The sequence below is a fragment of the Coccinella septempunctata genome, chromosome 2 (assembly GCF_907165205.1).
Source record: "Coccinella septempunctata chromosome 2, icCocSept1.1, whole genome shotgun sequence".
Lineage (NCBI taxonomy): Eukaryota > Metazoa > Arthropoda > Insecta > Coleoptera > Coccinellidae > Coccinella > Coccinella septempunctata.
The window spans coordinates 2,314,350-2,431,544 of NC_058190.1; the positions used below are offsets into that span (position 1 = coordinate 2,314,350).

At 34.7% G+C, this 117,195-nt stretch overlaps 6 protein-coding genes across 6 annotated transcripts; 2 read left to right on the forward strand and 4 right to left on the reverse strand.

The window, feature by feature from the left end:
- Positions 1–2,103: 2,103 nt before the first annotated feature.
- LOC123308323 (alpha-tocopherol transfer protein-like) lies at positions 2,104–31,156 on the reverse strand. Its single transcript, XM_044890933.1, has 6 exons — positions 30,809–31,156; positions 24,150–24,294; positions 21,830–22,073; positions 21,666–21,776; positions 15,227–15,329; positions 2,104–2,339 (listed from the first exon to the last, which is right to left on the reverse strand). Exons 1-6 carry the CDS (start codon positions 30,954–30,956, stop codon positions 2,206–2,208), a joined length of 885 nt encoding a protein of 294 aa, XP_044746868.1. The 5' UTR covers positions 30,957–31,156; the 3' UTR covers positions 2,104–2,205.
- LOC123308322 lies at positions 7,817–9,257 on the reverse strand. The gene has a single exon (XM_044890932.1). The coding sequence runs from the start codon at positions 9,224–9,226 to the stop codon at positions 7,961–7,963; it is 1,266 nt and encodes a 421-aa protein (XP_044746867.1). The 5' UTR covers positions 9,227–9,257; the 3' UTR covers positions 7,817–7,960.
- Positions 31,157–35,557: 4,401 nt separating the features above from the next.
- On the forward strand, positions 35,558–46,372 carry LOC123308721 (F-box protein At5g06550). The gene is made up of 4 exons (XM_044891511.1): positions 35,558–35,695; positions 41,166–41,663; positions 45,147–45,276; positions 46,287–46,372. Exons 1-4 carry the CDS (start codon positions 35,558–35,560, stop codon positions 46,370–46,372), a joined length of 852 nt encoding a protein of 283 aa, XP_044747446.1.
- Positions 46,373–55,026: 8,654 nt separating this feature from the next.
- Positions 55,027–65,879, reverse strand: LOC123307565 (HSPB1-associated protein 1). Its single transcript, XM_044889930.1, has 7 exons — positions 65,608–65,879; positions 65,411–65,551; positions 65,221–65,357; positions 60,304–60,425; positions 60,130–60,251; positions 57,505–57,618; positions 55,027–55,355 (listed from the first exon to the last, which is right to left on the reverse strand). Exons 1-7 carry the CDS (start codon positions 65,761–65,763, stop codon positions 55,032–55,034), a joined length of 1,116 nt encoding a protein of 371 aa, XP_044745865.1. The 5' UTR covers positions 65,764–65,879; the 3' UTR covers positions 55,027–55,031.
- Positions 65,880–66,019: 140 nt separating this feature from the next.
- LOC123307564 (proteasomal ubiquitin receptor ADRM1-like) lies at positions 66,020–74,005 on the forward strand. Its single transcript, XM_044889929.1, has 8 exons — positions 66,020–66,089; positions 66,382–66,502; positions 66,642–66,737; positions 66,793–66,923; positions 67,043–67,248; positions 70,007–70,290; positions 73,308–73,462; positions 73,579–74,005. Exons 2-8 carry the CDS (start codon positions 66,397–66,399, stop codon positions 73,801–73,803), a joined length of 1,203 nt encoding a protein of 400 aa, XP_044745864.1. The 5' UTR covers positions 66,020–66,089; positions 66,382–66,396; the 3' UTR covers positions 73,804–74,005.
- On the reverse strand, positions 73,795–83,406 carry LOC123307566 (N-glycosylase/DNA lyase). Its single transcript, XM_044889931.1, has 4 exons — positions 83,247–83,406; positions 82,840–83,184; positions 82,304–82,781; positions 73,795–73,929 (listed from the first exon to the last, which is right to left on the reverse strand). The coding sequence occupies exons 1-4, from the start codon at positions 83,390–83,392 to the stop codon at positions 73,885–73,887; spliced, it is 1,014 nt and encodes a 337-aa protein (XP_044745866.1). The 5' UTR covers positions 83,393–83,406; the 3' UTR covers positions 73,795–73,884.
- Between the last annotated feature and the right edge of the window lie 33,789 nt (positions 83,407–117,195).

A 117,195-nucleotide genomic window follows, 5' to 3' on the forward strand; every position in this document is an offset into this window, starting at 1 on the left:
CGAAAACAAAACTGTCCCCATACAACACACACAGAGAGGGACAAGGTTTAATTTTGAGGATGTAACCATCCTAGATCACGAACAGCATCATTTCAGACGTCTTTTAAGTGAAATGATACATATAAGAAGAAACGACACAGTGAATTATAGACAGGATACCAACAACTTGAGTGTTTTTTTTTGACTACATGATAACAAGAATAAGAATGGATAATGGTTCTACAACCGACCATTTCTCAACCAACTCTGGAATAAAACAAGGCTGCATATTAGCGCCTTTACTGTTCAATATTTTCGCCATAGCTGTGTCGATAATTGCTGACATCAGTATGCCTGTAAGAGGTGTTGATATAACATTCAGATTTGATGGAGGCCTGTTTAACCTGTATCGCCTCAGAGTAAAAACCAGTACCAAGTTTATCACTGAACTTCAATATGCAGACGACTGTTCACTTATCGCTAGCAGCTCGGAGGATCTACAGATAATGTTGGACACCTATAAACATATATACGAAGCTTTAGGCCTTACCTTAGACTCAATATCGACAAAACCAAAATCCTGGTAAGTCCGCCAGAAAGCCTTCAAACAGATATCAGCCTGGAGAATGAAACTCTAGAACAGGTCGAGCAGTTCAAATACTTGGGAAGCTTCATAAATACTAGGGCTAACCTTGACATGGAAATACACAACCGTATCAATTCGGCATCACGGGCATTCTGGAAGCTAAAGGATAGAGTGTTTCAAAATCACGACCTCAATCTTAAGACCAAGACAGCTGTTTACAAAGCAGTGGACCTCCCAACGCTCCTTTACGGAAGCGAAAGCTGGACGCCCTACAGGCGACATATTAAACAGATCGAACAAACGCAACAACGTCATCTAAGACAGATAATGCACATCAGATGGTTCCACAAAGTTTCGAATGCAGAAGTCTTGCAAACGCGCGAGTTGTACAACAATTGAGACTCAAGTAACGAGGGCCCGACTCAGATGGAGCGGCCACATTCTGAGGATGCAAGACACAAGACTCCCCAAAATAGCTCTATATGGCGAATTGACAGAGGGAGCCCGGAAACCAGGAGGCCAGTATAAGCGGTTTAAGGATACACTACATCAATCCCTAAAATCAGTTAATGCCAATCATAATTGAGAACAACTCGCGTTAGACAGGTCACAGTGGAGGTATTTGGTACACAGTTATAATGGAGACTCGAGAAGGATACAGCGGCGGCCAGATCTGGTTGGTGACTATCCATGCCCGGAGTGTGGTAGGATATGTGGGTCACGGTTGGGTCTCTACAGTCACTGGAGAGCACACAGTCGCAATTAGCCCTGAAAAATTATAAGTCTGTTCGCACCTTTTCTTTTCCTTTCTCTTCATTTTCTTTTTGTTTTTTCCCTTTTTTCGTCTTTTTGTAGATTCATTTCCTGGCAACGGGATACAGCAATGAATGAATGGATAATGGATAATATCGAAAAATTGTTTTCTGCGCGCTTTGTTTCGTGTTCGTCGCCTTTTGTATGTTTGTCTCACACTGTATATTTGCTGGTTGGGATAAATCAAATAAGCCGAGACCGAATATGAGAATATCTGTCATCGATAACAACGTATGTAATTCCGATTCGGTTTCATTGTTTTTATTTCATTGACTGACACGTCGGACTGTTTATTAATTTATCCTCAACTTCCTATGACCAATTTTAAAGTGTTACTTTCATCTTTTATTAGTTGTATGATGAGGTATAATTTGTTTTGTGTTTTGTATATGATTAATAAATGCCTTTTTTTAGCCTTGAGAAAGGAACAAAATAGTTTCGAAACGTTGGCGAATTCATAAGAGATTGTTTTTGAACCTGTCCAAATTCAGTCTTTCGTGTTTACATCGAAAGAAGTTTAATGAGTAAACGTAAAAAGCTGTTACAAATTAACACCAATTACGTGTTAAGTTAGGTAGGCTTTCAAAGTGATCTTCACATAATTTAGATGGCACAGTTGAGTGAAACTCGTGAAGTTTGTTTGTAATAAGGAGATTGTCAGTTCATGGAGTAATTCATCATGGAAAAATTCGTCTATTATTTAAATGAAGTGAAAAATAAAAACGTTCAATGGTAAAAATCTATTCATATCAGTTTAGGAAACACTTTTTATACGAATCACATTATTTGTTATTCTACTTCGAGTAAGCACTATTCCTCTAAGGTTTTCAATCTATCTGCAGTTTTCTGAAAGACTCATCATCTGGCGTTCTCTTTGTAGTTTTCTTTGTTTCGTCTGTCGCAATTTGGAGTGCTGTTGAAAATGTATCTTGACACTCTTTGAAAATTAAATCGTAGTCAGCTGAAACAGAAAACATAGAATGTGATTGGCGAAAAGCAAAAATGAGCGAGCGAATAAAAAAAACGCCACAAATAGAATGTTGAGTCACATGAGGTTCGGATGGGCACGTAAAAAAATTTCAACGTATCGATCGAAACGACCAAATCACAAAATGAAATTCGAATTAATAAACAATGCAAAGCAAAATGATAGAAAATTATTGAAATTATGTTAGTATATTATTGTAATGGAAATTCTCTTAGTCGATATACAGGGTGTTTTCAGAGGTGAGGCTTTTTTCTGACAGAAGGTAGAGCTCCTCAAAAAAAGTCGTTTAACCAAAAATTGTCTATATAAAATATCCAAGATGGCTGAGATGCCACACCTAGAAGCTCGACAAAATTTCATTGAATTTCAAGTACGGGACAGTGGAAGGTGACTCCGGCATCGCAAAAACGAAACAAAACATAAACATATGGCTATACAATGAATGGTTCAGTACCAAGTTCTTCGGATTAGATGCATCAGATCACTTTTGAGAGAGTAATAATTGTTGTATCGTGCAATTTAGGGTGAAAAAAAATGTAGAAAATAGAGGCAGTTTCTTGAAAGTGCTTATGTTAGTTATGTTGAAAAAGTGCTATGATGTTTCCCCATTTCATCCCATTTTCACGACGATTGTTGGAATATTCGAACAAGAAGATTGTGATGCCCATTGTGAAAAAATTCGTGGATAATTTAGATTAATTTTATTGGCTAGATTTTGAAGTATTAATATATTTTTTGCACTTGTGACCTAAGTTAGTTGGTATCGAAATGAGCCATTTCATAAAATCGTGTAAGTTACTAAAAAATAATGGGAACAACTCGGTGATCCTAAGTTTTCATTTTCATTACCACGTAAATATCGAACGAGCCAATATCCTAAACAATTCCTGGTCGAATCAGGAGATAAGTTTTTTCCTTCTGCTTTGCGATAATTTAGCTAACAAACGGTCTAGGGTCGTATTAGGATCTATTTCAGTAATCATTTTCAATTTTTTTTTTCAACTTTGTCATTTTGAAAGTTCTGTATAGGCATCTTGAGTATTAATACTCAATGGTATAGGTGATTTTCGGTCAGTTCTAACTCCCATTGAAAAAAAGCCTCACCTTCAAATACACCCTGTATAAAGGGTGAGTCTTCATCTCATACAAATATTTGAAGCGTAGAATCTTTAATTCAAAAGAAACACTTTTTTCCGAATCAGCACAGTTTAAAAGATACGGGCTGTTGAAAAACCATAAAACTATGTTATTTTTAGTTCAATCTCACTAACGGTTTTATCGAATAAAAAGAATTTCGGGATATAGTTTTTTATTTATTTGATTAATCTTTTTCGAACACAAAATATCACCCATGTCTTCCAGTTTTCTCATTATGACCATTACGCACCATAAATAAATACCAAAAATTTAAAGAATCCAACTAAGTTGGACGCTATCTTATGATAATTTGATGTTCAAAATAATAAAGTATCTGTGAAATTTGAAAAATTGGGTACTGTGGCTGAATGCACAAATGAATGTTCAAAAGATCCACAGATGTGTAGTGTCGCAGATTTAGGCCCGGTACTTTCACGTGCGAATAAATAAATTTATTCGCATTTATTAAGTCTTATTCGTAAGATTAGTAAAAATGCAGTCTTTTCACTTTCAGATAGTGTTATTCATCGAATAATCTGTCATTGAAACTTAATTAGAAGAGTTTATTTGTCATAGATCGAATGTCGTTACGTCATTATTCGTTGAATAAAATTTATTCGAAGGTGAAAGTACCGGGCCTTAGCGAGTTATTCTGAAGGTAACTTCGTTTTTCCAGGAGTGGCACAGCTCATTATGAAAACTTAAAAAGTCTATGTCTTTTTATCAGGTCCGAATCCATGGATACTCTAACATGTTTGAGTATCCGTGGGCCGAATCGGAAAAAATGGTGTAGAAAAAAATATTAATAGTAATATTTACTGCACAATGACTGCTGCTTTTGAAGTGCAGATTGCTGTAAAGTTTCATTCGCAACCGCATTCCTCTATCTTCTTATAGGCCAAAATTAAAATTTCAACTTTGGTCATTATCCCCGTTTCTGTTTGTGCTAGTATGTTGAAATGAAAACATTATACACACTTTTTTGATAGCAATGCAGTGGAGTTATAATGATCTCCAGTTTTCTGAGAAAAACTGGAGTTCATTTTAGTGCATTCCTTTCATTTCACATTTCTGCCTTTGAAAATATTTAATTCTCAAATCTTCAGTGCATTAATTTCGATAGGCAGAGTAAATGTAAAAAACCGTTTATCTGTGTTTAACGTTGTTTTTCTTGCATGCCGTCGAAGATTTTCACGTTTTTCTGATGTTGATATGCGATAAACCGGAGCTGACGACGTTTTTCACTCCTGTCGCATTCTGGAATTTTCAGATTTTTAACGCGGGGGGGGGGAGATTTGCCTATAAAAGCAGATTTTCCCCCGCGACGGACTCTTTTACTTTGACTCTTTTACTCTTTAGTCACTTTTATGCTCCGTACTCTCTTTTCTCTGCGATTCGACTTTAATTGTGTGCACGACAAGCCGTTCAACGAATTTAGAAATAATTTTGTGTTGCGAGGGTTAGTGCTCTTAGGAATTAATTTTTAGTTTTCGTTTGTTTTCCGCGAGTGCCTGAAATAAAGGAGGTAGGTCCCCGTCTTTACCGTTCAGTTTCTTCATTAGACCTATACCGGTTACTTCTTTGACACTGCTGTACTGTATCGCTTTCTGTTATATTTTATCGTACTTTACCCTGTTTCGCGAGTTTGACTTTTCCCTTCGCTATCAGTCATGGTGCGTAAGCCCTTAGGGTACTGAAGAGAAAGTCCCGTCAACCCCCCTGTTCGCGTTCCGCGTCATAAGTGTTGAAACCGAAATCTCTTCTTTTCTATCAGTCATGGCGCGTAAGCCCTTGGGGTAGAGAATAAGAGATACCGCTCGTCGTCAGTGAAATCCCGTAGTTACGCTAAAATTAGACCTTTTCTTCGCTATCAGTCATGGAGCGTTAGCCCTTGGGGTAGCGAATAAAAGTCTCGAATAGATCCGCCCTGGTTGTGTTTCTTTTCATTTCTGGAGAAATACAATTAATTACATCCCGATACCGTATAGTAAGGGTACGTTCATACCGAAGATGCATGGATGAGCGCGGTGGAGGTCGCGATCGCGGTCGAGGTTTACATCGATGTCTGGCAGTACATGTCGAAGATGCTTTCCTTTCAGTCAAAGCTCACAAACGAACTGAAAAATAAATACGTTACCCTGGTGCATTTCACGTGATTTGAAGAGCGCCAATAAGCGTGCAAGGTACCTCGCGGCAACAGCTCGATCGCTTATAAAATCAAACTATTTTGTTCTGCGATTGACATCGCTGTAAACCGCGATGATAAGCGGCGAGGGTGAACGGGTGAAACATCCTTGGTATGTACGGTCTCATTAGAATATGAAGGTTTGTTTTGACATCGATGTAAAAATCGCGACCGCGACCTCCACCGCGCTCATCCAGGCATCTTCGGTATGAACGTACCCTAAGTCATTTCACTTCGCGAGGTCAGCCTTAATATCCATTTCGTCAGTTCTGGTTGGCGCATTCTATTCAACAACGTTTGATTTTTTTCACTGTTCCCGGTATAAACTTTATAAAGTGCTCGTGATCGGACCGAATTTCCCGAATGTATGTTTGCTGATCGATTCGCTCATATTTCATACCTACAAAAATTTCCGTTGTATATATAATCAGTTTCCGAAGGTGTGAATAAACTGGTACATAATTTGATTTTGACTACTTTGTTATCGCTACCACCCTAGAAAACAGCGAACTCTGTCTCCGACTATCAGCTACTCTGGTAGGTTTGCTATTCTTCCTTCGTGCTATTCTTCTTCGAGCGATGGTAGTTTGTTAGTTCGATTTAGATCGTAACATTCGTTGATTTAATTATCTGCGGATGTTATGCATCTGAATTAATTTGTTTATTATTTACCTGCCTTACTGTTGAAGGCGTGATCCATTTCTTATTTTTCCATGTCCGCGGCAGATCGGTTACTGGAATGATCCGAACCTTTCCGCGCTTTTTCCCTTGCTTAATTATCGTAATATACGATATCTGCAATATGGGATTAAAGCATATGGATGCATACTGCTATCTTCGCTCTGATAGTTAGGAAATTGAATTGGGTTGGTTCCCGTTTCTCTGTCAGATGTCGGTACGATGTATTTATACATCATACCCGCTACCTATATGGAATAAAAGGAGCCGGCAATTCATAGCATTTCGTTGACGAATGAGTTTTGTTGCTCTGACGAGGTCAAATAAGACCGAAACCATGGTCAGCATCTACTCTTTGTCGACGAAATGAAATTTCTGGTAATACTTCGAGCGATGGTAGTTTGTTAGTTCGATTTAGATCGTAACATTCGTTGATTTAATTATCTGCGGATGTTATGCATCTGAATTAATTTGTTTATTCTTCCTAGTGAAAAGAATAGCTGGCGCTCGAGATAAGTTTTCTCCGAGGTAACCACGTTACAGAGTACTATGATTTTTTCTAACAGGCATATTTTCTCAGCTATAACATAAAGATATGTTTTTTCTTATGAAAACAGTAGTTGACGCTCAGTCGAGGGCGATATATGATATATTTCTGAAACCGTAAAAAAATGGCGATTCTGAGTAATTTCAAACTACTGTTTTCATATGAGAAAACACAACTTTATGTTGTAGCTCAGCAAATGAACCTGTTGGAAAAAATCATAGTACGGCACTGATTTGCAATCAAAAAGTAAGTATCTATATAATGTTTTCATTTCAATATCCTAGCACGAACAGAAACGGAGATAATGACCAAATCGCCCAAATTTCAATTTTGACTTATAACTCGAAAACAGAAGGAGATAGTGGAATGCAGTTGATGGCATTATAAGTTTCTCAAAAAAAGACGACATGAATGGCACATTCATTTTCCTCTATCTCGTTGGGTTAAAAAGTTATAGTTCAGGTATCACCAATTTTGCCCACCCTGTACAATGACTGCTGCATTCAAATTGAAGCTTGCTGTACAGTTTTTGCACAGTGACTGCAGCATTTAAAGTACAGCTTGTACTTGTACACTTTACTGCTGCATTTGAAGTTTACAGTGATTGCAATACCATCCCTGTATTTGAATTGCAGCTTGGCTGTACTGTGGCTGTATGTCAAATGCAGTTTGTACTGTACAATTTAGCGAGACATATACGGTCCGTTCTGGTATAGTTTCTGCATTAACATCGCTGCAGTCAAGTGCAGAAAGAATAGTTTTTGTACAGTGGCTGGGTTTCAGTGTTTGCTGAAACAACGCCCGTTCAAATTGTAACATAATAAAAGAATCCAAGGTTATTTTGTTCCCTATGCTCTTTCAAGGAAAATTAATTCATTCACGATTTCGTGAGGATAGCATCGAATGTTTCTTCTATGTAATCTTGAGATTCTTCTCAGAAGGTTCTTCAGAAAAAAATGAAAAGATTTAAAGAAAACATCAGTCTGCAGGTGCACAACAACATTTATTATTTCAAAAACGACACAGTGAACGAACAACCATAAAACTCTAATAAGTTAGTATATGAAACCTTTCTGCAAAAAACACTATTATTGAGATACCAACACCGACAAGCCAGACGACAAAAATTCCTCCAAGATGCGATAGAGATAGCGGAATATGTCTCTTTTTTGCAGTGAATTCACTCGGTGTTACATCAAATTCCCTCAGATCCTTCCAGTCCAAACCGTATTGAAACTTTTTCAGTATCATTTTGTCGATTATTTTGACGAACGGAGATCCTTTCGTGAAGAAATAAGTAGAAAACCCAGAAAGAAGCGATTCACGCATGGTTCTGTGCGAAACATTAGAACCTTTGTCATTGATCATATCCAGTGCTGCTTGTGACAATGAACGTGGCACTACCAAAGCTTGTTGATGAATTTTATTCTCGAGTAACGAACTATAATTTCTCCTTGGTATTTTCACCAGCTGCGACTTAAACATTGGTGCGAATTCCTCAACGTAGTACTTCAAATCGGGCAAGGCATAAATCGACAACTGGGACTCTTTAAGATCACTGAGTGTATTGATTTGGCCCTTATGTTTATCAACGAGAACTGCAGAAATCAAAGCAGAATTGAACGCGGTTATGATGACAATACTGATCATTTGAGACAGACACAGGTAACCCTTTTCCAACCAATTATTGTAATAAGGGTGAATAGTAATGGATTTACCCAGCAATAAACTTATAATATCCATCACTATAGATGAGGTCTCTCTCTTATGGGATTTGCGCATTTTGTTCATCACTAGCAATAATACAAGGAATAAAATAATTGAGAAAAATAAGTAAAACCACACTGTTGTCGAAAAGACCATGAGAATATAGGTACTTTGTGGAATCAATTCTGAATAAGGTACCAAAACAACCAGATCTTCGATAGCATGAGGTGCGATGAAATCCAAATTTTCAGGAATGCTGGTTCTGAAGTAACTGAGTGGACAAAAGTGCGCCTTGCCATTCCTGACAGCCATCTTTGCAGCATCCAGATCGTATGGCGTTGTTTCAACAATCTCTATTGTACCATTCAGGTCGTGTATTATTCTTTGCCAGAAGAATTCGTCATCTGAATGCCATTTTCCAGTATCCTCCTTGATTATTCTGGGAGGATTCAGGAAGAGGGCTAGTTGAAGTTTGTGTCCTTGAAGGTTAGAAGCGAATTTTTCAGATTCCCCAACGTAATCCATGAAGCCTCTTATACCATAATATGTTTTCTTGAAGGGATCATACGATAAGGCTTTCATTCCATCAAGATAAAATACTACCATGGAGACGAATATTTGCTCATCTACTACAGTTTTGGTGAATTCTTCTAATACATCTGAATTGTCCAAGGGGTTTTTCAGGAAGATTATAGTTGGCATAGTAGATCTATACAAACCTGTACTCCGGAAAAATGAAATTTTTTTTGGAACGTCCTTGTAGCTATCAGAAAAAATGAATGCTTCACACGGGGTGGAAGTGAAGTTAGTACTCAAGTTTTCCGTACTTCTGTTCGTAGCCAGGCTGATAAAAGGTAAGAAACCTTTGTCAAAATAATCCTCACTAGTCAAACGAGGATAAAATTCGTCTTGATCAATATACGCTCGAAATCTGCAACTTATATCACTTTGATGCCATTTCAACAATTCGCTCTTCTCACGATTCCTTGTGGAGAAAATGCGAAAATAAAGAATCGTCGATGTGTTTAAAAAGACACTCAGATTCATTATAGAATCCTTACGGTTAGTGAGATTATAGATTTCCTAGATAGCACACCTTTAGAAACAAATTCCAATTGAAGAATGAAAGAATTGATTGCGATGGATGCATTCAGAAGCGATCACCATAAAGGATATTAAAAGTTTGCTTTCTTTCGGATGAAAAACATGTTCGATTGACATTCTTCAAATTTATTGTACTCTAAACATACAAATATGCAGATGAGTAATACGGATGTAATTACTCAGTTCTGACATATACCAAGTGACAAAGAAACATGACACTCAGTCTTCACGTTTTTTTTCAATTATTTTGGGTGTCCGGGGAGTAACTGTACATACTCATACTAGAGATAGAGTTGGACACTAGCTGATTACGGATTGACTATAAAACATTAGAGAGTTGAAGTGCAGCCATGAACGTAAACGTTAACGTTATAATTGACATCTACGCATGCTCATTCGTCAGTTTTTAACGTTAGCGTCAGCTTTACGGCCTACGTAAACTAGCGGTCTCCCACGTATACCTTAAACATCGACGTACGTTAACCGAACGTTAAACGAGTAGCACCGATGACTTGCGAATGGCCGAATTTTGATTGTTAAATGCAATTCTCGATAACCTCAAACTGTCATTGTTTACATTTCCTGTGTATTTTCTCATAATGAACGAAAATTATAAGAAATCAGCAGTGACTTGAAAGTTATCAAAAGGATTAAGTGAAATTACTTTGTTATCAGACTATATTCAGTACATAAGGAAATGGCTGAATCTACACTGCAATTCCCATGTCTCTAACACTTGAACATTTCATTGATAATAAAATACTTCCAAGCTGAAAATTCTCTTTATTAGGCATATAAATCATTAGAACATCAATATTCCAAATGTTATTCCAGCTGTCGAAGCTCAATATTAGATAAAAGAGAGTTCACGCGAAACGAAAGCAAAATCAAATTGATAGGTTATGTTTAACGTCTGACGTTTCATGAAGGCAGCACTTCAACTCAAATTTCATCACAACACGTAAACGTTATATCTGACGTTATTTCTCACGTTAACGTTTACGTTCAGGCTAACGTATTGTGCACACTTCAACTCTCTATTAATTTCTGGATTTCCCTAGAAAGCTACAGGGTGATTTTTCAACTTCATGTAAATTGTAAATACTTAGACCATCATAAAATCCAAAGTTATTGAAGCATTTAATTGAAACTTAGGAGGATATTGACACATGCTGAGGTTGAGTTAGAAATATATCAATTATTCTATTATGCCAGGGCCGGACTCATCAATCTTCATTTAAAGTGTTCAGGGTAAAAAAACACACTTTGTATTTCGAATTACAAATAATTGATTCGCTTTTTAGAAAGAAGCTAAGTTATGCTTCAATTTTTGGTACCGCTCAAAGTTGTCGCATCAACAATTATTTTTTTATGAATTTTTTAATTTGGATAAAGTTTGAAAATTGCAATTTTTTTTACCTGAACAGGACATAGTCATCTTGTGCAGGTCGAAAATAAATAATAAATTTTCTTAGAAAAGTCACTGAAGGTGAAGAAGGCTATAATAATTTGTTGATATACTGGGTGGCTACTCCAGACGCGGATTTCACTTTGAGGGAGTAAATGAAGGTATTTTGAAAAAAATAATTGGTGATGTGTATAGGGTATACAGAAGCATATTTCAAAATTATTCTTATGTATACCTGGTGTTCGACTACAATTATATAGACCAAAGTTACACTTCTTCCAGTCAATAGAACAGCTGATGAACAGAATAATCAACTGTTGCGATATTTTAAGAAATAATGGCGATATGATTCGGAAGACTATATCCAATTTGAAAATTCGACAAGAGAACTGTATACAGGCTAATGATTTTCATTTCGAACCACTTTTGAAATAACGTTGACTCAGCAATTCATTCGTTCCTATTTTTATTTTTATCAGGTACTCTTTACTGTATTTTAGTTTTTTTCATTTGTTATTGTTTCGCTATTCAAAAATTCATGAAAAAATAATTCTCGATGTGACAACTTTGAGTGATACCAAGAATTGAAGCATAATTTAGCTTCTTCCTAAAAAACGAATCAATTATTTGTAATTTGAAATACAAAGTGTTTTTTTTACCCTGAACACTTTAAATGAATATTAATGAGTCCGGCCCTGGAATAATGAAATAATTGATATCTTTCTGACTTGACCTTAGCATGTGTCAATAACCTCCCAAGTTTCAATAATATCCGTCAATAAGTTTGGATTTTATGATGGTCTAAGTATTTCTATGAAGTTGGAAAATCACCCTGTAGCTTTCTAGGGAAATCCAGAAATTAATTTTTTATAGTCAATCCGTAACCAGCTAGTCCAACTCTATCTCTGGTAAGAGTATGTACAGTTATTCCCCGGACACCCCGTATATCTTTCATATCATAAGATGAGAGAGTTAAAGAAGGTGAATTTGCAATAAATGGGGAGCCGACGATGCTGAATCGGGATTTACTCGAGCGTCTTGCAGACCTGGTGGATTTCGAAGTTACGATGGTAGAAAGAAAAAAGATTATATGATGTATGCACTTTCAGCGATAGGGAAAGCCTCTGCAGGTTCTCAAAGATGTAAAAGAAAATCGTCAGGTGTACATACTCGAACGTGTTAGATTGAGATATTCTATATGCCCTACGTGAAGAGTTGAAAATGGTAAAAAAAATATTTTTCGAGCCTGTCAGATTTTTAGACGATATGTTAATTGGACCCAAAAGAAGCTACTTTTCAAGGGACTGACAATTTGGACGTGACGCAAGGTCACAGCGGTCCTTTGAAAATGCTGATACTGAAGAAAAGTCAGTTCAAAATAGCCGGCCAAGAAAATTTATGGTTAGAGCACATAGGGGCAGAGACTCTGTCCCTGACAGAGGGATGACTAAAATATCCTAACATAATTTTTTGTTCATACTAGAGCTGCGAGTATCAAAATGAACTATTCGCATCAGTCTACAAGGAAGCGTCTATTCCTCATTTTTCAATTTCAAAATCGCCGGCTGAGGAAATTGATGGATAGATTAATCTATTAGAATGTACCTACCTACTCAGTAAAAAAAAATTAAATTCTGACAGCCCTAGAACCCCACCTCCAACGATCAAAATGAATCGATTCTGTTTACGATGGAGTGCATGTTCCTCTTTTCTTTGAAAATTTAAAATGGCCATCCAAGAAAATTGATGGAATGGGTGCATGGGGAAATAAATTTTCTTGGTCGGCCGTTTTATACTTTCAAAGAAAGAGAACTTGCCCTCGATCGTAGACAAAACAATAACAGTTAGTTTTGATCCTTGAAGTTAGATCTCTAGTGCTGTCAAAAAGAAATGAAAATGTTTCTGCTAATACTTATATTCATCAAATTCATCAGCGCGTTTTTGCCTGCATTGCATTGCAGAATGGTTTTCATGGTATTTATTTTGTTGTCATTACTTAATTCGTTTTTTTATTTTTTTTAATTTCCTGTAATTGGGTGTTCATTGCCTGTTGGAAATAAAGGCTTATGACTTTAGCCTTGCGGCTTTTACACTCCTCTCCAGAGGAAAATTCACTTATCCCAGATATCTCAGATATCAAAAGGATTAAGCTCTGTTGGAGCCCTTTCCAGGTTTTCGGGCTCGTGGTGGTGGTCGGGTCCGGGTCGCTCCTCGCCTCCCTGCCGTAGGTTGGATTCCTGCTCCACCCGCACTTCCTGTCGGCGCAGACGGTGTTCCTCTGCATTCCCCATGTACTTGCGTACAGTTCTCGCCGTTCCGAGCAGTACCGCCTTCTGCATGACTCTATAGATATTTTCGTCCAACTTAGTTTCCTCAAGTTCTCTAGCAGTTTCTTCGGTATCAGGCCTGTAGATGAAATGACAATAGGGATGGTCTTGATATCTTTCAGCTTCCACTGTCTTCTAGTTTGTTCCTCGAGATCTCTGTATTTTGAAATTTTTTCAGTGTGCCTATCTAGAAGATTGTTATTATTTGGAATCGCCACATCGATGAATAGTGCTCTGTCCTCATCCTCATTGAGCAATATGAGGTCTGGTCTATTGTGGGTTATTTTCCGGTCTGTGAGAACCGTGCGATCCCAGTAGAGCTTGTGATGTTCATTTTCCAACACAGCATCCGGATGGTAATTGTAATAAGGAACCTTTTTCGAACATAGAAGTTGGTGTTTTAGTGCCAATTCTTGGTGAAGAATCTTGGCAACAGCATCATGTCTATTTTTGTACTCCGTGCCCGCGAACTTCTGACATCCCCCGGTGATGTGCTGGATAGTTTCATGTGTCGCATAGCCATAACGACAGCTATCGTCCGCCACTGAGGCATCCATGGCGATATATTTCATGTAATTTCTTGTTGGAATCACCTGATCCTGGATGGCAAGCATGAAGCCCTCTGTCTCAGGAAACAACCTTCCGGAAGTCAACCAGTAGTTCGACGCAGATATGTCGACGTAATCATGGTTGACCTCGTTCTGGTGCCTTCCATGTAAAGGTTTGCCAATCAGTTTTTGCATTTTACTTTCTGCAGAGTGTTCGACGGTTTCCAAGTGATCCTGTTGTAGCTTTAACGGTGTAGAACTATCAGCAACACAAACTACTCGATGGAGTTCTGACGAAGCTGCCTTGCTCAAGAAATATTTTCGAAGTCCTTCAATTTCCTGGGACATACGGTTGGACAAATCAACAATTCCTCTACCCCCAAGATGTCGTGCCAGCTCTGTCCGTTCTATTGAGCTTTTGGGGTGATGTTTATTGTGTTTAGTCAGCATCGTCCTTATTTTTCTCTGTAAGGCTGCTAAATCGGTGGTCGTCCAAGAGATGATACCGAATGAATAGCAAGCGTAGGTGTTAATCGCTTTTATGAGATTCTTGCTGTTAAGACCAGTTCTCATTATCCTTCTCAATCTTCGGGTGAACTCCTCCGTTAATTCTTTATTCATCTGGGTCTGATTGATTTTTCTTGCCTGTTTTATGCCTAGTTACTTGTACTTATTTTATTATTATTATTTATCAAGTTTCTTGGTCGACCAATTTAAACATTCGAAAAAAAAATGCGCAACATGCTCTAGGGCTGTCAGTTTGAAAAAAATGTATGTATAAATGGTTACCTGTGAGCGAACCGCTGATATTGAGAGCAGCGAAAATTACCAAACGAAAGACGAATGAGCGAAGCGTGTCCAGCAAATACTCTCGACGCGGAAACCAGAAAGCGGAAACCGGAAATACGAAAAAAAGCTACAGAAATTCAAGATTAACCTTGTTGAAAAGAACTTGGATTATTTTCATTATAATCGTCTGGTGCTGAAATAAGTATAAATTCTCCCCGTCACTGTGATTTTTGAATCATCTTACCTTCCGTACTCAGAAAAGTTTAACTTTACACAGCCACAAGCGTGCGTAAAAACACATAGAAATAGAGATACAAATCGCAATAACTGGCGATTTCAGTTTCGAAATATTGAATGTATGATTAATGTCTGAAATGATTTTCTCTCTCGACAGTTTTGAGAAGAAACAAAAATTAATTCAAATACCTACCTAAAATTGTATTCAATGATCCTAATTCTCCACCGTACTCCAGTGGTAGTAAACGTTTGGGAAAATATTCATAGACAGTGTCCAAACTGCGGTGAACTCGAATCTGAAATGAATGAAAATCTTTCATTATTCCCCAACAATATACACGGGGCGTTTCATTTGAAACACGAATCCTTCATAATAAGTCTAAAGATGAAATTTTCGACACTTTCCCAACTTCAATTTCTTTTCGTTCGGTAGAAAAATACAATACAAATCTTCTGACAGAGGTTGCAGGGTGTGTCTTTGACTTGTACATACATATATTATATTTTAACAGAAGATTCCTTAGGTCAAAAGAACTACGTCTTTTTACCATTTTTTCCAATTCCACTCGGTTGAAAATCCATAAAAAATATTATTTCCACTCACATCTCACAAATGATTTTCTTAATAAAATGATTTTCGGAATATAGCCTTTACTTTACTTTACCTTCACCCACCTGAAGATACTATTACATATACAGTTGAAATATATATGAATGTGCAAGTCAAAGAATCACCCTGTATATTAAAACTATGTGATGGAAACTAGAGAAATTATTGGAAAACTTTTTTGATGTCACAAACCTTAAAAATTTCCCAAGTTTCATAAACGTTTGTTTCTATGTAGGTTTTTAATTGATTGGTGTTTACGATTTCGAAAATTAACATTCTATCAATTCTTGTTTAAATACAGGGTGCACCACATGGGTGTGGGTGACCTATGAGACTAGACCGTTGATTGAAGTATTGTGTATGTATACTGTATTCACATTTATTTTAGCAGTCGGTTGGCCATGAAATGATTTTCTCAAGTTTTTGTAACTAGAACGGAGTAAGGTTGGCACTCATGAAATGTCGTTAATGTCATAACGCCGTTGCCACAACTTATATCAATTAATATTACGAAAATGCCGAAAGTGATTGAAAAAATAGACAGGGTTTCAGGAAGAGCTATTTAGAATTCAGGTCCGCTCATTCAAATAGTTATACCCTGATATTCTAAAATCCACAATACGTCAGACGGTAGCGAACATATTCAATGTAAGAGAATTCGTATAATGTTTCATCTGAATACAAACGACTTATATTTCAGCTGAATATTTCCACAATCAGAAAGATTGTGAATGAAGAGGATGACAAAGAATTCCCTTCTATTGGCAGACCCAAAAAGTGGTGGTATTTGAGAATTTCTTGTTTGAGTGAATTAATGCGAAAAGTTTACTACAGGATTTTCAATGGATGTCATCGTAGAATAAGTTTCCCAAAAATTGATTTTTCTATTTTTCATTTGACTTGTTCTATCCTATACATTGTAAATGTCTTAAGGTACCAATAAATACCTAATTATTATTATATCAATGTATTAAGATGAACCGCCACAAATACGAGCCAGTTGTCCTGTTAATTGTTTATTTATGTGACTTTTATATGATTTTTGTTGAAGAATTTAACATTTTCGTAATTATCTGTTAATTCCTTCGAGATATACTCATTCCCAACCACTGCATCATATGCATTTTATATTTTTGAAATCTACAACTGATGTTACGTATTCAAACTTTAGCCAAAGAAGATAACGAACATTACCTCTCCTCAAGCTAGTGCATATTATGACATTATTATTATACTGATCTCTTGTATTTTCCATGCAAATAACTAGATTTGGTATGCCTTCAATCAGTTTGTATAAACTTCAATTATGTTCGTCACATATTTTCCATAGAGATTCGACATTGTGATGAAATATCTAATAACAGAAACTTTTACGTAGAACGGGCAACATAGCGTTGATTTAAAACCCAAAAATGTTTTGACAAGCTTCATAACCCCACATTTTCGTACTATACAGAGTGAAATATGTCAAATTTCCATGGCCAACCGACTGCTAAAATAAAAGTGAATGGAGTTATATGTATTGTGTATGTTTGGTTCAATCAACGACTAGATGTTTACGGAGAAAGGATCATTAGATTGTTCAGAAAAATTGGATACTAGGGTTTATGGTTCTGATCTATCGCTAAAATATTTGTAATGTGGTAACGTTGCCGCTTATACGGAAAAATAACTACTACTAACTTATTCGTTATTTTAAATGGGATGCCCTATTAATTATAACGTTTCCTTATTCCCATCTGAGTATTTCTGTCTGGTACACCTTATCCCTATTCCAGATACTTTCAGATATATCAACGATTTTTCACAAAAATTGCTAAAAACCAGTTCCAATCCAATGAATAAAAAAATACAATTCATACCATAGGAACCTGAAATTTGAAAATAGTTTCCTGATATCCTAAGAAAGAGTTTCGCGTAGAAAAAACTCGTTTTGTGAAATACGGGGTGGAACATTGACTTCATGCGATAAAATTATTTTTTAGAAATAATGACTGTGCTTGAACAACATCCGCTTTTTTTTACGACCAACATCCTAGAAAAAATTTATCCGCTGCTTACGTTGTGCAACTGGTTCAGTCAGAAACAAAAAGAGTGCATGAAAGAGACGAAGCGAGGGACGTGGCTGTCTTAGGTCTTGTAGCAATAGGCCCGACCTTTAGGACTAGGAAATTGTCCGATGTATCTGGTGTTTCACGCACAACAGTTATGAGAATCCTCAAACTCCAGTTCTGTCAAGTGGTCAGTAAAATGATTAATGGTAATCAAAACTACATGTTCGATATCCGTTTTTCGAGTGTTTATTTTACCTTAACGGCATTGTAAACCGACAAAATCGAGGTGTAAAGTTTTCGTTTTACCACATTGTATTTATATAAATTATAAATATTTCAAGCACTTGTAGAAAAAATTGTTCCTAACTCTCGTGGATAATGTATCAATTTCCGCACTTGTTAGGAAAATAACTATTTTTGCTATCAAATTTTGGCGATTCCTTCATGCATGAGAATGTGTTTTATTTTTTCAACCGGAAACGGTGCCTCGTACAGCAAAAAGTCAGGAGACCGAATTTACTCCAAATTAAATAAGGATTTAAATCGTAATTTTTATTGTCGGAAAAACCAGTGGCGTATCATTTTTTTATCTGAAAATATTCAGTCCAGCTGCAGTACGGACGCCACTGGTAGAATAGAAAAGAAATGATATTATGCAAAAAGTGCTCCTTGACGCCAAATTTCATGAAAATATTTCAAGCAGTGTGAAAGTTATTAATAAAAAACATTTTTTTTTTTATAATTTCAACACCCCGTATCTCGGAGAGGAAACTGTAACGTGGTTACCTCGGAGAAAACTTATCTCGAGCGCCAGCTATTCTTTTCACTAGGAAGAATAGCAAACCTACCACAGTAGCTGCTAGTCGGAGACAGAGTTCGCTGTTATCTAAGGTGGTAGCGATAACGAAGTAGTCAAAATTAAATTATGTACCAGTTTATTCACACCTTCGGAAACTGATTATATGTACAACGGAAATATATGTAGGTATGAAATATGAGCGAATCGATCAGCAAACATACATTCGGGAAATTCTATCTGGTCACGAGCACTTTATAAAGTTTATACCGGGTACAGTGAAAAATCAAAGGTTGTTCAATAAAATGTGCCAACCAGAACTAACGAAATGAATACTAAGGACGACCTCGCGAAGTGAAATGACTTGCTATACGGTATCGGGATGTAATTGTATTTCTCCAGAAATGAAAGAAACACAACCAGGGCGGATCTACTTGAGACTTTTGCTCGCTACCCCAAGGGCTAACGCTCCATGACTGATAGCGAAGAAAAGGTCTATTTTTAGTGCAACTACGGGATTTCACTGAAGACGAGCGGTATCTTTTATTCTCTACCCCAAGGGCTTACGCGCCATGACTGATAGAAAAGAAGAGATTTCGGATTCAACATTTATGACGCGGAACGCGAACAGGGGGTTGACGGGACTTTCTCTTAACTACCCCAAGGGCTTACGCACCATGACTGATAGCGAAGGGAAAAGTCAGACTCGCGAAACAGGGTAAAAAACGATAAAATACAACGGAAAGCGATACAGTACAGCAGTGTCAAAGAAGTAACCGGTGTAGGTTTAATTAAGAAACTGAACGGCAAAGACGGGGACCTACCTCCTTTATTTCAGGCACTCGCGGAAAACAAACGAAAACTAAAAATTAATTCCTAATAGCACTAATCCTCGCTACACAAAATTATTTTTAAAATTGTTTAACGGTGTACCGAAACCCATTTGATCAAATAAGTTAAAATAGTCCTTGTGTCATAGGAACCCAGTATTTATATGCGGTGTGTGTTGTGTTGCCTGCCGCTGAGCGGTGATCATAGATAGAGGAAAGAGAAGATACCGCATTGCGCAGCTACGAAGGAGAGCTCTCTGGGTCCAACAAGTTGTTTTTGTTTACGTTTACCCCAATCCGAATATATCTTTTTCGGCATATTTTCCACAAATTACACGATTTCCTGGCATGTCAACACCGAAATTCCTGATACTCAAGTCTTAAAACGCACGAAACACTATTACATCGAACACAAATACGATAATAAACATTCAAATATTGGGGTAAACGTAAACAAACATGGAGTAGATGCACAGTAAATGTCAACAAAAACATAGAGATGTTGGACACACTTTTCTTGTTGTTTACGTTATCTTCCCCTTCCTCTATCTACGGCGGTGATATTGCGCCTCTGCTTTACTGTTTGGCTTGTGCGTTTGTTTCTTTTGTTTTTGTTTCTTATCGGCATCGCATCGCATGTGAATGAGAGAATTATTGGGGAGAAATAATACGCGTTGATCGTAATGAAGGTTGATTTCTTGAGCGTGAACCAGGAAGAATATAACCGATTGTCATAGATTTTGAAAGTCATTGAGATTGGATTCAGGTCATTCTTCTAAGTATGTAAATGAGACGCTGAATTTGCTTTTTTTGATTCTGTCATTCTTCTAGAAATAAATCTTAATCGAACATTATTGAATTCCTTCATACTTTTGGCCAACTCCGACGACCCTGAATAGCATTACAGTACAACGGCTTGTGCCGTGTACTGTGTAATTGTGTGCACGGCACACAATTAAAGTCGAATCGCAGAAAAGTACGGAGCGTAAAAGAGTCAAAGTGACAGAGCAGAAATCAAAAAGTCAAAGAGACCGTCGCGGGGGAAAATCTGCTTTTATAGGCAAATCCCCCCATACGTTAAAAATCTGAAAATTCCATAATGCGACAAGAGTGAAAAACGTCGTCAGCTCCGGTTTATCGCATATCAACATCAGAAAAAAAAACAACGTTAAACACAGATAAACGGTTTTTTACATTTACTCTACCTATCGGAATGAATGTACTGAATATTTAAAAATTAAATATTTTCAAAGGCGGAAATGTAAAATGGAAGGAATGCACTAAAATGAACTCCAATTTTCCTCAGAAAACTGGGATTCATTACAAAACTTTTCCGACATATGTTTGTATGACAAACTAGGGCTTATTTTTGATGTAGAATACGTGGTTGAAATTTCTTGGTTACGATCTGGACCAGCCTGTATAGTTAGAAGGGATTACAGTTCATTGCGACCTTAAGGTCTATTGTGCCCACCTTTTGGACACCTTACTGCACCTTACATTATGTAACGAGTTATCTCCGATACCATGACATCGGTCAAATAGGTATACGGAGTGAGTCTTTGACTTGTACAAATATTTTAATAGTTGTTTTTTGAGGTCAAAAGAAACACTTTTTTCCTATAATATTTTTTTCAATTCGGCCATGATACAAAGATATAGCCATTTTAAGTTTTCATAATGAGGTGTGCCACCCCTGCAAAAACAAAATTACCTTCAAAATAACATGCTAAATCTGTGACTCTACAAATCTGTGGATATTTCAAACAGAGTTGCATTCAGCCAAGGTATCAAATTTTTCGAATTTCACAGATATTTTTTATGATATGAATATGAAATTACTCGAAAACGGTGCAATATACGAGAAAATATGAGAAATATTTTTATTTCAGCAAATGTTCAAATTTTCATTAGATAGCGCCCAACTCAGTTTCAAGAGTTGGGTTCTTTGAATTTTTGGTATTTTTATGGTACGCAATGGTAATAATGAAAAAACTGAAAAACGTGGGTAATTTCTAGTGTTCGAAAAAGATTAATCAAATCATTAATTATATTCCGAAATTCATTTCATTCGATGAAACTGATTGAAAGATATAACTTAAAATAAATTTTTTTATGGTTTTTCAACAGCCTGTATCCTTCAAACCGAGCCGATTCGGAAAAAATGATGAAGGAAAAAAGTGTTTCTTTTGACTACAAGAATATACTGTTAAAATATTTGTACGAGTCAGAGTCACCCTGTATAAACATTAAGAAATATAATATATCTGTTCACTATGTACTCCAAGACACATGACCACTTTTTCTGATCCCAATCATAAAAAAAAGAATTTTCAACTTACCCTATTAAATATTTTTGTAGGTACAATTGTCTTGAGGAGTGTCATCAATACATTTATGATTCTTGGTGCATTCACGATGTGTACGGCTCTGACTCTGGCAGAATATGCTTTCTGAAATGGGGTATCATCACAACTTTGATCGGAATGTGGTGGACGATACTTACGATTGCTAGAGTGAGAGCATCCTTCAAGAGCAAGAAGTTAATCTTGGTTAAAAAAAGAGCGCCGGTTCCAGCCAAGTCTACGATGAATTCATCCCCGCAGCTGTAGTCCATCCTACTTTCCATTTCCAGCATCAGCATAATACCTCTCGCGCTTCTCAGAAAGTCGAATTTTTTTTCATCGAAAATTCTACATATGATGATTCTGTTCAAATCATCGTTGAGTTTAAACATCGGTATGATGAACCTGAAATTTGAGTGGAAACATTTCAATGGAGTGATTCAAACACATGATCAAATTTTTGCTAGAATGAACCTTTTTAATCCAACACGAAACCTCAACCGCAACCTCATCAGGGGCGGTTCCAGTAGGGGTGACATGGGGTCCAAAACCCCTTTTCGAGTCTCTACAAATGATTTTAATTCTCTCTTCATAATTCCGATTTTTGAGTTATACCGATATTTGGGTACCAAAGGTTGCATATTATTCTTCTTATGAGTGGTATGAGTCAAATAGTCGTTTTGACCGAGTTATACCCATTTAAAGTTTTTCCTCTTATCAAAATTCTCCATACCTATCAATGCCTTTGGTACCCAAATATCGGTATAACTCAAAAATCGGAATTTGTGACTTATACCACTTTTCCTCTGAACGGCTCATATAAGAACAAGTTTCAAAGTAGTTTTCTTTCAAACATATTACAATTATAAAGATATACCTATTTATTTCATATTGACAAACACCTTATAGAATTTCAAATATAAAATTACCCCCTCACCCCAGAATCGCTTCTGGAACCGCCACTGCACCGAGCTCGATGAAATTTCGAAATTTATTACTAGAAGACATGATCTTTTAGAATATTGAATATGAGGACAGTTGAAAAATCGCCAAGACCGAACGGTGGTGTCAAGGTCTATGAAATTTCGAGATTTACGAGGATATATTGAAAAATTCTTAGCCTACTAGACAACCAAACAAAATTTCAATGTTAAAATATTTTATTACTCAACATATTCTCCTCGTAATTGGATACATTTATTACTGCGAACCTGCAACGTCTGTAGACCTTTCAAAAAAAAAATGTTTCTTCTTGCTCTGCAAACCAGACCTCCACAGCTTTTAATACCTTTTTTTCAGTTGAGGAAAGAGATGATAGTCGTATGGAGCCAAATCTGGTGAATAAGGGGTGTGTTCTAGTAATTCAAAAATCATGATTACTTCAACTCCATGGCAATCCCAAAAAACTGAAGCAAGAACTTTTCTAGCAGATTTTTGGACACCAAACTTCTTAGGTCTTCAAGAACCAGAGTGTCGCCATTCCATCGATTGTTGCTTTGTTTCTGGATCGTAGAAATGTACCCAAGTCTCATCCATAGTAACAATTCAGTTTAAGAAGTCTACGTCGTTTTCAAATCGAGCACAGATCGAACGCGATGCTTCTACCCTTGCACGCTTTTGGTCAACATCCAAACATTTGAGTATCCATTTTGCAGCAATTTTTCTCATGTCCAAATTGACGTGAACTAAATGATGAACGCGTTCGTATGAAATATTCAGTGCTTCAGATATCCCTTTTAGCCCAATTCGAAGATCTGATAAAATCATGTCATGAACTGCATCGATATTTTCGGGGACTGACACAAAAACTGGCCTTCCCGATCGGTCATCATCTTCAATGGAAAATTTACCTCTTTTGAAGCTTGCAGTCCAATTTCCAATACGAAGGACATTAATCACTAAGGGTATTGAGGATATCTTCGTAAATCTGCTTACCTCTTAACACTTTTAAATGCAGAGGTACTTCTTGATGGCCCGATACTCCAATTTTTCGATTTTCAAAATTTCGATGGACATCTTCTTTCTTTAAATTTATTGCGTAACTCTGGTTTACTTTTTTGACCTCAAACTTCACTCTGAAACTTCTAATGAGTTATTGTTCGTTGCTATGGTAACGCAATATTTTTTTTATGCATGGAACTGGTCTAGGCTAACTAGATATCAATACATCCTCGTATTACTAAAAGAGTTGTTCTTTCAGAGTATATATCACCTCTATATCTACGATGATTTTCCTTGAGATACGCATGTCGAAAGTTGACCTTCAAAAATTCCAAAAAAGATGGGGACAGTTAAAAAATCGTGAAGACCAAACGGTGGCATCGAGGTCTATGATTATTCGAGATTTATTACTAGAAGAGTTGTTCCTTCAGAATATGTATCATCTCTATATCTACAATGACTTTTCTAAGAGATACGCGTGTCGAAAGTTGACCTTCAAAAATTCCCAAAATGATTTATTGCGAATCATTTCATACTTACGAACTTTCCTTAGATGGAACAATTTCTTCATAGTTTTCATAGAATTTCCGATATTTTTTTCTGAGTGTGCAGTAATTTTCCATTTTTATTTTCGTTTTTTCGATTGAGAATTTGTTTTTCAGGAGAAATCTTTCCAGAAGGTCATCTGAAAAAAATAAATGAAAAGTTTAATCGGGCATGAGTAAAAACAGACAGAACATTTATTCAAATAGTTGCAGGAATTTCGTTGTTGAAAATTTTATATGTACTGGCGAAAACCATATGTCCTTTAACTCCAGGGAAAAAATCTTGTCACAAACCCGAACCGAAAAATATTGCAAAATATATCCTGATGGGTGAAAAGTGATGAAATTAGAAACTATGAAAATATTTCTATTTTTTTTCAGGCCACTTTTCCATGTTTATTGCTTTTATCAAGCGGTGAGGTGAATAAACTTTTCTCTGCAGAAAAATATACTGTTTGGTACTTTCGTGAATCCGAACCGATATTCATAAACTGGGTCTATAAGGTGACTCTTACAAATATTTTAACAGTAGATCCTTGGGATCAAAAGAAACACTTTTTCCTTCACCATTTTTTCCGATTCGGCCCTGTTAAAAAAATATAGCCATTTTTCATAATGAGCAATGCCAACCCTGGAAAAACAGAATTCCCTTCAGAATAACAGGCTAAATCTATAACAGTAAAAATCTTCGGAATCTTTTAAACTGAGTTACATTAAGCCAAAGTACCCAATTTTTCAAATTCCACAGTAATTTTTTATTTTTAAAAATCAATTTAATCTTCGAAAACGGCGCATTATACTAGAAAATATGTGAATGCACATTGAAATTTACAAAACGTTCAAATATTCATTAGAAAGCGTTCAACTTGGTTTCAAGAGTTGGGTTCTTTGAATTTTTGGTATTTTTGTAGAACGTAATTGTGATATTTAGAAAACTGGAAGACGTGTGCTGGGTAAACTGCTGGAGAAGATCATAAAAAGTAGACTTGAGGAACAACTGGAAAATGTCAGACCTAAACATCAATTTGGATTTCGGACCAAAAAATCAACTACTCTGCCAATTACCATATTTATATCTAACACACAAAATGCTCAACTAAATCGAAAGAAAACAGCTGCGATTTGCCTAGACATCAACAGAGCATTTGACAGCATTTGGCACAGAGGACTACTGTTTAAATTACACCAACTCGACACTCCTCACTATCTCATAAAAATAATCAAGGAATTCTTGGAAAAAAGAAAACTGACAGTGAAGATAAATGAGACGTCCTCTTCCTGGTTCTCCCCAGAGCAGGGCACACCACAGGGTTCACCACTGTCCCCGTTCCTCTATAACATATACTGCAGCGATATATATAATGCACCCAGCCAATCGCAATACCTTCTACAGTATGCTGACGACACAATAGTTATTTCACACGAAAAAACAGAACAAAAATGCCTGAAAGGCCTACAACTCTACACAAACAGTCTAGTTTCCTGGTTTCACAAATGGCGACTTCAACCTAATCCAAGCAAATCAAAACTGATAATATTCAATCATAAGTCCAAATTCACCAACAATCCAGATTGCAAACAACATCATATCACCATCTCCATCAATAAAATACCTAGGCATACAAGTAGACAACAAGGCCAATATGAAATTGAATTTCAACATAGCCAAAAAAAAAACAATAGCAAGAGCTAAACATTTCAGATGCCTCACATATAACGACCAAGGAATAAGTTTGGAAAATTCCATCAAAAACTACAAAACCATCTGTAGACCAATTTTAGAATATGGACATCCACTAGGTATATACAAACGTTGCGGACTCGGTACTGAGAAATATAGAAGTAGGTGAAAGATCAGCACATCAAATGAACTCTTATATGAAAAAGCCAACATACAGCCAATCAAGGAAAGACTAGAGAAACTGAATAGAAGATTTGCACAAAAATTGAAAGAAATAGAGGATGTCGAAATCATGTTCCACAAGGACCCCCGGTAACTAACCCACACAGAAAATTTCCAACTCGAAGTGTGATGGACAGACTATCTGAGCTGCAGTGAAAAAACTGAAATAGAATGAATTTTTTTTTTTTTATATTTGTGTAATTCACTAGGCTGAAGGACTTCGGTCGATGGCCAATAAAGAACAGTTATTATTATTATTATTGGAAGACGTGGATGATATCTTGTGTTCGAAAAAGATTCATCAAATAAATGAAAAACTATATGCCGAAATTCATTTCATTTGATAAAACCGTTTTTTAGATTTTTTATGGTAGATAACAGCCTTCATCTTTTAAACCGAGCCGATTTGGAAAAAAGTGCTTCTTTTGAAGAATTATAACTCGACTGAGACACCCACTTAATAAACTCCACAACCCATCAAATGAACTCTTATATGAAAAAGCCAACATACAGCCAATCAAGGAAAGACTAGAGAAACTGAATAGAAGATTTGCACAAAAATTGAAAGAAATAGAGGATGTCGAAATCATGTTCCACAAGGACCCCCGGTAACTAACCCACATAGAAAATTTCCAACTCGAAGTGTGATGGACAGACTATCTGAGCTGCAGTGAAAAAACTGAAATAGAATGAATTTTTTTTTTTGTATTTGTGTAATTTACTAGGCTGAAGGACTTCGGTCGATGGCCAATAAAGAACAGTTATTATTATTATTATTATTGGAAGACGTGGATGATATGTTGTGTTCGAAAAAGATTAATCAAATAAATGAAAAACTATGTGCCGAAATTCATTTCATTTGATAAAACCGTTTTTTAGATTTTTTATGGTAGATAACAGCCTTTGGCCTTTATCTTTTAAACCGAGCCGATTTGTAAAAAAGGGCTTCTTTTGATCTCAAAAATCTACTGTTAAAATATTTGTATGAGTCAAAGACTCATAGCATTCAACGTTGATTTCTTAAATCATATATCGAATGTTTCAATTGCGAACTAGAGGGCGTTATGCAGAATATAGTCTTTTTTTAAATTTTACTTGAAAATTTCAAATGTTATAACTACCCAATTAACCACATGTTGACCTGTCAAAATCGCAAACCCTTTTCGTTTCATTTCATCATTTTTGGTGGCCAGCCTTAATGAAGCACCCTAAATATTTAATCATTAAACAAAGTATATACAAGGTTCTTGTGTAGAGTTGAATTCAAACATCAGGAATAATGTTACACAGAGCATGTAGAACGTTCTTGAAACATTGGCATTGAAATATATTCTGGACTCATTTCAAGAACTGAAACAGAGGAATGAGCCATATTTGTTCTTGTTCACAATAGTTGAGAATACTACATTCGAGTCTATTTGAATAATTTTATAGGATCATTTGAAAAAAATATACAGGGTGACAATTTGAAAACTTGCCTGTTCAATTATCACGAAAAAGATGATTTTAGAGAAAATGCCGGAACAGGTCAATTTTTATTCGGAGGGGGACATCCGATCTTAAGTGTAGGGGTTCTCACCCCTGAATTCTTAATAGGGAATAGAGGGTGAGCAATACCTCAATTGGAAGAGGGAATTGTAGAGGGACATATTGTCTTCCAATTGAGGTTTAGCTCACCCTCTATTCCCTATTAAGAATTTAGGGGTGATAGACCCTACACCTAGGTTTGAGGGGATTTCGGCTTACAATTTTGCTCAAAATATGTCCCCCTCTCTTTAAAAATTGACCTGTTCCGGCTCTTTCTTTGTAAACATCCTTGTCGAGGCATAATTGGCCTGGAAAGTTTTCAAATTGTCACCTCTTGCAACTACTTCAAGGAATCAATAAAAATTTGCAAACCATTGTATTCATGTAGTGGGACAAGTGATCTTTCTATTGAGATAAATCTCACCCCCTAATACTTATTTAGGATTTAGGGTTGATAGCCCCAACACCTAGGGTTGAGGAGATTTCGGCTCACAATTCTGCTCAAAATATGTCCACCTCCGACAAAAAAATTATCTGTTCCGGCATTTTTCCTGAAAACATCCTTGTAGCGACATAATTGACCTGGCAAGTTTTTAAATTGTCACCCTTTATACATCTTATTGAAAGTGCTTGTTCTGACAAAATTTCATAATAGCTTTCGTAGATATTTTTGACGAAACCCCTTTATTTTGCAAGTTTATATAACCTTCAGATGAAAAAACGAATCACCTTCAAAAACACCTTGTATAGTCTCGTCACTCTCGTCTAGTGCTCTTATTTATAAATTGAAATTTTATTAGTAAATAATTAATAGATAATCTCTAAGACGATTGAACTTTAACCCTATGTGAATTTTTCATCCTAAAATTGGAATCTGCATGCAAATAATATGTTAATACGATCCGAAATCTCTGTTTATTGTTTTCTTATCTGTGGATGCCAGCAGACCTAAATCTACTTATTGTTTTTGACATTTTGGTTTTTGTTCCAACCAAATTATCCATTGCATCCCTTTTATGATTCGACACAAAAGAAATTTCAGAAAAAAATCTTAACTTCTATTATAATTATTTCGTAGTCAATTGAACACAATTATATAGTTTTGGAAAGCCTACTTCATTCCTAACTATTGTGGAGAATAATATACAGAGTGTTATAACATATTTTTGTTCAAAACAAAAATGTTAGGAAAAAAAGGAACTATTGTACGTTACTGGGTGAAATGGTTCAGTACCAAGTTCATCGGATTAGATGCATCAGGTCACTTTTGAGAGAATCATAATTGTTGTATCGTGCAATTTAGGGTGAAAAAAAAATGTAGAAAATCGAGGTAGTTTCTTGAAAGTGCTTGTGTTATGTTGAAAAAGTGCTATGATTTTGCCCTATTTCAACCCATTTTTACGACGATTGTTGGAATATTCGAACAAGAAGATTGTGATGCTCATTGTAAAAAAATTCGTGAATAATTTAGACGAATTTCATTGGTGAGATTTTGAAGTACACTGCGCAAAAAAATTAACGCACATTCTGAAAATCTCAATTTTAATGAAGGTTAACTCTACATTGACTTTATAACTTATTTTTTATGTTTTCTCGGGAAGGTTTCGAACGAAACAAGACACATTAAATGGAAGAAAAATTCAGGATTTCACCGAATCTTATGTGAAAAAAGAGAAATGAACAATTTTCAAAATACTGAAATGCTGATAAGTGATTTAATAATTGGTATTTCCACCCCTTGCGTTAATTACAGCTCGGCAACGACGGTTCATACTCAAAATGAGTGATCTTAAAATGTTCTGATCTAATCCTTCCCAGATTTCTTCGAGTTGGATTCCTAAGTCATTAAGAGTAGCTGGATGATTTTCTGAACTTCTCAGCCTTCTATTGAGGTTGTCCCAAACCTGCTCAATCGGATTGAGATCTGGACTTCTTGCTGGCCATTCCATTCGAGAGACTTCAACCTCTTCAAGGTACTCCTGAACGATGCGCGCACGATCAGGGGTGTGGCATTATCGTCCATAAAAATGAAATTTTCACCAATGTATGGGGCAAATGGCACTACATGCTCTTCAAGAATGTTCCTTATATACTTATCAGCATTCATAGCTCCATTATCAACGACCACTAGGTCTGTGCGAGCAGTCAAAGATATTCCACCCCATACCATAATCGATCCTCCCCCGAAACCAGTAGTATTCAGGAAATTGCACTGAGCATATCTTTCATGTGGACGTCTGTATACAAGGGAACGTCGATCACAATGGTAGAGGCAGAATCTAGACTCATCTGTGAAGAGAACTCTTTCCCAATCGGCCTCTTCCCAATGGATATGCTCTCTCGCAAAATCCAAACGCGCCCTTCGATGGGCTGGGGTAAGAGCTGGGCCTCTTGCCGCGACACAAAGTCTTAAATCATATTCTCTGAGGCGATTTCTTATTGTCTGAGTGCTAATTTGTACCTCATGAGTTTGCTCAAGCTGAATTTGAAGGAGGCGAGCGGTTGCAAACCGTTGTCTCAACGAAGAAACTCTCAAGTAACGTTCTTGAATGGCAGTTGTTACCCGTGGTCTACCCTGTCCTGGTCTTCGGACATTCATACCTGTATCCCTGAATCGCTGCAACATTCTGGACACACTTGTATGGGAAACTCCAAACCTTTCTGCAATTCTTGTGTATGTCCACCCTTCTTTCTCACAAAACTACCGCTTGGGCACATTCCTCTTGGGTCAAATTTCGTGTTTCGCGTTGCATAGCGATGGAGTGTTGAAAATCAAACGAAAGAAAAACTATTGATCACTAGAATTGATCGAGAACAACTGTTTTTAGAATGGATCCAATACATTAAAAATCTGATGATATCATCTCTTTTTAATTCCTGCTGGGAAAAAACATCTCTATTGAAGAAAACCGTTGAAAGTGGATAACATATGCATGCATAATTCTGATAAAAATAATTATCATTGAGAACACCTTCAGTTGTAGAATAAATTTGAGATTTCCATAGTGTGCATTAATTTTTTTGCGCAGTGTATTATTTTATTTTTTACACTTGTGTAAATACATCATATATTATGGAAATCCCCAGATACTAAGCAAAAGTTACCGAAAATAGGATACAATTCCAATTATTGATTTTTCTTTAGGTACTGAATATATTCCAACTGAATAAATTGATCATTTACAAATTAGCGTCTCGTCAATTAAATATTATAGTTTACTTGCCTCCCAGAAGATGTGTTTGTAAATGCTTCTGACCCTCTAACCAAATTCTCAAGTCAGAAATACATCTGTTGACATCTTCTTCGGTCAGTTCATAAGCCGATAGAACCTCATTTCTATTTTCACTAAATTTCTTTGCCAATTCCATCATACACAAATTCGATCAACAACTGTATTCAACAAAATTCTCACTCCTTATTAATTTCCAACAAAGATAGTACGTAGACATGATCATATCAATATCGTCAAGAAAAATTAAGGTATCAATCACTACGTGTGAACTTGTGCGGATTTCGGATATTATCGTTACTTCATCATTTATTACAGCGAGGAATTCAGATAACACTAGTGACCAGAGCGCAATTCAATTAATAACATTCGAAGGAATTGTTTCATATATAATAGATGGGGAGTCTACGATGCTTTAACGGGGTTTACTCGAGTGTCGTGGATTTTGAAAACTATATGGTAGAATTGGTAGAAAGAAAAAAAGGTTCTATGATGTATGCTCTTTCAGCGGTGGGGAAAGCGTCTGCAAGTTTCCAAAGAAGTTAAAGAAAATCGTCAGGTGTACAGGGTGGGCAGAATTCTCTGTCTACTGAGGGGATCTCGAGAACTTTAGCAGCTCGAAGAAAACGGATAACAGATTTTAGAGCTCTTTTTTTCGTTTTTTTTCTGACCATTCTGACAGGCTGTCCTAGACAGTTTCCCCTATATAGTTCTAATTTTTGGTCCAAGGTATGTGCCCTATTAATCTGACAGGCTCGATCAAATCCCGAATTTCCCTCTTGGGCTCCTCAACTATAATGACGGTTTTGTCAAGTGATATTTCATGGGAGAAAAATATAACCTCGCCAAAATTACCTTTTACTGGAATAAATTTTGAACTGCTTAGCAGCAGGCTCATTCGGCTGATTGATATGGAAATTTTTCTGAATCGCCTAAGCAGCCGTGGACATAGTAAAAGGAGAAAGAAGAAGAAGAACTACTTAATATAATTCAATGAGAATTTGATATGATAAACAGTAGTAAGGATCTCTTAAAATACTGCCTTAAATTCAAATTAGTTTGAACATTTTAATGCTTACATTTTTAACATCCTGTATGATGAGTTAAAAAAGCAAATTTGGATACCTTGAAAATTAAGCTAAATAAAAGGTATACTCTTGTTGATTGTCGATAAAATGAACCGTTTCCAAAAAACAAAATAATAAAAGAAGTAATTTTTTATTTCTAGTAAAAGGAACCATGAATTCCATTTTTTTTTGTCTGCAACAAAGTGTGATACGAAAGTTATTCAAGGAACAAAAAAATTTTAATTTATGTTATTGAATCCAACAAAATTACAAACATTCTTAACAATGCAGTTTTGGCCCAGAAAGGCACCTTAGCAACCTAGTCCGCCACTGGTAAACTGAACAAGTTAATTTAAATTCAAAGGCAGTATTTTAAGGGGTCCTTACTACTAATTATTATCATATCACATTTTCATCAAATTTTATCCAGTAGTTTAAATTTTATTCCAGTAAAATGGATTTCCAGTAGCGTCGTTTAGGACGGCCGGTAGGAAAAAAACTATGGGAACTTGTTATCTTCTTTTTTTACGTTTTATCTGAATCTGAGAGATTTGCCACATTTTTCCGGACACCCTGTATACAGGGGGTATATGAAGGTGAGGCTTTTTTTCACCAGAAGGTAGAACTGGTCAAAATGAAGCGTTTCACCAAAAATCACCTTTATAAAAATTTCAAAATAACAAAGTTGAAAAACAATGATTACTGAAATAGATCCTATACTGTTTGTTAGCTGAAATATTGCAAATATTTGGGAAAAAACTTATCGCCTGATTCGACCATGTGGTTTCGTTTAGGATATTGGCTCGTTCGATATTTAAGCGTCAATAATAATGGAAACTTAGGATTGCCGAATTGTTGTCATTATATTTTAGTAACTTACACGATTTTATGAAATGGCTCATTCCGATACCAACTGACAGAAGCAAGGGCGGATCCAGGATTTTTTTCTGGGGGGGGCACAACGGGCAGACGATCAAAAAAATCAACAGTAACTGTGAGAAATAAACTTCACTTTTATTTTTAAGAGTTCAAGTATGTATAGAAAGATCCGTCCGTCTGGGGGGGGGACGTGCCCCCCGGCCCCCCCCCCCCCCCCTAAATCCGCCCTTGGACAGAAGAGACTTAGGACACAAGTGTAAAAAATAGAATGATACTTCAAAATCTCACCAATAAAATTCGTCTAAATTATTCACGAATTTTTTCATATTGACATCACAATCTTCTTATTCGAACATTCTAACAATCGTCGTAAAAATGGGACGAAATGAGAAAACATCCTAGCACTATTTCAACATAACTACCATAAGCACTTTCAAGAAACTGCCTCGATTTTCCAAATTTTTTTTTCACCCAAAATTACACGATACAACAATTATGATTCTCTCAAAAGTGACCTGATGCATCTAATCCGATAATCTTGGTACTGAACCATTCATTGTCCAGCCATATGTATATGTTTTGTTTCGTTTTTGCGATGCCGGAGTCACCTTTCATAGTCCCCTACGTGAAATTCAATGAACTTTTGTCGAACTTCTAGAGGTTGTATCTCAGCCATCTTGGATATTTTACGGCCGGTTTCATAATCAAACCTAAAGTCCCTTTAATTTTAAAGCTTCCTTTAACCCTACTAAAATTACAATAAAGAAAGTTTTAAGCTTAAAGTGACTTTGAATTTAATCATGAAACTGGACGTTATATAGACAATTTTTGGTTTGTGTAAAAAAAAAGTCTTACCTTTGAAAACACTCTTTATAGGTGCCATTCCAAATAAGAAAGAATTATGCTGTTTCCGTTAAAACCGGAGGACCGAAAATATTTTAGGAAATAATTTCATAGTCGAAAACCTCAAAATGCAAATTTTCAGCACATAATTATGATTTCTTCTCCATAAACGTCTTATAGGCCATCGCTCTATGAGTAAAAATTGTAACAATTGCTCAGTGTTTTGAATTATTCTTTGACGCTCTATACTAATGGATTAAGGGCTGGTTGCATGGATTAATTTATACTTTTCAGTTTAATTTTGTCAGGTTAATCTAGGATCAACTTAAATCTCGGTTTGATCCTGAACTGAGCAACCGGGCCTAAAAGTTCGAGAACTCTCGATTAATGTACCTTTGCCATCGAAATGAGACGAAATGGGACGTTTATAACCTAAAAGATCGACTAAGATCCCCTATTTAATTTACTCCCTGTGTGTGAAATTGGTGGAAAATTGAATCCTTATCTCCTTTCCACCATTTTCACCCTGTGGTCGAGCACATATGGTCACATATCCATTATTCACGATTTCAATTTGTAGCTTCGTTTCACTCAAGGATCGAGGATTATACAGGGTGCGGCATTTCAATTGAGGCATTAAATGGTCTCAAAAACTATAAACTTTAGAAAAAAAAATTCAAATTACAATTGTTAGGTATGAAGGGGGAGAGAGAATGAACATAGTTGACCTTGACTTTGAGATTATTTCCAATTGTTTTTTTTGAAGGAAACGTATATTTTTTATTTCAGATAATTATTCTTCGTAAAAAACGGAAAAACGGAGTAACTTTTGTTTGACATTTTTTTCATCGGATTTCAAAATATTGAACTAAATTTTAGGTATTTGAACGGTTGTTTGAAAATCGAATGACAGAATGTCAAGCAAAGTACCAATCAGAAACGATTCCTTATCGTACTGACTCAAAGTATTTAGAAATAGGTTAATTACTACAGGTATACAAGGTGCAGTAGTTCCAAAAAACACTGAGTCATAAAACTACATAATATGAAGCACTAAGTAGATGTTACTCACACAATTTTTTTTTATCTCATAACTTTATTATTAGGGGTTAAAAATAACAACCCTTTATGATTTTCCTTCAAAAACTGTTTTCGTGGGATAGACTTTCGAAAAATACAATTATCTTATGGTTTCTCATTCAATTCTGGAGAAAAAAATTCTCTTGAAAAATTTCGATATAGTCGATATTTTTCTCGGAATAAATAAAAACTTAAAAACATTTCTGATCACTTCAGTTCATTCCATTTCATCGTATAAGTGTTCTATAGAATGACTACATCTTACATCCCGCTAAAATACATACATGCATGAATTCTTTGCCTCACAGACCTTCCCATACTGCTTTTAAGTTTTTATTTATTCCGAGTATCGACTGTATCGAAATTTTGCAATAGACTTTTTTCCCCAGAAATGAATGAGAAACCATGACAGAATTTTATTTTTCGAAAATCTATCCCACGAAAAGAATTTTTGTTTGATTCCTACAGAACGTATCCAAGAAAGAAGTTAATAGTTTCTTAACTTAAGCCATTGAGGCCATTGAGGTGGGTTTAATACTCAATGCTTAAGCTAATTTTATAACTCACCTCTGGCGTATTTTGTGACTCTATTGTCATCTTTGTTTGAATTCTCATATTTCCGAAACGTTGAATACCAAATTCAAATAGTGAACCTCAAAAAATTATCAAAATAATCAAGTATTCCAAGGTATGTTAATGTTTCCAAAAAAAAGTTACCTAGAATCAACAGTTTTGTTGATCAACTCAATTTCCCCCTCCTACTTCCTTACCGTCCCCCTATTCGAGTAAGGGTTGAAAAAGTGAAATGAGCAGGTTCAATCGAAGCATCATCTAGTCTGAGCGAAGTTCATCCCCCACATTTTCCGAAGTTACCATGCAGAAAGCCAAGAAGCGATTGGAAGCGATTCTGACTAATTACAAGTCCATTCCACCTGGAGATTTCAAGAAATTGAGAATAATGAAAATGGTGCATTGTAAAAATAACAGAAAACCTTCGTATTTCAGAGACCTGGTTTGTTTTGGTGCGTTCTTGATTGTTTATGTGATATGGACCAAGTTGGAGGTTTTTCGGAACCAAACTGATGTGAGTACCTCTAAAGTTGTTTCTGATACGGGTAATGATATTTTCTAATATTTCCAATAAGAGTCCAAGAGTTTTTGCTGGAGTATTTTAAGAATGGAAGTTATTCTGCACGGGTATTAGATATATTTTTTCTATTTCATTTTTGATTGTATATTTTTTTTCAATTGAAGAAATGTGCATTTTTGTCACTTCCGGTTGTAACTGAAATAAGTAGTGTAGCTACCTACATCAACTTCATTTTCCCAAATGACTACAAAATTATCACATTTTTAAATTTCCTTAGGATTTTGATTTGATTTCGATCATGACATTACTAATAGAATAGAATGGCTTATTCCTATTTTCCAAATTAGTGATACATACATCAACAAAGAGAAAACAATCAAAGGAAAAAAGAACAAAACTCAACTTCTAAACAAAGTTATATCAATTCACCACTTCCTTACAATTAAGCTAATTCATTTTCTTGTATTGAACAAGGCTCATTTTTAATTAACAATCTTTGAATTTCTCCGTTGAAAGTACTATTATTGATTATTATTGACTGCAAATATCTCGGGAGCATATCAATGAACAATTTTATTTATTGTCATGTAGAGACAGTTATTTTCTACTGAATTTAGGAATTAGTACGGATTTAAATAGGGTAATTTCTGCTTTGTTAGAATTCATTAAATGCGTGAACTAATATCTGTAGTTTTGAAAAAACAATAACAACCTAAAGATGTATAATACTGTATCTTAAAGTACGTAGATACACTATATTCGCCAAATTGTGACTCTTAGGTAATTGTGACACTTACTTCTGAATTCTAAATAAAACTTTTTTGTTCATTACCCACAGTTATTACTAGATTCATGAAAACTTGAATTCATTTAGTTTAGTATATTTTTTGTCCAAATAAATTAGCTTATTTTCAAAGAAAGATTGGTTTCAATGAAACTCAATGTCACAGATACCCCTTATCACTCGATCACAATGAAACTACGCCTCTTCAGTGCAATTTTCTGATCTTTGTGAAAATGTGTCACAATTATAATCCGCTAATGTCACATTCACACCTTTTGTAGTGCAAATGTGACAGCATAAAGTTTTTTGTGCAAAAGTCATAACCGAGTTTAGAATCTCGAAACTGGCAACTTTGACTTCTCTGACTGTTAGAACATATAGGTACTCTAGTGATGCTTAAAATGAACTCGTAACTCTCTGAAAGGTAGGTATAGTTTTCAACAGTAATGAACAATTTTGAAAAGAAAGAAATCGTGTCACAATAAGGCGAATGTACTGTACTTATCTTTTTATGTTCAAAAATGCCCCGACAAGATTGTAGGAAGTCAAGTCTGTAAATAGTTCTCATAGCTAATATTTGTGTAATGAAAATTCGCTGAACACCAGAACAACTTCCCCAAAAATGATACCATAATTAATTAGAAATTGAAAATTTGCATGGTAGACAGTTTTGAGAAATATCTGATCATGTTATCACTTTCTTGAACCCCAACGCCTTAATTTTGAATAGGGAAGATAGGATAAGTGATACCTTATTTTTTAACTGTATCTTCTTGAGATCAGAAGAAACACTTTTTTCCTATACTATTTTTTCCGAATCGGCTCGGCTTAAAAGATACAGGCTGCTGAAAAATCATAAAATGTGTTATTTTTTACCCACAAACGGTTTTATCGAATGAAGTGAGTTTCGGAATATAGTTTTTCATTTATTTGATGAATCTTTTTCGAACACAAGATATCAACCAGATCTTCCACTTTGCTCATTATGACCATCACGAACCATAAAAATACCAAAAATTCAAAGAACCCAACTCTTGAAACCAAGTTGGACGATATCAAATGAATATTTTAACGTTTTCTAAAGTAAAAGTATTCTTCATATTTTCTCATATAATGCGCCGTTTTCTAGTACCTAATTTGATATTCAAAAATTTAATTTTGAAATTTGAAAAATTGAGTACTTTGGCTGAATACAACTCTGTTCAAAAGGTCCACAGATGTGTAGTGTCATAGATTCATCTGGTTTTTCTGAAGATAATTTTGTTTTTACAGGGGTGGTACAGCTCATTATGAAAACTTAAAATGGCTTTTTGTTTTTATCAGGACCGAATCGGAAAAATGGTATAGGAAAAAAGTGTTTCTTTTTACCTCAAGAATCTACTGTAAAAATATTTGTACGAGTCAAAGAATCACCCTGTATATAGGATTGAATTTCACACGAAAACCTGCTCGAATGTAATCTTTACATTATAGTGAAATTCCCATCAGAATCGGACATCTGGTTTGAAAATTATTTAAAATCCCACTTCGAATGAAATATTATTTTGCTTTCAATTGAAAATGTTAAAATTAGTTATCGTGGGTTATCCTCTGAAGTTGGACATATACCTTCACGGACTTTTTCATAGAACTTTTCAAGCTTTATAAAATTATAGATGATCGTTACTCCCTATATCTTACACTCAGTTAGCCTGAAATCAACGGCTTCATTCACGACCTGTTTATTAAAATTCGATATTTTTGATAATCCCATATACCTATATAATCCTTTCGGATCATATACCTAATATCTTAATGAATTGTAACATGTGTTGTTCAATATCGGGGGTGTTATGATTTTGTAAAAAAAGAGTAATGGACTGCATGACAAGATAATTGAGTTGGAGATGGTGTAAAAACATTAATTGTATATTGTTCACAATCATAAAATGAATAAGTCACCTACATTGAGCTAATACAGTAATAAAAACAAATATTAACAACATCTATAGACTCAGAGAGACATTAAACTAAAGCAGAAAAAAATCCAGAGCAGTTTAAATGAAAAGTCACTTGAGATCAGACTTAGAATTTGAGAAGTTCAATGAATTCAAAATTAACACAGCGTTTACAGTCTTTTTATTCCATCAGAAAATCAGAAGGTTAGAATAATGAATTTTATTGAGACGACCGAGTTGTAACAGTGAAATAGGCGAAGAGGTGAAACTACGTTGTCTAAGTCGATCTGATCAACAAGGAGAGATAAATACATTAAAAGTGAGTTGACCAATAATTATGATGTAAGTATGAGCAGTGCATGAATCGTATAAGTTAAATGAGAAGAGCAAAACTAATTAATCTGAGAAGTGCTAGAATATTTGAATGAAATGAGATGATCAAAATTAATTAATAAAATAAGAAGAACAATCATAATCGATATGATATAAGAGCAAAAATAGTATAATCAAAATACATTACGTTGGTCTTGAAAAGTATAAAAATTTATCAATGAATACAACATTTAGAGCCATGTGCACCGACTTATTTAAGGCGAGATTAATGTTAATACTTGATTATTTCTCTTATTTCTATAGTATTTTCTATAGTGCAATCGGGTTTTACAGAGACGGACTGCTTACAAGTAAGCACGATAGGAACATCCATCAGAAAAACAGAAGATACAATTGATAAATTGTGAGATGTACAAATCGAGAGTACTAATGAGGCAAACCACTAATCGTTGGTTGAAAACTAACAAGTTTATCGAGCAAAAGATGAATGAACGTGAGAATGTATTGTATAAGTTACAATGAGTAGATCATACCAATTGAGGGGTTCAAACTGGAAGATATGGGTGGAATTTTGTGTTGGGAGAAGATTCATGATATCAATAATTCCATTTGATAAAATTGTTTGTGGGATATAACTGAAAATAATTTTTTTTAATGGATTTTCCACCGTATCTTCTCAACCGAGCCGACTTGGAGAAAATAGTAAGGGCAAAAATGTTTCTTTTGACCTCTTGAATATCCTGTTGAAATACACTGCGCAAAAAAATTAACGCACATTCTGAAAATCTCAATTTTTATGAAAGTTAACTCTACATTGACTTTATAACTTATTTTTTATGTTCTCCCGGGAAGGTTTTGAACGAAACAAGACACATTAAATGGAAGTAAAATTCAGGATTTCACCGAATCTTATGTGAAGGAAGAGAAATGGACAATTTTCAAAATACTGAAATGCTGATAAGTGATTTAATACTTGGTATTTCCACCCCTTGCGTTAATAACAGCTCGGCAACGACGGTTCATACTCAAAATGAGTGATCTTAAAATGTTCTGATCTAATCCTTCCCAGATTTCTCCTAGTTGGATTCCTAAGTCATTGAGAGTAGCTGGATGATTTTCTGAACTTCTCAGCCTTCTATTGAGGTTGTCCCAAACCTGCTCAATCGGATTGAGATCTGGACTTCTTGCTGGCCATTCAATTCGAGAGACTTCAACCTCTCCAAGTTACTCCTGAACGATGCGCACGATGGGGTCTGGCATTATCGTCCATAAAAATTTAATTTTCACCAATGTATGGGGCAAATGGAACTACATGCTCTTCAAGAATGTTCCTTATATACTTATCAGCATTCATAGCTCCATTATCAACGACCACTAGGTCTGTGCGAGCAGTTAAAGATATTTCACCCCATACCATAATCGATCCTCCCCCGAAACCAGTAGTATTGAGGAAATTGCACTGAGCATATCATTCATGTGGACGTCTGTATACAAGGGAACGTCGATCACAATGGTAGAGGCAGAATCTAGACTCATCTGTGAAGAGAACTCTTTCCCAATCGGCCTCTTCCCAATGGATATGCTCTCTCGCAAAATCCAAACGCGCCCTTCGATGGGCTGGGGTAAGAGCTGGGCCTCTTACCGCGACACGAGGCCTTAAATCATATTCTCTGAGGCGATTTCTTATTGTCTGAGTGCTAATTTGCATCTCATGAGATTGCTCAAGCTGAATTTGAAGGAAGCGAGCGGTTGCAAACCGTTGTCTCAACGAAGAAACTCTCAAGTAACGTTCTTGAATGGCAGTTGTTACCCGTGGTCTTCTCTGTCTTCGGACATTCATACCTGTCTCCCTGAATCGCTGCAACATTCTTGACACATTTGTATGGGAAACTCCAATCCTTTCTGCAATTCTTGTGTATGTCCACCCTTCTTCTCGCAAAAATATACCGTTTTGCCACATTCCTCTTGGGTCGAATTGCGTGTTTCGCGTTGCATAGCGATCGAGTGTAGAAAAGAAAAACTATTGATCACTAGAATTGATCGAGAACAACTGATTTTAGAATGGAGCCAATACATTCAAAATCTGATAATATCATCTTTTTTTATTCCTGCTGGGAAAAAACATCTGTATTGAAGAAAACCGTTGAAAGTGGTAACATATGCATACATAATTCTGATAAAAATAATTATCATTGAGAACACCTTCAGTTGTAGAATAAATTTGAGATTTCCATAATGTGCGTTAATTTTTTTGCGCAGTGTATATGTACAAATCAAAGACTCGCGCTGTATACTCATATATCCATAATCCTCTGAACTAAATTCAGCTTATTTCCAGTGTCTTATCGAGCCTTCATCTTCCTTCACCGAACTCTTCCGACCTGTAGAAAGCTGTGAAATATGCGAAGATGTTGACGAGATCGAAAAAATAAATAACGTGTCATCGGAACACTTCGAATGGAGATACGTCCGAAATTCAAGACCTGTATTGGTGAAGGACGCCACGAAGACTTGGAAGGCAATGCAAGCGTTCGATTTCGAATTTTTCAAAGATTTATACGGCCCAATAGGCGATGATGACGACCCGACGTGTCAGTTCTTCCCCTACAAGACGGAATTTAAGTCACTGACGGAAGCCTTGAATATGAGTCCTGATAGAGCCAAAATGAAGCAAGGTCAGATGCCGTGGTATATTGGTTGGAGCAATTGCTTCAAGAGGGGTGGCGATATTTTGAGGAATTTCTACACGAAGCCCTATTTTCTGTCTAATAATTCCGAAACCATCAATTTGAGCTGGATCTTCATGGGAACACCTGGGAAAGGGGCACCCCTCCACGTGAGTATTCTAGACCAGCGATCTGCCTTTTCGGCGTATTCATCTTTTACCACCAAATCAATTAAGAAAATCATGAGCGAAAAAAATCAATGAATCAAATCGAATTAACCCGATTTATATACCGTAGTGATGTTTACTCCCGGCAGTCCTGTTTCAAGAACGACTATTCCACCACGGTCAATACCGTATGTCTGATATCAATGCTGCAGTCTGTTAACTTTTTCCCTTATAATAGAATGCCGAAGGGAATAATAAGCTCTATGCAAGGAGGGATGGAGTGACTTCTCACCAAGAATTATAGATTATGGTTTATAATCCTTGATTTCATACAACGTTTTCTTTTCATTCAGAATATTTGAAGGATTTCTGATCTAGGAAAAATATCAGTTCAAAATAGCCGGCCATAGTTGGAGAGCCCAAGAGGGAAATTTGAGATTAACTCGAGCGTGTCATATTAATATAAACCTCTATCAAAAATTAGACCTCTATATAGGGGGAATTGTCTAGGACAGCCTGTCAGAATAGTAAAGAAAAAACGATCATTTTACATACTCGAGCGTGCCAGAGCCAGATTAAGATTTACGAGGATGTATTGATATCTAGTTAGCCTAGACCAGTTCCATGAATAAAAAAAATATTGCCATAACAACGAACAGTAACTCATTAGAATGTCAATGAGATGTTTGAAGTCAAAAAATGAACCAGAGTTACGCAATAAATTAAATGAAAGAAGAAAAATTGGAGTATCGAGCCATCATCAAATGGAAGATAAAAATTATGAGAGGTACAAAATGAGAGTACTAATGAAGGAAACCACCAATCGTTGGTTTCGAGAAGTGCAGCAGGCTTGAGATCTAATCTGTATATCGAGCAAGATGAATGAATATGAGAATACAAAGTACGAGGATGTATTGATATCTAGTTAGCCTGTTCCAGTTCCATGCATAAAAAAATATTGCGTTAAACAGCAACGAACAATAACTCATCAGAAGTGTCAGTGTTAAGAAGTAAGCAAATTTACGAAGATATGCTTAATACCCTTGGTCATCAATGTCCTTCGTATGCGACCGTGAAAAATTGGAGTGCAAGCTTCAAAAGAGGTAAATTTTCCATTGAAGATGATGACCGATCGGGAAGGCCAGTTTCTGTGTCAGACCCCGAAAATATCGAAGCAGTTCATGACATTATTTTATCAGACCGTCGAATTGGGCTAAAACGGATATCTGCAGCATAGAATATTTCATACGAACGCGGTTCATCATATAGTTCACGTCAATTTGGACATGAGAAAAATTGCTGCAAAATGGATCCCCAAATGTTTGAATGTTGACCAAAAGCGTGCAAGGGTAGAAGCATCGCGTTCGATCTGTGCTAGATTTGGAAACGATGTAGACTTCTTAAACCGAATTGTTACTATGGATGAGACGATCCAGAAACAAAGCAACAATCGATAGAATGGCGACACTTCTCCAAGACCTAAGAAGTTTCGTGTCCAAAAATCTGCTGGAAAAGTTCTTGCTTCAGTTTTTCAGGATTGCCATGGAGTAATCATGAATGATTTTTTGCATAAGGGTAGAACAATAACCGGAGATAATTATTCGACATTACTGACCACTCTACGGGAAAAAATTGAAGAGAGAAGACGCGGAAAGCTATCCAAAGGTGTTTTGTTTTAGCAGGACAACGCTCCTGCACACAAATCTCATGTTGCCATGCAAAAAATTCGTGATTTAGGATTTGAATTACTAGAACACCCCCCTTATTCACCAGATTTGGCTCCATCTGATTATCATCTCTTTCCTCAACTGAAAAAAAGTTTAAAAGGTCGTAAATTTTCTTTCAACGAGGAGGTTATAAAAACTGTGGAGGTCTCTGGTTTGCAGAGCAAAAAGATGCTTTTTTTTGAAAGGTCTAGAGACGTTGCAGGTTCGCTGTGATGAATGTATCCAACTAAGAGGAGAATATGTTGAGTAATAAAATATTTTGACATTGAAATTTTGCTTGGTTCTATAGTAGGCTAAGACTTTTTCAATATATGCTCGTATGTGGGTAATTACATGTTGAAAAGTTTACATTCTCTTAATCTGACAATTTAAGCGTGACGAAAATGTGTGAGAGGGTACCAAACTTCCAAAAAAACGTCACGTGTACATTCTCGAGCGCGGTGGATTTTATTTTATTTTGATGTTAATGATTCGAGAATAATGGAAAAAATATAATCTGACAGTTTCAGCAAGCCGAAAAAATTAAAATTGGCCATAAGGGTCAAAAAATCAGTTTTTTTAAATTATCTTCTCTCCCGGGCTTCAAATCCTTTTCGTATTCATTAGAAAAGTTGTAGGGCATAACCTTTTTCTAAAAATTTTGTCCAAAGCAATTTTTTCTACGTTTGAACGTTTTTGAGATATATTATGATTTTTGTTGATGTGAAATGAGAGAAATTATATAAAAAAAACAAACAAAACATACTACTGCACTGTGAGGGTCACAAATAAAAAAAAATATCAACACCAAAGTCCGTCTATTGTCGAAGAAATGTGTCCAATCTGTTTTTAATAATATATGGCGATGAATGTACAATGTACATTAGACTGGGTTTCTTTCTACATTGACCTTGACCTTTGGCATGTGTGGCTAAGCTCCTCGCCTTTATCGCCCTCTAACTCGAAAACGGTTGAGAGTATGAAAAATTGCTTCAGACAAAAGTTGTTTAGAATTCCATTATCTACTACTTTCATTATGAATACAGAAACGATTGGAGGTACAGGAAGCTGAATATTAAAAAAAATGCCTTTTTATTATCCTCAAACTGTCAGATTAAAAAAACCCACCTTGATTATATCAGAGTAATGGGCCAACACTTCTGCAACACCGAGATTAACCATCTGTATAAAATCTGAGACGCTCGAGTATGTACCTACAAGTAACAATTTTTATTGCATTTTCAAAGGACCGCTGTGATCTTTTGCGTCACTTCCAAATTGTCAGTCTCTTGAAAAGTAGCTTTCTTTGGGTCCAATTAACATATCCTCTAAAAATCTTTTTTGCTTACCATTTTCAATTCTTCTGTACGGCCAGCCCCACTAGGCAAACTGTCAGATAAATATGAATTTGTTATCAGAGACAGACAAGTAGGGAATATACAGTATCTTAATCTGACACGCTCGAGTATGTACACCGGACGATTTTTTTACATCTTTGAGAACCTGCAGACGCTTTCCCCACCACTGAAAGTGCATACATCATAGTATCTATGAACCTACCGGAAATTACCATTGAATTCAATCGTAAACGAGAAATACTTTGAAAACAATTTTTTTTCATGATAGCGTGTATGGAGAACTTATAACAATTTTGTGCTGAAAATTGGCATGCCCGGGATTTTGACAATGAACTTTCTCGCTAAAATATTCGCAGACCTACTACTTTCACGGTTCAAATGGTATTTTCGCAAAATATATATTTAATATTGATGAATTTCAGGTAGATAATGTGGTTTATCCATCTTGGCAAGCACAAATAAGAGGACGAAAGGAATGGTTTTTAGCCCCACCACCAGAATGTACTCTTAAATGTAAATCCCACGTTATTTTAGTGGAACCTGGAGATATCAGTGAGTATAAAATATGTGAATCCAATTCTTGCCTATGAGCCAAGTGAGGCAGGATCTTATACCAACAAATTTAAAAAATTACACCTAATAATTGAATGTTTTATTACTTCTTTATACAGAGTATATTTAAAGGTGAGGTTTCTTTTCAACAGAAGGCTGAACTGGTCAAAATGAAGCTCATCTCGATATTAGCTAACAGAAGAGACTTAGGACACAAGTGTGAAATATAGAATAATACTTCAAAATCTCATCAATAAAATTCGTCTAAATTATTCACGAATTTTTTCACAATGGGCATCACAATCTTCTTGTTCGAACATTCCAACAATCGTCTTAAAAATGGGATGAAATGGCGTAACATCATAGCACTTTTCCAACATAACTGACATGAGAACTTTCAAGAAACTGCCTCGATTTTCTACATTTTTTTTCCACCCTAAATTGCACAATACAACAATTACCTATGATTCTTTCAAAAGTGACTTGATACATCTAATCCGATAAACTTGGTACTGAACCATTCATTGTCCAGCCATATGTTTATGCTTTGTTTCGTTTTTGCGATGCCGGAGTCACCTTCCACAGTCCCGTACTTGAATGAAATTTTGTCGAATTTCTAGGGGTTGTATCTCAGCTATCTTGGATTTGGATATTTTATACAAACAATTTCTGGCTAAACGACTTATTTTGATACCCTGTGTTATTCAATTTCATTGCAACTAACCAGACCTAATTTCGTATTTTTTTCACCATTGGCGTCAAGACGCATTCATACTTGGGCTGGGTACAATGAAGGCTCAATTTTCAATCTCACTTACTCTTTAAGAAGTATAATATGGGTTAATAAGAGGCCAGCCCCTGTTAATTTTCTGCTGTACTTTCAGTTGTAGGAGAACGATTCACATTTGCATGTAATATGGATTGAAAACGATATCAATAAATAATGGAATAAAAATATAATGAAATAAAATTCCGAGCCATAATCAAAATTAAAACAGAACTTTTTCCAGTTGTGTTGGATACAAATAAATGGTACCATGAGACCAATATTCTCCCAGGAGAAGTAAGCATAACTATAGGAGCTGAGTTCGATTAATGAAGCTTCTCTCCACTCTTCACATTCTGAAGATTGGATTCATATGTATAAGGTTAATTTTCGAAATATTTGTACGGAGTAAAATGAATGAAATAAACTTCAAAATATTGGTCTGTAAATAAAGTTTATTGCATCAATTATGTAATTTATGATTTTTGGGTTACATATGTTTTTTTTAACAAAGATCTGCCTGAAATTTCTTGTTTTGTTCATTTTTATTATAATTTTAACCTGACATGGTGTAAAAAAAAATCCTGATCGTCAAAGTAAGAGAAAACGTGCCTGCTTTATTAAGATACCGAAACGGTATAACTCACTGTATTTCCAGTATTTAATTCAAAATAAATTCGTATTTCAATGAGTAGAGGCTTAGTTTTATGTAAATCTTTTGTTTTTAAAATTTTCAGCAACTGAAATATGACATACAAGCGGAATGAAAAAATTATTCATAAAGAGGTGTAGATAATGTATCAGAGAGTTCTGGCCACTTTGAACACATTTTGTGGAATTTTATTTTCTCTCGTTTTTTGAACTTCACAGCTATGAAATCGATATTTTTAATTCAATTCCAAGTAAATTTTAGCGATTTTGTGATTAGGAAAAGAACTCTTGACCCTTGAATAATGGCTCATGAATCACAAGTGATTTGAATGTTTGATAAATCAGCGAATAATGATTTATTCAAATTACAAGAGGTGCCACCTCTAGGAAACGGACAGAATACACTTTATGCATCGGTGATAGATGAAAGTAAAAACTGTTCTCCCAAACTTCAGGGTATTCGAAAAACTATATTTTCATACCAAAGTTTCGTACCTACATATATCTATCGATGTTTGCGAAAAAATCGAATTTTTTGTTTTTCCACTTCTCATTTTCAATTTTACTCAGGAAGGCTCTCTATCTAGAGCGAAATTCTCCATTGAATCATGAACTGTTTGGTTTTTTGGAATCTACAAAACAACCTTTATGCATTCCATATCCTAAGACAGTAATAGGAAAACCTGATTTTTAGACAGGGGTGCAAATAGGTAATTTTAGGGGATCTAACCCCTTGCTCATTTTGAAACAAAAAATCGATATTTGCGAAATCGAGTTTTTTTTACCAGGGTGGAAGCCTAGACAACGCTGATTATATAACCGGAAATCCCAATTTGATCAGACGAATATAAAAGAAGATATCGCAGAATGAAATTTGCAATTTTTGAAAAATGCCATTTCGGAGATGAAAATCTAAACGAAGGGAGATATGCTCCCGAAACTGCTTGGAATAGATTCAGCGTATTCTAAAACCAATATTTTCATACCAAACTTTCTTATATCGAACGCAGTTCACGAGAAAATTGAATTTTTTTTTTCACATTTCATTCTCAAGTTCACTCTGGAGTACAATTCTCTATTTAACCATGAACTGTTTTGTTTTCTCCATACTATTCAACAACTTCTATGCTCTCCATACCCTAGGACAGTATTAGGACAACCTGGTTTTTATAATAAGACAGATACAATAATAAGTCATCGAGATTCTCGAAAAACAGATATCGAAATGTTGTTTTGATTACGGTTTCACTGACTACTTCACAGAATTATTGGAATCGGCGATCGGGATCATCATCATTCAGTTCCTGAACTAATCGTATCTTATAAGAAAAGGATGTAATTTATGTTGTTCAAGGATTCTCATGATTTTTGTGGGTGAAACACTAAATACATCGGACATTTTCCTAGTACTGAAAATCGTATCAATTGTTACATGACCCAAGACAGTCAAGTCCCTCGCTTCGTCTCTTTCATGCACCCTCTTTTTGTTTCCAACTGAATCAGTAGCGTCAAATTGTAGCAACATAACTAAATACGTTTGAAATCAAAGTCGTTAAATAGAGGTGTCAAATTTTCGTTGGACCAGCCTGTATACAATTCGGCTCCTAAAAGCCGAGTACAAAAACTCAACAACCATCTGAGAGTAAAATATTCTATAACTTTTTTCTATGAAGATGAAAATAGTTCACACAAATGAAATTTGGAACACCAGATAGATGAATCATTATTTATCATTCCACTTACAGATTTTCGAGAACAAATATCGATTCACAATGTGAAATGAAAGCACACCTTAATTTGTATCCGATTTATTATCGCCAGATGCCTTTTTCATTTCACTCTCCACAAAGAAGGCCTTTCGAAAGTCGATGATAAGAAAATGATTGTTTTTAGACATCTTCTCAGATACGCAAGGAAAGAGTTGTTGAGGAATAATAGAAACATTATGGCGGACTTCTACGAAAAAAATTTTTGTAATATTATATAGTAATTTATTATTTGTCCCAAATACAGACTTGTCTTTTCCCTTTCTCAATAAAAGAAACTTCCAGTAATTAAGAGAAAAGAAATATTTGATGATTCCATGAAGGGAGGATAATTTACAAAGAAGTAAATAGTCAACGGTCAACGATAACAAAATATACCCTTCCAGGTACGCACAAAAAGGTCATTGAGGAATAATAGAGACAGTATATTATATGGCGTATTTAACTTTATTGTACTCGGTAGGTAATCAATAACTAATTATAATAATGGTTTTTCAATTGGCAAAGGTAAACCGTCCTAAGAAAGAAATTGTTCTGAATTTGAGTTTCTCAGAATCTGTGTACCTTCTTTGTATTATTAGTTATTTTCTTATTTAGTCAGCCAAGTTTGAAATGAATTCAATTTCATAAATACAATGTTTACTTACCCCAGGTAGTTGAGTCATACTCATTTTGAATAGGTACATACAGGGCTGGGCATAAGAGTCTGGAATAAAATTTATATTTCTTCAAATAATGACTCAAAATGAAAATGCTGAAATCCGTCAATTTTCATTTTTGATTCGACTAATTTTTTTGGCAATACTAATATTTAGTGTTCTTCTCTAACACCTTAGCCGCAACACCATGCAACATTAAACTTCCGTACAAAAAAAATCTTGTTTTTTATTTGTGATTATCGAAAGAACTACACAAGTTCCTAGAAAAAAAAGTGAAATTAATAATTATGTATTTAAAAAAAGGGATTATGGTGGCAATAAGTCTTCCTTACTGAGTTTCAATTCAATTGGATCAATAGTTTTCAAATACCTATATGGAAAAAAAATCAACTCGTAACTCTGAACCATCAAGTGGAAACTGAGATTCGTGGAAATAGGAATCAATTAAATATCGTTATAATTTCATATTATGTTTCTATTAAATTTTTTTTATTACTATTTTGCAATCATAATATATTTTTATATTAAATCATCTTCATTTCATATATTTTTGTTCTTATATTTATAATATATTTTCATTTTACATCATTTCGTTTATTTATTTTGTTTCACACAGACACAGTCACATATGTTTTTTATTCCACAACGTATATTTTGTTTGTGTTATATTATATTATATATTTTCATTTATTACTATTCTGCCATTATATTTTCATATAAAATAGTTTTTATATCATATGATATTTTGTTCTTATATACTTTTATCATTTCATTTATTGTTTTTGTGAAAAAATTATAATCTGTTTGAAGTTTTAGATATCAGTGAAAAATATTCCTAAGACATTTCAATGATATGTTAAGTGATGTTGTGAGATGAAATTAACGTCGAAAATAACATATATGAATGCTTCACTGATGCGTTTTCTGAGATATGTTTCTATAGAAACATCACTGTCGTGGGACATTAAGAATGACATAGATATTTCTGAAACATCTCTGACCTTGTGAATGAAATGTTTCATGTTGCAAGTGGAATGTTTCAGCTATTACTGGGATAAATCAATGGTTACTGGGAAAGCAAAAAATACAATTTTGTTTATCAGTTAAATTTTTTTATTTCATAAATATGGTGTCTTTACAACTTTATATACATTTTTAATTTTTAATACATACAATAATAACAATAATATATATACATTATATATATTATACATACAATAAAAAATATGTTATCTGAATAATTCTGAGAAACAAATAGGCTTTTCCGTTAAAAGCTTTAATGTATTTTTCACTATAACTCTCTTTCTTAGATCCTCACAATCATCAACATGACCCATTTTTCTCAGTTTCCCATCAGAAATCTTCTTGAGTTTCATTCTCTCAACGTAGCTCTGTGAAACTGCATCTTTCTTCTCATCATTTATAACCTCTTCTTCTTTTTCTTGCACCAATGGAACTATCTCCACATCTTTTGTTGTAGGTTTCCTATGTTCAGGGGTGTATTTATCAATCACTGACCATCTACTGAATTTGCGTCCTCTTGTTTCTTTAGTGGCAATCGATGAATTAGTCTTCGGATTGTCTGGTTGTATTTTCTCCAGTGAAACTGTTTCATTCTTCTTTTCATTTACTTCTTCTTTTGGCACCAATGGAACTATTTTTTCACTTTTACCAGGAACTGGTGAATTATCCCTTGGATTCTTCACATCTTTTGGTGTAGGTTTTCCATGTTCAGGGTTGTATTTATCAACTACTGACCATCTATTGAATTTGCGTCCTCTTGTGTCTTTAGTGACAATCTTCGAATTTTCTGGTTGTATTTTCTCCAGTGAAACTGTATCATTCTTCTTTTCAATTACTTCTTCTTTTGGCAGCAATGGAACTATTTCTTTACCATCACCAGAAACTGGTGAATTATCCCTTGGATTCTTCACATCTTTTGGTGTAGGTTTTTCATATTCAGGGGTATATTTATCAACCACTGACCATCTACTGAATTTGCGGGCACTTGTTTCTTTACCAATAATCGATGAATTATTCTTCAGATCATCTGGCAGTATTTTCTGCATACTTTTGGATGTAGGTTTCCCATTTTCAGGGATGTATTCATCAATAACTTGCCATTTCTTGAATGTGCGTTGTCTTGAAACATTCATGGTGATGATCTTGCTGAAAATTCAAATTATTAGTACTTCGTGATCATTTCTGAATAAATACAGAAGGAAAATAATGGCAAACAATATGAAAAGTAAAGAAAAAATATTAGAAAAATTGTTAAGTTCTGATATCAGATATCCCGGAAAAAATCAAGTTGAGTTTATTCAGCAATTGAAATAAAATAAAAATGAACGAACACTATTGCCTTATTACATAATTATTATAAATTTTGAATGAAACATGAAATCCTAGTACCTTTTAACTTTCAAACAATATAAAAACGATTAAAAAGAGTTCAAAAGTGTTACACAGAAATACAAAAAACAGAAACTCTATTCAAACGAATATATTTTAATACTTATTTCATTATATTTGCCGTATAAATTCACCCCTAATTATAAAATTCAGTACCATAAAATTCGAATAAAAATATGTAGTCAACTTACTGCGTAACGACTGTGAAGTTTCAGAAGTTTCAAACTGTTCGAAGGCTGCACTATTTCTTTCACATTTTTCTTTGCGTTTCTATATTTAAAGAAATAATAAGAAGGGGGCGGTACAACCCCAGTCATTCGATCTCACCCCCTCCCCATGGAAGGCTCAATATTTCAGGGGGGGCGTTAACAACTTGACTTGCCAGACACTATTACTGGCTAAGCTTCCAGAATTCAAAAATCATTCAAATTTCTGCATTTTTGAACTTATTTGTAATTACAGGGATGAAATTAATTAATAATGTTCCATTTGAAGGGGGCTTTTGACTAGCATGTAATTAAAAGATAATTGAATGAATATGACACTTATCTACAGCATTTATTCCTGATGAAAAATAATCTTTATAGCATAGTTTTTGAATAACGAATATTTCGCGAAATAGATACACACGGGTTTGATAAATACAAATTTAGGCAAGAAATAAAATCTACCCGTGATCGCAGTGTCACGTGAAGGCTACTTCGAGGAGACGTTATAGAATTCGCACGATCCATATGTACCATCATCCTGATTTGGACTATGATCTTGATAAGGTAGTAGGTCTAAGAAGGATACAGGCATGCCGGGCATTTTTTTTCAGGAAGGTTTCGCGAATCAATAATTGGGGTTTGATTTCAGTTTTCTTCATCGTGAGGGTTTTTGTTAAATGTTGAATTTTTTGTTATTAATATCATCTTTGTTGATTTATTAATTTGTTACTTTTCGATTTAATTTTTGAAGTGAGGTTTCTGGGCTTTCTACCCACTTTCTTTCTTGAATCTTCCTAATTATATCTTTATACTAGCTTTTTATAAAATGTAATAGATACTACGCAAGAGAAGCGGTGGGTTTAAGAGAATTCTTAATAAAAGGTTGGTGAAAGTATTTATACTTCCAATATTATTCAGGTATTCACGCATTTCTGAAGTTACAAAATTTCTTTTTCGAGTGCAAATTTCTGGCATATGTTTGATTGACAATTCATGAAAGTATAATTCCAAAATATGAAATGAATATTCCAATTTAATATTGACATTGCAATATTTTGCAAAAAAATACTAGAAACAATCATTTATACATTTCAATGATTTAGATATAATTTGCTTAGTTAACTAAAAACTTAATTACAGTAGTTTTTGTTCCAAAAAAACATGATTTTGATACCGAAGAGCGCAAGAACTCCATTAAAAACTGCAGAGAATTAATTGCTTGATCTTTTTGTGACAAGTAATTGTATCAATCAACTCCTAGTGTGAAAATCACCTACTGAATGAATGCATTGAAAATATATGCATTTTTTTAAGCATATAAGGTTTTAGATTACAACATTTTATACTTGTTAAGAATTTGTCACCTATTTGATTAACTGCTCATGGAAACGCAATTCCACAATATTAGATAATTCATCCTATTTTATGTTGATATATTGCAATACTTTCATAAAAATGCAAGAATACAATCATTTGCATTTCAATGATTTTGCTTTGTTGAAGTCTCAATAAGTACTTTAGTTTTTGTATCAGAAATGTTATTTTGGTAATACTTATTCATTCTTCTCATTTTATCAACGAATAATTGTATTAAAACTTCTTTTGAGAAGATGTCTGACTGAAATTAATAAAAAATATGCATTTCTTTTACATACTTATATGAAATTTTGGATTGCTGTTCAAATATGTGGCTTTTTATGACTGACGATTTATTGAAACAATTCTAAAATATGAACTAGCTATTTTATATTTCGGAAGACTAGTCTTCCGATTTTATTTTGCTAATGCAATAGTTTGCAAAAAAATTGCATTTCAATGACCCAGGTTGATTTGTTGAAATCTTAATAACCACAACTTTGTATCAAAAAGGTAATTTTGATACTGAGAAGAATTAAATAAATACTGAGAGAATTTGATTGTCTGATTTTTGTGACGAATAATTATTTTAGGTATTATTCAACTTCTTTCGTGAAAATTGCATAGAATGAAATATAGCCACAAAATTTCTTGTTAGAGTGCGAATGGAAGAAAAAAAATAATCATTTCAATGATTTCGGTTTAATTTCATTTGTTAAAATCTTAAATACTATATAGTTCTTAATTTCTTAAACCGAAAAGCTTATATATTAATATTTTGAAAAAAGTTGTGTAATTTTTTTTCAATACTTTCATGAAATTTTAGATCACATACAAAATTTGTCATTAGGGTGCAATTTTTTGTCATAAGTTTGATTAACGATTCATGAAAGCAAAAAAGACAAAATATAAGATAAATCTTCCTATAGTTTATAGCTATGTTCATATTGAGAAAAAAATTGAAAGTTTGCCGAAATAATGCAAGGATATATCATTTACATTAATTCAAATGATATCGATATGATTTACTCAGTTAAACCTTGATTATATATACAGTATTTTTTATTTTTTGTACCAAAAATATACCATATAAAAAATTAATTTTGATACTAATTCCACTATATATACTACTATATTCCAAACTATACCAGATAGAAATTCCGTTTATATTGACAACAGAATTCTACCTTTGAGCAAAATTCTCCATTAAGGACGTGTCTTGTTCTAGATTTATAACGAAAAATAGGAAATAATACTTGTTTATGATTTTCGAAAATTGCTCATAATATTATTGTTTATTTTACGAATTATTACCATGACATTTTGAAATCCCGCTTCAAGATAAACATGACTGCAAGTTTTTCTTTTCTCAACTTTTTTCCGAAGAATTTTGGAACTCCTTGTATATCAAAAACCAAGTTTTTTTCTATACGAAACTCATCCTCTGGATCTTAGAGACTTATTTTCAAAATTTGAAATGTCTTTTCTATGCTCTATTTCATTGGACCCATGTTTTTGGCATTTTTTTTTAAACCGTTAATATATCCGTAAGTAAAAGGAATAGTGATATAAGGAAGTACGGTACAATATTGGGAATAGAAAAGCGAAAAAAGTTATAATAAATATAAAGGTGTCCCATCTGAAATGACGAAGTTGGTAGTATTTTTTCGTATAAGCGGCAACGTGGCAACATTGAAAATATTTTAGTCAGATAGATCAGAAGCATTTAACCCCAGTACCCAAATTTTCAGAGCAATCCTATTATCCGTTCGCCATAAACGTCTATTTATAATAGAGGCTACCTGCCGAGGGAAACCCTGTATATACCGCAATTACTAATGTGTATTACTATGAAATTTCTTCGTTGCCATTTTATACAGAATTATTTCCCATTCTACTTCAAAATTGATTATAAAAAAAAAATTAGTGAATCATTTTACTTTTCTAGTATTTTATTCAAAATCAAATCTATAACATCTGGATGTGTAAAAGCATGTGTAATTTTTTTTAGAGTTGAATTATCTTCTGGTTCTTCCTTAAGATTCAATTCTTCAGGAAATCGTCTAGACTGATCATTCAAGAACTGCTTGAGATTTTCCGGAGTCAAATTCCCGATTTTTCTAATAAAATGAGGCATCTTGGGAGAACTGCATGAAACCTGTTCATTATCATTATCATTAACTTCATTTCTAGTACCACGTACTTTCAAAATTTCTTCGAAAAATTCTAACCTTTCACTCAAGGTTTGATTCAATATATCCTGCAAAAAAAATTGATTTAGGTACCATTGATTTCATTTTATTGAACTGTCGTAATATTCTTATCATGCAATACAATATGCAGTTCCATATCATGAATTGTGGTATACAGAGTGAGTTGAAAGTAAAACACAAAATTCATATTTTCACTATTTTGTAGAAAAATGCTCGGAGTGGTCAATTTTCATTTTGAATTACGGAAGTTTTAATGTAAAATTGAGGAGTTTTTCATAAACTCTCCTCAGTTTCACGAGTTTGAGTAATTTAAAATGAAAAATTAATTTTTCTACCTATACCTTCACCTTCACCCTATACCGGGTGTCCCAGAGCTTTTAGGCCAGCAGATATCTCAGTTACCTGCGGAAAAAAAAAATTGAAAAAAATACTTGTCGTAGGAGACCATACGCTCTTTCATGCAGCATAGCAAAATCCACCCCCTGACAAACAACCCCCGAGAAACCACCCCTAACTTTTGTTTTTCAAATGGCACCCCCATGTTTGTTTGGCTTCAACTGACAGCTCTTTTTAATTCTCAATCAATGATATATCATAATATGTATGTAAAGATAGTCACTCGATAAAATTGAATTCGTTAGTGGGTACTGTTAATTGGACTGATCGAATTAGTCCACATTGTAGAGACAAGAAAAAGTGGATGTTGAAAAAAAAGAGTCAATAAAATGTTAGAACTTTTTGTTTATTATAATTTATGTTATAAAACATTTTCTTTAGTATAATGTTGCAGTAACAATACAGCTGAGCGTATAAATTCGTATTTCATTTGTATTTTTATTTTCCATAATTCTGCATGCCATTCTAGCTACCATGATACATCATTGAATGAGAAATGAAAAAAACTGTAAGTTGAAGCACAACAAACATGGGGGTGCCATTTGAAAAACAAAAGTTAGGGGTGGTTTGTCGGGGGTTGTTTGTCAGGGGGTGGATTTTGCTATGCTGCATGAAAGAGCGTATGGTCTCCTACGACAAGTATTTTTTTCAATTTTTTTTTCCGCAGGTAACTGAGATATTTGCTGGCCTAAAAGCTCTGGGACACCCGGTATATATACTCCTTTGACTTACACGTATATTTCAACAGAAGATTCCTGAGGTGATAAGAAACACTTTTCTTTTTTTTCCAATTCGGCTCGGTTGAAAAGATATTTGCTGCTGAAAATCCAAAAAAAAAAAAATTATTTCCCTATATCTCACAACAATTCCATCGAATGGAATTATTTCCGGAGTAAAGTATTTCATTGCTGTGATGAATCTTCTCCGAACAACAAAATTCAACCCATATCTTCCAGTATCTTCATTATGACCAGTGAATAATACACCATAAAAATACCAGCAATTCGGAGAACTCTTAAAAGATTACGCTCACTCATGATTTATGACCATTTTGGAGAATAATAGTATTCCTTAATGGAAACTTAGAATTGCCGAATTGTTCTCATTATTCATTATTCTTCAGTAACTTACACAATTTTATGAAATGGCTTATTTCGATACCAACTGACAGAAGAGACCTAGGACACAAGTGTAAAAAATAGAATAAGACTTCAAAATCTCATCAATAAAATTCGTCTAATTATTCACGAATTTTTCCACAATGGGCATCACAATCTTCTTGTTCGAACATTCCAACAATTGTCTTCAAAATGTGATATAATGAGGAAACATCATAGCACTTTCTCAACATAACTAACATAGGCACTTCCCAAAAACTGCCTCGATTTTCTACATTTTTTTTTTCACCCTAAATTACAAGATACAACAATTATGATTCTCTCAAAAGTGACCTGTTGATGCATCCAATCCGATGAACTTGGTACTGAACCATTTATTGTCCAGCTATATGTTTGTTTTGTTTCGTTTTTGCGATGCTGGAGTCACCTTCCACAGTCCCGTACTTGAAATTCAATGAAAATTTTGTCGAACTTCTAGGGGTTGTATCTAAGCCATCTTGGATATTTTATATAGACAATTTTTGGTGAAACGACTTATTTTGATGAGTTCTACCTTCTGTCAAAAGGTGAACAAAAAGTGTTTTTTTTGACCTCAAGAATCTTGTGTTGAGATATATGTACAAGACAAAGATTCACCTGTCTTCTTGTATTGAAAAATGCTATAAAAAGAACCTTTACTAACATAAGAATTTGGATTAAGAACAGATGTCTGCATACTTCTATCAGCATTGCTCAAAAAAGACCCAATTAATAACTGCAGTAAGCACTCCCGTTGTCTTTCACCATGATCTTTTTTCTGAAAAATAATAACGTTTTAATAAATTATTTATCAATAAACTCTAATTAATCATTAACAATATATTGAGGTATTCCGTTTTATTGACGACTGGCGCGTTGGGTACTTCCAAAAGGAACCTGCTAGGTCTAATATTTAGACGCAACGGCTTTAAAATCACTTCATCTGATACTTGCCGTACCCGCCTGCTTTGCAGGACGATTTTTTTCAGGGGAAATCTATCCATACAGTGTCAACCTCCTTGAAGAGAAAATATACACCTTACTTACAAATATCATTTCATCACTATGCCATCTAAATGACGAAAGCAACAATTGAATCGATTGCATTCCATCTACAGATGCATAATGGCTACCTCAAATATGACGGTCTAAATTTGTAATAGCAACACTTATTTTCGTTCCTCGAAATAATTGAACGTGGAATTTTTCGGCCATAGGAACCGAAAATAACAGTTGATCGCAAGGCAAAAACAAAATATCGCTGTTTCTACATCTACAGATGAAACACTTATTATATTATATTATATTATATCAGATCGTGAATGTTAGTATTGAACGATCTATCGCAGGAATTTGGACTCAGTAAATAAATCTACCTTGTCTTGATGTTATGGTGATAAGAGAAAACGACAAAATGATCACCGATTGGTATGCAAAACCATCTAATTCTGGCAGATGCCTTAATTTCCTTTCTAATCACAGCTTCCAACAAAAAAAAAAAAGAAAAATGTAGCTACCAATTCAATTCACAGAGCTCTAGCACTAAGTCACAAAACGTTTGAGAAGAAGAACATTATAAAAATAACTAATATACTTTTGATAAACAACTACCCCCCTACTATATCAGAAAAGCGATAAATAACTACAAGATTAAACAGGATCGTGTTTCTTTTGCCAGAAATAGTAGGAATGTCAACACAATGACTAACACAACAAACATTAGCTCAGAACCTAAGGTGACTACCAAGCTGAAGTATTTCAAGCTCGCGTTTTTCCCTGGATTATCCTACAGACTGCACAACATATTCAAAGAGTTTGGTTGCACAACATCATTCTATAATATCCTTGATAACAACAAAAAAATTTTCTCCAACACAAGAGACAAAACCCCTATCACTATGCAGTCTAGTCTGGTATATAAAATTCCCTGCCAGGATTGTGACAAGGTGTACGTGGGCCAAACAAGACAATATCTAAAAGATAGAATTCGACATGACATGAAAATGATAGTAAACATTTAGAAGCTGAAAACAAAACTGCACTCACACAACACACACACACAGAGAGGGACATAGATTTAATTTTGAAAATGTGAGTATCCTAGATAAAGAACAACATTATTTTAGACGTCTTTTTGTATAATTTTATATGTTTTATACTTTATATATTTTGTATATTTTTATATGTTTTATATTTATGTCACCCTGTATATTTGCTGGTTGGAACGAATTGAGTAAGCTGAGACCAGATTGAAAATATGTGTCAACGCAACATCATACCAAAACACAATATTTCATTGCGATTTACGTTCATTGTTTTTAATTTGTTGACTGTCATACGTCGGGACCATTTATTTATTTCTGACTTCGCCCAAATATTTTAATTATATACCTATTATGTCTTATTAATTGTATGATGAGGTATAGTATTCAATGTTGTATTTCTTTGTATGGTTAATAAATGCCTCTTTTTAGCCTTGAGAAAGGAACAATAGGTTCCGAAACGTTGGCAAAATCATAATTGATTTATTTACTGAGTCCAAATTCCTGCGATAGATCGTTCAATTCTAAGAAGCATGGACGTGAATACTACAGAGTGAATGTTAGTGTTGCCTGACTCGGGTTTATCAGGAGTTTTTTTTGTCCCAGTCGCTAGCGACACTTTGCGGGCAGGAAAAAGAACTCTTCGTCTGTCAATCATCACAATAACAATTTCATCGTCGGACGCGCCTTCTCTCACAGCGAGGTGATAGTCATCACGAAGCTTGTACGGTAAAAAGCCCAGACCTCCAGAACACTCTTTCTATTTTCATATACCCCAAAGCCACAACTGATAAAGTTATTAAAAGGCGCACGATGTATTGCGGCTGTCTACTCAGGTATCGGCAACAAAAGACTGAACAATATGCCTGCAACTGTCTGAGAAGGCCCTCTCCAAAGCCAACTTCATCCTATCATCTTGGCTAGAATGCCACCCACAGAAGCAGCTACAGAAAATGATTGACCACCAGGGGGAATCACTCCAAAATGGGAGTGAATTTTTATCAAAAAAGAAACTTCACTACAAGTTTATTCAGCTTTGTCCATAAATGTTAGCAGAGGGGTATTGGGTGGCAATGTTAAGCTCAATTGACAAAATTGCGTTCGTTAGCAGTGGCGCATCATACACAATGGGTAGAGTTATGAAGAAGGTGCTATAAAATACGTCCAACTCTTATGTGAAAACGTTTTCCACCTAATGAATAAATGCCTGTCACTTGATAAACACAATGAATAAAATTTCATCTTACCAATGGTAGCCACGTATTGATACTTATAGAAGTATCCAAAGCTTCAACATAGTGCCACCATTTATTTGGTATAATCAGCACATCACCTGGATTCAGAATAATGAGTTTTCCAGATTGAATATCTGAAATAAAAAACAATGCAGTTATTCATTAATTTTCGAGCTGCTTTATTACCTTTGAAGTCTGTCATATTAGAGGGGCTAAAAAAGTTCAACCTTGAATAAATTGTACTTTCTTCATAGGGAACTCTTGTAGCTTTCAAATCCTCATCGGGCTTGAAAAGTAGCCAGAGTTTCCTGAAAATATGAAAATTCCCAATGTATTCAATCTTGTTGAAATGTTGAAATTTTACTAACTATAATAGATTTCAAGCAAGTAAGTGCATTGGTTATTTATATATTTATTCTCGATAATTACAACGCTCAAGCTAGCAGCCTCTCTAGTCATGGGTGACGGCAATCTGAGCAAACAAAATGAGGCTATGTACCTAATTTCGGTAGAATCTTGGTTATTGTTTCCTTGAGGTCCTGAGGAACTGCAGGATTCTAGGATGATCCAATCCCCAAGACAACTTTCAGATCTACACATTTTGACGATCTATTATACCGACCAAACACAAGTTTTTATAATTTTCTTGCTTGGTTGTATTGGTATTTAAAATTTGTATTCAAACGCGTTTGGCAGAGACAACTTGTCTCTGGCGTTTGGTCATTGTTGGTTATAATCACTTGACTATATATACCCATCAACGTCATCATTTTTACCGCAGGTTACCTCACTCGAGAGCTGTTAAACTTCTGGTTATTGAAGCGAGGTTAGAAGTTGTGAAGGATCATAATCAAGGAAAAAAATAATAATTACTGTGGTAATCAAGGGTTATTTCCTTGAAACCGCTTTATTATTGTTATTGAACTAAAAACAAAATTAAACTGAGTTAGGGATATCGTATTCAATCGTTTTAAAAGTATGTAATCTTCGAGAAAATCGCTGTAAAATCATTAAAAACTCAATAACAATTGAATCGATCCAATAAAAATTAGTATGAGACATTTCGTCAACCTGGTCGCCTTTTTTCTGAAGTTTGGTTCTTTGCATATGCTTCATGAATGTTCTTATTTTGAAATGAAGTCAGTTTATCAACGTCTTCGATTTGAAACGAGTTTTCTGAAAATTCCAAGACGTAAATTAACAAACGCTGAGGCTAATAGGGCTATCGGAATGCTACAGGGTGGCCTAACTCAGGTTGTTGTAGCGGAAAGGCTCCAAGTCAGCCAAAGTGTTATATCTCGACTTTGGAATAGGTTCAGGGAGACAGGTTCCGTGTTGGAAAGACCAAGGCTTGGTGGGCGACGAAAAACAATATCTGTTCAGGATCGTTTCATCAACGTTTCGGCGAGAAGAAACCCTACATTTACGTGTAGAATGCTACGGAATACTCTTCAAAATGCAGATGGGGTCCAAGTTTCCATCGAAACCATCAGACGACGTTTGAGAGAGGTGAATCTAGGTTCTAGACGTCCATTAAGAGGAGTTCCATTAACACGTGACCATAAGCGTCAAAGACTGGAATGGGCAAGGCAACATATCAATTGGAACGATCAATGGCGTAGTGTCCTTTTCACTGATGAATCCAGATATGGACGATTTTCAGATTCTCGAGGAATAAGTCAATAAGTGTATAGACAATCCCACGCATACCCCGTAATCTTAGCTATGTCCAAGAAGTCCATCTATTCCGAGGGGGTAGTGTTATGGAATGGGCCGGGATATGTTTCAACGGGCGCACAGATCTACACATTTGTCCTGGGAATATGACCGCCTTACCTATAGGGAGCATGTCATTGACAATGTTGTACCAAATTTTCACGCTGCTATTGTTGAAACTTTTCAATTTCTAGACGATAACGCTAGATCGCACCGTGCAGCCATAGTTGAGAATGCGCGCGAGGAGCTTGGTATTCTACATTTACCAATACCTCCGCCCTCACCAGATTTGAGTTGCATAGAACATGCATGAGATACGCTCCACAGAAGATTAGATAATCATCAACCTACCCCAGAATCCTTAAATGATCTGAGAGAGCTTCTGCCCCGTTTATGGAACCAAATTCCTCAAGAAATGTTCAACAACCTCGTGTGTAGTATGCAAAGAAGATGTCAAGCTGTTATTGATGCCCGAGGAGGCCATACATTGTATTGATAGTCTCAAAATGCTTGAATTCTCTGGGAATAAAATTTCGTTATTTTACTCGATTTTTCTTATCCACCCTGTATATGCTGCAGACCTACAGGTTAAAATTAATTTGCAACTTGAAATCATATAAATATGAATTTTCATCACAAAAATCTTGTTTTAACTTTTTTTGCAATTCAAGTCAATATCCCTAAATCATGTGGAGCAGTTTATAAGACTTTCACTAACATATGTGTTTATGAACCACGACACGTGTTTCGCTATCACAATAGCATCTTCAGGTAGGGGAAAGTGAATATTGTGATAACGAAATTCGTGTCACGGTTCAATAAGTAATGTTATTAAAAATAATATATTTCTGGATTTTCATCAGGTATATCGACCACATATAGTGTGGTCCAAAGAAAACTCAACACCTCGATTTTCCGGCTTTAAAATGAAAATGTGGAAAATCGCTAGGACCCCTCCATTTCTGATTCGTGTGGGAACAACTTTTCCGCTCATTGCATCCCCGTAACTGCACCCTCTAACGGGGGTGAGCAAAATCTCTTGATTTTTAATAGGAATGTGGGATGTGCGATACCTCATGTTCTTATCGAGTCAGTTCAAAGTCAAAGAGTTGTGCTCACCCCCTAGAATCATAAATTGACGGGTCCGAGCGATCCATATGTTCATTGTAATGCCGGAAAATCGAGGTGTTAAGTTTTCGTTGGTTGGACCATCCTGTATATCAATTCAATATTATTGTTATAGCTCGTTGAGCCGAACGAAACTAATACAGGTTTAACAATTCTAATGTACGAATTTCCCTATTAATCCATTCAATTTATCAGCCATTTGCTACTGTGCTTAATTGAGTGTCGATTTAATTACTGAAAATTTAATGTTAAAAAATTATTTGCGGGCGCAGATTCTATACAAGACTAGCTGACCCGGCAAACGTTGTTTTGCCATATAAATAATTTCCATGTTGTATCATAAAAAAATAGAAATTAAAAATTTTGTCTAAAAAATAAAAAAAAATTTAGGGGTGGACTACCCCTAACATTTAGGGGGATGAAAAATAGATGTTGGCCGATTCTCATAGATAGCTGACCCGGCAAACGTTGTTTTGCCATATAAATAATTTCCTAATGATTAAATTACTAAAATGGCTATTAAAAATAAGGGTTGATCGTAGAAGGGTGAAAATTGAGGATTGTATGTATTTTTGTATGTTGTATCATAAAAAAATAGAAATTAAAAATTTTGTCTAAAAAATACAAAAAAAAATTTAGGGGTGGACTACCCCTAACATTTAGGGGGATGAAAAATAGATGTTGGCCGATTCTCATAGATAGCTGACCCGGCAAACGTTGTTTTGCCATATAAATAATTTCCTAATGATTAAATTACTAAAATGGCTATTAAAAAATAAGGGTTGATCGTAGAAGGGTGAAAATTGAGGATTGTATGTATTTTTGTATGTTGTATCATAAAAAAATAGAAATTAAAAATTTTGTCTAAAAAATACAAAAAAAAATTTAGGGGTGGACTACCCCTAACATTTAGGGGGATGAAAAATAGATGTTGGCCGATTCTCATAGATAGCTGACCCGGCAAACGTTGTTTTGCCATATAAATAATTTCCTAATGATTAAATTACTAAAATGGCTATTAAAAAATAAGGGTTGATCGTAGAAGGGTGAAAATTGAGGATGGTATGTATTTTTGTATGTTGTATCATAAAAAAATAGAAATTAAAAATTTTGTCTAAAAAATACAAAAAAAAATTTAGGGGTGGACTACCCCTAACATTTAGGGGGATGAAAAATAGATGTTGGCCGATTCTCATAGTTACCGGATAAGCACAAAAAATTTCATCAAAATCGGTCAAGCCGTTTCGGAGGAGTATGGTAACGAAAACTATGACACGAGAATTTTATATATTAGATATCGTAATGGAAAAGAAATATATGAACACTTAGCGACTACAATGCTCAACCACATATAAATTTCTCTTTATTCGTGGATTTGTTGAATTATCTCAAATATGTGTTCTTTTAGAAAAAACTAGGATGTTTTCCTCATTTTCTTTTTTCTAATAACAAGCTATTATATTCTGAAATCGGTTAATTGTAGTCGGCTAAGCATGGTAGCATAAAAAATCATGTGGTATTTATGGATAAACCTGTTTTTTTTCTCGTTCTATTCGAATTGACAATAATGGCATTTTGATCATCGATGCTAGGAGGAATCCAACATAGCTCAATAGATCACTGAGGGTTATCATCCTGTGAGACGTTGACTTCATGCTGGTTTAAGAGCATGTAGGCAGGCACATCTTCCCAGTTTGCATAGAGTATGCCGATGACAGTGAGCCGAGGATAACCACAATAGGACAGTTGAAAATATTGAACTCAATAAAGAAAGGGAAGGGACTCTCGGATCTGGGAAAGTGAGGCCGACTAAAATAGAGAATTGATGTATACCTATTGCGCTCCTACTCACAGCGTTAACAGAAAACTAACAGATTAATAGATTGCTGGGTGTGTTAGTCGAAACAACCAAACCTGCCACTGCTACCAAAACGGTCTATTGTAACACACAAACAAGCTCATAGAGCTAAACCTCTCTCTCTAGTCCCATCATCGTCATAAAGGAGATGATGCCAGAGGGGGAGTAATTCTTTTGAGTTCAGAACAGTCTATGGTTCCCACAATTTCGTTTCATATGTGTATGGAGTGGCAATTGTTTGAACCATCGCACAGTTGAAGGTATCGCAGAACACTAGCATGACCAGCCAAAGATAGCACAAAAAGAACCAGTAATAGCTGCTTGCAGCAGCTATTGGAGAAAATCTGACTTTTCCTGGAGCAAAGGTGAAATATTGAAATAATCAAAAATAAGAAACTCACTGCCCATAAATTTGTACAACAACATTGCAGCCATAAGTATCAATATGACACGGGGTATGAGCTCCTTTGGTACCTATCCATATGGTTGAATCATTTGCAGTAACGTTTTTCAAACCGAGGTCCCCAAAATTTATTTGCTAAAATTTGAATTCTCACAAATGTTGAAGAAATTTCACTGTTTAATAACAACCTCTCTCAGTTCTTTAGCTTCCAAGAGCCACTCGTTCAGATATTTGTAATCGAAATAGAGCCATCGGTCAGTTTTAGAAAAATTAAGGAGTTCTTTGAAATTCCCTTTGATTGAAGGAGTACTCTTCTCCCACTGTGGATTCTGCAATCGACATCAAATTTTGTAAATAAGGTTATATGTACTTCTCAGCAATATACTTTGGTTTTCGCATTCCATCCATAACGAAACTCTAAATCTTCATTGCCTAAAACATCATGCCATTTTTGGAGATTCCAATTGATAATGTCCCATTTCAAATAATTGGCCAAAATTAATGGTTCATTGGTCTGATAGATGATATTACTGATATCCATTTGTTAAAACAGGAACACCTCAGCTAAGATCATAAATAAAACTAGGAAAGGTGAAATATTCCAGGAATCAAAATTTAATTTAAAATTTTTATTTACAAAAATAAAAAGGTTATTCGCAAAGAGAATCAGGTTAGATGTTTGCACATAGAACATTTTAAAACCGTCAACTGTTTCACAGAACACAAGCAGATATCTTCTTCTCAAATCGTCGTTACTCTTTGAACTTATCTCTCAAACTTCTGTGTTCTTTATGCAACTTTGACGTTTGACAAGTTTGACGTTTCCTAATCCGATTTTGATTGTGAAAAGTGAAAATATTGGAATAAGTAAGTTCAGTCCTTTTTATTTTCTAGGTACAAGGAATAAGAAATCAATTTGTTTACTAATTGTGTCCATCAATGAGCATTCGACGAATCTAGCATGTACTGTGTTTTTTAAAAATAGGGGTTATGCTACTCATTGGGCTATTTTTTGTTTTCCAATTCTTTCATTTCCTTTTATTGCTTTTCCTTTCCTATTAATAGGTATTTCCAGTCGATTCCCATTGTTCGAGATCTTTGAAATTTGATAATACCACAACACATAACCTTTGTGAATGACTTGCATTTCACATTTCAGTTCATAAGTTTCAAGATGTCATCCAGTGGAGCTCTTTTTCCAAATGTCCCAACGGCTCTGGGATACAGAAGTGGTGTCAAACATGTAGTGGAGATGCGTGCTGGAAAAATGGAACTCAGGGGTAATGTCATAAGTTTTAAAAAAAAACTTTGATAATAACTTCTATACACTTTATAACATTGAGCTTTGTTTTATACTTCTACAATGCATTTATTGATTATGAGACAGAACTTAATCTAAATTTATTTTTTTTTTCTCAGGGCGGATGATCTACCCTGATAAAAGGAAGGGATTAATTTATGTATTCCAAAGTGAAGACTCCCTTATGCACTTTTGCTGGCAAGATCGAACAACAGGTAAACTGTCGTAAAGTATTGTTTCTAAAATTCTCTAATTGATGATTCGTTGCAGGAACTGTCGAAGAGGATTTGATCATTTTTCCTGACGATTGTGAGTATGTGCGAATTCCTCAGTGCACCACTGGTAGAGCCTATGTTCTGAAGTTCCGAACTTCCAATAGGAGATTTTTCTTTTGGCTCCAGGTAAAATACCAATCATCTTATTATTACTTTACTGTGTTCAATTCACTAAAATATATGCATTTCATTGTTTTGTTTTAGTTCCTTGAGTGCTTGATTGCAAATGTTTTTTCATTCTATAGGAACCCAAGACAGACAAAGACGATGAACATTGCAAAAGAATCAACGAGATTCTGAATAACCCAGCAAGCATCAATTCTTCTGAAAATCCAAATTCTGACCACGACTTGCAATCTTTACTGAGCAGCATGTCGCAGTCTCAGTTGATCCAATTATTTGGTGGAAGTGGACAGATGGGTCCTTTGTCATCGTTGCTTGGAACAATAAGGTATTTAGAATACAATATGTTTTATAACCATTTTTTTTCAGCTCCATTTGTCAAACAGCCAAATTCTTTCCAAAACTAATGGAAAGTTTCTCAATAGCTGGATTTCTAACAGCAGACTAAATTTATTCTGCTCTGCAAAGGAAAATATATCTTTCTTATTCTACTTGACCTTGAAATCTAACTCTAAGATCTAGGCATTTGATGTCCTGCGAAGATTAAGAAATGCCTTTTAAAACATTTTTCTGATCCAGGCTTTTTTCAAGAAGTCCTCACAATGGATATTTCAAAATGGGTCACCCTTTATTTAACATGTATAAGCTTGCACCATGATAGTGCTTTTAGTTCAATATTGAAGATTTTATTTCTTTCATCAGTTGTTTATAGGACATTGAAAATTACTATACAGGGATATGCACTGAGACTGATACTCTAGACGAGCCATCTAGAGGTAAGACAGCACTCTGTACTATTATCTGGGAACCTCAGTTTCCACCTTTACCCCTATTTCGCCACAATTTGTGTTCTACTACTACTGTTAGTACGATTCTCTGCTGGCGTGAAAACCCGGGGGAACAGAAAGAACTCAGGGGTGAACCGACGTTTCTATTTCCCAACTTGCCAGTGTTCCACCTCTTCTGTAAGGATGATTCTCTGCTGGTGTGAAAACCCAGGGGGAGTAGAAAGCACTCTGCAGTAAACCGCCGTGTTTCTATTAATTCCTAGCCTTTCAATAATATTTCAAAGGCGAGAATGCACCACAGTCATATCCTAATGTTGTGGACCATAATAACTCGGTTATCGTCCATTGTTGTTAGAATAAGGAAGAAAAAGTTATTGGGAATATTAGACACTGATTAATTTCTATTGTTTATTTCGTGACAATGCCGACGTTTTGAAACCAATTCGTTTCTTTTTCAAGGCAAAAATAAATACAAAGATTTATTATAAGACATACAGTTCCTGGCCAGTTTATTAGACGCACTGAGGATTTTTTTTATATTTACTGGTATTGCCCGAGGAAAAAGAAGAATATTTGAATTTCATTTCCACAGAATGTCAGTTTTATCTACGACTCTCATTAAATTGTTCTATTTGGCATTTATTTTTGATGTTGTAATATTAGTACTAAAGTATGAATCAGTACTGTCTTCCAGTGGACGTCTTGCATGCTCGATAATCCACATATGAAATCATCATCCTCGAATGCAGCAAACCGAACAATTCTGCATTGATAGTATAAAGCTCTCATAGCTACACAAGGTGGCTCAGCAAAATATTAGATTTTCATATTGATTCATCAATAAATCAATATTTTTTATTGAATATGATATATTTTATGTGAAAACCATTTACAGATTAAGTCTATATAACATAGACATTCAATTTAATAATTCAATATTCAAAAACCAATAACCTAATAACAAATCAATCAATGCGTCTAATAATATGGCCAGGTACTGTACAATATGACATAACACGTAAATAAATCACCTAGTTACGATAAACAATATTGTACCCTTCTCAAAAACATCCAGACATTTTATAGAAATAAAAAATTTACAGAAAAAATATGCAAACATCTATCTTATCAGATATTATTTCCACATTTATGACAATGACACTAAAATTAACATAAGCTTACACGATAGACTTAACACTATTGACGAGGTCAGCCATTACTTATTACTTTCTAAGTATATTATTATAAATCGTGCTTAGGTGTTGAACATCTTCTCTATGATTAACGGTTTAATTTCTTTTTATGTGAATCATCTCACTTATATATTAAGTCTATAACCAACCTCTTCTCTATCAAGAATTTGTACATTTTCAGAATCAAATTCATGGCCCATAGTCATTTGATGTAAAGTTAAAGCAGTTTTGTTAAAATTTGCAATATTTTAACTTTTCTTTTATTCTATCGCGTAAATACATACTGTTTTGTTTTGCAAATATAACACTTGTTACAATTAGCACCGGGCATCTTGTATGTCACTCCCGATTCTAAATTATAAGGTGTTTTGAATTTTAAATTAGTGAAAAATCTCTTTGTGGTGAATAATGTATAAAAATTTAAAATTTAAAACACCTTATAATTTAGATTCGGGAGTGACATACAAGATACCCTGTGCTAATTGTAACAAGTGTTATATTGGCCAGACAAAACAGTATTTACGCGATAGAATAAAACAACATAAATATGATAATGAAAATGAAATGAAAATATTGCAAATTTTAACAAAACTGCTTTCTCTACATCAAATGACTATGGGCCATAAATTCGATTTTGAAAATGTACAAATTCTTGATAGAGAAGCGGTTGGTTATAGACGTAATATATGAGCGAGATGATTCACATAAAAAGAAATTAAACCGTTAATAATCATAGAGAAGATGTTCAACACCTAAGCACGATTTATAATAATATACTTAGAAAGTAATAAGTAATGGCTGACCTCGTCAATAGTGTTAAGTCTATTCGTGATCAATATTTTGTAAGCTTATGTTAATTTTAGTGTCATTGTCATAAATGTGGAAATAATATCTGATAAGATTGAAAAAGAAACGAATTTGTTTCGAAACGTCCGCATTGTCACGAAGTAAACAATAGAAATTAAACAGTATCCAATATTCCCAATAATTTTTTCTTCCTTGTTGTGGACTATCTTCACGAAACTAGAAAATTTTGTTATTGTAGTTTAAAACACTATTCATACTCCCAACGTCAACGCCTACATCACTTTCTATGTCAATCCAGAGGTCCGGGAAGCGCTCGTACCAGCACCACGCCGGCAATCACCCATCGCACGGTCCCAAGTACTCCGACCACCGCGACCAACACCCAGAGCTCGCCTGTGACCTCGGCGAATCTGAGCACCCCGCAAAACGCCTCGACGACCATCGCAACGCCCGACGCTCCCAAGAGGAATACTTCGGCGCCCACAGAGACCGCCCCCTCAACCTTGCAGCCTATTCAGCTCTCCGACCTGCAGAATTTCCTTCAGAACATTACTCCGGCCGCTCCACAACAGCAACAATCAGGTAACCAGCAATTTTTTATATTCTGAATTAATAAACGGGATTCAGAACTTCCGGAATCCTTACTTCTATTACAAATGGGAATGTCCGTGTGTTGGTCTTTACATATAATAACTCCGGAACCAGATGTCCGATTTTAATGGGAATTTCACTCTATACTCCATTCACTTTTATTTTAGCACTCGGTTGGCCATGGAAAATTGACACATTTCACTCTGTATAGTACGAAAATGTGGGGTTATCACGCTTGTCAAAACATTTTTGGGTTTCAAATCAACGCTATGTCGCCCGTTCTACGTAAAAGGTTCTGTTATAACGTCTTTTATCACAATGTCGAATCTCTTCGGAAAATATGTGACGAACATAATTGAAGTTCATACAAACTGGTTGAAGGCATACCAAATCCAGTTATTTGCATGGAAAATACAAGAGATCAGTATAATATCATGATATGCACTAGCTTGAGGAGAGTTAATGTTGGTTATCTTTCTTTGGCTAGTGTTTGAATATGTTACATCAGTTGTAGATTTCAAAAATATTAACCTGAAGATTAAATTATGATAAATTATGATGCAGTGGTTGGGAATGGGTATCTCCCGAAGGAATTAACAGATAATTACAAGAATGTTAAATTCTTCAACAAAAAGCATCTTGCATCAATATAAGTAAAAGGACTTAAAGGAAGTTTCAAGTCAAGATGAACTTCACCTTTGAACAAAAATTTCACATGAATAAACAATAGTAGGTCAACTGGCGCGTATTTGTGGCTGTTCATCTTAATACATTGGTATAATAATGATAATTAAGTATTTATTGGTACTTTAAGACATCTACAATGTATTGGACAAGTCAAATGAAAAATAGTAAAATCAATTTTCTGGAACTTATTCTACGATGATAGTCATCGAAAATCCTGTAGTAAATTTTTCGCATCAATTCACTCAAACATAAAATTCTCAAATGCCACCACTTTTTGGGTATGCCAATAGATGGAAATTCTTTGTCATCCTTTTTATTCACAATCTTTCTGATTGTGGAAATATTCAGCTGAAATATAATTCGTTTAGATTCGGATGGGACATTATATTAATTCTCTTACATTGAAAATGTTCGCTACCGCACAGAATTATTGGAAATTGGGTTCAGAACCTCTGAATAAGACGATAAGTTCATATTGAGTCATGCCCGGAAAATCCCCGTTAAAGAGTTGCTTCAAAGATGACGATTTGATTGTGAATTCCTTCAATATTTTCAAGGTGGAAAAGAGACATACAAATGAAATTTTGCAATGGTATCCGTCAAAGACAGATGCACCCAGAACTCAATTCTTTACTTATCCACTGTAGCTACAGAAGGGTTAATCTTCAAAAAATATCTCTGCAAAATTTCATTTTCTGTTCTTTGTTCTACATTTGAATAAATCCATATTTAACTAAGCACATCTAAGCAACCTAACTCTTCAACGAAACTTTTCTGGACATACCCCCATGGGAACTTTCGGTCTTATTTTGGGTTTTTGAAACTATAGCCAAATTTATTCCCGTTAATCCTGGGACACCCTGTATAATGAAGATCGATATCGATATTTCAACAAGTCGTTAGGAGGGGATTTTACGGTCGAATTTGAGAGATATAAATATATACAGGGTGTATTGGAAGAGACCTTTCTTAACAGAATGTCAATAAGAAGCTTTTCACCAAAAATCATAAAAATGAGAAAAGTTGTCTTATGTGTCATATAGTCTAGCTGTTGATCAATTCACCTCAATTGTTCGTATATATACTTACCGACAAAGAAACTGCAACACCCAGAAGGAGCTATTTAAATTTTGAATTTTTTTTTGGTAAAACATAGTATATCAAGGAATAAATGATTAAAATTTGAAAAAAAAATCGTGAAGGTTCTTTAAAATGAACATCTTTTGTTACTTAAATATTGTAGTCGTTTTTTGCAAATTTTTCAAATTTTATAACAAACCAGCTAGTCGAGGAGATCCAATGTCGATGTTTAGTTGTTGTAGAATAATTGGTTTACTGGAGGCAGGGTTGTCATTTCGAGAAATTGCTAACCGTACGAACAGAAATCCAACTACTGTTATGAGATGTTGTCAAGCGTCAAGGTCTTTTGGACTGCAGCATTATCGACCCCATCTTGTGTTGCCTCTTACGGTTGAGCATCGACGGCAACGATTACAGTGGTGCAGAGAACGACAACATTGGATTATGGAATGGCATCAGGTCTCTCATCTCGATTCTCCTCGGATACACATGATTGCCGAAGAAGGGTAAGACGACGTCGAGGTGAAAGACGTGAACCTCATTTTGAAGTTGAGCGTCATGTACATCGGACAGTTGGCGATATGGTATGGGGTGCTACTGCACATGGAAGTAGGTCACCTTTAGTCTTTCTTCGAGGTAATATGACAGCGCTGCGTTACCTTCAAGAAATAGTGGAGCTATATATATGTTCTCCCTTACCTTAACCGGCTCGAGAATCCAATATTTCAGCAAGATAATGCTCGACCTCATGTTGCCAGAGTTAGTTTAAACTTTTTTGAAGCGACCCATGTGAATCTTTTGCCATGGCCGCCCCAGATCCCCCGATCTTTCGCCCATTGAGCATGTTTGGGACATCATGGGTAGAAGGCTTGGAAATTTACCCCAGCCCCCACGGACTTTGACGGCTCTGAGACATGAAGTACAGGTAGCTTGGCATAGTATCCCTCAAGAAGAAACAGACCATCTTCTTGCATCAATGCCAAGACGTGTTGGGGAGTGTATAGATAACCGCGTTGGACAAACACATTATTAACAAATTTCATAAAAAATTTGTAAAACCCTTCGTGTTTTTCTTCAAATTTTAATCTATTACTGATTGCTATACTATCTATGTTTCACCAAAAAAAAATTGAAATTTAAACAGCCCCTTCTGGGTGTTGCAGTTCCTTTGTCAGTTAGTATATCTGTATCATGCATTATGTGGGATAAATGGAAATTGATTAAGAATTGCGTTGTTCCAGTTGATTTGTCAACAGCCCTTACTACTGATGCACTATCTGGCGTCTTGAGCAGCCCTGAAGCCTTACAACAATTACAGAGCCATCTGCCTCCAGTTGAAGGTTCAACGCCACAAGAAGCATTGAGAACCACTGTAGCATCCCCACAGTTTCAAAATGTGAGTATTTTATACTCTCATAGTTACGATTTTATTTTTGTTCAGTTCAATAGGAGAAATTTGCCATTAGGCTAGTCTTAGTTTTAAATAATTGCAGAAATTCATTTTGCTTTCAGGCTGTTTCTCAGTTCTCCAGTGCCTTGGAAACGGGAATGTTAGGTCCAGTAGTTTCTCAATTATCTGTTAATTCGGAAGCTGTGGCTGCAGCGTCACAGGGCAATATGCAAGAATTTGTTAAAGCTTTGGAAAAGAGCACGGCAGATTCTGGTGATGCCAAAAAGGAAGATAAGCAGGAGAATACTAAGGATGACAAGGACGATGAAAAAATGCAGTTAGATTAATAAAATTTTATTTATTACTTTATTTTTTTTTCACTTGTATAGTAAAGGAAGGCGTAGCAACCCTAAGAGTTCCATATATGTTTATAACTCTCCTTGAAATTTTTTCAAATCTGCACAAAAAAGTACCTAAAATGTAATAAAAATTAATCAATGATACTTTTGGTTTTCTTGGAAAGTATCGAAATAAAAATTATATCTACAAGTTCTTATTTTTCTTATTTGAACCAACGCGAAGACTTTCAGGGGTTGATCATGACGAGAAGAAGAAATTGCACTTCGATTAGAAGGGATCGAAATAATTCTATAGCCTTCCCAGAACACGCAGGGCTAGGATTTCAGCGATTGTTTATGCCCTTATTTCTCTTGAATGGAGCCACTTAGAAAAAATAAACAAATAGAAAAAGGAATAATCCTGACTGCTATTATAAAATAAATGTGAAAGTCCCTGTGTTTGTCTTTCCATAACTCCAAGCCTGATTTCAATGGGAATTCCGCTATAGGGTACAGAATTTATTAAATTAGGTTTTCGTGTTACATTAATTCCTTCATAATGATGAGATGACGAATAATATCGATTTTTTCTAAATAAGTCGTACCTACACGAAGCTGTTGATTTCAGACTTTGATGGACGAAAATATTGATTTTTGTCATAAACAAGTCGTGAATGAAACTCTTTTATAAGAGGGGAAAATGATTGAGTAAAAAAATTCTTCAAATACTCTGAGGTTTTAAAATTCAAATCGCTTCGTTTCTAGTTTACGATTTGGCAACAGCGCCTAATAGAAAATAAAAAGAACAATGGGTCTTGTTTATAAAATAACAGCTGTTGATTTACAGCCATCATAAGGCGCGTACTTACTGGCGAGCCTCAACAGCAACTGGCCATAAAAATCCCATAAAATTTTACGACCTTCCTCATTCGTCGCAGACTTCATAGACAGCCATCTTTGTCTATCTCATCAAGTTAGTGTATTTGTTGTCATTTATTATCAACGCATATTTCAGTCGATGTTGCCAACTTGTGCAATAGAAACGAAACGCTTTAAATTTTAGATACCCATTTTTATTTTTCATTTTAAAGTACTTAAAATAATTTTTTTTGGGAAACTTTTGAAACTGTTATTTCAAAATGTGACGTTTCGAAGATTTCCGATTCTCTTGAGTTCATAGAGTTTCATTAAAATTCTATTAAAATGTTCGCGACAGCATACATTCAACCATAGATAACCTACATTCAACTTATGAAGATAACCCTCACGATAATTTTGAATTTTTTAGATCAATCCAAAAATAATGTTTCATTTGGAGAGGGTTTTTGACTGGAATGACTAATTAATATGAAAGTCCGGCATTTATTTCTGATGGAAAATGTTTTTTACATCTAAGATATTTCGCGAGATACAGGGTGTCCGCGCAATGAGGCAGCGGTTGATTACTCCACTTCTATTAACTTTACAAAAAAGAGCATCAAATAAAACTTTCCTCTTTTTAAATAGAGCATCTCCTAAGATTTCGTATATGTTTAAGCTGCCATACAGGGTGTCCGCGCCATGGGTCAGCGGTCGATTACGATTCTATTAATTTTACAAAAAAGAGTTTGAAATAAAACTTTCCTCTTTTTGAGTAGACCATCTCCTAAAATTATTGAGAACTATACAAAGTGTTTCGTTTCTTCTGCACAGCTATCAACTACGTTATGTTAAGTAGAACACCGTATATATTTTTACATTTTTGAATTCCAATGTCAAAATTTGAATATAAGTTTGATCACACAACTATGTCTGAATTCTCAACGGATCCATTATCAAAACAGAAATTCATCAAAATCTTCCTTTTTTTGAATGGCAACTCATATTTTTCTGTTCTTTATTTAAACATTGTTCGCTTTTGTTTGTTTTAAATAATTAACAGAAACAAAATATGGGTTGCTTTTTAAAAAAATTAAGATTTTGATGAATTTCTGTTTTGATAATGAAACTCCGTTTTCGTGGACCCTGTATATAATATGGTTATTTACAAAGAAAATTTTTAGTGTTTCCTTTATTGACTAGACACTGTCCAAATTTGAATCCATTACATAGAATAGGGAGGGAGCTATAGTCCTTTATGTAAGTACCTCATACGGTCAAAATATTAATAATAAGTCAAATTTCTCGAAAACCGTTGAGAATTCAGACATAGTTGTTTTATCAAACTTATATTCAAATTGAACAAGGAATTCAAAAATGTAAAAATATATACGGTGTTCTACTTAACATAACGTAGTTGATAGCTGTGCAGAAGAAACGAAACACTTTGTATAGTTCTCAATAATTTTAGGAAATGCTCTACTTAAAAAGAGGAAAGTTTTATTTCAAACTCTTTTTTGTAAAGTTAATAGAATTAGAGTAATCGACAGCTGCCCTATGGCGCGGACACCCTGTATGACAGCTTAAACATATACGAAATCTTAGGAGTTGCTCTATTTAAAAAGAGGAAAGTTTTATTTGATACTCTTTTTTGTAAAGTTAATAGAAGTGGAGTAATCGACCGCTGCCTCATTGCGCGGACACCCTGTATCTCGCGAAATATCTTAGATGTAAAAAACATTTTCCATCAGAAATAAATGCCGGACTTTCATATTAATTAGTCATTCCAGTCAAAAACCCTCTTCAAATGAAACATTATTTTGGATTGATCTAAATCATCTTAAACATATACAAATTTAGGCAAGAAACGTGTCGGCTACTTCGAGAAGAGGTTATAGAAGGGACACGATCATTTGCATTCGGACTAGGAATGTAATAAGTAATAACCTCGTAGGCTGTAGGGAATTGTAGTTTTTTTTCAGGGAGGTCGAGCTGTTCTTTGTTTTCTTTATTATGAGGATTTTCATTACATGCTTATTAATTTTTTGATGTTGATTTTCTTTTTTGAATTGTTCTAATGGCATCTTCACTGGACTGTTACGCCGTTTTATGTCGTTTTCGTATCGAGTGACAAGACGAAGAATATTGGAGCAGCCTGTATATCAGAAAACAAGTTTTTTCTACACGAAACTCATACGCAGGATGTCAGTGAGCTATTTCCAAAATTTCTGCTTTTTAAAATATGAAATGTCTGTTTTAAGTCTATTTCATTGGATCTATATTTTTGGCAATTTTTCGTGGAAAATCATTAATATCTCCGAAAGTAGCAGGAATAGGGATAGGGAAATAGTAGGCAAAAATATTCACATGAGGATAGAGAAGCAAAAAAAGTTATACTAGAAAGGGTGTCCCATTTGCAATAACAAAGTTTTTAGTATTCTTTCATATAAGCAGCAACATCGCAACCTTCAAAATATTTTAGTGTAAACCCTAGGAGCCAAATTTACCCAACAGTTCTATGTTCCATTCTCCGTTAACATCTAATAGACACCCTGTATTTCAAGATATCTTTTATTTGCAGAACTTTCAAACATGTTTTTCAAACCTCAGCTTTCCTAAAGATTTTCATGCAAGAATTTCTGTACGGAAAACTATTCTGTATAATCAAACATTTGAAAAAACCAGATATAGGTCCCTTTATACACTTACTGTTGGAAATTAGGTTGGTTCAGGATAAATTCTTCTTCAATGAAACGCACTTTGTGAAACAATCTGTATATTGATTCAATCGATTTAACGGAGGTCGATCTATACTCTCAATGAATATCAAACCAGAACTAACTCAAACGGAGAGAAATATCTTATTCCTAAAAGATGCTTATATACAGTATATAGGTTCCAATAGCAAAGTACATAATATGGTTATCACAGTCGAAAACTGCTGGGGTATGTTATTCAACACTTCGACCGCCAGCACTAATATTGTTGACTAATAAACCAATCGCATTCGACATATTTATATTTGTCGGGAATTCTGAATGAGTAAGGGATTTGGTTTTGCTTTACTCTGATGAATTTATCTCAACACGCCGCCTCAAAATCAAATCTCTTATCTTTTATAACACAATGCTCAATTACCTATACATATCATTACATATCAAAATTGCATGCAAAAATAGAATATTCCTGAGTATAGAAAGACCCTCCATTTGTTATCTGGGGCAATACAAGTATGGTCCAATATTCATTGCAAGGATGTGGGAAACCCAGAAAAACCACACCAGACCATTGCTATTAGAAATTGTATACATACATTTTATAAAACTTTCAGTATTAAATAGTAATACCTAGTAAATAAACATTTAAAACTTAAATTTCCTAAACCTGCTATGAATTAACAGACATTAGTCTGGTAATAGTTTGGTTGAAATAACAGAGAGCTGATAACCTCTGCGATTTTATTTGAGTTTTATAACATACATATATTCAATATGTTCTGATCTCGTATGGATTGCAGTACGTACTAGTCCCAAAACTAATACAAGTTAGTATAACCATTATTTCTATCTTCATAATAATAATGATAGACATCATAATAGTCAAATTAAAACCTTTTTTTTTTGTATAGTCTTAACTCACGTATTATGACGGCTTTTTATAGAACCATATTGTATATAACCTTTTTCTGTGGATGAGGCAGCGATTAAAGTTTGCATTTTTTTTTTTGTATTAAATTGTACTTATTATTTTCGAAAAATTAGAATTCAAATAATTCGAACATATTTTATAATCTTGAATTAATTGATAACTCCGTGAGAACATCCAAAGTTGTTTTGTTCTTCTTTTATTAAAAAAATCTACTTAAAATATATAGATCCATTTTAATTATACTATGAGATCTTTCTACACAGTGCTTCATAATCTTCTTTTGAAAACACTTATATAATGTAATAATTTTTTTTTCATCAGGAATAATTTCATTTTGTTTTCTATCAACTTTGATTCTTAAAAAAAACTTGATTGCTTTTGTCATAGAAAATCCATCAATTAGAACTTATCAATGTTTCATCATTCGTTGTGACTACTGAAATATTATGCGGATAGAGTACCTCATAATTATATATTTTGCGATATATTTTGCCTACCTATAAGATATGCATCGATGAGTATGAATTTCGAAAACCGAAATCATTTTAGATCCTTTTCGAATTTTTGTTTGTTTTAACTCCTACGTATAGGGCTTTACTCAATTGACGAAATTGACAATCGTTTCCTCACGGGACCTTCCTAAGAATTTTTTTTTGCTCTGAGAAAACTATTTAACTAATCAGCTATTTGAAGGGAAAGTTTAGACATCGATATATTTTATGATGTATCAATGAATTAAATCGAGTGCAAGTGTTACTATGTATCTGAAGATTGAAATTCTGACGACTGATTCAAAAGTTTCAGCATTATCTAATCAACTATCGCTACTTGAAGCCCCTGGAAACAAATCGCGTTTATATTTCAATGGATTTCCAAAAATGCATCAAAAAATTCTTATTATGCATTTGCAATCAACAATATTTTCATCCTCCGGTGTCTTCGATAAAGACCATGATTTATTCATCAACAATAATAATAACTTTATTTCTTTATACCAATGATGTCTATTCAACATTTCATTTATTGCCTAAAAATATTTAGGAATGCTATATTATATTAAGCACATATAACTTAATAATTTTCATTATCGATACTCTGGACATTCTTTCACTTTGTCCTTATTTTGGGTAAATTCAACCCAATTCACTCTTGTGAGATTCATATTAACCTCCACCTTAAATTGCCAATTCATCACAATCACTTTGTTCTCATATACTAACTGTACCAATTTCATTTCATAAATTTTCACGTTCTTCCGCTTTCGACAAAGTGTTGATATCAGATTTACCTACTGGTTTTGGTTCACCAGTTTCTTTCTCCATTATTATCGATTCATTCACCTGATTTACCATTATCAGATTTACCTACTGGTTTTGATACAAAATCAGATTCACCAGTTTCATTATCAGTTACCTTTGAGTTACCTGATTTATCGTTATCAGATTTACTTACTGGATTTGATACAAAATCAAACTCACTAGTTTCATTCTCAATTATCTTTGAGTTACCTGATTTATCGTTATCAGATTTACCTACTGGTTTTGATACGAAATCAAACACACCAGTTTCTCACTTCACAGAATATCTGATTTTCAATCACTATCAGATTTCTACATGAAGCCATGCTATCAACTCAATAAAGTCCGTACCTGCGTCTTATTGCATCAACTATATGACTTTCCATGACTGCTGTATATTTTATTTTAAACCACCAACTGGTTTCAATTCAATAGAGTTCATACCAGTTTGTTATTGCATTATATTTTGGATTTTAGTTCACTATCAGATTTTTTTTTTTATCTCATTCTTCAGAAAGGTAGATAACTGATTTTTTTTTTTTTTTTTTAATCAGCTCGTGACTAGCAATTATTCAAAGTTCAATAAAATTCAAATTCAATAGAATATTAGAGAGAATCGTTAATGTGAATATGATATTGTAATTTATAATCATCACATCTCTAATTTATATTTGGATACGAAATGAGTCACTCCACTTTTTCCATAAATTCAGTACCTATGAGCATCATCACATTTTTATCAGCTGTGATTTTAGTTCATTCGAAAAATACCTTTATTCTTGGATTTTTTTTTTTTTTTTTTTTTTATTCAACAACAACATTATTCTTCAGGGTATTGAAATGATTAAAATTATTTCGAATCATAATTTAAGCAAGACTCTAAGACTCAATTGAATCCCTTTTTTGTAAAAAAAACTTCTATCAAGATATGCAGTTGTTTAAAGTGCTTTATGAAATTTTTTTTTTTCATCGAGAATCAGATTCTTCGAAACACCCAAGTAATAAAATATAAATCAAATTCCTCAACAATCAGACTTCAACAACCAATCTAGAAGACAGACATATTCAGGTATTTTGCTATTCCAGCAATCTATAATATTTTCACCATTAAACAGATTGACTTTCGAACTTATGTGAATAATATGAAGATTAGGTCATGAAAGTTATATACCTATTTCAATTCTTATTCAGATAATTAAAGACTCAATTGAAATATTTTATTTTATGAAGCCTTTAGAACATTTCAAAATAAATTGAATACTCAATTCATTTTCAAGCTATATTTCCGATAATGATCATGAACTCCTATTTTGATGCCCTTGAACAGAACTTCTACTTTTTACTTTCACCAATCAAAGAAAATACCTTCAACTTATATCAGCTTCTCATGAAATGATTTTTTTTTTTTTTTAAATCTAATATGAGCAACGATGTATGTATTCCAAACATTTAATTCAAATATAAAAGAAATGTCCCGATTTCGGAAAACTATCAATTACTACTTATGAAATTATAAATTATGGTTCAGGCTCTTCATTTCAAGAATACAAGAATTGAATTTTTTTATTTTTTAATCAGTCACATTAACTAAAAGTAACTGACCTCGAAAAGAAAAATTTAATATTTCTTAAATGTCATCTTTACTGTGTTTTGATTCTTAAGGCAAATTCCATATTCTATTTTATATCCAGATAGTTCATAAACTACTCTTGAGATATATTCAAACGGATTTTTTTTTTTGTCTACCTGATGAAATGTCTTCTAAGTTGGTTGAGTCCGATTTATATTTCGCTTGAGTACCTAATTCAATTTCAAAATTAAAATCCTTTTCAATTGAATTTTAATTAGGGAATTTCAAATCAAAATTCAATAATAATGCCTTTCAATGATAACTATCATTGAGAAAATTCCTTTTTACGAAATTTTATAACAGTCACAGACAAATTGATTTTGTCTAGATTCAACGAGCTTTCGTTTTACTTATCTGAAAAACCCTACAGGCTGTTGATCAATATAAAAGAGAAGACCATTCTCTAGCTCCTCAATTCCCCTTGTGATGGATTGTTGCATCTTGATCCAACTCTGCTACTGACTGAAGAACACTTTGTGATCTTTCGTAGGACTCATCGCTGATCATCAGCTAACTACGCACATATTGCTTTTCAACCGAGTTCACTTCACTTCACTCACTACCAAATTTTTCATTCTCAATAGTAGAAGGAAACTTCTTATTATTTCACTGATTAACTTTTTAAACGAAAAGTATATTCGCAATTAACAGCGGCGAATTTATTTTTAACAGAGCAAGCTGGGCCGATAACCTGTTGGAAATTAGGTTGGTTCAGGATAAATTCTTCTTCAATGAAACGCACTTTGTGAAACAATCTGTATATTGATTCAATCGATTTAACGGAGGTCGATCTATACTCTCAATGAATATCAAACCAGAACTAACTCAAACGGAGAGAAATATCTTATTCCTAAAAGATGCTTATATACAGTATATAGGTTCCAATAGCAAAGTACATAATATGGTTATCACAGTCGAAAACTGCTGGGGTATGTTATTCAACACTTCGACCGCCAGCACTAATATTGTTGACTAATAAACCAATCGCATTCGACATATTTATATTTGTCGGGAATTCTGAATGAGTAAGGGATTTGGTTTTGCTTTACTCTGATGAATTTATCTCAACACTTACCGTATGTGCCCATCCTGCGAGTGGTCCGTACAATTTTCTAAAATGATCGCCTATCTCATCGTACATTTTTTTGGTAACTGTTTTTTTGTTTCTAATATGTGGCATATAAAATTTAGCAGCTATCTGGTATACGTGTGTATCGACAGGTAATGCACCTAAATGTCCAAGGGACATTAAACAAATACAATCTGCTACTTTAGCACCAATTCCTGTGAGAGTCATCAGAGATTCTTTCGCTTCCTCATAATCCATCCCCTTCAACTTTTCCAACCACATCTCACCACCTTTCTCTTTTATCATTTCAGCAGATTTAGTTATGTATTTCGCTCTATAGCCAAATCCATTTTCTCTGAGTTTTGCTTCTACACCTGGTTGAGTAAGGTTTTCTACATCTGGAAAACTGTAGTATGTTTCTCCATTGATTTCACATATTTTGTCTCCATAAAATTTGGCCAACTTATTTACCATACTAGAAATCCTGCAACAATTTGGCTGAATATCTTCACAAAGAACCGGTCATCTCAATATTTTTTTACCTCGATATGTTGTTATTTGAAGAACATATGAAAGAAAATATGTTTTCAGTGACATCTTGATTAAGTATTCTAATTCCGTAAAATTGCTGGGCAGCCTTTTTGAATATTGGATCGGCTTCAGACCACTGCTGATAGTATTCACGTAGGCTCAGGTTCAATTGAAAATAGTCCTTAAGAATATTATTATAGAGTTCGTTACGTTCCTCGATTTCCTTCTTTTCGAAACCACATTTTGTTTCGAAAACTTTGTACAATATTTCAGTTTCATTCTGTTTCAATATCCAAACTCTCTTTTTGAATACACCAATCCAACATTCTTGGTTATCTTCAAGGTGCTTACTCCATCTGAGTGGATAAAGAGGATGAAGGAACAATTTCTATATCGAATATTTCAATAGATAACAAACCTAAAACTTTGTCCTCCATTTAATGTACCACTCAACTGCAACTCACAATTATTACAAATGAGTTTGTACCAATTATTCATTCTGATAATAACAAATAACAAGCAATCCCGCCAAATATTCAAACATCCTTTTAAAACCATAGACATAATCTTGTTGTAACTACTTTGGATTAGGTCTACGCCATAAAGTTTTGTTCTTCTTCTTTTTATCTTGGAAATAAAAAGCACAGAACACTAATATAAAAAGAGAAGTTCAAAAAATTAAAGTCAAAGAGGAATTTTGGTCAAGTATTACAAGTAGGCTGTGGAAATTAGGTGCAAAGATTCTCTCTAATCTTTGATTTGAGGTTGCTAATGTGCTTGAACGTAACTTTAAACATCTACATAAAAATTTGTGATTAACTTTCAAATTTGATGAAGCTATGAAGTAAGCCTTTCATATTTTGCCTGAATCAGCTTAAAATTTAAACTGACAAGTTTTCTTGTCTTAAATCACGCTAGAAGAACGATTCCACTTCAAGATCGCCGCTTTGGGCTTTTGGCAGTACCTCAACTACAAATCGATTATCTCCACCGTTGATTGAAGTATTGTATTACAAGTACTAATCAGAGATATAGATATATATCTATAGAGATATAGATATATATTTAGAGATATAGATATATATTCTATTTCCTTGATATTCAAATGAAGAGAGACTTTATAAATTTCATTTTTTAATTGCTCCAATAGATGACACTTGTGTTCCTCAACTTCCAAATGAACAGGTTCTACATAAGCCTCAAGCAAAGACATTAATAATATCTTTAGACTCAAGGTCCTCATTTTTCATATTCACAGTGGCACTAGTCTTTTCTTTTACATAAATGAACAGATCTTATATGTGCTTCAAGGTCCTTGTTCACACATGCAGTATAATCGCACATGTGACACTTGTGATCTCTAACTTTAAAATGAACAGAATTAATGTGTTTTCGAAGGGATTTCTGATTTACGGCGTATTCACATAAGTGGCACTTGTATCTATATGTCTATGTTTCAAATGAACCAATTTTATGTGCGCTTTGACGTTACATTTCGCATATGCAGCATATTCACATGAATGGCACTTGTGTCTCTTGATCTTTAAATGAACACTATTAATATGACTTTTCAGGTTTTCTTTTTTATTTGTAGCATAATCACATCCCAACAAACACAATATACAGCAACTGTACAAATACTACACTACAAGTGCCACCAGAATGCAGCACAGAGATTGCTGTACTGTAACTGCACAGTTTCTGTATTGATAATTCTGCATTTTCAAAATGCAGTTTTTGATGTACAGTAACTGCACAGTTTCTGTATTGATAATTCTGCATTTTCAAACCGCAGTTTTTGATGTGCAGTGACTGCACAGTTTCTCTATTGATAATACTGCATTTTCAAAACGCAGTTTTTGATGTACAGTAACTGCACAGTTTCTGTATTGATAATTCTGCATTTTCAAAACGCAGTTTTTGATGTACAGTAACTGCACAGTTTCTGTATTGATAATTCTGCATTTTCAAAACGCAGTTCTTGATGTACAGTAACTGCACAGTTTCTGTATTGATAATTCTGCATTTTCAAAACGCAGTTCTTGAATTACAGTAACTGCACAGTTTCTGTATTGATAATTCTGCATTTTCAAAACGCAGTTTTTGATGTACAGTAACTGCACAGTTTCTGTATTGATAATTCTGCATTTTCAAAACGCAGTTCTTGATGTACAGTAACTGCACAGTTTCTGTATTGATAATTCTGCATTTTCAAAACGCAGTTCTTGATGTACAGTAACTGCACAGTTTCTGTATTGATAATTCTGCATTTTCAAAACGCAGTATTTGATATACAGTGACTGCACAGTTTTTGTATTTGCAATTCTTCATTTCAAAAATGGAGTATTTGATATAGAGTTAATAATAGAATCTAGAGTAATAATTCATAGGAATTCCTAAAACTTAAACATATACCTTCTTCAAGAAGTTGAAAATTCGATTATGAAGGTTAAAGAGACATTTCATAAGCAAGTTTAATTCAATAATTGAAGACTCCTTTCATTACCAAAATATGGATTATACCCATGGTAGAAGAATACTTCATCGCACCATGGTGGTACCAGAATTAGCCAAATGATGGCATCACTGCTTTTGACGGTTGCGATCACAAGGTAGCATACACGTCTATTGCGGTGCAGCATATGCCAAACGATGGCGCCACCGGCGACGCACTACTCTATATCCTCTATGTAACCGGCGTTTATAGCATGCACGAACTACGCTGCTTCGACCAGTGTCGTAGGTAACTCCTATGGTTCATTAACCTTCACCCTCAAGAGCAGGCCATTCCTCAAATAGCGTGAACTCACCTCTGCGCTTACCGCCAAAATATCAAGTGAAATTAAAAATTTCTAATTTGCAGAATAGATATTCTGTTTATAACTAGGAAACTTCTCTAATAGAATATTGTTTCGTAATTGCAAGTTTCGATATAGTTTTTACACAGTGACTGCTACATTTAAAGTGCAGCTTACTGTACAGTTTGAGCACAGTGTCTATTGTATATAAAATACAGCTTGCTGTACAGTTCTTGCGTGAACAAACTCCATATAAAATACAGCTAGCTGTACAGTTTTTGCACAGTGACCACTGCATTTAAAGTACAACTTGCTGTACAGTTTTAGCACGTAACTGCTGCATTTGAATTACAGCTTGCTGTACAGTGGATTGCAATGCCATCGCTGTTTTTGAAGTGCAGCTGTGGCTGTATGTCGAATGCAGTTTGTACTGTACAGTAACTGCAAAGTCCACCGGGACATATACGGTCCTTTTTGGTGCAGTTATTGTATTGCCGTAACTGCAGTCAATTGAAGCAACGAAGTACAATTTTTGTACAGTGACTGCATTTCAGTGTTTGCTGGGATAGGTGACACTTGTTTTCTCTGATATTTAAATGAACCAATTTCACATGATTTTGAAGGTTTCTTTTTTCACTTGCGATGTATTCACATGATGAGCACTTGTATTCATACAATTTAACATGTTCTTTCTTGTGATGTTTTCGACTAGAATTATGATCATATTTTGCTGGTTCACAGTCATTCATCAGTGGATCTAATACTTGAGGCATTTCTATAATGGTAGGGCAAGATAATAAATGACTTGCATCAACTTCTATAACTGGGCAATTTGACTTACTGTCTTCATTCTTGATTATATACTCTTCTCTTTCATAAACTGCTTTTTCATCGATAAATTGTTCAGAAATGTCCATAACTTCACATTTATTTTCCAACTTTTTCTACTATGTCTCAACGTAATCTTATTAGCTAATCTAAAAATCTAAACGCCTCATGACCAAATTCGAGACGAACATGCTATTTTAAGTGTGAGGGAAAACTGTAGAGTTAATGGTTATCTTTCAACTTGTAATTATTCATAATTTGCAAGGGAATTGAATGAGCAAAAGGAGAGAATGAAGACAAGAATGATGCCGCGAACTTCTTCATCCAAAGGTCAAATTCTGGAGAAATATAAGTATCTTTCAATAAAAATAACCGTGAATGGAAATGTGATACAAATTCTGGAAGAGCAACTCTTCTTGTATTAATCATAAAATTTTCATCTCGATGCAGCCGTTCGGTCTTAACGATTACCCAGCAAACACTGAAATGCAGTCACTGTACAAAAACTGTACTTCGTTGCTTCAATTGACTGCAGTTACGGTAATGCAATAACTGCACAAAAAAGGACCGTATATGTCCAGGTGGACTTTGCAGTTACTGTACAGTACAAACTGCATTCGACATACAGCCACAGCTGCACTTCAAAAACAGCGATGGCATCGCAATCCACTGTACAGCAAGCTGCAATTCAAATGCAGCAGTGACGTGCTAAAACTGTACAGCAAGCTGTACTTTAAATGCAGTATTCACTTTGCAAAAACTGCACAGATAGCTGCACTTCAAATGCAGCAGTTACGTGCTAAAACTGTACAGCAAGTTGTACTTTAAATGCAGTGGTCACTGTGCAAATACTGTACAGTTAGCTGTGTTTTATATGCAGTTTGTTCACGCAAGAACTGTACAGCAAGCTGTATTTTATATACAATAGACACTGTGCTCAAACTATACAGTAGCTGCACTTTAAATGTAGCAGTCACTGTGTAAAAACTATATCGAAACTTGCAATTACGAAACAATATTCTATTAGAGAAGTTTCCTAGTTATAAACAGAAAATCTATTCTGCAAATCAGAAATTTTCAATTTCACTTAGTATTTTTGCGGTAAGCGCAAAGGTGACTTTCACGCTAAATGAGACATAGCCTACTCTTAGGGGTGGAGATTAATGAACCATAGGAGTTAGCTACGACAATCGTCGAGGCAGCGTAGATCGTGCCTGCTATAAACGCTGGTTACATAGAGGACATAGAGTAATGCGTCGCCGGTGGCGCCATCGTTTGGCGTATGCTGCACCGCAATAGACGTGTATGCTACCCTGTGATCGCAACCGTCAAGAGCAGTGATGCCATCATTTGGCTAATTCTGGTACCACCATGGTGCGATGAAGTATTCTTCTATCATGGGTATAATCCATATTTTGGTAATGAACGGAGTCTTCAATTATTGAATTAAATCTGTTTATGAAATGTCTCTTTAACCTTCATAATGGAATTTTCAACTTCTTGAAGAAGGTATATGTTTAAGTTTTAGGAATTCCTATGAATTATTATTCTAGATTCTATTATTAACTCTATATCAAATACTCCATTTTTGAAATCAAGAATTGCAAATACAGAAACTGTGCAGTCACTGTATATCAAAAACTGCGTTTTGAAAATGCAGAATTATCAATACAGAAACTATGCAGTCACTGTACATCAAAAACTGCGTTTTGAAAATGCAGAATTATCAATACAGAAACTATGCAGTCACTGTACATCACAAACTGCATTTTGAAAATGCAGAATTATGAATACAGAAACTATGCAGTCACTCTACATCAAAAACTGCGTTTTGAAAATGCAGAATTATCAATGCAGAAACTATGCAGTCACTGTACATCAAAAACTGCGTTTTGAAAATGCAGAATTATCAATACAGAAACTATGCAGTCACTGTACATCACAAACTGCATTTTGAAAATGCAGAATTATCAATACAGAAACTATGCAGTCACTGTACATCAAAAACTGCGTTTTGAAAATGCAGAATTATCAATACAGAAACTATGCAGTCACTGTACATCACAAACTGCCTTTTGAAAATGCAGAATTATGAATACAGAAACTGTGCAGTTACTGTACATCAAAAACTGCGTTTTGAAAATGCAGAATTATCAATACAGAAACTGTGCAGTTACTGTACATCAAGAACTGCGTTTTGAAAATGCAGAATTATCAATACAGAAACTGTGAAGTTACTGCACATCAAAAACTGCGTTTTGAAAATGCAGAATTATCAATACAGAAACTGTGAAGTTACTGCACATCAAAAACTGCGTTTTGAAAATGCAGTATTATCAATACAGAAAATCTGCAGTCACTGTACATCAAAAACTGCGTTTTGAAAATGCAGAATTATCAATACAGAAACTATGCAGTCACTGTACATCAAAAACTGCGTTTTGAAAATGCAGAATTATCAATACAGAAACTATGCAGTCACTGTACATATCACAAACTGCATTTTGAAAATGCAGAATTATGAATACAGAAACTGTGCAGTTACTGTACATCAAAAACTGCGTTTTGAAAATGCAGAATTATCAATACAGAAACTGTGCAGTTTCAGTACAGCAATCTCTGTGCTGCACTCTGGTGGCATTTGTAGTGCAGTATATGTACAGTTGCTGTATATTGTGTTTGTTGGGTATTTAATTGATATCATCTTTTTGCAAATTTTTCGATAGTCAACGTTCGAGTCGTTTATCTCACACTAAAAGTGTTACATATTCTGATAGAGCAACTCTTCTACTAATAAATCTGAAAATTTTATGGAACTTGATGCAGCTGTTCGGTCTTGACGATCATTCAATTGATTCCATATTTTTGGAAATTTTTCTATACTCATGTTTCGAGTTGTTTATCTCTCAATACAAATGAATGGAAATGTGATACAAATTCTGAAAGAGCAAGTCTTCTAGTAATAAATCTGAAAATTTTATGGAGCTCGATGCAGCCGTTCGGTCTTGACGATTATTTAATTGATTTAATCTTTTTACAAATTTTTCGATAGTCAAGTTTCGAGTTTATCTCTCAATAAAAGTAACCGTAGATGGAAGTGTGATACATATTTTGAAAGAGCAACTCTTCTTGTAATACATCTGAAAATTTTATGGAGCTCGATGCAGCCGTCTGGTCTTGACGATTATTTAATTGATTTCATCTTTTTGCAAATTTTTCGATTGTCAAGTTTCGAGTTTATCTCTCAATAAAAGTAACCGTAGATGGAAGTGTGATACATATTCTGAAAGAGCAAGTCTTCTAGTAATGAGTAAATCTGAAAATTTCATATATCATATTCAACGTAAGTGAATTTATTTGATGTTTGATTTTAATCTAAACGACTAATATTTAAGCTGAAGGTTTCCACACTCAGAAAGATTGTGAATGAAGAGGATGACAAAGAATTTCCACCACAAAAAAGTGGTGGTATTTAAGAATTTCATTTTAGGGTGAACGAATGCGAAAAGTTACTACAGGATTTTCGATGAATATCATCGTAGAATAAGTTCCAGATTATTAATTTGCAAAAAAATATAGTTAAAATAAGATTTTTGTGATGAAAATTCATATTAATATGATTTCAAGTTGCAAATTAATTTTAGCCTGTAGGTCTGCAGCTTATACAGGTGGTTAAGAAAAATCGAATAAAATAACGAAATTTTACTCCCAGAGAATTCAAGCATTTTGAGACTATCAATACAATGCTTGGCCTCCACGGGCATCAATAACAGCTTGACATCTTCTTTGCATACTACACACGAGGTAGTTGAACATTTCTTGAGGAATTTGGTTCCATAAACGGGGCAGAAGCTCTCTCAGATCATTTAAGGATTCTGGGGTAGGTTGATGATTATCTAATCTTCTTTGGAGCATATCCCATGCATGTTCTATGCAATTCAAATCTGGTGAGTGCGGAGGTATTGGTAAATATGGAATACCAAGCTCCTCGTGCGCATTCTCAACTATGGCTGCACGGTGCGGTCTAGCGTTATCGTCTAGAAATTGAAAAGTTTCACCAATAGCAGCGTGAAAATTTGGCACAACATTGTCAATGACATGCTCTCTATAGTGTATGGCGGTCATATTCCCAGGACAAATGTGTAGATCTGTGAGCCCGTTGAAACATATCCCAGCCCATACCATAACACAACCCCCTCGGAATGGATGGACTTCTTGGACATAGCGACGATTACGGGTTATGCGTGGGATTGTCCATATCCTTATTCTTCGAGAATCTGAAAATCGTCCATATCTGGATTCATCAGTGAAAAGGACACTACGCCATTGATCGTTCCAATTGATATGTTGCCTTGCCCATTCCAGTCTTTGACGCTTATGGTCACTTGTTAATGGAACTCCTCTTAATGGACGTCTAGAACCTAGATTCACCTCTCTCAAACGTCGTTTGATAATTTCGATGGAAACTTGGACCCCATCTGCACTTTGAAGAGTATTCCGTAGCATTCCACATGTAGATGTAGGGTTTCTTCTCGCCGAAACGGTGATGAAACGATCCTGAGCATCAGGTGTTGTTTTTCGTCGCCCACCAAGCTTTGTTCTTTCCAACACGGAACCTGTCTCCCTGAACCTATGCCAAAGTCGAGATATCACACTTTGGCGGACTTGGAGCCTTTCCGCTACAGCAACCTGAGTTAGGCCACCCTGTAGCATTCCGATAGCCCTATTAGCCTCAGTGTTTGTAAATTTACGTCTTGGCGTTTTCAGAAAACTCGAATCAAATCGAAGCCGTTGATAAACTGACTTCATTTCAAAATAAGAACATTCATGAAGCATATGCAAAGAACCAAACTTCAGAAAAAAGGCGACCAGATTGACGAAATGTCTCATATTGATTTTTATTGGATCGATTCAAGTTGTTATTGAGTTTTAAATGATTTTACAGCGATTTTCTCGAAGATAACATACTTTTAAAAACGATTGAATACGATATCCCTAACTCTTGTGGAGCAGTTTATATTGTAAATGTCTTTAGGGATCAATAAATGTATTATTATTATATCAAAGTATTAAAAATGAACTGCCATAAATACAATATTTTGTGAATTGAGTGTTCATGTGAAATTTTTCTTCAAAGGATGAAGTTCCTTTTACCTTGAAACTTCCTTCAATTTTTTTTTCACTTCTATCATGTATGCAAGGTGATTTTTGTTGAAGAATTTACCATTCTTGTAATTATCCGTTAATTCCTTCGAGTGATACCCATTCCCAACCACTGCATCATATACATTTCATCTTCGAATAGATTTTTTTGAAATCTACAATTGATGTAACTAACGTCTTCAACCTTGAGCCAAAGAAGATAACCAACATTAACTCTCCTCAAGCTACATATTATGTGCCAATAATCCAATTTTCTTCCATACCAAAAGGAAATATATTCAAAAACTGATCTCTTTTATTTTACATGCAAATTACTACGAGTAGATTTATTGGTATGCCTTCAATCAGTTTGTATAAACATCAATAATTATGTTCGTCACATACTTTTGACTTCATATTTTCCGAAGTGATTAGACTTAGCGCTGAATTAAACCTAAAATTGTTTCAACAAGCGTCATAACCGTACATTATCCTACTATACAGAGTGGAATGTGTCAAATTTCTATGACCAACCGAGTGCTAAAATAAAAGTGAATGGAGTATAGATAACAGAATTCCACGCTACGCCATTGGTTACTTGTTCCATTCTACTAGGTTACACCGTATCTATGTACAGGAGTTCAAACATAATTGGATTAATTTCGAACAATCGGATCGAACCGAATTGTGTATTCATTTTTGGGACGCACAAATCCCCATCGAAGTCTGCCGTCGTAACGATCCTTTGACGTTTCAATTAACTTAATTAATCTGCTCAATCTTGCAGTTTCGTGATACTCCTGCCAGTTGTTCAGAATTAGGTATATGGGTAAACAGGGGCAATAGAATCTGAGAAATTGCCCGGACGTTAATCGTTCCTAAATGTTCAATTTCGACAGCACCCTATCCGAAACAATTATCCTAACTGAAGGACATTGTACGTACCTAATGAAATCAGAAGAAAAAAGCTTTTATTTAATTGACTATTACTTCAGTTCCAACTCGAAATCGCATAATTCGAAGTAATTTGTTCCATTATCCCGATGCTAAAATGGACAATTTCCAGCTGATTTTGCACGTACTGCAATTTCACCGAAGTAGATACAGGTCCCTTGATGGCTTTTTGCAGTAGCTTAAAATGGATATAATCACGAAAGGTGAACTTGCTGCTGTTCCCATTAGTAATTCTATATTTTTAGGATGAACTTGAATAACTTGTGTTTTTGAGCGAAATAATAGGTGGTTATTTTCTGTAATGCGCGTTCGAAAAATTATTTATTTATTTTTATTATTTCCTTGAATCCCAGAATGAATGTAATGCGATATAATGTACTCTCATAATGGCTCCGTTTTCGGGAAATTTTCCATTAGAACTAACCAATTTTTAGGAAATAAAAGGAATTGGGACAATTACCCCCTTGCAGATTTTTCTGTTTTTTACCATTTATGAGTAAAGGGACATTCCAGATATCACCAACTTAAGTGTGGAAAAGCAGATTGAGGTATCTTGTGTGTACAGCAAATCGAGGAAATTAATGGTCTTGTCTGTATATAGAACTTGTCGGGGAAGTATACAGGTATTTATGACTAAAATGGATCAATTACTCAATGTAGTAAACAAAAAATTTGCTAAAAGCAAAGTGGTACTATGCGGTGACTTTAACATCAATTTAATGGAAGAAAGTGAAGCAAATTACAATTTCCTGGATATGCTTGATAGCTATGATGTACAACCAACAATACATGAACCAACTAGAATAACAAAAACATCAAAAACTTTGTTAGATAATATCTTTGTCAACACTCTTGATTTTGCAAATAACAGCAATATAAATTCTCTTTTGTGTGATCACATGGCTCAGTTCATAACCATAGAAAGTAATAATGTTATACATAAAAAAACTACTGAGAAGAAAAGACTGTTCACTAACAGTAAAATTCAACAGTTTGTTTACAGCTTACAGGATGTATCTTGGCAGGATGTGATGGACGAAATGGATACGGAAAGAGCATATAACGGTTTCTCAGAGATAATGAAGATTCACTTAAACCTTATCTTCCCACAAAAAAAAATGCACTGCCAGTAGGAACACAAAATCATGGATTACTACTGGGATAAGAACATCAAGTAAGCGAAAAAGAGTAATTTGGAATGAAGTACAGGAAGGAAAAATAACACTTGATTACTATAGAAAATACTGTCGAATACTCAAGCAAGTTACTAGACAGGCTAAATGGATGAGCAACAGGAAGTATATTGTTGTATTCCTTTCGGAACGAACTTAGTTTTTAAAAAAACTAACAGAAAGCAGGGTCGCTGTCACCAGGGCAGCTTTATTGAGGTAAAGCTCCGTAAAACCTTTATGAACACTATTAGATTGATAGATTGTCACTTTACGAAGGATAACGCACTGTTATTTTAATTAATTTATTTGGAAGGCACAAGATACGGAAATAGATCAATAGATACGAAAATTAATTTGAACTATGCGATATGAATGAAGAATCAATCTCAACGGTACGATCTGAACTATGCGATATGAATGAAGAATCAATCTCAACGGTACGATCTGAACTGAACTGAGAGCGTCATGCTGCTACTTATATATTGTTTTGGAAAATGCTGACTTGAGCAAAAATATGTTAACAATGGGGCCCTTGTATACAGGGTGGCAACAATATAATGGAAGCTGAAAACAAAAGCAGAGCCACATGAAATCTGGTAAACAACATCACAAATAAAAAACATGGTGGAAGTAACTCTATTCTGAATGCATTTCCTCAAGGAAATGAAGACGATATACTAAATAGTGTCAACTCATATTTTATTGACTCAATCAAGAAAAACAGTGAAGTAAATACTAATGTTGATAACATAAAATCTTGCAGTAAGAGTATTTTTCTGAGTCCAGTTGTAGAGCAAGAAATGTATCACTATATCCTAAATCTGAAAAATAAAAAATCTGTTGGTCATGATGAATTACCTGTGGAACTTCTTAAAAAGTGTGCATCAATAATAACATCACCTCTGACACATATATTCAATCAGATTTTACAAACAGGGAAGTATCCTCAGATGCTAAAGGAAGCACTTGTGATACCAATATTCAAAAAAGGCAGTAGAGAAAGATTTGACAACTACAGACCCATATCACTACTATCTAATGTGAACAAAATTTTTGAAAAAATAATCTTTGATAAACTCATTAAGTTTTTTGAGGAAAATAACATATTAGTTAAACAGCAATGCGGTTTCAGAAGGGGTAAATCTACCATAAATGCGATATACCAAGCACTCAAAACCATAATAAAATCACTGAACCAAAAGCACACCACAGCTGCTCTATGTTTGGACCTGTCAAAGGCCTTTGATAGGGTTGATCATGAGAAGCTATTAGCCAAGTTGGAAAAATATGGTATAAGAGGTGTAGCACTGAATCTAATAAGGTCATATCTAACAAACAGAATGCAAAAAACAACCAGCAAGGGGAAAGATGGTAACATAAAGACTTCGAAGTGGAAACAAGTGAAGAGCGGGGTTCCCCAGGGATCTATCCTAGGTCCATTGCTCTATATTCTTTATACAAATGATTTGATACAGTGCACTGACAATAATGCTGTTATGTTTGCAGATGATACAACTATAATTACTGAAGCTGATAATTTAAATGATTGTAGATCTAGTCTTGAAAAAGATATGGAAAAAATGAATAAATGGTTTAATGAAAACAACCTAATGCTTAATATAGACAAAACTAAAGTCTTATTGTTCAGAGGTGAAGAAACAGATGAGTTGAATTTAAAACATCAAGATACAAACATCAAAACAACACAAAGTCTGTCATTCTTAGGATTAAATATTGACTCTAAGCTAAACTGGAAGAGTCAAATTGGAAAACTTGCTCCAAATATAGCACGACATTGCTATGCTTTAAGGGTCATCCGAGATACAATAGGGGTGGATGCTGCATTGTCTGCCTATCATGCTTTCGTTCACTCAAGAATCAGATATGGGATAATCTTCTGGGCAAGATCTCCATTAGTTGAAAGAATTTTTCTACTACAAAAAAAATGTTTAAGAGTAATTTTTGGAATGAAACAAACTGAAACCTGTAAAACTATATTTAAAAACTTTAGTATATTAACCCTTTACAGTTTGAATATATATGAGTGTGTAATGTTTGTCATTAATAATCCTTCTGAATTATATAGAACATCCCTATAACACCAGAGGGAAAAATTATTTAATTGAGGATAAGCCAAACTTCTCATACTTGCAGAGAAATGTTACATATAGTTTGTTGTCAATATGGAATAATTTACCTGAAAAATTCAAAAAACGATCTCTCAGTGTACAGAAAAGTAGCCTTAAAAATTTTCTCGTAAAGAAATGCTATTACAGTTTAAACGAGTTCCTAAATGAAAGAAATTATGAGGAACTGTAGAGTTTATTTTCTTACTATTTTGTTTTTTTTTTTTTCTTTTACCTTTGTAAATGAATTGAGTTTGACAAGATCAACAACTGTATTGGTTACATCAAGGGCGGCTCGTCAGAGGAGGCAAGGGAGGCTAAGCCTCCTCATGAAGCTTAGAGCTAAAATACATTCACTTCGTGCATGTTCTCATTTTCAGAAAGTAATTTCTATATACATTTTCCGAACACCTGAACTAGATATTCAGATAAAAATTAGTTCATTTTTCGGTCCTCCGCTCATAAAAATCCAGCATAACAATCATACATTCCACCTTCCACCGGCTGCGTACGCGTCCGCCGCGTCGAATGTTTCCTAGTAGCACAGTATAGACACCAACTGCCTATTCGGACGGAGGCTGTTGGGCCTGCTGCCTCCGTTGATAGTGTAACTCACGCATACGTTCTCTGGACTCGCATACTAACCGAACAAGAATTCAGCTGACTTACTGTACCATATTCGCCCGTAAAATGTACCAGAGGAGGCTCAGCTCCCCTGTTCTCCATCGATTCTTTCGTGCCGTCTTCGACTATATTCGCTTGATCTCCGACGGTAGGGGCGTTGTCCGACGGTAGTTGTTATGATTTCAATTTTCAATTTGAATGTAACGACTTCGTGGAGAACTGGAACTTCGGGAAATTTGTGATATATTCTTGTTAAGATAGGTTGTTTTGTCAGGGCGTTAGGGGTAAGTACTGATACGGATCAAAAAATAAAATGGAATTGAATATTGAGAATTAACTGTACACGTTGTTAAAACCTTCACAAGACCTCCACCAAATTTAATTACACTAAAGTCTACCGAAAATCGTCAGAATAGAAGGTTCAGTGTTGTTTGGTACGATAAATGTGATTGGTTAACTGAATCGATCAAACAGGAAAAATTATTCTGCTGGCCATATTTACTATTTTCTCATCAAACAGAATATACTTCATGGTTCAAAACGGGGGTTTCAGATTTGAAAAATTTACCGCGATCTATCGAAAGGCATAACAAGTCAAAGGAGCATATAGCATCCTCTTGCATTCAAAATTAATCTTAGAACTGACAACTTTTCATTATGCTGAAGAAGTATATTTTAGTGACTGATAAGAGTTTGTTCCAACACTCCTCGAAAACTATTAGCCTCCTTAGCTCTCATGACCACGAGCCGCCACTGGGTTACATGATTGTGATCTCTCTCTCTCTCTCAAACTTATAAGGTTGTGTAGCGTCTTTTCGGTTAGTTAGTTAGTTAGTATTAATTCCTGTTGAGCTTGCCGTGACCAGAGAGTTTGAATTGACAGGAAAAATTAACGAATTCAGGAGAGTAAAAGCGCGTTTTTTATGTCCCTTATACTTTCTAGTGCCCTGTACATGTGCAGGTGTAATTTTTTTTTTCTGGATACGTGGGATATTAGATATGTCATGAAACAAGGTTGTTTACAAATCAAGCGGCAACACGGATCTCATTCATTTATTTTGTTGTTTCATAGGGTGACTTGAGACAATGCCGAAAAGATACAAGCGGCGCATTGGCAGCAAGAAATATGCCGATTTTTCGCAGGATATAATTAATTATTATTTACGTTATTTCTACAAATAAATCAACAAAGAATGAAAGAAATCAAAGCTCTCTTGTTTTGAGTTGCAATATATTTACTTTCGCTGTAATAGGGATTTATCATTTAATTTCCTTACCGAATTACAACTATATAATCACAAATTCTAATTTTTCAAAACTATACACCATCCCAAGTCACCTATTCCATTTGATAGTTGAGAATTCAATAGATTTTAACTGGTGTCCCAAGCCTCCCAAATCGGTGGGTGACTTGGGGCACGTATATTTTATTTTTTTCAAAATTTATATCCGAATTCTGAAGCATGGTATATATCCTAATCAATAGTCTGAGTCAACGTTTTTGAAATATCACAAATTGAATTCAATAATCGTCCCTAGTCACCCGAATCTACGGTATTAATTCCTGATAGGTATTATCATTTTTATTCTTTTCTGCGAACTAAGCGATCTTCGATTTTTAAAGCGAACTATTATTTATTGACGGACGCTTGAAGTTCGCTTTTATGAGCGAACCAAAGATTATGGAGAAGAAAATAATTCTATAATATTCGAAGAGAACATTACTGTATTTAAAAAATGATGACATGTTAACCTGTTAATGGAAGGGTTCAGAAACGTTTGTCAACCTTGTAGATAAATATAGGGAACTCTAACGATTTGTTAAAATCAGCTAAGCATTCGCTGTCGTGGGGCACACAAGCTTTTCCCTTCATTGATTCGCATGCTGTTTTGGTCGAGTATTGTGTTTTGTGCATGTTTTTGGAAAAAATGTTCTTCCCTACGTTAGATTCTAGTGATTAGACTATAACTTCCTAAGAAATGTCTCTTTACACTGATAAATAATAAAAAGCTTTGTGTGCCCCACGGCAATGAAGGGTCAGCTGATTTTGACAAATCGTTAGAGTACCCTATTCGATTAAACGCTTAAAATGGAAATCTATTTTTTAGGTTATTTTACCGCTGGCATCGTTACTGCTGTGAGATGAACGCGTTCCCAACTTCTCGATTCATACACGCTGATGCTTGCTTAAAACAAGCCAGCGTCACAGATTACAGAGTAATCTGTGTACTCAGTAGTGATCTGTGTTACTGTATAGTACTCAGTAGCGCGTGCCAGTATTGAACTTATTCAATAGTGTTCTGATATTCATTCTGTCCATTCCTGGTGCCTTCTTTAGGTTTGCTTTTTGATTATCGAATGAATTTCGTCGGTGGTGACTTCTTCGAATTCGTAGTTATCTTCTTCGTTTGAAATTAATGGATTTAAGAGTCCATTACCAACGAAATTCATTCGATAATCAAAAGCTCAACCTAAAGAAGGCACCAAGAATGAAAAGAATTAATAACAGAACACTAAGGAACCTCCCTGCATGAAAACACAATAGAGAAGATAAAAAACATTTGCAACGGCATTCTCTAAACAAGAAGATTCCCAATTAGGTAAAATATAGCAGAAACCATAATGATACCCAAACCAGGCAAACCCAAAACAGACCCAAATAACTATCGACCAATTTAAGCCTTCTTTCAAGTCTGAGCAAGTTGGCAGAAAAAATTATACTCGAGGGACTGAAGAAAATTATCCACGAAAAGGAAATAATCCCAGAAATTCAACACGGCTTTAGAAATGAACATGAAATCGGAACCCAACTCACTAGAATAATGGAAACAATTCTGAAAGAAAAACAAAGAGGATATGAAACAGCAGCAGTATTGATGGATATATCGAAAGCATTTGATAAAGTATAGCATCAAGGACTCATTAATGAGTATATAAATTTATATACATAAATGTAGACTTTCCGACAGCATTCGTCAAACTTGTAAAATCTTACCTGACAAATAGGAAATTAACGAAGAAACATCGGAGATAAAAAATATACAAGCAGGAGTACCACAGCGATCCTTACTGGGACCCATACTGGGACCCATACTATACAACGTTTTTACAAGCGACGTACCAAGAAATCAAGAGGTCACATTAAGTCTCTACGCAGACGATACGTCAGTCCTAGCCTCAGAAAAAACCTAAAACAGCGCAACCAAAAAAACTACAGACACACAGTGACAAACTGACCAAATGGTACAGGAATAGGAAAATAAAATAAATGAGAGCAAAAGTCGAAGCATAATGTTCAAATGTAAAAACAAGAAACAATCCAAAGAAAGATAGAAATTAATGACAAGAAATAGAGTGGCAAAATAAAGTCAAATATCTAGGAATAACAATGGATTAAAAATTTGAATATGAATGATCATATAGAGCAAACAGCAAAAAAAGCGAGAAGTATCAAAGGACCCCCTTATAAACCGAAAGGGCAAACTGTATCCAGAACTGAAAGTAAGACTTTACAAAGCAATCATTAGACCGACCATGACATACGGAAGTGAAATTTTAATAATGAATACGAATCAGCTCGGAAAATTGGAAACAATATAGAACAAGACACTTAGAGAAGCCCTAGACGCAGAGTGGTACACAAGAAACAGAGAGATCAGAGAGATGACAGGAACAACAATAATCAAAGAACACATAACAGAACTAGCAAAAAGAGCCTACAAAAGAATGGAAAGCCATTAAAACAGTGGTATAAGAGAATGTATAAACTATGACGAAAACGAAAAACGAAGAATCAAGAGACCAAGAACCAGGTTGGAAGAAAACCTGGAAGATAAACAGAAAAGGAAATAGGCCGAGAATAATTTAAAACGAAACAGAAAAAATCACTGGAAAACGAAGTAGAAGATAGCAGCGAGAGAACCAAGTTCTAGTATGCAAATACACAGACACAGCATGCAGGTTACAGGATGCCGGAAACGTTTTTCCATCGGAGGAGAAGCTATGTTGCTCTGATGAGGTCAAATGAGACGAAACCATAGTCAGCATCTGCTTTCCTACGGTGGAGCTTACTCCATTTGGGGGCCCTGACGACGGCAAATTGGTTAGTTCAATTCAGATCGAGACACTTGTTGGTATTTATATCAGGGGTGGTATGCATCTGGATTAATTCTGTTCTGTTTATTGCCTACAAAGAACATCTTTTGAATTTTTAGGTTGCTTTAAGGAAAGTTTTGAACAGAGATTATAAGGTAGAAAGATGGGAAACGAAACGAAGCGAAGTGGTGTAAGCGACATCTGTGTTTCAAATGTGTTATTTAGACGATAAGATTGGTTAAAATATAAATTTGACGATTATTTGCAGAAACATATGAAATTTTGTAAGATTTCAGATGGCCATTTTGATCGAAGAGGTTTTGAATGTTTTGATTTTCGTGCCGCTTTTTGTTTATCTAGCTCCTTATGCTCGCTGATTATTGAATTTCTTTGTCTAATTTCTTGGTGCAAACTTTAATACTAAAAGTATTAAAACTGGTAACATGTGACTCGGTCATTCATTGATTTCTATTTTCATTGCTCTGAAGAGGATAGTATTTTCAGGGCGTAAGGACAATGACTTCAGCAAATACTACTGACTACACCATGTGCAGTGAACATTTTACTGCAAGTCAATTGAGAACTGTTCATCGACGTGTTCATCCACTGTTGTATGCAGTAAGCATTCCCTGCATGAAGAGCCCATTTCGGGAAATTTATGACTTTTAAACGTCCATTCAATGATTTTTTTCAATTGCTACTCCTTCAATATATTCGGAAATTCAAAGGTTTTATTGATTTTGATTTGGGAATCAAGTAACTGTGAAATTGTTGTTTGGAAAGTTGAAGTTCCATACCAAATTTGTTTTAATATGATCCTTCTTGAAGCAATATTGTTTCCTCAATTCTATTATATACCGTTGTGTGTGCTCTCGGTTGTGCAGCTCCAAGACGAATTTACCACGGTAAATATCATATCTCGCATATCAATGCTGCAATCGGTTAATTTCTTTGCCTTTATTGAAAATAAAATGGCGAAGCGAATAATTAGCTATATGCAAAGGGGATGGACTGATTTCATACCAAGTAATATAGATTATGTTTTATAATCCTTGATTGCATTATTTCATATTACTTTTTCTTTTTGTATGTGAGAAATATAGTTCCAAAGATATTAAAGAACAAAGTTATCAGTCTTTAGGAGCTATATATTTACAACTATTCACACAGCGACGTTTCGAGAATATTTCTTCTCTTCTTCAAGCTTATGAATAATTCATTAAAAATCATTTGAGAAAATCAAATTCAGAAAATAGTTTGATAAACGAAGATTCATCTCAGGGTTTATAAAATCTCGTGACGTATAGGTAGACAAGGGTTCGTTCATGAATGCGAGAACAATCTCTTTTATTTCTGTTTCTATTCACAATGTTTTAAGGATTCCTTCTCCTGAAGAAAAGTCAGTTACAAATAGCCGACCAATAAAATTGATGTCTTGAGTAAATATACTCCATTCACTTTTATTTTAGCACTCCGTTGGCCATGGAAATTTGACACATTTCACTGTGTATGTGGGGTTATGAAGCTTGTCAAAACATTTTTGGGTTTTAAATCAACGCTATGTTGCCCGTTCTACGTAAAAGTTTCTGTTATTACGTATTTCATCACAATGTCGAATCTCTTCGGAAAATATGTGACGAACATAATTGAAGTTTATACAAACTGATTGAAGGCATACCAAATCCAGTTATTTGCATGGAAAATACAAGAGATCAGTATAATATCATGATATGCACTAGCTTGAAGAGAGTTAATATGTTCGTTATCTTCTTTGGCTAAAGTTTGAATACGTTACATCAGTTGTAGATTTCAAAAATATTAACCCGAAGATGAAATGCATATGATGCAGTAGTTGGGAATGGGTATCTCCCGAAGGAATTAATGGATAATTACAAGAATGTTAAATGCTTCAACTAAAATCATCTTGCATCAATATAATTAACAGGAATTGAAGGAAGTTTCAAGTCAAGATGAACTTCACCTTCGAATAAAAATTTCACATGAATAAACAATTAACAGGACAACTGGCTAGTATTTGTGGCTGTTCATCTTAATACATTGATAATATAATAATAATAATTAGGTACTAATTGGTACCTTAAGACATTTACAATGTAGAGGACGAGTCAAATGAAAAATAGAAAAATCAATTTTCGGGAACTTATTCTACGATAACATTCATCGAAAATCCTGCAGTAAACTTTTCGCATTAATTCACTCGAACATAAAATTCTCAAATGCCACCACCTTTTTGGGTCTCCCAATAGGAGGAAATTCTTTGTCATCCTCTTCATTCACGATCTTTCTGATTGTAGAAATATTCAACTGAAATAGGTATAAGTCGTTTAGATTCAGATGAAACATTATATTTATAAATTCTTTTACATTGAATATGTTCGCTACCGTCTAACGTATTGTGGATTCTAGAATATTATTATCAGGGTATAACTATTTGAATGAGCGGACCCGAATTCTAAATAGCAGTTCCTGAAACCCTGTCTCATTTTTCAATCACTTTCGGCATTTTCGTAATAAAAATTGATATTAGTTGTGGCAACGGCGTTATGACATTAACGACATTTAATGAGTGCCAACCTTACTCCGTTCTAGTTAAATACAAAAACTTGAGAAAATTATTTCATGGTCTATCGACTGTTAAAATAAATGTGAATGGAGTATAGATAACAATTTTTTTTTAGACTAGAGCTCCGAGAAGCAAAATAAACTATTCAGTCGATGGAGTGCATATTCCTCAAGTTGAAAATGGCCTTCTGGAAAATTTATGGATAGAGCAATGTACTCAGACAGAAATTTTGTTTCATTCTGACAGCCCTAGAACCCCACCTCCAACGATCAAAATGAATCGATATTCTGTCTACGATGGAGAGCATGTCCCTTCGAAAAAATATGAGGAACGCGGTCTCCATCGTTGACAGAATAGTGGCATTTTAATTCTTGGAGCTGGGGCTCTAGGGCTTTCAGTAGAAAAAAAAATTATATTATAGGATATTATTGCTCTATTTACTCTATCCATCAATATTCCTGGCTGGATATTTTGAACTGACATTTATCCCGGAGTTGAAATCTCCCAAATAGTTTGAATAAACAAAGATATGAAGTATTATAAATCATAATTTATAATCCTCAATCTTGTTAAAAATCAAGAATCAGTCCATGCCTGCTTGCATATAGCTAATTATTCCCTTCGGCATCCTATTCTTAATATGGAAACAAATTAACAGACTGTAGCATTGATATCAGACATACGGTATTGACCGTGGTGGAATAGTCGTTCTGGAAGCTGGTCGGCCGGGAGCTAACATCACCACGATGTTGAATGGATTGATTGATTTTTTTCGATTATGATTTTTTTAATTGAATTGAATCCAATGAAGAGGTAGATCGAAAAGGTACTTTAACCAGTATTAACCAAGCTATATGTATATGGTAAAGTGTGGTAAATGCTCAAAATATTGGAGAAACTTATATTTCGGACATCGTATAACTTGGTTGTTCCCTTCTAAGGTTACACATTAATTTAACTTTACCCGTTACTGATATTCACAAAACAAAACAGCGGCCTCTCGTAACTTTTCAATTCAAACAATCAAAACTTGGAAGGATTTCACACACGCTTGCATAAAAGGCATTATATTATAATGCATCACCGTTGGGTGCATGTATAACCTGTGTTATGATCAAGTTTCGAGTACCTACTTCATGTCGATATGTTCAAATTGTTCGAAAAATAATAAAATTCATAAAAAAAAACAAAAATTAATACGTCATATTCATATTGTGAAACTTGGTCGTCCATAGGATTTAAATGTTGGAAATTATCATTGATTCGATTATTAATGCAACAAGAAGATTGAATACTAGATTATTTCGCTTTATTGCAGTGACGGCTCGTGCCAATAAGGTGTGGGTCGGCCAGACCCAGGATATACAGGGGAACCCAGCGAGCACAAAAACATCTCAGAGATGTTAAAAGTAAGAGATATCCCAGCGAGCACAAACATCCCTGGGATGTTTTGGGATGTTTCGAAAATGTTGGCATGAGGATGTTTCTTTGAAACGTAATATGCACTTCCCAAAGAGGTCTCCAAAGGCTATTGGAAATCTTTATTTGTTCTGATCTGTGCCATCTGTGGCATTTTTTCGTCTACCTACTGAGAGGTACTGTCGTATTGAAAATAATGTAAACGTGTGGGTATCTTCTCTTGGCGTCGCATAGTTTGCCTTGGGAGGTTTATTCCAAATAAACAATATACAATTCACCTATTTCATTTTGCCGCCATTTCCACTTTCTTCGTAGTTTGGACTGTGGACTGTTCGGAGTTGGAAGTTGATTGGTGATTTGTATAATATTAACTACTTCTGTGTTGGTTTTGATTGTGAATTTAGGATCGATCTCTTCATAGTAACCAAATACAATTAATAAGTAAGTATTACATGAATTAAATGTATAGTATAATGTCCAGAAACATACATATAACCTCAAAAGAATCCACGCTGCGTGGTTAATATTATTTGTGTATTTGGGACTAGGTATAAGAGATCATTGTATTTTGGTTGGAATAATCGAATGGTATATGGAAGGTTATTATAATTATTCAAGAAATAACTTTATAAAGTTTAAAGCCATATCATCGAGGGTTTCAACATATTTGTCCCAGAAAAGTTCTTGTTTTTGAAAACTCCTTTAAATTGTTCCATCTTTAAATACCAGTACAAATAGTTAAATAAATAAAATCGTTTCGCAAATCAACCTGGTCAGGAGCTATACAACTCAAATCTTCCAGATCCTTTCATGCAGCTATTTTCTCTGTTATTTTAATTGGAAAAAGTTATCTTAACCTTCATATTATAATTTGTGAATTAATTGTTTGAATTGTTTTTATTTTGTAGATGTGATCCATAAAAAATTCCAAATCACTAGGAAAGTATTCGAACTCTATGCCAAAGATTGATTTTGGCATATTAGGCAGAGGAGGAGGGACGATAAAATGAAGGGAAAATAAATTCATTTCTGTTTTTTTATGTTAAATGTGATATTTCTTTTTGGTTATTTATGTTTGTTTTATTGAATTTGATATATTTTTTTGTTTATTCTCCCTTTCTGTAGTATAATATTTATCATTTTTTGTTGTTAAATTTTTTATGTGAAATGTGATTTCTTTTCCTTTTGTACCTGTTGAAGTATCATTAAAATATTTTTATTCTTATATAGTATTCTGTATTTCATTTAAAAACTTTGTAGTTCATTTAAAATAGAATGTGGTATCCTCAAACATTCAAATGAAAGAAAAAAAGCCTCACAAAAGAATTTCATATAAAGTCTTACGAACAGCGATTTCGTGTGCGCAAAGCGCTTTAGAAATGTTCTATTGCGTACATGAAAAGGCTATCGAAAAAACTTCTGAGTAGTTCTTTTTGTGACATCCCAGGGACATCCATATAATAGCCGCCTGCGGCGGACATTGGCTGTTCTATAAATGTTCTATTCATGTATAAACAGAACATCGCAGTGGATGTTCAATGTCTCGATATCTCTTACTTTTAACATCTCTGAGATGTTTTTGTGCTCGCTGGGATCGAGACATTGAACATCCACTGCGATGTTCTGTTTATACATGAATAGAACTTTTATAGAACAGCCAATGTCCGCCGCAGGCGGCTATTATATGGATGTCCCTGGGATGTCACAAAAAGAACTACTCAGAAGTTTTTTTGATAGCCTTTTCATGTACACAATAGAACATTTCTAAAGCGCTTTGCGCACACGAAATCGCTGTTCGTAAGACTTTATATGAAATTCTTTTGTGAGGCTTTTTTTCTTTCATTTGAATGTTTGAGGATACCACATTCTATTTTAAATGAACTACAAAGTTTTTAAATGAAATACAGAATACTATATAAGAATAAAAATATTTTAATGATACTTCAACAGGTACAAAAGGAAAAGAAATCACATTTCACATAAAAAATTTAACAACAAAAAATGATAAATATTATACTACAGAAAGGGAGAATAAACAAAAAAATATATCAAATTTAATAAAACAAACATAAATAACCAAAAAGAAATATCACATTTAACATAAAAAAACAGAAATGAATTTATTTTCCCTTCATTTTATCGTCCCTCCTCCTCTGCCTAATATGCCTAAATCAATCTTTGGCATAGAGTTCGAATACTTTCCTAGTGATTTGGAATTTTTTATGGATCACATCTACAAAATAAAAACAATTCAAACAATTAATTCACAAATTATAATATGAAGGTTAAGATAACTTTTTCCAATTAAAATAACAGAGAAAATAGCTGCATGAAAGGATCTGGAAGATTTGAGTTGTATATAGCTCCTGACCAGGTTGATTTGCGAAACGATTTTATTTATTTAACTATTTGTACTGGTATTTAAAGATGGAACAATTTAAAGGAGTTTTCAAAAACAAGAACTTTTCTGGGACAATTTGAATTATTTTGTGATTCACAAGTGATGAATGATTATTATCATCGCCGGAAGAGTAATCTTACAAAATATTCTGGGAATTATCAACGGCAGAGATAGATTATCGAAATATGTTGAAACCCTCGATGATATGGCTTTAAACTTTATAAAGTTATTTCTTGAATAATTATAATAACCTTCCATATACCATTCGATTATTCCAACCAAAATACAATGATCTCTTATACCTAGTCCCAAATACACAAATAATATTAACCACGCAGCGTGGATTCTTTTGAGGTTATATGTATGTTTCTGGACATTATAATATACATTTAATTCATGTAATACTTACTTATTAATTGTATTTGGTTACTATGAAGAGATCGATCCTAAATTCACAATCAAAACCAACACAGAAGTAGTTAATATTATACAAATCACCAATCAACTTCCAACTCCGAACAGTCCACAGTCCAAACTACGAAGAAAGTGGAAATGGCGGCAAAATGAAATAGTTGAATTGTATATTGTTTATTTGGAATAAACCTCCCAAGGCAAACTATGCGACGCCAAGAGAAGATACCCACACGTTTACATTATTTTCAACACGACAGTACCTCTCAGTAGGTAGACGAAAAAATGCCACAGATGGCACAGATCAGAACAAATTAAGATTTCCAATAGCCTTTGGAGACCTCTTTGGGAAGTGCATATTACGTTTCAAAGAAACATCCTCATGCCAACATTTTCGAAACATCCCAAAACATCCCAGGGATGTTTGTGCTCGCTGGGAATATCCTGGAATAACATTAATATCTATATTTTCTACCAATAGAAAATGAAAGAGCGGAATCCCACCATAATATTTGTTTTTCTAAAATTAAATATTGATATATTTTTTGTCAATTCAGTTTCTAAAGATATAAGTTGGATGGGGTTGCGGCTAAGGGGTGGAAGAAAAATATTCAATTTTATTTCCCAAAAATAAGTACAATCAGATCTCAATTGACATGTTGTTCAGCATCATTGATGTTAAGTTATTGGTTGAGAAACTACTAATTGATAGAAGAAGAAAGTAATTGAAAAGCAATTGGTGGGTTTCAGCGTCTTCATTTTGAGTGGTTAATTTATATCGAAGAAACATTAATTTAATTCCAGACTTATGCCCCAAGCTGTAGATATAGTCTGATTATCTTTATACAACAGCAGTGTATAAAAGTTTCGTTTTCAATGCGATATATATGCTTGTTTTAGGAGAAAGAATGTATTACACTTCTTTGTTTTTGCCAAGCTTTTGAATAATAGTTTTATTCTTCTTCGCGTAGTTTTTCTGTAAATACCGATAACAAAACACAAAACATCAACGTCCATACGAATCAAAATTTTAAGTTCACTGAAACACATCTACAATTTTGATTGATAATGTGCTAATTTTTCCTTTCTTTATTTCACCATTCCTCCTTCTACTGTCACATGATCTCGTGACAGGGTGCAAAGTTTGATTCGATTTGCTACTACTCCAATTATTCAACAATCCAAGAAATTTAGAATCCTCTCAGATTATCAAAATTGGCGAAATGATAAACACGTTCACCACTTCCTCTTATTCTACGACACTGACCTAATTCAATTCATAAAATGGGAACTGCAGCGTTGCCGAATTGATAAGCTTAAAATATCGTACTGCGAGTTCAAAATAATCGTATTTTATCATACATACTATCGAATCCCATTGTTTTTTATCGTACACATCCGAAATTGCGGAAATTTTTGCGGAATATAAAAATTTGTGGGCAAAAATGAAAGAAACAAGAAAAATTTCGAATAAGTATAATATATTTTCATATTTACAAATGAGTAGATAAATGAATATAAAATAAAAAATGTTTGAATCATTATATACATCACTATATTTTTGTAATTGTTGGAATAATGAATTGGGGTGGTTTCCGGAGCATGTTTCCAGATAACAGGGCAAAATATTTGGGTTGAACTATTCTTATTTGAATTTTGATATTTATGAAGGTCATTTCGGAACAGCGATGCGGATGCGATTCTTATATAATCCCCACTCCGAGGGTCGGCCGGCCGATCTTACGCGTATTCAAGAAGCTTCGAAATCACCGTGCCCTTATAAATTCACTAGGAATTTTTTTGGTCAAAAAATCAATAAACTATTCTTATACGGTACTAATATCCTTTTTCAAAAATTAACTATTCATTTAATAATAAAAAAATCTAACTATAATTAGGGATATATTATATTTTCATTGACTAAACTACTCGTAAACGGTAAGAATACGCTCTTTTCTAAAATAGACATAATATTTAATATTTACTATTCATTTGATAATATAATATCTTGGAATAGACAATGAGGAAATCCAGAAATATGAAAAATGAAAAAATGCAAGGTAGGCCCAACTAGTGCTGGCCGACCCTGTATGTATCTAGCAGCGACGTAATACGATATATTGTACAGTTCAACTTGGTGATATCTGCGTACGTAGGTGAGGTGTAGTACCATAACGTGAAGCGTTTCGCTAGGCTAGTGCGGCTGGCCGACCTAGCGTTTTTAGCGTAAGGAAAGAGAACTTCGAAATAAACTAATTCAGGGCGACTGGGGCGTCATGCTGATCGAAATAAGTTGTAGTACGTTATACTAGGGAATTAATCGAGATTTGAATATCGAAACTGATTATTTGGAATAGGTTTTGAAGAATAAAATAATTATAATTATTTTCTATTTCTCGAGTATTTTTGGGTCGGCCTGGCCGACCCTGCATACCCTGACGAGCCGTCATTGCTTTATTGGAGTCTTATTCTTGAGATGCATTATAAACTAAGCCGCAAATGAATGAAGTGGGATGTAGAAAAAGCTGACTAATTTTAAAAATCTATACGGGGTGTATTTAAAGGTGAGGCTTTTTTCTTAACATAAGGTAGAACAGGTCAAAATAAAACGTTTCACCAAAAATCACCTATCAAAACTTTCAAAATGACAAAGTTGAAAAAAAATTGAAAATAATTACTGAATTAGATTCTAATACAACGGCAGATCATTTGTTATCTGAATTATTGAAAAAACTTATCTCCTGATGTCTCAACCATGTGATTTCGTTGTGGGAACGAAAATAGAGACTTAGGATTGCCGAATTTTTCACATTATTTAGTAACTTACACGATTTTATGAAATGGCTCATTTCGGTACCAACTGACAGAAAAAGACTTCGGACACATATTTCAAAAAAATAAAATATTAGTCTGAATTATTCACATTTTTCACGATTAGGTTATCACAATCTTCTTCTTGCTCGAACCCTCCAACAATCTTCGTAAAAATGGGATAAAATAGGATAACAATAATAGCACTTTGTCAACATAAACACTTTCAATGAACTATCTCAATTTTCTACATCTTTTCACCCTAAATTGCACGATACAAAAATTCTTCCAAGTGACCTGATGCAACTAATCAGATAAACTTGGAAGTACTGAAGCATTCATTGTTCAGCCATATGTTTATGTTAAATTTTGTTGAACTACTAGGGGTTGTAGCTCAGCTATCTTGAATATTTCATATAGAAAACTTTTGGTGAAATGATCTAATTTGATGACTTCTACCTTCTGTCAAAAAAAAGCCTCATCTTTGAAAACATCCTGTATATTACATTGCCAATGCTGGATTCTCAGCCAAAAGGGAAAAATTTGGTCTGAGGTCATTCAAAGGATATTTTTGCAATCTCTTCTTGTTGTAGATACAGGATGGGAATGTAAGGCACCAAATGTTACTAATATCCTTTCACCATAATGGAGTTCACTGATTTACAATTCAGAATCTAGGTATTTTTATCCCTTGTGTTCACTTACCTTCAACAAAAAATGTTTCCATCTCCTCTTCTTTATACCAGTTTGATGGCGCCTGAAGTTTTTGTAAAGCAGGTTTAGAGCACATTGGCTGTACGCCACCGACTTTCGTTTGTTTTTTGGGTTAGGGATGGGCACACAATGCATTTCTCTTAAACTTAATTAGACAGTTATTTGTCGTTGATCAACTGAATAATTTCATCGACTTGGTGACGTAGAAACTGCGTCTGTTTTATAGTTATTATAAACGACGGTGCTAATTGATCAACAATAGACTAGACTAGTCAACTGCTTTGAATAATAACGTCCTCGTGCTTTTCGAAATACCTTCGTAAATTTTTCTTGGAACTTGTGAATTCATGGGATTTGTTTGTAGAAATTGCTTTTGCGTTAAAATATATATACAGTGTATCCCAGGATTACTGATAATAGATTTGGATGATAAAGGTTCAGAATATAAGTTCCCATGAAGGTATATGTCTGGAAATGCTTCGTTGAAGAGTTACTTTGCTCCAAAGATGACGACTTGATTATGGATTTGTTCATTTTTATGAAGTAGGACCAAGATGAACAAATGAAATTTTGCAGAGGCATTATTCGGATAGAGATGCACCTGAAATTAATTTCCTCACTCATTTCTTATATAGCTAGAGGGGCGAAATCGCTAACCCTTTTTGATTTTCTACCATAACTTTCTATTTGAGTTGTAAAATAAAATAAAATAAAACATTCATTCATGATGAGGCACATGAACGAGTTGACTCGAGTGAAAATATCAATTGAGCAGTAGGGGAGAGGTTCCTTTGAATTGGACAGCCCTTTGAACCGGACGCTACAGTTTTCTACTTCACTCGATAGTAATTTAGCATCCTTTACGTAAATCCCATTTTCGAAACATCGATCGAGATCTCTTGGAAAATGGCTGACCCTGTGGCTCGCGCCTTGTTGCGAAAATGGGATTTACGTGAAGGATGCTAAATTACTATCGAGTGTAGTAGAAAACTGTAGCGTCCGGTTCATGGGCAGTCCAATTCAAAGGAATTCTCCCCTACTAGTAAGGATTATAAATATGTTTGAAGATTATTTATGATCTCGCACGTGGACACATTTCAGACACAATGAAACCATGAAAAGAACATAATTGGAGTAGATAATTTTGAGAAGTCAGGGTACATTACCTTTGCGTAGAACTAGTTAGCAGCAAAATCGAACGAGAAGACTTTAAAGATAATTTAAAATATTCAAGTTTAACACGAGAGAAATGAATTCAAAAACGGGAACAACGGAAGTGATTTTCGCTTCGGCGCAAACGGAAAATTCTAACATCAGCCACTGAGAGTGGGGCTTCTGCGTCGGTCAATAAGGTCAATAAGGCACCATAGAATAAGCAGTACTATATTTCAGGAGCGTAGACAAGAGCAAGGTCGGATGGAGCATCGCTCAATTTTGAACAATGAGAAAAGTTATGGTGGAAATTTAGAAAAATGTCGCCATTTCACCCCCCTGTAGCTATCAAGAATCGGTTAGAAAATGATGGGTGTCTCTGTGTTTCTGGAATAATTGAATGTATCCATAACAAGTTGTCATCTTTGAACCAACTTAACTATTCAACGGACTCTTTCCGGGTATGACTCCATGGAAACTTTTCGTCTTATTTTGAGGTACTTTACTTATATCCGAATTTATTTCCATTAATCCTGGGACACGCTGTACATTAACTATTTTTTTGAAAACAGTAATTTTTAGAACAACGTTGCGTTACCTAAGATATGATAGTTGAATATAATGAATATGAATTTTCGAAGCCTTTATCAGGTAATGAATGAAAATTTTCTGAATTTTTGTGTTGAATGCTTCTCATTCACATTTATTTTATTTGTCAACTGCAAACCAATTTGCACAAATGAAAGTTTTCTTTTTTCTTCTTCTGCACTTGATGTACTGATGATGAGAGAAAAAACAAGGAAGGTTAAGGGAAAATATTTGTGCGATAAACCAAAGCGTTTATCTAAAGTTTATCAAACTTGTAACGTGGTTTCCTCGGAGAAATCTTATCTCGAGCGCCAGCTATTCTTTTCACTAGGAAGAATAGCAAACCTACCAGAGTAGCTGCTAGTCGGAGACAGAGTTCGCTGTTATCTAGGGTGGTAGCGATGACGAAGTAGTCAAAATCAAATTATGTACCAGTTTATTCACACCTTCGGAAACTGATTATATAAACAACGGAAATATGTGTAGGTATGAAATACGAGCGAATCGATCAGCAAACGTACATTCAGGAAATTCGATCCGATCACGAGCACTTTATGAAGTTTATACCGGGTACAGTGAAAATCAAAGGTTGTTCAATAAAATGCGCCAACCAGAACTGACGAAATGGATACTAAGAATGACCTCGCGAAGTGAAATGACTTGCTATATGGTATCGGGATGTAATTAATTGTATTTCTCCAGAAATGAAAGAAACACAACCAGGGCGGATCTACTCGAGACTTTTATTCGCTACCCCAAGGGCTTACGCACCATAGAAAAGAAGAGATTTATATTTCAACACTTAGGGGGGGTTGAAGGGACTTCCTCTTCACTACCCCAAGGGCTTACGCACCATGACTGATAGCGAAGGAAAAGTCAGACTCGCGAAACAGGATAAAGTACGGCAAAAGATAACAGAAAGCGATACAGTACAGTAGTGTCAAAGAAGTAACCGGTGTAGGTCTAATAAAGAAACTGAACGGTATAGACGGGGACCTACCTCCTTTATTCAAGGCACTCGCGGAAAACGAAAAATAAAAATTAATTTACAAGAGCAACACAAAATTTATTCTCAATTCGTTGGATGGCTCGTCGTGCACACAATTAAAGAAGAATCGCAGAGAAAAGAGAGTACAGAGACAAAAGTGACAAAAGAGAGTCAAGTGACAGAAGAGGCCGTCGCGGGGGAAAATCTGCTTTTATAGGCAAATCCCCCCACACGTTAATAATCTGAAAATTCCAGAATGCGACAAGAGTGAAAAACGTCGTCAGCTCCGGTTTATCGCATATCAACATCAGAAAAACGACGAAATCTTCAACGGCATGCAAGAAAAACAACGTTAACCACAGATAAACGGTTTTTTACATTTACTCATCCTATCGGAATGAATGTACTAAATATTTGAGAATTAAATATTTTCAAAGGCGGAAATGTGAAATGAAAGGAATGCACTAAAATGAATTCAGAAAACTGGGATTCATTACAAACTACAGCGTACTAGAACACCTAGTATGCTGTAGTTGACATATCTGCTGTTTCTTATGTGATGATAAAAGAATTTCATTTTAAGTATGAATGATAAGGTTTATCGATCCAAGTGAAAATTACAACAGAATAAAATTGAACAGGGATTAATCAAATTGTTGAATCAAGTTTAGCTCCCTAATTATGAAGAACTACTACTACTTGTCGAACAGTTCAGATTGATATATCTTATATCAGTATATCATCTTTCATCTCACTTCCTCGATGATGAATTATAAAGTTCAACTGGCTTAGTGTTTGAAAATAGTTATTCATCAAGTAATGTACTTAACTAATTCAGAAAAGAATGCTTCTGAAAACAATCAATAAAAGTAAAATGCTTCTCATCATTTTTATTTACAAATTATTCATTTCATTACAGAATACAATTAAACTTTCGAAATAGATTTTCAAAATTTCCATATTTGACATTCTAACCAATGTCAGCAGACAGAAAAAACTAGGATTACTGGTAAATTCAGTTGCTGAGGCTCGCTCGGAAAGAAAAACTCCCAAAAACTTAAGATTGAAATTAAGTTTAACTTAGATTCAGATTTATTTTAACCCTTCGACGACGGAGCACTATTCGACGTCTTTGTTTACAGGCATTCAAGCTCACTTTAGTAGATATCAATCTAGTTTTTGGGATTTTTAGTAGTGATGGAAGGATAAGAGGAATGATCCTGGCTAGATTTATCTCCAGAAATCCACCAGTTATCTGATTGACAGTTGTGAAAACATTCGAAGTGACCTCAGAAACTTATACAAAATTAACAACTGTTTATTCATTCGCTAAATTTTTCCAATCCAATCAATATCTGATGATGATAATTGAACTAGCTGAGAAATAGGGTATTACTTGATTAATTAACGGTTAACCGTTCATTATCTGTCCAACGTTTTTCAACTAGTTCCTTGATTCAATCTCTAGTTGCTAACACGTGTCAGACAAATCCGTTTTTGTTCGGAGTTCGGGATTGTGTTGCCTTGATGAGGCGTCATAAGACTGAAAACATAGTCAATATCTACACTCCTAAATTGGACGGTCTTTCTGCTGTCACCCAGAATGTTGGTGAGTTTGGTTGACAGGTGTTATATTTTCATACATTTTTTCAACTGTGTTTATTTCAAATTCTGTATTTACCTAATCACCGCAGGTGATTCTTCAGGAAACATATTGTTATGACTGCAATTCAATTATTACCCTCATGTCCTGTCGAGAACATTCCAGAATTACGACGTGTTTATAATTGTGGACGTAAGAAATGATACAAGGCTAGATGAATTACCTGTATGTGAATAGTGAAAATAAAAGTGAAAATGAATCAGTGAGTAGTAAATTGAACAATAACATCAATCGAAAACGTAACAATGAACTTAATAAAAACGATACAGGCTTTTATGAACGATTTATGAAGTTCGCTTTGAATGGCAGTGCACTGCTGTTTATAAAAGGTTTTGAACTGCACAGGGAGAGCAAAATTGGCGATAAAACTGAACTAAAATCCTTTAACCCAAAGAGACAGAGGAAAATGAATGGCAATTGCCATTCGAGAAACTGATAATACAACAAATTTCTTCTTCTTTTGTTTTTGAGATATAGGCCAAAATTAAAATTTGGGCTATTTCAACCTTAGTCACTATTCCCGTTTCTGTTTGTTCTAGGATGATGAAAAGAAAATATTATGCAGACACATTTTTTATAGCAATCCAATGGCATACTCTGACTTTTGCAAAGAGGCTTTCTAATTGAGCAATAATATAAAGTTTTGTTTTCTCTTAAAAATGCAACAGTTCAAAATGACTGAAAAATTTATCCTCTTTTCCCTGTGAAAAATATATAATACATCCATACGTTGCCCTCAGTTTATTTCAGATATAATGAAAAATATAAGTGAGACATTGAAACGATGTTGAATTCAATGGGTAATATGATGAAAAAACTGAGTATTTCATTTGAAAAATTAAAGTAAGTACACTGCGCAAAAAAATTAACGCACATTCTGTTAATCTCAATTTTAATGAAAGTTAACTCTACATTGACTTTATAACTTATTTGTTATGTTCTCTCGGGAAGGTTTTGAACGAAACAAGACAAATTAAATGGAAGAAAAATTCAGGATTTCACCGAATCTTATGTGAAAGAAGAGAAATGAACAATTTTTGAAATACTGAAATGCCGATAAGTGATTTAATACTTGGTATTTCCACCCCTTGTGTTAATTACAGCTCGGCAACGACGGTTCATACTCAAAATGAGTTATCTTAAAATGTTCTGATCTAATCCTTCCCAGATTTCTCCGAGTTGGATTCCTAAGTCATTAAGAGTAGCTGGATGATTTTCTGAACTTCTCAGCCTTCTATTGAGGTTGTCCCAAACCTGCTCAATCGGATTGAGATCTGGACTTCTTGCTGGCCATTCCATTCGAGAGACTTCAACCTCTTCGAGGTACTCCTGAACGATGCGCGCACGATGGGGTCTGGCATTATCGTCCATAAAAATAGAATTTTCACCAATGTTTGGGGCAAATGGCACTACATGCTCTTTAAGAATGTTCCTTATATACTTATCAGCAGTCATAGCTCCATTATCAACGACCCCTAGGTCTGTGCGAGCAGTCAAAGATATTCCACCCCATACCATAATCGATCCTCCCCGAAACCAGTAGTATTCAGGAAATTGCACTGAGCATATCTTTTATGTGGACGTCTGTATACAAGGGAACGTCGATCACAATGGTAGAGGCAGAATCTAGACACATATGTGAAGAGAACTCTTTCCCAATCGGCCTCTTCCCAATGGATATGCTCTCTCGTAAAATCCAAACGCGCCCTTCGATGGGCTGGGGTAAGAGCTGGGCCTCTTGCCACGACACGAGGCCTTAAATCATATTCTCTGAGGCGATTTCTTATTGTCTGAGTGTCAATTTGCACCTCATGAGTTTGCTCAAGCTGAATTTGAAGGAGGCGAGCGGTTGCAAACCGTTGTCCCAACGAAGAAACTCTCAAGTAACGTTCTTGA

What these genes read in the sequence shown, in the direction of transcription:
- LOC123308322 (XM_044890932.1), bottom strand. Translation starts at nt 9,226, where the DNA reads ATGGTAGTATTTTATCTTGATGGAATGAAAGCCTTATCGTATGATCCC.
- LOC123308323 (XM_044890933.1), bottom strand. Translation starts at nt 30,956, where the DNA reads ATGATGGAATTGGCAAAGAAATTTAGTGAAAATAGAAATGAGGTTCTA. An exon ending in CTACAAAAATATTTAATAGG is followed by an intron (nt 15,330 to 21,665) that starts GTAAGTTGAAAA and finishes CATTCATTTCAG; the next exon opens with ATTCGAGTTCACCGCAGTTT. An exon ending in ATCATTGAATACAATTTTAG is followed by an intron (nt 2,340 to 15,226) that starts GTAGGTATTTGA and finishes TTTCTGTTTCAG; the next exon opens with CTGACTACGATTTAATTTTC.
- LOC123308721 (XM_044891511.1), top strand. Translation starts at nt 35,558, where the DNA reads ATGCAGAAAGCCAAGAAGCGATTGGAAGCGATTCTGACTAATTACAAG. An exon ending in CTTCGTATTTCAGAGACCTG is followed by an intron (nt 35,696 to 41,165) that starts GTTTGTTTTGGT and finishes GCTTATTTCCAG; the next exon opens with TGTCTTATCGAGCCTTCATC. An exon ending in GGAAAGGGGCACCCCTCCAC is followed by an intron (nt 41,664 to 45,146) that starts GTGAGTATTCTA and finishes GATGAATTTCAG; the next exon opens with GTAGATAATGTGGTTTATCC.
- LOC123307565 (XM_044889930.1), bottom strand. Translation starts at nt 65,763, where the DNA reads ATGGATATCAGTAATATCATCTATCAGACCAATGAACCATTAATTTTG. An exon ending in GTTGTACAAATTTATGGGCA is followed by an intron (nt 60,426 to 65,220) that starts GTGAGTTTCTTA and finishes TCATATTTTCAG; the next exon opens with GAAACTCTGGCTACTTTTCA. An exon ending in TAATATGACAGACTTCAAAG is followed by an intron (nt 60,252 to 60,303) that starts GTAATAAAGCAG and finishes TTTTTATTTCAG; the next exon opens with ATATTCAATCTGGAAAACTC.
- LOC123307564 (XM_044889929.1), top strand. Translation starts at nt 66,397, where the DNA reads ATGTCATCCAGTGGAGCTCTTTTTCCAAATGTCCCAACGGCTCTGGGA. An exon ending in CTGGCAAGATCGAACAACAG is followed by an intron (nt 66,738 to 66,792) that starts GTAAACTGTCGT and finishes GATTCGTTGCAG; the next exon opens with GAACTGTCGAAGAGGATTTG. An exon ending in TCGTTGCTTGGAACAATAAG is followed by an intron (nt 67,249 to 70,006) that starts GTATTTAGAATA and finishes ATGTCAATCCAG; the next exon opens with AGGTCCGGGAAGCGCTCGTA.
- LOC123307566 (XM_044889931.1), bottom strand. Translation starts at nt 83,392, where the DNA reads ATGTCTATGGTTTTAAAAGGATGTTTGAATATTTGGCGGGATTGCTTG. An exon ending in AATGGAGGACAAAGTTTTAG is followed by an intron (nt 83,185 to 83,246) that starts GTTTGTTATCTA and finishes TTATCCACTCAG; the next exon opens with ATGGAGTAAGCACCTTGAAG. An exon ending in TCGCAGGATGGGCACATACG is followed by an intron (nt 73,930 to 82,303) that starts GTAAGTGTTGAG and finishes ATTACATTTTAG; the next exon opens with GTACTTTTTTGTGCAGATTT.